Raw genomic sequence first — 144,179 nt, forward strand, 5'->3', positions numbered from 1 at the left:
AATAGAAAGGTGTCAGAACACACAGAACTTCGCAGTTTGTTGTGTATGAGGCTGCGTAGCCACAGACCGGTCAGGGTGCCCATGCTGACCTGTGTTCACAGCCAAAAGCGCCTACAATGGGCATGTGAGCAACAGAACTGGACCACAGAGCAATGGAGGAAGGTGGCCTTGTCTGATGAATTCAAGAATGGGTGTTTACCTCCAGATTCTCCAGATCTGCCAATCTAGCATCTGTGGGATGTGCTGGAAAAACATGACCAATCCATGGAGGCCTCACCTCACAACTTACAGACTTAAAGGATCCACTATTGATGGTTTCTTGGTGCCAGATACTACAGAATTCCTACAGAGGTCTAGTGGAGTCCTTACCTCGATGGTTTATGGTGGATGGTCATAATTCTGTTGCTGATTAGTGTATATGTGTGGGTTTGTGTGTGTTTTATATGTATATATATATATATATATATATATATACAGTCATGGCCGAAATTGTTGGCACCCTTGATATTTCTCCAGGAAATCATGTATTTCTCACGAAACGTATTGCATTAACACATGTTTTGCTATACACATGTTTATTCCCTTTGTGTGTATTGGGACAAAACAAAAAAAGGGAGGAAAGAAAGCAAATTCGACATAATGTCACACAAACCTCCAAAAATGGGCTGGACAAAAGTATTGGCACCCTTTCACAACTGCGGATAAATAAGAATGTTACAAGCATGTGATGCTCCTGTAAACTCACCTGGGGCAAGTAACAGGTGTGGGCAATATAGAAATCACACCTGAAAGCAGATAAAAAGGAGAGACGTTCACTTAACCTTTGCATTGTGTGTCTGTCTGTGCCACACTAAGCATGGACAACAGAAAGAGGAGACGAGAACTGTCTGAGGACCTGAGAACCAAAATTGTGGCAAAATATCAACAATCTCAAGGTTACAAGTCCATCTCCAGAGAACTAGATTTGCCTTTGTCCACAGTGCGCAACATTATCAAGAAGTTTGCAACCCATGGCACTGTAGCTAATCTCCCTGGTCGTGGACGGATGAGGAAAATTGATGAAAGATTGCAACGCAGAATAGTCCGGATGGTGGATAAGCAGCCCCAAACATGTTCCAAAGACATTCAAGCTGTCCTGCAGGCTCAGGGAGCATCAGTGTCAGCGCGAACTATCCGTCGACATTTAAATGAAATGAAACGCTATGGCAGGAGACCCAGGAGGACCCCACTGCTGACACAGAGACATAAAAAAGCAAGACTACAGTTTGCCAAAATGTACTTGAGTAAGCCAAAAGCCTTCTGGGAAAACGTCTTGTGGACAGATGAGACCAAGATAGAGCTTTTCGGTAAAGCACATCATTCTACTGTTTACCGAAAACGGAATGAGGCCTACAAAGAACAAAACACAGTACCTACGGTAAAATATGGTGGAGGTTCAATGATGTTTTGGGGTTGTTTTGCTGCCTCTGGCACTGGGTGCCTTGACTGTGTGCAAGGCATCATGAAATCTGAGGATTACCAAAGGATTTTGGGTCGCACTGTAGGGCCCAGTGTCAGAAAGCTGGGTTTGCGTCCAAGATCCTGGGTCTTCCAGCAGGACAATGACCCCAAACATACGTCAAAAAGCACTCAGAAATGGATGGCAAAGAAGCGCTGGAGAGTTCTGAAGTGGCCAGCAATGAGCCCAGATCTAAATCCCATTGAACACCTGTGGAGAGATCTTAAAATTGCTGTTGGGAAAAGGTGTCCTTCCAATAAGAGAGACCTGGAGCTGTTTGCAAAGGAAGAGTGGTCCAAAATTCCGGGTGAGAGGTGTCAGAAGCTTATTGATGGTTATAGGAAGCGACTGATTTCAGTTATGTTTTCCAAAGGGTGTGCAACCAAATATTAAGTTAAGGGTGCCAATACTTTTGTCCAGCCCATTTTTGGGGTTTTGTGTGACATTATGTCATATTTGCTTTTCTGCCTCTGTTTTATATTTGTTCCAATACATACAAAGGGAATAAACATGTGTATAGCAAAACATGTGTTAATGCAATACCTTTTTTGTGTGAAATACTTGATTTTCAGGAAAAATATCAAGGGTGCCAACAATTTCGGCCATGACTGTATATATATATATATAATTATCCTACTGCAAAATAGGAACACTTTTGCTAGTTAGAGTTTATGGAAGAGTTAGAACCCCTGTCAGGTTTTTATTGCTGTGGTCCTGCTGGGGAAATTCAACCTCACTACTGACCCTCGTGACAATTGTCTCTGGTATAGAAAGTTATGGGAAATCTACTGAATTTACTACACAAATAAACTTGGGAGTTTTAAAGGCATATTCCAACTTTTGCATAAATCAATAAAAGCTCCTATATTGATTTAAAAGAGAAGTATGGGTTAACAAAAAAAAAAATGATTATATTCACCTAGATGGATGCAGCATTGATTTGATTCTGCATCTGTTCCCTGCTGCCTCTGCACTGAGAAGTGAGTGATCAAAGACCACTGATTGCTCAGTTCTCAGTCTTCTGTAAGTAGAGAGCTTGTGACTGTCAGTCTCCAGCTCCGTGCTCTGCCCCTCCATTACTCACTGGAGCGCTGGGCTGTGGAGGGAGAGGGAGCGGCTGGCTCAGGGTCTCAATGGATCGCTGAGAGGCTGAGCCAGCAGTCAGTCCAAGCTTTTGGTCAGAACCCCGACCATATGGTTGGGATATTTTCAGAGCCTGGACTGGCTCTGTGACATCAGCCGATGGCAAGCTTTAGCCCGCTGTCGGCTGAAAACAGGTCACAGGAGTGCAGAACAAACTACACTCCTGTGATCCCCAGAAGTATAGCCAAATGATCTTTGGCTATACCTCTCCTTTAAAAAAATGTGTGTTTAGTAATTTTATCATTGGATCCTGTGAAGTATTGTAACTGTGATTAGTGGGATCGTGGGTGAATCACACAGCCTCCTGCAGACTATTTCTTTAGCCAGGTCCAGACAGAGGTATGAACTTTCAGGTATGAAGCTGAAAGAAATATCTATGGACTACAAGTGCAGCGAGTTCACCACTCTGCTCCACTGGGATCAACCATGGTAGCAGGTGGGATTTGTAGTGTCTCCATTCACAGATCTCTGGATTATGAATGGAAAATGGCAGGAGCCAGTGGAGAGATAGACCCCCATATACAGATAACTGGAGAGGGGAATTGGGGGCAAGGGGCTGCGGACCATGACCAAATATACAGATGTGTAATCTTAAACATGGTCAGAAAGGTGGCCTTTAATTATTCCCTACTCTATTCAAAACACAATATTCAGGTTTACTTACACTTGAATTGACTGTACCAACTCTATTTTAGAATGACATTATTACATGAAAGAACGCAGATACAATTGTCATACTGTTTCCGTCAATATCCTCCTGCAGGGTAGATATGTGATAACATGGCAGCATGTTTAAAACAACAGGAATATCTGCAATAAGTCAGAGATGGCAACCATGGAGATTCCGTAGCTTCATCCTTCTCATTGGACAGTCATGTCATTAAAGTGGAAATGTTAGTTTCTATGACGTAACTCCATCTGCAACAGAGATATAATGCTCTCCTACTGCCAGGTATTTGCGGAATATGATTTCACATTCTACCAGTGAGTGTTCTGCAGGACCGTTTATAACATTGGCGGTCCTTTTCTGGCTTTGAACAATTCTTTAGGCATTTCTCTTTATGGTTGATGCATGCTGGGATATGTCCACCAGGTGGCAAGCTTGTTATGTGTAATGGTTTTGGTGGCTCTTGGCACAGTCAGCTAGAGCAGAAAGTTATTGGGCAAGTTGACCACCGAAAACGTAATAATAGATACACTGTCACAGTGTCACAGCCTCCTAGTCTTAAATAACACCTAACGTTTGCTTTATCCTGAGGAAGGAATGCCCGGATATCAGATATAAAAGATAAATATTTCAGCCACTGTCTTGCCTTTCCCATGCGTAAGATTCATTTTTCTGTAAGAAGGCCTGCAGTGGATGGAATGAGGTGGAGAGCAGAATGAGGGGCACATTTACATCTCCAACTGTTCATCAGTGGACAGGGCTGAGACGAACACAGAAGGGAGTTACAAGGATATGATCAACAGAATCAGATGCCAGTCTAGCTAACATCAGCTGTTGCGAAACTACAAGTCCCATCATGCCTCTGCCTTTGGGAGTCATGCTTGTAACTGTCAATCTTGCAATGCCTCATGGGACTTGTAGTTTGGCAACAGCTGGAGGGCCACCAGTTTGACACCCGTGCTATAGAGGTATAAGGGCTGAAGGATGGAACCACAGTGCGTGGAAGGATGCCTGGCGACTGACACATCCCGAAGTGTCAAATGTGAAGGCCATTGGCCATAGCTGACAACTGTGTGTAGATCTGAGGAATGGGCGGCAGAACAAGAGAGCATCGAAGGTCTCCTTCTGCAGGGTTGTTTTTCTTAACACAAATCTCTGGTCAAAATGTAAAACTGTTATATTGATTTCCACATTGTATTTCAATTATTTCTAGCCTACTCCTATTAATCTGAAAGATCTTGAAGTTTGTAAACTTAGCTTGCGATGATCCCCACACAACAGCTGGAGGGCCACCAGTTTGACACCCGTGAGCTAAAGTATAGCCGTGTCCTATTTAGCAATGGATATGTATTTTTTCCCCCGTGTCTGTAGTCCTGGAGAGTGAACTTGTCCCATATTACGCAAATCCGAAAACATAACCAACCCCCCTTCACCTCACAGTCTAGAAAAAATCCTTTACCTTTAACCTAACCCTATGCCTAATCCGGAACCCAACACCTAATTTTTAGCTAAACCAAAGACAAAACATATCAAATATTGCAGACTACTAGTCCTTGGAGGAGGTCGCTTCATTAGTTTTATTTATTTGGTGATTCTGCCAGTAACACCTATGGTGACTATATCAGGACAACAGAAACATGACTACAAAAACCTCCTGCTAACATAGAGGGGTGTGAATTTGATTTCCTCAGGAAACTTATAAAGAGTGCAGCACAAGCAAAGAACACAGGACGTTATCAGCTGACCAGGGGCGGACTGACAACTCATGGGGCCCCCGGGCAATAGAGGATCATGGGGCCCCTGTGTCCTCACCCACACTCAAACCACACCCAAAAAAGCCTATGAAAGGTACTAGGGGCATCTCATGGGGCCCCCTACTGACCCTGGGCCCTCGGGCAGTGCCTGAGTGCCCAAATGGTCAGTCCGCCCCTGCAGCTGACAAGATTTCTGACAGGATCAACAGGTAGATTTCTGCACAAATCAAACAGATTTAGCAATCTCTGAAGCACTCCCTTTCTAAAGCAAGAGTCCACAGCTGCACCACAGGGAATGGTGAGAGGGCTCACTGCCCATTTTTCACACGGCTAGTAGGGACTGAGTTACTGAAGGCAGGACATTAAGTATACCGCAACTTTACTGTGTCTTCACTGCACCTATACTGCACTTGTACCACACCCTTACTGCAAATATAGTGCATTATGGTTTACTAAAACCTTTGGTAAGTGCACCATCGTTTCTTAAAGGGCCCCAACGATAGTCTGCAGAAGAACAACAAAAGGACTGCCCCTCCCTTAAACCCATTCTGCAAGCCCCCTTTGTCCCATTTCCTTCATTTTACTGGACAGTGCACATCTAGTCAAGCTTTATTACTGCCCACTGCTGCACTTTAGGTGACCTTGCAACTATTTATGCTGATCTGGACACCAAGGGGTTGATTTACTAAAACTGGAGAGTGAAAAATTTGGTGCAGCTCTGCATGGTAGCCAATCGGCTTCTAACTTCAGCTTGTTGAATTAAGCTTTGACAATAAAACCTGGAAGCTGATTGGTTTCTATGCAGAGCTGCACCATATTTTGCACTCTCCAGTTTTAGTAAATCAACCCCAAGTGTCATCTTATGCCTAGTCCTTATTACTAATCACCCTATATGGTAAATTGTGTTATTACCATTGTTAATCCATTTCTATGCTTACTGCGTTACCAAGAATATCAGGTGGCAATGTATTAAGATTGCCTTTATGAACTGTTTTCTTTGACATAGTACTACAACTAGGAACAAAGTATTACTTTCAAAGGTTGTCTGTGATATTGCATGCTTTCCACACTCAAACTAGTGTGTCAGGAGCGGTGAAGTTCTTAAAGGGGTCGAGGCAAAGAACAGAGGACCCATTCTAACCAGTGTCTCCTATGGGAGTAGCGCTACATACTGTACACTTGAAACTTTAAGTAGTATAAAAGAAAATATTGTATTGCAGCGTACAAGTTTTTACATGTGATGGCTGCATTCACTTTCTTTTTTTAAGCTTTCTTTCTTTTATATTCACCTGGTAATCCTGGACAGAGCAAACTGTCCTGCAGATGTAGCAGTTAGAGGGTTGAGACTAACCATTTAATACTGACAGGGGTGCTTACAATGGTCAGCTTTTATTTATGTCAAATCTTTATCTCAAAAAGGAACAAAACTGCGCTGTAACTACTTAAAAAGAGTGGAGTTTGGCTTTAATTTGCTAATGTATCTAAATCTGCTAGTACATCTAACACTCCCTTCCCCCGAAAACTGAGAATATTGCTCTCCAAGGGTGCCCCTGTGCTCCTTCATTCAGTCGTGTCTCACTAATACAGGAAGCGTGTTACTGGCCAGATCACCAGGTGAAAACAGAGGGAAAAAAGCCTAAAGAAAAGAAAACTAATGCAACCAGCACATCTAATGACTGGTAAGCTGCAACCATCATGGTTATTTTTTTGTCCTACCTTTTGTCCGCTATCTAGGTCCCCCACTGGTGCCATTTCCTGCTGCTGGGACTGCCAATTCAGATGCACAAATTATCAGTCACTTTTCCCTACCATCCCCTCACGATGATGTCACTCCAAAGCTTTTTTGGTCATACTTGTCTTGTGAGTCACAGGAGTACACTTACTTTTGCTCTCATGTGATCCAGAGTCAGCTAATAGTGGGCTATTGTCTATTATCAGCTGATGTGGCAGAGCTGCTTTAGGCTCTGGAAGGATCCCAACAGTAATGTCGGGATCCACCACACTGCCTGATTGAGGAACCAGCTGCTTCTTCCCCCCTCCCCTGCCCAAGGCTTCAGTGAGTGCAGGAAAAGCAGAGCAGAGAGTGGTGACTGAGAGTCACTGCTCTCCGCTCCAAGAAAAGCAAGAGCTGAGCAAACAGGGGTCATGTGATTGCTCAGTTCTTAGTCTTATCCTGGGTTCACATATATCCGGTGCGGTATATCGCATGTGATTTGCACAGGAAACTGCACTCCTGTGCAAATCACATGCAATTTGTATGCGGTGCGATTGGAGCCGTACATTTTGTATGGCTCTATTCGCAGCAAACCTGCACCAAAACCGTGCAGGACCCTTTTTTGGGTCTGCACTAGAATAGGATCACATGGGTATTCACACCTATGCGATCTGATTCTGCACATCTCATCGCATTTTGCGGACTGCTTTTGGGGTGTTGTTAACATACACACCCACAGCGGTTCGCATGAATGGGGTGCAATTCTGATGCGGTGCGGAATTCGCACTGAAAACGCTGCAAATTCCCACCACATCAGTGTGAACCCGGGCTTAGAGCCGACGTGAGACAGCTGCAGCATCAGGCCTATAAGGTAATTATGTGTGTTTGTTTTTTTAAAAACCATTCTTCTCCTTTAACAAAAGCTAACAGTTCACTGAAGTTCACTGGTCAAGAACGCAGCTCTGAAAATAACCAGGATCACATGACAGACAGCAGGAGGGACTGTGCTCCTTTAGGTAAACAGTACCACAAATGACAATTACATCTGATGCTAAACTCATTATACTGAATCTGCGCTGTAATAACATGTCTGACTCTGGGGAGGAATGGTGCCTAAGAAACATGCTGTGTCTGCTGTACCTGGTACAGCTTGTGGTTTGATTTGTGTGCATTTCTTTAAAGAGCTCCACTCAAAAGTGAAAGCCCCACTTATTTGCCTCCCCCCCCCCCTCCACTGCCATATTTGGCACCTTTTGGGGGGGAGCGGATACCTGTTTTTGACAGTTACCCGCTCCCACTTCCGGCTCAGTTTGCCGCGGCGAAGTGAGCCGGAAGTTCAGCCCCCCCTCCTCCCTCCCGCAGTCTCCTGGGAACTTTCACAGTTCCAGAAAACTGCCAGACCAATTAGGAGGCGCAGCACAACTTGCACATGCACAGTGGGCACTAGGCTGTGAAGCCGCAAGCTGTCACAGCTTGTTGCCCACAGCTGAGATGCCAGTGCCGTGGAGGAGAGAAGTGGAGAAGGGATGGCGCAGGGGAGAACATCGCTGGATTCTGGGACAGGTTAATGTGTGTTTATTAAAAGTCAGCAGATAAAGTTTTTGTGACTTCTAATAAACAGAAAAACGTCTGGAACGCCACTTAAGGTGGTGGCACTCGGTGCTTAAGTTCCACTACAAGGATCTACTGGACAGTGGAAGATATTCTTTTCTGAATGCATATGGACATTGATTTAAGAGAGACTTCAAGTTGTGCACATTGAACACTATGTATTTGTTTTTGTATGTTTTTGTTATATTCAGTGGCACTGCATCATTTCACAGTGTTGTAAGTACCAGGGGCGGACTGACAACTCATGGGGCCCCCGGGCAATAGGGGATCATGGGGCCCGAGTCCTTGGCCAAACTCAAAAAAGCCTATGAAAAAGGTACCAGGGGCATCTCATGGGGCCCCCTACTGACCCCGGGCCCTCGAGCACTGCCCGAGTTTCCAAATGGTCAGTCCGCCCCTGGTAAGTACTGTACATCCGATGACAGATTCCTATAGCTATAGATTTAGGGCCAGGGAATGCACTCCCATATTTGTCCACTAGATGGCAAGCTCAGTCCCTGTATGATTAGTTACTGCTAGTCAGTTATATAAATGTGTTTTTATTTTTCTTGCTAACAAACAACATGCTATTCAAAGTGGATGTTATGTAACGTCTCGCATCACAGATAACATACAGGGTTATACTAATAGCATGTCTGACGCTAAATCCCTGACAGCGTGTTACTGACTTATCTCTTTTATGGGGTGTATTGATACCTGTGCAAATTGTGAGGGTTCCCACCTGTGTTTATGGAATGCAGCTCCACCAGTTATGTCCTATGCATGTTATGAAAACCATTCACTGAACGCTTTGTACACACACAGGTATTCTGTACCTATACCTTGACCAAAGGAACCGGCAACATTTGTTGTATTGTTGACTGAGAAAGTATATATTATCAGGCTCGAGGGAATATTAAACCCTCCACATTATTTAGTTTAACCCATTGAGTGTAAAAAATAAATAACCCCCAGGAAACTACTTTTTAAATATCTTACCCAGTTTAAAACATCCAATGCTGCTGGCTACTACTCTTTCAGTGCTGCTTCCCTGAACTTCTGGTCTTCAGAGGAAAGCGTTAACAGTGTACAATACAGTCTCCAGCTGGTCTGTTAGCTTGGAGATGGGGGGGGGGGAGGGAAGAATAGGGGAGTGCCTTGCCATTCCTGGCTATGGGGCTGTGTATTTCTATTGATGTACACAGTGTCGGGTGGCAGCTCTAGACCCGCATACAAGGATGGCCGCAGACAAGGAACCACCCTGAAACTGGAAACCGTGGATAGCAATAATGGCAACAGTTTAAACTGGAACACAGGCAAGGATGAAAAGATGAAGAAGCTGCATACTCAGTAAATGATTAAATCAGCTGCTTAAAGTGCTTAGAAAACGGAGGGTTTAATATCGATTTAATGAGGTTGAAAAGGTTAATAACAAATTATGTTGCATGAGCTCACCACCGGCTATGAACACTTATTCTATTTTATCATCTACAGCATTTCTGTAAAGGTTCTCGTTTATCCAGGTCATGGTAAATCTAGTAGTACTTAGTCTCATTCAATTAATGTGACGAACTAAAACTCAATATTTTATCAGCCATATTTTACTAAAATTTTCTGATCCATAATATTTGAGTTGTGGTGTTGGTTGTTGTCGGTGACTGTATCCTTTAGCTAGACTTGTAGGTAGGTGCAGTCTTCTTTCTCCACTGTAGGTGGCGCTTGACCAGAGCAGTACTGCAGCTGGAGAGGAAGTCAAAAGACCCTTGGTTTTTCTATGGTCTTCTCGGTCCTTTGGTGCAGCGTTTCAGTTACTACGCTGCATCCAGGTGACCCATGGTGGCCATCTTTGGTGAAGCATAACCTTTTTAAGTCCCTGCCCCCAGGTTTTGGTGCACATTTGTGAAGTGGCTACTGTAGGGAGAGATACCCAGTCTGTCAGGGACAGCACTAGTGGTAGGGAGAGGTTTCACAGGTGTCAGGAAAGTTTAGGGCCTACGTCTACACTTCCGCTAGCTCCCTCTTGGGTTGGACTGGCCATGCCCCACTCCATCGCTCTCTCCAGGCGCTGTCTTCAGCTAGGGCCTACTACTGCTAACTCTCCGCTGCATTGACTGTGAGTTCCCGGACAGGCGTTCTCCCCGGCCACATTGGGCCGTACATATAAACATGCCTTAGGCCTCATTCACATGGGCATTCCTAGGCAGGCCATAGATTATTCAACCCGTGGTTGCAGGATAGAAAATCATTGGTTCCCACATAAACACTGACTGTGTTGCGATTTACTTTCCTCCCATGAAGCTACTGTGTTATGCTGGAGGGGGACCTTCTAAGGCGGCGAACACAATGATTACTGCTAGCGGCTATAGCTGCCAGCACTAATCACAACCCATAAAAATCTGACAGGCTGGTTGTACTGAAGTCAGTCAATGGAACACCTGGTTGTACTGAAGTCAGTCGATAGAACACCTTCAGTACAACCAGCCTGCTCATGATCTCTGGTGAACCTGCAGAAATTCGATCTGTCTATGTTAGGATCACGTTTTGCATAGGATGCGCTGGTTTTCGTGAATACCTTTCCTGTCAACTGGGACCCAGCAGCTTCTAATTTGACATCCATGTGGGTGTGGGTGTATGCATGTGCGCCCCTCCTAACCCATACTGCTTGTGTTTGGGGATACACAATGGCACCCACACTAATATCAAATTGGGAATAGCGGCTGTGTCGGTGCAGCTGTTGCGTCCCACTTGACATGAATGGGACTGCTTGTACGCAGATGCATGGAACACCTGCGCATATCATGCAGGTAAAACACCACCCTAACACAGGTGTACTCCTAAGGACTGGATAAAATGCGGAACAAACACCGCTCCAGAAAGCCGATCCCTCGAGCAATGGCTTCTGGCAGGTGTCGGCCCGCCTCGTCACCGCAAAAATACAAGAAGAAGAAGTATGCCTGTGTGAACAGGGCCTTAAAAAAGATGAATGTTTTGCTTGTAGCAAATGAATACATTCCGACATTCCATCACCTTCGTACAGCATAGGTTCAAACATGATAGGATAATGGAAATGGCAGATATCCTTCCAGAAATTGCCTAGGGTACAAAGTGAGTGCCACTTACAGAGGGATTCCGTCATACAGACTTTCAATGAGAGAGAGGCAGTCTGAAAATAATCAGCTTCTGCCATGCCCCTAATTTCTGTTCTGGTGACAGCTCAGAATGTTGACTTTCCCCCACAGTACCAGTGACAATGGTCATCAGGACAAGTAGAGAGGGCATATCTTGCTATCCGGGGGCCACAGACAACAATACAACTTGACAGACCCTTCTATACTCTATCCAAAACAAAAACAAAGTTTTGCTTTTACATACACTTTAAATATTTTCTTGTAAAATAAAAATGTTGTTAAATAGTATAAATAAATATAAAACCGTTTAACCGCTTCCCCTCTGCCCTATAGCAGAAATACTGCCACAGGGCGGCACGGGTGCGCTAAATCATGTATATATATATATGTGATTTTGCATTTCCGGGTACGGGGCGTGCGCAAGCCACGTGCCGCCGTTCGCTGCCGCAGCTGTCAATCAACAGGCTAGCAATTACTCGCCGGAGCCCGGTGATTTCCGGCGATCACCAATGGGGAGGAGGACTATTTTGTTTACTAACAGTCCTCCTCTCTATCAGCTTGGGCGCACTGCTCTGGATGGCTGTGCACAGCACAGCCATTCAGAGCAGTGTGATTACAGTAAACCCCACACACACCGCCCACTAGTAAAAAACTCCCAGCACACAGTTAACCCTTTGATCACTCCTCATGTTAACCCCTTCCTGCCTAGTGCCATTAATACAGTATCAGTGCTTTTTATTAGCACTGATCACTGTTTTGGTGTCACTGGGGATGTCAGTGACACCAAGTCAGTTCCCTCAAGTGTCAGAATGTCTGCTATAAGTCGCTGATCGCTGCCATTACTAGTAAAAAAAAATCCCAGTATATATACACCGCCATTTGTAAACGCTATAAATTTCACGTAAACCAATTAATTTACACGTATTGGGATTTTTCTTAGCAAAGACATGTCGCAGAATACACTTTTGCCTAAATTAATGACGAAATTTGATTTTTAAAAAAAAATTAATGGACATGTTTAAAAGCAAAAAGTCAAAAATGATTTTTCCTCAAAATTGTCAGTTTTTTTTAAAAATATAAATGAAAAACACACAGGCGATCAAGTAGCACTGAAAGAAAGCTCAATTTGTAGGAAAAAAGGATGTAAATTTCATTCGGGTGCAGCGCTGCATGACAGTCAAGTAACACAGCGCCGTAACGCAAAAAATGGCCTGCTCAGGAAGGGGGTAAATCCTCAGGAGGGCAAGGGGTTAAGAATGTTTAAACTTACAAAAGTGTAAAAAAAAATTGCCCCAACCAACCATTATAGTAAACCTTTACTGTATATGTATTCTTCATATTTTAGCGTAATCAAAAATAATGTATTCACACCATGTATGCAAGCAACACCATGCAGTGAGTTCTCTCGCTGCCTTTACATTCTCCGCAATGTCTTTTATATGTGTTATGGCAGTGATCTTTAGCATAGGAAGGTTTTCAAACTTTGAAGGAAAAGCCTCTGGCTGCAGTACCCCCCTCCTCTTTGCAATTGTCCTGGGGGCAGTGTTGTGCTGTCTTCAAACACTAAACCATCTTGAACAGGGAGACATAGCGGGAGCTGGTGCAGTACTTCTCACTGATGGTTTTAGCCCTGGGACGAGCTCTGAGCTGTCCTCTGTGTCACATTTTGCATGTCCTCCCTGAGGAAACAGCAATAACAATACCGGCTGCAGGCCGACACTTGAAGTTGATTGTTGGTGACAATAATTTTGTTTACGCCCGGAACAAGCGTGAATCCAGGGGACGGTTTCAAGACACAGTAAGTTCCAAATGACCCCTAAGAAATGGTGAACGTAATGCGTTGGCAAGAGGCTTGTCAGACTATCACAGGCGGCAAATATTCACATTATTATCTGGGTGAAGGGAATTGATGGATACGCAGAGATTATGTACTAATGCACTCAAGAGACACCAAGAAATGAAATGCGTTTCGTGTAAAATCCAAAGCAGGCTTCTTTTCAGTACACAGAATGACATAGTGGCTTGTTGGTAGATAAAATGTTTCAAAATTTGTACGTTAAAGCAGAAGGTTATGTTATTAAGGTCAACTCCATTTAGAAAAAGATAAAATAGACTTTTCAGGCTGTTTTAATAACTAAGTTTTTGTAATCATTTCTTCTTTCTACCACCCAGTTCCTATCAGTGCTCCCAACCTGCCTTACCCTCAAGAGTGCAAGTGTTTTCTAAACATGCAATTATTTATGTACGCGATCATTGCCCCGCCTCTTGATGTATACATTGAACACCTGTGTTTTGTAAATTACCTGCCTCACCTCTGGTTTCTATTGAGAGGCTGCATTCTCAGTGATGTCACCGGTCTCTAGTGAATGGATAGGCTGCATTCTCAGTGATGTCACCGGTCTCTAGTGAATGGACAGGCTGCATTCTCAGTGATGTCACCGGTCTCTAGTGACTGGACAGGCTGCATTCTCAGTGATGTCCCCGGTCTCTAGTGAATGGATAGGCTGCATTCTCTGTGATGTCACCGGTCTCTAGTGAATGGATAGGCTGCATTCTCAGTGATGTCACCGGTCTCTAGTGAATGGACAGGCTGCATTCTCAGTGATGTCACTGGTCTCTAGTGAATGGATAGGCTGCATTCTCAGTGATGTCACCGGTCTCTAGTGAATAGACAGGCTGCATTCTCAGTGATGTCACCAGTCTCTAGTGAATGGATAGGCTGCATTCTCAGTGATGTCACAGATCTCTAGTGAATGGAAAGGCTGCACTCTCAGTGATGTCACAGATCTCTAGTGAATGCATAGGCACATTCTCAGTGATGTCACAGATCTCTAGTGAATGGATAGGCTGCATTCTCAGTGATGTCACAGATCTCTAGTGAATGGATAGGCTGCATTCTCAGTGATGTCACTGATCTCTAGTGAATGGATAGGCACATTCTCAGTGATGTCACTGGTCTCTAGTGAATGGATAGGCACATTCTCAGTGATGTCACAGATCTCTAGTGAATGGAAAGGCTGCACTCTCAGTGATGTCACTGATCTCTAGTGAATGGAAAGGCTGCACTCTCAGTGATGTCACTGATCTCTAGTGAATGGATAGGCACATTTTCAGTGATGTCACTGGTCTCTAGTGACTGGATAGGCACATTTTCAGTGATGTCACCGGTCTCTAGTGAATGGATAGGCTGCATTCTCAATGATGTCGCCAGTCTCTAGTGAATGGATAGGCACATTTTCAGTGATGTCACCGGTCTCTAGTGAATGGATAGGCTGCATTCTCAATGATGTCGCCAGTCTCTAGTGAATGGATAGGCACATTCTCAGTGATGTCACCGATCTCTAGTGACTGGATAGGCACATTTTCAGTGATGTCACCGGTCTCTAGTGACTGGATAGGCACATTTTCAGTGATGTCACCGGTCTCTAGTGACTGGATAGGCACATTTTCAGTGATGTCACTGGTCTCGAGTGAAGGCTCTCTTCACCAGTTTTCTGTCGTAAGATAAAGTTCTTAATTCTTAAGATTCTTTTATGGAGTTTGTCAAACAAATCTCTGCACTTCTAGTAGTGAGTGGAAGCTATTAAATTGAGATTAGGAACAACTGTGTCACATCTCTCCATCTCTCCTTCCTCGGCTGAGCACAGTAAATAGAAGTCATTGTGTTACCCTCGGGGGCTATTTATTTACATGCAACATTAGCATCGTCTTCGACAGGCGCAATTTGCCAGCACAACAGAGCGTTCTTCCACCTAATTTACCATTGAAGTGGCACAATCAGTGGAATTCAACTTTTAATTGTCAACAAGCAGTAGAGAGAGAACATGCCTTATCTTAATAATTAGCCTGCACAGCCAGTCTCGGAAATGAACAATGTAGGCTTCATTACTGCCAATAATTCAGAAGAAAAATATTTTAAAAGCGCTCATCATAAATATTTATAGAAAACTTTTTGGTAGGGATGATTTTGTTGTGTTAAAACTAAACCACAGGAAAGAGATCTATACACTGTTAAAATAAACATGCGAGTTGTTTTACCAGCCATGGGATTTGTAATTCTCCAGACACATTTGTGATTCATCCACCTTTTCAGGCACAGCGAGGAGAATGATATCACTTTAGATTTTGGAATACAGAGGTATCGTCTCCAAGCTCCTAGTCTGCGGAATAAACAATGTAGGGACAAGAACGTACTGAATTGGAGCTGGATAAATCTGCCCAGGTTCAATTCACAGAGGGTTCGGGGAAACTGGTTTAAATAAATGAAAGTGAATCCGGGCTTAGCAGTGAACCCCATTAAAGTCCATAGAGGGCAAGTTTTATTATTATATTCTGGTCATTTTTAGGGCCAACAGGAAAACTACTGTTAAAATAAAAAAAAAGTATAGGAAGCTGGAGGACATGTGGGGAATCACCTTTTCAGATAGTTATCAGCAATACATGCTGTTTTATTAAACTCTAATAGGCAGATAGAAATCAGCACTGTGGAAACTTTCCTGCTGCTGACTAACTTCTATCCATTGCTCATTAAAAGTTAGGAGACTGCAGATGATACAGCAGTGTAAAAGTGGCAGGACGTTATTAATGAGGGAGAGCTGGCTGAAATGTAGGAGAGGAAAAAAAGACCACGCTGGGAATTTACTGCAAGAATTAAAGCAGAACTTTACCCATAACCACTTGCTAAAAAATTATGTTTATAATATCAAATAAGTGTGTGCTATAAATTGCCTCCAGCATTGTTCCTATTTCTTCTTGCTGGAGAATGCCATTTTGCTCACGCCCAGAGCCCCTGAGCAGCAGTAAATCTTTAGGCTGTCAGCAGATGGGCTTCTTCATTTCTGGCACAGTGCCTAAAAATAGAGAGCAACTGAGCATGTGCAGAGCAGGGTGAGTCAATGTACTGAAAGATTTTAAACAGTATAGGGACTTATTTTTAATATTTTACATACCTGCAAAAGGGGCCATCCTGAAGTAATCTAGCAGAACTTAATTTTCTGAATAATGTTCCACTTTAGGATATTGCAGAACATACAGCAGTGTAAAATTGGCCTTCAGCAGGACTACTTAACCACTTCAAGTCTGGACACTTTTACCCCCTTCCAATTTTCAGCTTTCAGTGCTATCACACTTTGCGCGGTCATGCAACACTGTACCCATGTGAATTTTTTAGCATTTTTTTGAGACAGATAAAACTTTATTTTGGTAGTATTTATTCACCACCAGGATTTTTATTAAATTGTTTTGCTATATAAAATAAAAAGTACAAACATTTTAAAAAAAAGTGTTTTTCTTATAAATAGTTGCAAATAAATAATCTTTCTTCATAAATCTTGACCAAAATGTATTCAGTTATCATTTTAGTAAAAAAAAATAACCCAAATTAGTTTATAAGCAAAAATTATAATTTTTCAAAAATTTTTTTTACATTTTTATTTTATTTTTTAGATTGTTATTTATGGGTTTTTTTTTAACATACTGTCACCCTACTGTCATCCTTGTGGAGGGTGATGAAGATTTTTTTTTTTTTACACTGATTACTTTCACACCCATAAAAGCTGTAAAAGCAATCATTTCTCCTTCTCTCTGACTGCATTCTTGCAGCCATTGAGAATTACTGTGAGAGCTGTGATTGGTCACACCTTGCAACATGGTACAAGGCTGTTGCGAATAGCCTTGTACCATGTGACATCTGTGATCATTCACAGATTTCACAAGTAGTAAGCAATGATGTCAGAAGTGACATCTTGCTTACTACTCTTCATGTGATCACTGATTGGCCAATCAGTGATCACATGATCGGGACCTCACACAGAGCGCGCACAGGCTCTAAACCAATATATGCCTAGATTTTATTTGCTCTATAGGAATATGGGCATGCAGTGACTATGAATGATATAATGTGAGATGGTTTAGGTGCACACACTGTTCTTACAATGAGTATGTGTAAAACATTTTCTATACATATGTGTTAGCATTCGCACACAAGTTACAAATTATACCCATGGTGTTTGTAATATTTGTGAAATGACAGTTCCTGTCTGTTGCCTTTCACAGGGTGAATGTAACATTCATTTAGATTGTAAGCTCCAAGAACAGGGCCCTCCTATTCCTTCTGTACTGAAATGTATTGTAACTGTATTGTCTCCCTTATATTGTAAAGCGCTGTGCAAACTGTTGGCGCTATATAAATCCTGTATAATAATAACTCCCTAACATTTGATTCTAATAAAAAGAAATAGCCTTAAGAATGTTCGATCAGAAGAATTAAAGACCATTCGACCAACAGAGAAAATAGTCTAACACTATAGGCTAAAAATATTCAATCAGAAGAGGAAATAACAGAGATCTCTATACTGTGTACAAAGTGTAGTCTGTGTGTTCTAATGTGCTGTTTAAGGATGATATTTTTGGACGATTTTGTTGTATATTATAATTGTCTCTTTTACTCTGTACCCAGGTTCTCACATTATGTTTTTTTCATACCAGGTATGACGCACATCCCCTACATGCATGTCTATCAGAGTAGTATTTCTTTTTATTTTCAACATAAGACAGCAGTGGTGTAGTCAGAGGCATCCCTAGAGTTGGTGTCATCCAGTGCGGTAGCACGTGGTGTCACCCCTCCAGAGAGGAAGGAGCGGTGCTGGTGTAGCGGTTAAAATGAGTATCTCTTGAAGATATGTATCCCCTGAAGCAATTGCGCATGTGCCGGTTTCAGACCAAAGAAGCTGATCTCCGGCTTTAGCACAGAGCCAGCGATCGGCTTCTTCGGCCTGAAACAGGCACATGCGCAGTTGCTTCAGGGGATACTCATTTTACCGCTACACCGGGGCAGGGGCAGCTGTCACTGTGCCAGCATCCTGCTCCTGCCCCCCCGTGATGGTGTCACCTGGTGCGGCCCGCACCCCCATAGGGATGCCACTCTGTGTAGTGTTTTTTTTCCACATTTTTTTTTATCTTTTGAGGGGTGCTTTTACATCTTTGACTCACTTGCCACATAAGAATCCTATTCCAGGATTCAAACATTTTCCTCATGGTGTTCATGCCCTCTCTTCAAACCAGAGGGTCAGAAGAGAGGGATTTACTATCCAGCTCCTCGATACTAGCCACATAGGAAGCCTCCAAAGATGACATATCTCCTCATCGGTTCCTACCGCATCCTCTGTGCTGCAAAGAGGGTGAAAGATATACAGGAAAAATAAGCTGCACTCTACCCACAGTGACTGCCGGGTCCCAGCACCCTGCTCTCAACCTCTCCCTTATACCAGCTCAACAATTCACAACTTACAATAATTGCAGAATTGCTGTAATGTGCAGAAGTCACTTACAAATCACATAACAAATATCTCAGGCAAAACATTTTTTGCTTTTGGGAAGAGTGAGCGGGGGGTTAAGGTTCGTTTTTATCACTGCCTGTGCTCTCTTTGTGGATTTTTTTTTTCTTATGACCATTGTCACCGAGGAATAGAGGGGAATAATAGGTGAGGGAATTCTTCCAATGAGGACAACAGCTCCAGATATAACTGTTTAAGAACAGAACTAGAAGATTTCCTCTAACTTCCTGTTGCATCACTGGGACAGGAAGTGAAGGGGAATTTCCCCAATGGTACACAGACAGCAAGTGGTTTAACCCTTCCCTACTATATTCAGAAATAAAAAAGGTGCTGTAGATACACTTTATTACTGTCAAAATACATTACAGAGGTGTTCTATTCTATTGATAGGGGATATGACCTACCTGTATGTTGCCTCCAATTTCCATCCCAGCATAATCTGACCTTGACAAATCCCAAGGGACCATGGTAACATAGACTCCTCTGCAACAAAAAGAAAGCAATTTTTTTCTGGGCAATAGTTCTGCATTGTCCACATTCATACCGGCATTTTACTGATGATTACTATTAAGTGAAATCACAAAAAAATGTGTATTCATCCTGTCACAGAAACTTTCATCTTTCCATATGAATGAGGAATTTCACTTGTCTCTTCACTCCTGTCCTAATACTGACATTGCTTTTCTTAATTTTCTGGTTCAGGTAGAAGGGTGTTTTTCTAAGGCAGGCCATACCAGGGGTGTCAGAATGGTGACCCTCCAACTGTTGTAAAACTACAAGTCCCATCATGCCTCTACCTTTGGGTGTCATGCTTGTGATTGTCAATCTTGCAATGCCTCATGGGACTTGTAGTTTGGCAACAGCTGGAGGGCTGCCAGTTTGACACCCGTGCTAGATGATGTAACTTTCAATTCCCCCATCAACACAGTCAGTGTTGATGGGGGAATCCCTCCCGTGGAGCCATTGTGTTCTCCCAACATGGTGGGGGGTGTGGGGAAACATCCCTGCCAGGAGAACACAGTGATTACTACTAGCGGCTATAGCCACTGGCAATAATCGCATGCACAAAATCCGACATGCTGGTTGTACCCAAGTTGCACAAGAATCGAACTGGGTACAATCAGCCTACCCATATATGTTTGAATCTTGGCCGGTCTTTGCTGAACTGTCCGAGATTCAAACCATCTATGGCCATCTTAAAGCGGAGTTCCACTCACCCTGTCAAAAACTGTAGCTGCTGACTTTTAAAAAAACAGCCACTTACCTGTCCCTCGGTCACGCGGTTTGTCCTCCGCAGCCCGTTTCACCGGCCATCACCACCTGTTGTTTGTCAATGGCCCCATAGTCTTCTGGGACCTGTCACGTGTCCCAAAAGACTACAGGGAGGACACCTTCCGCTTACGGTCACCTTGGTGATTGGACCAGAAGTGGGAGCGGGTACTTGTCAAATTCGGGTAACCCCCCCCCCCTCCCCCCTGGAGGTGCCAATCCTTAATGGAGAGTGGGGGAGCAGTCCTTAAAGCAGAACTTCCCCTTTTGGGTGGCGCTTCACTTTAACAGTACTTTTTTGTTTACTGGCCACTTAAGAATATGCATATTTTTCAATTCAATTGAATTTCTCAAAAAAAAAAAAAACTGAAGCATAAATGATGTGAAATGAGGTATTCAATTACTGTTCAATCAACTTCAGTTTCCATCAGAAATGACAGAAGAATTGTCATTAACGCGTCAAAGAAGAAGAATACGTTCTCAGATTGGCATGATCAAGACGAGTGAATAAAACAAAAGTTCAATACACTGACTCGCTTTACAGAGAACTAATTGAAAGATTTTGAATATTTATTCTTAAAGTGTATCTGAACCCAAGAACAGAAATATTATAAGTTGCAGCTTGCCAGTTCTTAGATGTGGCATCTGCATTCGTTTTCCCTTATCTTCCTTTGGTGATCCTTCCAGTAAGGCTACTTTCACACCGCTTTGCAAAAATGCGGTAAAACTTACCAAAAACGCAAACACGGGTGCATTTTTGATGTGTTTTCTATTCATTTCAATGAGAAGGTGCATTTTTGCTGCGTTTTTTTTACCACACCAAGTGTGCACTTGCATCAGACCCGCAACTTCACTGTGTGAAGAGTTCCATAGGATTTAATGGCCATGCATTTTTCTGCAAAAAACGGAAGAAAACCTGATCAGTGTAAAAGCAGCATAAAGCCGGTCATACTTGTGTAGATTTCTCCCCTGGGCTAAAGAAGAAAAAATTATTCTACCATCGACCCTAAACAGCGTGGATAGAAGAATCATCACTGCCTTCTCCTGTGGCTGCTGAATACCTGGAGAGTGTCGCAGGAGTGGACTGACAACTCATGGGGCCCCCGGGCAATAGGGAATCATGGGGCCCCTGTGTCCTTGCCCAAACTCAAAAATCCTATGAAAAAGGTACCAGGGGCATCTCATGGGGCCCCCTACTGACCCTGGGCCCTCAGGCAGCGCCTGAGTTTCCAAATGGTCAGTCCGCCCCTGGAGTGTCTGTATCTGACTGGATGCACAGGTACTGTTCAGCATTTTACAACCAGCTCCTTCAAAAAAATTGATTGAAAGTTCATTACTTGTTGAGCAAATGGGTGTCACTATTTTCTGAATCTGCCCAAACATGAACCCAGCTTTGTACACTCCTTGTCTAGGTTCACACCTACAGGGAAGGAAATAAGTATTTGATCCCCTGATTTTGAATGTTTGTACACTCACAAAGAAATTATCGGTCTAAAGATCAAATGGTAGGTGTATTACAGGTATACAGGTAATAAAATTAGATTAGCAGCACTCCCTTTAAGAGACTGCTTCTAATCTCAGTTTGTTACCTGTATGAAAGACACCTGGTAGCCAGAAATCCTGCTGAATGATAGGGGATCAAATACTTATTTCCCTCATGAACATGCAAATCAGTCATCATTTGTTAGACATGCATTTCTGCTGAATTTTTTGTTGCTATTCTGTCGCTCAGTGTTACAATACACCGAACATTCGATTTCTAGACGTTTCTGCATTGCGTTTTGCATTGCGTTTTTAAATTTTTTATGCATTTTTGCAGTGTTTTTGTTTTTCATCTTTTAATACTTTTCTTGTTGCTAGGCAGATTTAAAACGTCAAATGCCTTAAAAAAAGTGGCAAAAACACAGCAAAAACAAAATACATGTTTTTCTGCAGCATTTCCGTTGAAGTCTATAGAACCAATAATGCAACTTTTTGCATTAAAAAAAGTCCCTGACCCTTTCCAAAAAACGCACCGGGTGAAAACGCTCAGATGTGAACGTGTCCCATAGGAAATCATGTTAAATGGACATGAGCGTTTTCACCCAGTGCGTTTTTTGGAAAGGGTCAGGGACTTTTTTTAATGCAAAAAAGTTGCAGAAAATGCTTAGGGTCAGGGGCGGACTGACCATTTGGAAACTCGGGCGCTGCCCGAGAGCCCAGGGTCAGTAGGTGGCCCCATGAGATGCCCCTGGTACCTTTTTCATAGGCTTTTTTGAGTTTGGGCAAGGACACAGGGGCCCCATGATCCCCTATTGCCCGGGGGCCCCATGAGTTGTCAGTCCGCCCCTGCTTAGGTGTGAACCTGGAGTTAGGCGACACTAACTCACTGTACTATATCTATGGCGGTACAGCACTGTCACCTTTTCCATTCCTCATCATAACATGGGGAAGGTGTTCTGTAGTTCTTAATATACTGACTACTGATTATATTATTTCTATGGAAGAGCTCCCACCCTTGGACAGCAGCATGGTCAACCTGGCTGTGCAGAGGGTATTGTTAGATCCGCTAGCAAATCTAGATGGACTTGACTCTTTTTGATCTGCAGTTGCCGTAGTGCTGCGCATGTGATCATGGTGATGACACCAGTTATTCAATGGCTTGACAGTTCGGCTTACACAAGCAAATGTGACAGTTATTTATGGCATGCCTTGAATGTAATTGTTTTGGGAAACAGTAAAGCGGAACTAAAGCCTCTCATCCTTTACAGCCAAGCTGCCATCTTAGCCTCTTTTTGATCTGCAGTTGTCATAGTGCTGCACATTTGATCTGCTATAACACCAGCCATTTAATGACTTCACATTTTGGATGACAGCACGACAGTTATCATTTACAGCGTGTCTTGAGTTTAACTGTTTTTAAAATTACTTTCAATGGATTGTCTCAACCTTCTAACTGCCACTTTTGCTGAACTGCTTGCTAAACGAAGTTGCAAAACAACAGATATACTGGCAGGATCGCTAAAGGGAAAAAAACCCCTAAAAAATAAAATTAGTGCAGCCACCTGTTGAAAAAGTCCGGATGTGACGAAACGCGTCCGGGGCACGTGACGTAGTGACGCACTGACGTTTTCCAGAAGTGCTTCAGTGGCCATTTTGGGTTCTGGTACACGCGGCTGTTCCTATCCTCGGGACTTCCATCTACCACCATTGGAGGTGGTTTAAGACTCTCTCTCAGATGTGAACGTCCATTGTTTTGGAGCTATCTCCGAGTGCTGATGCTGTGTACATTCCTCTCAGTATGGATGCTGATTTCATCTTTTCTTTATGTAAGTTGCTACAATAAAATTGTGTCTTATTTGATTCACATACTGTCCCTTGGTCTGTTTATGAGGTCTGTGGGAAGTATTCAGAGATGGTTATTTGGATAAAGTTCCATTCCTACTATGGATTCTACGCTGGTTTTATTTACCTTAGGGTAATTATGCACTCTTAATTTATTGTGTGCAGTGGATTTATATTTATTTTTATTTAGTTTTATTTTTTCACGATTGTTGTGGCACTCAAGTCTTTGCATGCAACACGTGTGTCAGGGAACGAGAAGATCGCCACGACGCATGAATCTGCACATGCGTAGGATTCCGACAAGACATAGAGGCTGGCAGGCACTAGGACCCAGGCGCGCCTGTCAGTGCCGGGCGGGCTATTTAAACCAGCTCTTGCAATACTCACATTGCCCTATGGTCTTATTCCTGTGTTCCTGTTCCTAGTACCTGATATTGCCTTTGTTGCTGAACCTGCCTGACCCGGATTATCGTGACTCTCTCCTGCCCTGATCCCTGGCTTGTCTGACCATTCTTCTGCTTTCTCCTGTTTACCTGACCTCCTGTTGCTGAACCTGGCCTGTGACCCATTTATCCTTTTGCCTGCTGATCTGTACCGTCTGCCTCTGCTGTTACCAACCTGGCCTGTCTGACTACGTTACACGCTACCTCTTCACATCTGGCTCTCACTTGTTACCTACCACTGGCAAATCCACCTCTACCACAGCTGGTTGAACTCGGGGGTCGCGACCTGGTCTCAGGATGCTTCAAGTCCATCCCCACCATCAGGGGCTCTGGTGAAACAGCAGACTGGGGCTTAGATTCCGCACCCTGAGGGATTCCGGCCTGTGTGTCGCTAGAGGCTACCGCCAGTCGGTCCTTAACAACGTGTGGCACATTTATGAGATCTTAAGATAACACACTATGTTCAGGCTTTATTCTGTTTGAGGTATATGAAGAATATCTGGAATCCATCGTCGACTCGTTTGAGGATCCGAGCCTTTTGGATTTGTTTCAAGTATTTTGGACTTTATTTTTGGACTTTGATTTGACTATATTTATTTATTTATTCAAGTCTGCTATATTAATTAAGTGCAGCCACCTGCTGCACTATATTACAAGTTTGCTTTTGGATTTAGTTACACTGTAAGTCATAATACAAGCTGACCATTGTTAGAACCCCCAACCCTTGTAACTGTCATTTTTTGTTAACCACTTACACTCCAGACAATTTACCCCCCCCTTCCTGACCGGGCCATTTTTTTCAATAAGGCGCTGCGTTAATTTAACTGCCAATTGCGCGGTCATGCAAAGCTGCACCCAAATTAAATTTATGTCCTTTTTTTCCCCACAAATGCAGCTTTCTTTCGGTGGTATTTGATTGCCTCTGCGGTTTTTAATTTTTGCGCTATAAAAAAAATGACCGACAATTTTGAAAAAAAAATATATTTTTTTGACTTTTTGCTATAAAACATATCCAGTAAAAATTTTTAAAAAAATAAAATTTCATCATAAATTTAGGCCAAAATGTATTCTACATCTTTGCTAAAAAATATCCTAATACATGTAAATTAATTGGTTTACGTGAAAGTTATAGCGTTTACAAATGGCGGTTTATATACTGTAATTTTTAAAAAAAAATTTATACTAGTAATGGCGGCGATCAGTGACTTATAGCAGGACTGTGGAACTGTGGTGGGCATTCTAACACTGAGGGGCACTGACATCCCCAGTGACACCAATACAGTGCTCAGTGGTAATAAAAAGCACTGACACTGTACTAATGGCACTAGGCAGGAAGGGGTTAACATCTGGGGCGATCAAAGGGTTAACTGTGTGCTGTTTTACTAACTGTGCTGTGTGTGTTGTACTGTGTAAGCACGCTGCTTTGTATTGCTTTGCTATGCAGAGCAATACAAAGCAGCATGCTGGTGCTGACAGGGGAGAGAACTGTATTGTTTACATGTAGACCTCTCCCCTGTCAGTGTTCCACGGCGATCACCGGGTGCCTGTGGGGAATCTCTGCTCGGGACCCGGTGACTGACAGCTGTAACCGCCAATGGCGGCACGGGTAGGGCGGCACACGCGCGCGCCCCCTACCCGGAAATACAAAATCTCGCATATATATAAGTGATTTTGAGCAGCCCTGCCGCCCTATAGCAGTAGTTCTGCTATAGGGTGGTCGGGAAGTGGTTAAACAGCTTGGTGTGTTACAGGAAGTAGAAAAACAATAGATCCACTAGCAGGATCAACAGGTAATAAATCCACTGTATACAGACTGCATGCGTGTCATTTTTGGTTTTGCCCATAGTTACACTTTAACCACTTGCCCTCAGGAAGATTTTACCAGGGCATTTTTTGCTATGTGGCACTAAGCTACTTTAACTTACAACTGTGCAGTCATGCTACGCTGTATGCAAATTAAATTTTAAAAATTAAAGAAAGCAAATAGAGCTTTTTTTGGTGATATACGATCACAACTGGGATTTTTTTAATAAAGAAACAGAAAAAGACCACTTTTTAAAAAAAAAAAAAAAAAAAATCTATTTATTTTACTTTCGGCTATAAAACATATCCTATTAAAAATTTAAAATGTCAAATTTCATCATAAATTTAGGCCAAAATGTGTTCTGTCTTTGGTAAAAAAAATATCCCAATATGTTTATATTATTTGATTATTTCAGGTACTTATATAGTGCTGTCAATTTATGCAGCGCTTTACATATATATTGTACATTCACATCAGTTCTTAACCCTCAAGGGGTGCACAATCTAAGGTCCCTAACTCACATTCATATACAAGGGCCAATTAAGATAGGATCCAACTAACCTACCAGCATGTCTTTGGAGTGTGGGAGGAAACTCACACAGGAACAGGGAGAACATACATACTCAAGGCAGGAGGTGCATTGGCTGGGATTTGAACCAACGCCGCTAGTACTGGCCAGGTGGAAGTGCTAACCATTTAGCCATTGTGCTGCCCCAGTAAAAGTTATAGTATCTACAAACTATGATATACATACTGGAATTTTTTTTTTTTAATAATAGTAATGCCGGCAATCAGCAACCTATAGTGATAGTGTGGCGGGAAATCTGACACTAACTGACACTGGCCGGGGAGAACACTAAATGAATGACACTGAGATCAATAGTGACATTAATACAGTGATCAGTGCTAATAGTGTACACTGTCACTGCGCTAATAACATTGGTTGGGAGGGGGTTAACATCTAGGGGTGATTGGGGGGGGGGGGGCCGGGGTCTGTGTGCTTTGCAGGAAAAGAAAAAAAACAGCAAGATCGCTTTTCAGTGTATAGTCCCAGTACTGTTTATCAGCACTAGGCACTTTTCTGTGCATTGTTGAGCTGATCAGCAGGTCCCAGCCATCAATCATACTGATCAGCTTGTGCTGTGCCAAATCACAGCACACCCGGGGCAGCGAGAGCGCAAATTATTTATAAAATATCCATACCTGGAATTCCTCTTTAGTCCAGGGGAGCATTAACTCGGGCTTCTGCCCTACTTATAAACCAAGTATCGCCTTTCTCTTTTGCCTGCCCTTGCCATGAAAATAAAAAGCATTTTTCATACACCGAGAGAAGGAACGGTAACCATCTCTCAGCAACGTGACAACACTGAAAGAGACAGATGCAGAATCTGCTAATTATTTCCCTCCCACACTTTGTGCCACAAAGGTGCGGAGATGATTGAAAAGTCAGACTTTGTGCCAGTTTGACAGGAAGTTTTGCGCATGCAATCCTGACAGGTTCGGATGAATTCCAGAACGTTAAAGGGTAGCGGATGGCCAGCAGCAGAAAATGAGACGATTGTCAGCAAGCCTGTCAAGATTTGGAAATGACAGCTGCTTAGCCAAGCAACCGTGAACATTTTTAATGGTTGCTACAAACATATCATGCTAATTTGCACTTGTGCTTTTATTTCAGGCACCCGAGCACCTGTATAAGGACCTGATAGATCAATTTTTAAAATGGTGGTATGCCTACCTGAAGAGAAACTATAGCTCCTTTGCAAATAAATGTACATAATTACTACACAAGCCGCTGCAATTAAATGTTATGAAAGCTACATTTCAATTTGCATCTATCTCTGACTTTCTCCAACCAGCAATCAAATCTAATTTCTTTTACTGGCAGTCATGTCAAAAGGATATAGTTGCAGATGGTATTTCCCAGCATCCTCCTCCCCCCTGCTCCTGTAATTGGCTCACTGCCTCTCAGAGAGGTCAGCATACAACTGACCCCTGGTTCACATATCCGTGTTCCTGCGGGCCGCATTTTGTGCGGGCACGAGAGCCCATTAATTTGAATGGACTGCCGTGCCCCGTGACACGCAGGGAAGAAGTCCCTGCACTTCTGAAAACGCAGCCCGCATGGGAACCTTGGTTCCCAGTACGGTTGCGATTTCCAGTATGGGTGGCGTGCCATTAGAACCAATGGCACCCGCACGCGGGTTCGCTTTCCTCTGTGTGGGTGGTGCTGCTGCACGGATTTTTTTGCGGATCCGCAGCGGCACCACCCGCACAGATGTGAACCTAGCCTAAGTGCTTTCATCAGCCTATTTATTCACTTACCCCAGCTGTGTGGGCCGTGTTTTGCGCGGCTTGAGAGCCCATTCATTTGAATGGACTCCCGTGCCCTGTGACACGCAGGGAAAGAAGTCCCTGCACTTCGTCTGAAAACGCAGCCTGCACGGGAATCTCGGTTCCCAGTACGGTTGCGCTTTCCAGTACGGGTGGCGTGCCATTAGAACCAATGGCACCCGCGCGGGTTCGCATACCTCTGTGAGGGTGGTGCTGCTGCACGGATTTTTTTGCGGATCCGCAGCAGCACCACCCGCACAGATGTGAACCTAGCCTAAGTGCTTTCATCAGCCTATTTATTCACTTACCCCGGCCGTGCGGGCCGTGTTTTGCGCGGCACGAGAGCCTATTCATTTGAATGGACTCCCGTGCCCTGTGACACACAGGGAAAGAAGTCCCTGCACTTCTTCTAAAAACTTAGCCCGCACGGGAACCTCAGTTCCCAGTACGGTTGCGATTTCCAGTGTGGGCGGGGTGTCGTTAGAACTAATGGCACCCGCTCGTGGGTCCGCATTCCTCTGTGCGGGTGGTGCAGCTGCACGGATTTTCATGCGGATCCGCAGCCGCACCACCCGCACAGATGTGAACCTAGCCTAAGTGCTTTCATCAGCCTATTTAATCACTTACCCCAGGTTCACATATATGCGGCCGTGCGGGCCGTGTTTTGCGCAGCACGAGAGCTCATTCATTTGAATGGACTCCCGTGCCCTGTGACACGCAGGGAAATAAGTCCCTGCACTTCTTCTGAAAATGCAGCCCGCATATGAACCTCGGTTCCCAGTACGGTTGCGATTTCCAGTGCGGGCGGCGTGTCGTTAGAACTAATGGCACCCGCCCGCGGGTCCGCATTCCTCTGTGCGGGTGGTGCAGCTGCACGGATTTTCGTGCGGATCCGCAGCCGCACCACCTGCACAGATGTGAACCTAGCCTCACTGAGTACGCAGCTTCTTTATCTTGTTCACACAGGGCGTAATACCGCTTTGACACACGTCAACATGCATAGCATTATGGCAGCACATTTATCATGAATAAGCTGACAACACACCACAACAGATAATTTAAAAAAATGCAGTGCCCCACGTGGTATATGTGTTGTGGTTCGCAGCAGTGCATTGTGTTCTACTGTACAATGTGTTGGGCGCCATTCTGAATTAATGGCGCTGCAATGCACTGCGCATGCAGCAGGTGTGTTGTCAAAATGCACGTCAGTGCATGCATTTTTAGCACCTGTTACCACAACATACTGGCCCTTAATGATGTATATGGCTAGGTACACATCTGTGCGGGTGGTGCTGCTGCGGATCTGCACGAAAATCCGTGCAGCTGCACCACCCGCACAGAGAAATGCGGACCCGCGGGCGGGTGTCATTAGTTCTAATGGCACGCCGCCCGCACTGGAAAACGCAACCGTACTGGGAACCGAGGTTCCCGTGTGGGCTGCATTTTCAGAAGAAGTGCAGGGACTTCTTCTCTGTGTGTCACAGGGCATGGGAGTCCATTCAAATGAATGGGCTCTCGTACCCGCGCAAAACGCGGCCCGTACAGCCGCATATATGTGAACCAGGGCTTAACAAATACAGAGCTGCATAAACTGCTGTCTTTTCTGTGTACCTTGAGTAAATCTGAGAGTAACCAGCTATGACTAAGGCCAGGATTAGCCAAAACTTAAACATGAGTGCTGTTTGCTCCCACTAATGTGATCGATAAAAGTCATGCTCAGCGGTTGCATGGAGAGTGCTGACGTTTTCTATATTCAACAGGTTCACTTTAACGCCATAGAGACACATTAGCCACAGAAACTGCCACAGCAGATGTTCAGAATCTGAAAAGACTTTAAATTAGCTCGACTGAGCCTGGCTATAAATGGATACTGTGATACAGGGAATGAATAGGGGGAAGCAGCGGGACTGTCCTTTACACCAGCCATCCGCCACCTCTAAAAGGCTGAGGATCATTATAGTAAATGAGGAGAAGCACATGGTCCCTTCCCGGCTAATGCCTTTTATCTCCGTGGCCTCGTTAAGTGGGGTGATGCCATTACCTAATTTGTCACATTTCATCCAAGCAGGCTGGAGTCTTCCATGAGCATTTATCATGAGGTGGGCCATGTCTGCTAAGTCACACTATGAGAGCCCTGACCTAACTCAATACGAGGATATTGTACACATTCTGGCTTATTATTGTAAAGCTTGCCTGAAGTAATTTTAGTTGTCACTTCATCGTTATGTGCAGGGGTGGACTGACAACTCATGGGGCCCCCAGGCAATAGGGGATCATGGGGCCCCTGTGTCCTTGCCCAAACTCAAAAAAGCCTATGAAAAAGGTACCAGGGGCATCTCATGGGGCCCCCTACTGCACCCTGGGCCCTTGGGCAGTGCCCGAGTTTCCAAATGGTCAGTCCGCCCCTGCTTATGTGCTTGCCATCCTGGGGTCTGATAATTGCATTTTATATTATTATACATTTGTGTAGGATATCCTGTTACAGTAAACACTCTTGCTTTTTCTTTTTTCTCTTCCTGCTTTTAGGGACATTAACAGCCCTACTTAAAGCAGATGCCTACAGTATATGTGTGTGTATATATATATATATATACAGTATGTTTTTTTTTTCTTTTCCTCTCCCCTTTTTCAAAACTGTTTCAAAACAGTACTCACCCTCTCCATGCCTCAGCACTGCACTTTGCATCCTCCTCCAGTCCTCTTTGTCTCTCCTTTTCCAGGCTGAATCATACCCAGCATCACTTCCTGTGAGCCCAGGGTGTCAAGGACACACCTCCTGTAGCTAACAGAAAAATTATTTAAAGAAGAGTAGCCTCATCACTATGTGAGGGCCATTCTATCTACAGTATTTGCTGTTGGTGAGTAGTAAAAACATGCATCTGAACCGTATTTTTACTGTTCCCGACTGCTTATCGTTAAGCTGCAAAGGCAGTGGCTGGGGGTGTACACATGCCGCAGGCAAGATGCCTTTCTTCATGGCCAGTGCAAGAATTAAGTCCGGTCATTTTTGGAGCATACTGCCGCCTGCTGAAGACTACCCATTCACATGTTAGGGACACGTTGCAACCGCCCTGCAATTGCATGAACTAGATTTAAATTCTCTAAATTCAACTTTAGAGAAAAAATAATAAATGCACATTTTTTTGCAGGTTAAAAAAAAAATATGCATTTATATTTTTTTCTAAGGAGCCTTCAGAGCATTGCACATGCGACCAGGCAGGCAGTCACTTGAGAGCAAAAAGAATCAATGAATTGCAAGAATGCTAACCTGCGCCTTCATAGTTCATTGACAACTACAAACCTCCACAATGGCTAACAGTACTTGTAGGCTATTCATTCAAGGAAACTGCGAATGAAAGACACAGCCGTGTGGGTGGAGCCCCTCACAGTCCTGCTCTTTTCACAAAGTGACAGAGGGTTCAGGGAGATGATCTCCCATCTGCTGTCACAGCGAGGGGGCATTGGGGATATAGTGCACAAATTCTGGAACATATAACATGTTCCAAAAGTGAACTTATCTATTAAAATAGGCATTTAGGGGGTTAAAACAAGCAGTGAAGAGGCAACATACACTATATTGCCAAAATGATTGAGCCAGCCCTCCAAATCATGTGATTTAGGTGTTCCAATCACCTCCATGGCCACAGGTGTATACAATCAAGCCCCTAGGCATGCAGACTGCTTCTACAAACATTGGTGAAAGAATGGGTCGCTCTCAGGAGCTCAGTGACTCCAAGCGTGGTCCCGTGATAGGTTGTCACCTGTGCAATAAGTCCATCCGTGACATTTCCTGGCTACTAAATATTCCACGGTCAACTGTTAGTGGGATTATAACAAAGTGGAAGCAACTGGGAACAACAGCAACTCAGCCACCAAGTGGTAGGCCACGTCACATGACAGGGCGGGGTCAGCGCATGCTGAAGCGCACAGTGTGCAGAAGTCACCAACTGCCTCCAGAGCCAATAGCTAAAGACCTCCATACTTGGTGTGGCCTTCAGATTAGCACAACAACAGTGCATAGAGAGCTTCATGGAATGGGTTTCCATGGCCGAGCAGCTGCATCCAAGCTTTACATCACCAAGTGCAATGCCAAGCGTCGGATGCAGTGGTGTAAAGCACGCCACCACTGGACTCTATAGCAGTGTTCAGTGGAGTGACAAATCATGCTTCTCTGTCTGGCAATCCGATGGACGTGTCTGGGTTTGGCAGTTGCCAGGGGAATGGTACTTGCCTGACTGCATTGTGCCAAATGTAAAGTTTGGTGGAGGGGGGATTATGGTGTGGGGTTGTTTTTCAGGGGTTGGGCTTGGCCCCCTAGTTCCACTGAAGAGAACTCTTAAGGCGTCAGCATACCAAGACATTTTGGACAATTTCATGCTCCCAACTTTGTGGGAAGAGTTTGGGGACAGCCCCTTCCTGTTCCAACAAGACTGCCCACCAGTGCACAAAGCAAGGTCCATAAAGACATGGATGAGCGAGTTTGGGGTGGAGGAACTTGACTGGCCTGCACAGAGTCCTGACCTCAACCCCATAGAACACCTTTGGGATGAATTAGAGCGGAGACTGCGAGCCAGGCCTCCTCCCCCGACATCAGTGCCTGACCTGACAAATGTGCTTCTGGAAGAATGGTCCAACCTTCCCATAGACACCCTCCTAAACCTTGTGGACGGCCTTCCCAGAAGAGCTGAAGCTGTTATAGCTGCAAAGGGCGGGGCCAACCCAATATTGAACCCTACGGACTAAGACTGGGATGCCATTAAAGTTCATGTGCGTGTAAAGGCAGGCGGTCCAATACTTTTGGGAATATAGTAGTGGCAATATAGTGTATCTCCTCCTCATCCCCTGTCACACACCTCTGAAAAACAGTCCAAGAGTTTTTCAGAGGAGTGGTAGTCCTTGCCACATGTCTAAACCAACCCTAAGAGAATTTGACCTGCCCAAAGACAGCTCCAAATAAGTACATATACAAAAAAAAGTAAAAAAAAAAAAAAGAAATGTAAGGGTTGCTCAAAAGTGAAATGGGCCCTTCAGTGTGTGTGTGGAGGGGTCTGCCCAAACTGGAGTTGGGCTTTAATAACTGCTGAGATAACCTCAGGTAGCCTTGTAGAAAGCCTGTGGTTAGCAGCTTTAGAATGTGATGACCAGCCACTGTGCGGAACTAAAAACAGGAAGCAGTCTGAATACACTATTAGCCAATATGGCCACAGTGGCTTAGTGGTTAGCACATCTGCCTTGTAGTAAATGGGTCATGGGTTCGAATCCTGCCCATGGCATCTCCTGCTTGGAGTTTGCATGTTCTCCCTGTGCTTGTGTGGGTTTCCTCTGGGTGCTCTGGTTTCACACTCGAAAGACATGCTGGTATGTTAATTGGCTGCTGTCTAAATTGTCCCTAGTATGTATAAATGTGAGTTAGGGACCTTAGATTGTACACCCCTTGAGAGTTAGGGACCTTAGATTGTATGCCCCTTGAGGGTTAGGGACCTTAGATTGTATGCCCCTTGGGGGTTAGGGATCTTAGATTGTACGCCCCTTGAGGGTTAGGGACCTTAGATTGTACCCCCCTTGAGGGTTAGGGACCTTAGATTGTATGCCCCTTGAGGGTTAGGGATCTTAGATTGTATGCCCCGTGAGGGTTAGGGACCTTAGATTGTATGCCCCTTGAGGGTTAGGGACCTTAGATTGTACGCCCCTTGAGGGTTAGGGACTGATGTGAATGTTCAATATATATGTGTAAAGCACTGCGTAAATTGATGGTGCTATATAAGTACCTTAAATAAAGAAATATGACTACCTCCCAGGGGTGGACTAACCACTTGGGCACTGCCTGAGGGCCCAGGGTCAGTAGGGCGCCCATGAAATGCCCCTGGTACCTTTTTTATAGTCTTTTTTGAGTGTGGGCAAGGACACAGGGGCCCCATGATCCTCTATTGCCCGGGGGCCCCATGAGTTGTCAGTCCGCCCCTGCTACCTCCAAAAGATTGAGAGCTGGGCTCCAGGACGAGATGTCTACTTGATACTAAATATGTTTGTATAGTCCTTCATAACACTGACATTATTAAATCCCTAAGGGAAAATAAATCAGGGTGTTGGAATCCCTTTAAGGATGTACACCCACAGCTGTGTGAAAAAAAAAGGCTTTTCAGAGGCAGCGCAGATGTACAACATTAAAATTAAAATGCTCTTCCTTTCTCCATCTATCAAAACATTGCAGCGTTTCTATGGTTTTTGTCAGCTTCGATCACAGAATGTACCATCTGAAGGCAAATTATATATATATTTTTCTGAAAAGTTATTTGAAAGAAGAATATATTCCGTCACGTGGTAAAAATAGTGGAAATTATTGCCAGAAAAATACCTTTTAGCTAACTGACGTGTACTGAAATGTCTAGTGACAATTGTCATTTCAAAGGACGGCACAATAATAATTTTATTTTTAAGAAGGAAATAAAAATTGATTGCAGCTGAGCTTCTGAGAGCCTTGTGACTTCCTCTGCAGGCCATCCACTGCTTTCATCTTCTCAAAAGCAAAGAGTAAAAACAAAAATAACTAGAAAAGCTAAAATTTCTGGGGAAATTGTGTGAAGTGTTCTTGCCTCCACCATTAATCTACAACTGGAGTGGGCGGAGTAACTGGGCGGAGTAGCTTTTGTCAGTCTGCTGCCTGCACACACACCTGGGTTCCTATGGCAACTCACTCTACAGCAAGGGCAGAGAGGAGAGGTTAAAAACAAACTGCTCCAACTTGCTCACTTCACTGGCCATTTTCAAACAGTTGTAGTTTACAAATTTTAAATCCTACAGCAAAGAGCTTTATATTGTGAGAATCACAAAACCCCGACCTACATTTTGATGCATAGTATGTCTTTGAAATATTAAAAATGAATGCACAATCGCAGTTTAGAAATTGCCCTTCAAATTTGAGGTGGCTAGAGTGGAGTTTCAATGAATGTCAATGGGCGGCATGAGTTGCAAACAAATGGTCATATTGTGGAAACTATCAGGACTATGGCTTAGCCGTGAACATTTTTAGTGGCAGCAGGGATAGCTAAACGTTTTGATATAAGATTTGTGTAGGTGGGCTTGAAAATGAGGGAGTGGTGGCAGTTTAGAAATCATGTCCTGATTTTTCAGCTCACACTAGCTTTTGTCAGCTCCCTCTCTAGTTTTGAACATTCCACCACTCATTCCTATGGGACCAATTTCATCACAAAAACGCTGATATTTCGTGAACCATTCAGTGAAACGTTCCACAAAGTAATAGCACACCAATCGGGAACAATCCGCACGTTTCGGTATATTACTGTCTATGTAGTGTAAAAACTGTGGGAGGAGTTAGGGGGGTAAATTTGGCTATAATAAGAATATATATGTGAGATAACAGTAAGTGGTCGCCATGCAAGAACACTTAATTATTGTGTTTAAGGTAGAGGGTATTAAAGAGTATGTCAACCCAACATTTCATATTCATGATATGTGCCTGCTGTACCATGTACTTGTGTGAAAGAAAAAGTATTCTCTTTGTATTGTTTCCTTTATGTGAAATCCCTGGTGTTCCTGCCAGTCCCTCTGCTTTCCTATCAAAAACTGACCACAGTAGGCATGAAAGCACAGCACGGTCAGTTCTCTAGCTGTGCTGGGAAATCAGCCTGCTCTCCTTTAATGATCAGATTTGTCCTGACATGCCCCTCCCCCTCTTGCACAGCCACTAACTGGGAAGATCAGTGTGCTGCAATTTCTCCTCCCCAGCTCTTAAGCAGCTGAGAACAGAGGGAATGCAATCACTTATGAAAAAGTTTTTTATATGTATACACAAATGTTTTGCCTTGCATTTTTATTTTAAACTGAATGGGTTGTTTTACAGGGTGAGGGTTTCCTGGCTACTAAATATTCCACGGTCAACTGTTAGTGGTATTATGACAAAGGGGAAGCAACTGGGAACAACATAATCTCAGCCACCAAGTGGTAGGCCACGTAAAATGACAGAGCGAGGTCAGAAGTCGCCAACTGTCTGCAGAGTCAATAGCTAAAGACCTCCAACCTTTGTTTGGCCTTCAGATTAGCACAACAACATTGTGTAGAGAGCTTCATGGAATGGGTTTCCATGGCCAGGAAGCTTCATCCAAACATTACATCACCAAGTGCAATGCAAAGCGTCAGATGCAGTGGTGTAAAGCACGCCACCACTGGACTCTAGATCAGTGAAGAATGTTCTCTGGAGTGACAAATCACACTTCTCTGTCTGGCAATCTGAAGGATGTGTCTGGGTTTGACATTTTGGACAATTTCATGCTCCCAACTTTGTGGGAAGAGTTTGGGGATGGCCCCTTCCTGTTCCAACATGACTGCGCACCAGTGCACAAAACAAGGTTTGAGCGAGGAGCGAGTTTGGAGTGGAGGAACCTGACTAGCCACAGTCCTGACCTCAACCCAACAGAACACCTTTGGGATGAATTAGAGCGAAGACTGCGAGCCAGGCCTCCTCCCCCGACATCAGTGCCTGACCTCACAAATGTGCTTCTGGAAGAATGGTCCAACCTTCCCATAGACACCCTCCTAAACCTTGTGGACAACTTTCCCAGAAGAGTTGAAGCTGTTATAGCTACAAAGGGCGGGGCCAACTCAATGTTGAACCCTACGGACTAAGACTGGGGGGCCATTAAAGTTCATGTACATGTAAGGGCAGGCATCCCAATACTTTTGGCAATATAGTGTATATGACATGAGGCTGTTGGAATTACTAAAACAGAGCAATAGAAAAACACAGATTAGTAAAAGCAGGGGTTCCAAGGACCTCACAAAAAGTGCCAAAGGATGTGGCCCCAGGCTGCAGGTTGGGCACCGGCGCTTTAAGGTGTAACAACTTTGTCCTCATTATGTAGATGGCTCCCTGCAATACATTTTTATTACAGACTGTACAGTGAGTCAGTAAGTCTCTACTAGAAAAGAGTTGGCGAATAGATTGGCAGGATAGTTAAGCAGACTTTATCGCCATGAAAGTATGGAACAGCGGAAGACACATCGGAATGATGAGGATATGTCACTAGTACCTCATTAATAAGCCATCGGTGCATTGGTATCCACAGTAACAGCCGGCCAGGCTTTGTTTCAGCATGTAACTTATACCATAAGAATCCCATTGCTCGCACTCAATGGAGCATTCCTCTGAATTTTATCTGGGTAATTGGCACATCATTAAAATTGTATCTGTGGAAGGAAACCCTCTATTGCAAAGCAATATACAGTATACAATACACTGTATATGGACAGCTTAAGTATAAAAACTTTGTCTTTTGTACTGCTGTAAAAAGAGAACATATAAAAGACCGAGCTTGGATCTGGGATGATGTATTCTCTTTTTGCTTTATCAATCAGGCATGACATTCGGCACTGTATTGTTTACAGCCAATTACAAAGAAAACCACCCAAAAAACTGGTTATGTAAGGATAAGAAATAATCTTTCACTGCAAAAGAAAAACAATTGTTCAGTTTTACAATTTTGAAATATTGCCAACCCCAAATCCCTGACCCTTGCGGCCCAGCTCCACGCAGAATAAAAATGTACCTTTGCAGTACCTGTGAGGGTTGCATGCTCATTAATTCTAGGAGTAGAGGAAGAAAGATTTAAACTTGTAAATGAGGCCATTAGTGATTACATGCTGGAGACCCAGTAGGGGTTCCCGACGATTTGGCTGCAGGCTACAGCCCCATTGAAATCAAAGGGAGATTGACAGCTCCTGCAGCTAGTCATGGCCGCTTGCAATTACCTGTGTATGATCGGCGCTGGACGCAGATTGCCTGCATTCAGGGCCGATCACCCTCAGGTATCCATTGCCATAAGCAATTACATGTGAATGTATGTTTTTAGTTTTTGGAGCTGTCAGCCTCCATTTACTTTCAATTGGGCTGTTGTCTGCTTCATATTGCTGGGAACCCTTGCTGGGTCTACCACATATAATTGCTAACGGATGCATTTGCAAATGTGAATGGGGCCAAATACCCTATTCCTCACTTTGGCAGGCTTCCTCCTTTTGTGTGACCGTTCCCCAAAGCCTCCTCTTTAAGGTGCTCCAGCTGGCGGTTGGATATTGACATCATCAAGCACAATGCAGGATCAGTGGCTCTGCATTGTACAGGAGGATAGCGAGAGCCCATCCACAACTTGAAGCATTAGAGAAAAGAGAAGAGCGCCAGAGCCATCGAGAACTACACTTTATTCTTCTACCCCTCGCAGAAAAATCAGCAACAGGAAAACAATCTGCAATAAAAAGCTGACAAGGGTTCTATCAATTCCTACTTAAAGTGGTTCTAAACGCAAAAAACTTTTATGAAATATTATTTGCATTAGGGTTGAAAACTCTCGACAACCTGATCTACCCACATGCCATCCCTAAACACTTACCTGAGTTCTGTCAGCACTCCATCACTGTCCCGGCTGTAGTACTGCTCCTCTCTCTTTCTGATTTAACAGGAGACACTGAGAGCAGCAGCCATAGGCTCTCGCTGCTGCCAATCAAACGTCCGTGAGGAGAAAGTGGGGGTGTGGCTTACTGGCGCTGTGTGTGTTTATGCATGCACACAACCCAGCTCCGGGGCAAGTGCGCATGGGTGCCCCCTTGAAAAAAGACCGCTCTATGCATTATTTTTGCACAGAACAGGTAAGTACAACCTCCTTTTTATTTTAATAAATGTATCACTCTAAAGCATTTTACCTTCCGTTTGTGTTTCTGTTGGAGAGATTTTTTCACTGTCCTGCCTAATGAAAAGTTTGCTCCCAAGACAGAAAATGAAGCTGAAGCTCTCCAATAGAGCCCCAGACAGCCACAAAACCTGACACTGGTTCTAATTCTTCCCTAGTCTATCCAAAACTAATGTAGAGCTACTCCCATAGGAGCTACAGGAATACTGTCCAGGTTTCCCTCAATCATCGCCCTGCAGCCAGGCACACAGGCTCATTCACACTTTTTTTCAATGACCAGTCTAGGGGTGTTGTTTTTATATTTGGAGAACTTGGATAGGGTTGAGGGAGATGAGTGGAATACTCCAAAAACAAGAACTATGTTCACTTAGGTATTCTTCAGGACAAGCTATAATAAAGTCTGTGCTTGCAGCAAACAGTAGACTTTAGGTTGAAGGTAGTAGTAGTAAGAATGGTAGTTAGCTATAAATCTCTGTCTTAGAGCCTTAAGAACAGAGTCCCTTCAAGTAGGAGATTAGGTGGCCAAAGCTCTTTAGGAAACCAGCCAGTGTTCCCTCTGCTAGACCCGCAGTGGACTCCCTAGCACTAGAGGGGTGTTAGCAGCACAAAGTCCCTAAGATTCTTCAGAAGTGTCTGTACTCACAAGGCAGAAGGACAGATGGTTGCCCTCTTCTATGATATCAGACCAGATCTTCAGGAGACAGCCGCTCAGTCTGCTCTTAGCAGTACCCAGGTCCCAGCATTAAGGCCCTCAGGTCGCCCACCTGAGGCCTCACGACTCCAGACAAGGCAGACAAGTGCTCTATTCTGAGCAGATTCCTGTTCATTCACAAACAGAAGCATAGTAAACAGAAAAAAGAAGACCAGGGACAGAAGGGGTGGCAGAGGTGGCATTTACTGGAGCCGAACCCCTGGATTTTCCTCCTGCAGCAGCTGAGTGTAGCCCCCTCCTAGTCAGCTAGATCCTAATGGTTAGACAGGGGCTGAATAGCAGCCCAGGTGTAATAGTCAGAAGACTCTGCAGATTCAGCCCTCTGAGACTTCCCCTTGCCTAGAACTTTGAATAAAGTTCTACAAGCAGTGGGCGGATGTAAGGAGTGGCTGATCTGCATATTCAAGGAACTCTGACTAATCCCCAACAGGAGGCTTGACAAGGGGTCAGAATAGTCCTTAAATATGAGTGAGCCTGTCCAGTGAGAGGGGAGAGTCGGGTGGAAGTAGGAGAGAGGAAGATGTGAGGCTGTGAGGAAGAAGGCTGTGAGGAGGCTCAGTGGAATGGGTCCTACCTGCAGGCCTGGAGCTGGAAGGGAGAAAGCTTGGAACTCACTGGCCCCCTGAGAGAGGACCACCTGTATAGCAGGGAAGGAGCAGCCCAACTGATAGAACTGCTAGTAGCAGCCAACCCACAAGCGGCATAGAAAAGGATCTGAGTGAGTACACCTATACCCCCTGGGCACATAGGTGAAGGAACATTCTGGTGGGAAACCAGATTATCTATCTACCAGTGGCTGTTTCATCTTTTAAAGTGACAGGAACCGGATCCCCTGCTTAGGGATACCTCCAGATTGCTGGGTGAAGAGAAGTTCATCTCTATGATCTGGGGTGGTACACTAAGGAGACGCTGGCTAGCTCTCCAACAAAGACTGTGCTGCAGAAAGTCTTGTAAAAAGTTGTCCTCAGTTTGTCAGTACCCTTGGGCATCCTGTACACCCCTAACCCTATCCCAGTTCAAATCCCCTTAATAAACAACAAAACCAAAGCTCAATAGATGCAAGCTTTTGTGGAGATGTGTAATGTTTGGCTGTGCAGGACTATAGGGGGACCCAAATCTTCTAGCGACTCCTAAGAAGGTAGTGGTACAGGAGGAAAAGATGGTATTCGGCTGCTGCAGGAGGAAAATACAGGGGCTCGGTTAGAGTAAATGCAGCCCCCACCATCCCTCCTGTCCTGGTTCTGGGGGTTGGTAAGGAATGGTCACAATCCACCCGTCACCTGCCCACGATTGACAGGTAGATCATGATCAACTGGTTGCCAACCCCCTGCTTTCAGCTCCAAATCATCTAAACCAGTGTTTTTCCCAAGAAAACCAGCATCAATGTAACAGATACCTATGAGACAGCAGTTAGAGCTCTGCAGTGGAATAACGTCCTTACAGGATGTCTTCAATGCTCTGTTTAGTTGGGCAACTATGTGGCAAATGAGGTTTATTGTTGATAAATGTAAGGTTATGCACTTGGGGGCTAAGAATATGCATGCATCATACATACTAGGGGGGTACAACTGGGGGGTCAATGGTGGAGAAGGATCAAGGAGTTCTGGTAGATTACAAGTTTAATAATGGCAGCATGCAATGCCAAGCTGTGATTTCTATAGCGAGCAAAATCATCTCTTGTATTAAAAGAGGTATAGCCTCCAGAGAGAGAGATATCATATTTCCCCGGTACAAATCATTAGTAAGACCTCATCTGGAATATGCATTTCAGTTTTGGGCACCAATTCACAAAAAGAACATTGGGGAACTGGAGAAAGTACAGAGAAGGGCAACCAAACTGATAAGAGGCATGGAGGAGTTCAGCTATGAGGAAAGATTAGAGGAACTGAATTTATTCTCTCTTGAGAAGAGGAGATTAAGGGGGGATATGATCTCCATGTATAATACATAAGGGGGATATGATCTCCATGTATAATACATAAGGGGGGATATGATCTCCATGTATAATACATAAGGGGGGGATATGATCACCATGTATAATACATAAGGGGGGGATATGATCTCCATGTATAATACATAAGGGGGGATATGATCTCCATGTATAATACATAAGGGGGATATGATCTCCATGTATAATACATAAGGGGGGGATACGATCACCATGTATAATACATAAGGGGGGATATGATCTCCATGTATAATACATAAGGGGGGATATGATCTCCATGTATAATACATAAGGGGGGATATGATCTCCATGTATAATACATAAGGGGGGATATGATCTCCATGTATAATACATAAGGGGGGATATGATCTCCATGTATAATACATAAGGGGGGATACGATCACCATGTATAATACATAAGGGGGATATGATCTCCATGTATAATACATAAGGAGGATATGATCTCCATGTATAATACATAAGGGGGGATACGATCACCATGTATAATACATAAGGGGGGGATATGATCTCCATGTATAATACATAAGGGGGGATATGATCTTCATGTGTAATACATAAGGGAGGATATGATCTCCATGTATAATACATAAGGGGGAGTATGATCTCCATGTATAATACATAAGGGGGGGGATATGATCTCCATGTATAATACATAAAGGGGGATATGATCTTCATGTGTAATACATAAGGGGGGGATATAATCTCCATGTATAATACATAAGGGGGATATGATCTCCATGTATAATGCATAAGGGGGGTGTGATCTCCATGTATAATACATAAGGGGGATGTGATCTCCATGTATAATACATAAGGGGGGATATGATCACCATGTATAATGCATAAGGGGGGGATATGATCTCCATGTATAATGCATAAGGGGGGTGTGATCTCCATGTATAATACATAAGGGGGATATGATCTCCATGTATAATACATAAGGGGGGATATGATCTCTATGTATAATACATAAGGGGGGATATGATCACCATGTATAATACATAAGGGGGGATATGATCACCATGTATAATACATAAGGGGGGGATATGATCTCCATGTATAATACATAAGGGGGGATATGATCTCCATGTATAATACATAAGGGGGGATATGATCTCCATGTATAATACATAAGGGGGGATATGATCACCATGTATAATACATAAGGGGGGATACGATCACTATGTATAATACATCAGGGGGGATACGATCACCATGTATAATACATAAGGGGGGATATGATCACCATGTATAATACATAAGGGGGGATACGATCACCATGTATAATACATCAGGGGGGATACGATCACCATGTATAATACATAAGGGGGATATGATCAACATGTATAATACATAAGGGGGGATATGATCACCATGTATAATATTTAAGGGGGGGATATGATCTCCATGTATAATACATAAGGGGGGGTATGATCACCATGTATAATACATAAGGGGGATATGATCTCCATGTATAATACATAAGGGGGGATATGATCTCCATGTATAATACATAAGGGGGGATATGATCTCCATGTATAATACATAAGGGGGGATATGATCTCCATGTATAATACATAAGGGGGGATATGATCTCCATGTATAATACATAAGGGGGGGATATGATCACCATGTATAATACATCAGTGGTTCATATAGTGAACTCGGTGTAGAGCTATTCACCCTGAGGTCATCACAGAGGACAAGGGGGCACTCTTTACATCTGGAGGAAAAGGAATTTAACCTCCAAACACGGAAAGGTTTCTGCACAGTGAGAGCTGTGAAAATGTGGAATAGACTCCCTCAAGAGTTGGTTCTGGCCAGCTCAGTGGATTGCTTTAAAAAAAGTCCTGGATTCTTTCTTGGATACACAGAATATAACTGGATACTAACATTTATAGGTAAAGTTGATCCAGGGAATATTCGATTGCCTCTCGGGGGATCAGGAAGGAATTTTTTTCCCTGCAGGAGCAAATTGGATCATGCTTTGCTGGGTTTTTTTTGCCTTCCTCTGGAACAACTGTGGGTATAGGATTATAACTTTTTTTTTTGTTAATGGTTGGACTGGATGGACTTTTGTCTTTTTTCAGCCAGACTAGCTATGTAACCCTAGGCAGGGGCCCACATGTTCTTTTCACAAATACAAAAGGACTCTCTTGCCAGCAGCTAAGCCTAGTTTGACGTACAGATTATTCCAGTGTTCAAAACAAGTCTTTATCTCCTTTTATTGTGTCTATATATATATATATTTAAGCGTACTCTATTGCCATGACCTTGGTGGCTGGCAGTACGTAACTACATAGCTGTGAGTCACCACGGTGCAGTTTCCCTAGGAACATGGAGGAGGCACTGTGAGATCATATAGCTATCCTTTCTTCTGTAACATGTTGTGCTCATGTAATACTTGCATAAGTATTAATATACAATATATATTAATATAATATACAGGTTGTCTGCATGAGAAAAATGCTACACAGACTCTCACTCTCTAGGTGTCTGTTGGTTTCTGATAGTTAATTTGATTGCACTGATAGAGAGGGAGCAGTGAAGTACAGTCACCGATCAACTCTACTAAACAAGAAGCAATAGGGACATATGTTGCACGTTCAGTGAACTGTCAGGGTAATAGTGAATAAGAAGGGTTAAAAGTGGCACATTTAAAGCACTTTAGTTACTTTGGGACAGGGGCAATATGTTGAAGCTTTTAGGGGTGTGGTTTGATAGAGACGGGAATGTTTGCAACATGCAAGCAACAAATTGTAGATTTGTTCAATTTGTGAGCAATGACAATGACAGTGACAAAAGCAGTTACAATAAATGCAGCAAAGTCTGTGTCCAGGAACAGAAGCAAGCTGTTGTAGTCATGTCTCTCTGGCCATACATACCCTCAATAGCCAGAGTTAGGAGCTGGAGGAGAGAGAGAGAGCACAGCCTGCGCCTCTTCCTGATTCTCTCATGCTCTGCGGTGCCAGCACACCACTGTGGCCAAGGCTGACTGGAGTTGTGAGCTTTTGACCAAAATCCATAGAGTTCCAATATACAGTGCGGCATGCCTATATTAAAGTGGTTGCAAACCCTCAAATATACCCAGTGACGTGACTGGCCTGATGATACACAGTGAGAAAGCAAATTATCCTGCATAAGTTGTACCTGTTTATCTGTCGCTATCTCTTCAAAGCATAGAATTTACACAGCATTTTTCAGTTCCAGAAGGCAGGGGATGGGGATCTGACATCTCACACTACACAGCATATAGCAGGGAGCTGAGTGCAATCTGAGACCTGAGTGGAGGGAAAGGATGCACCCCTCTATACAAAAGAAAACATGCACAGCTCAGGCTGTGAGACACCCTCCTAAACCTTGTGGACGGCCTTCCCAGAACAGTTGAAGCTGTTATAGCTGCAAAGGGCGGGGCCAACTCAATATTGAACCCTACGGACTAAGACTGGCATGCCATTAAAGCTCATGTTCATGTAAAGGCAGGCCGACCAATACTTTTGGCAATAAAGTAAATATATACACAGTTGTTATAGCACTGCAATTATTTGATTGTATGATATTATTTTGGAAGCACAAAAGATTTTAAAAAAATGTATTACATTCACAAATATTGTGGGTTTAGTAACACTTTAAGTGATTCGGTAACCGGTCGGGGGGCCACAATGAAATGAAATAGTTCAGAATTTTGAATTTTTATTTTGAATAGCATAATAAACATTTTCCTCCTGCAGCCACTGAATGCTGTCGGGAGGGAGAGCAGGAGAAGCCAGCTTTCAGTGGTTGCAGGAGGAAAATGGAGAGGATCAATTCCTGCATACGCCGCCCCTGCTGCCCATTCTGTCCAAGTGTAAAACAGAATGTGACAGAAAGGCCACATGGGCTCCCTGGAGCATAGGTCAAGATTGCCATTGCGACCCTTGATGTTACACCACTGGGTGGGGTGGGGGATGGGAACCGGTTGGTAAAAACACATCTCAACTATGGGATTTTACCTCCCCCAAACCGCAAATGTACTGTCCTGAGTCCCCTATAAGGCTGCTTCCACACTGCATTCCAGCACCCAAACACCTACATTCACTTTGAGGTGGAGGGCCATGTCAGAGGACTCCAAGGGCCACATGTGGCCCGTGAGCCACAGGTTGAGCACCACTGCATTAGGCTCTGGAGAAAATCTTTGTAAAGTGCATATTCTCTTGTAAAGGGAACTGTCTAGTTACCTTTAGTAAATCAACCCATTTATCTTTATTCTGCATAACCCAGTGACTTCTAATAGTGCCTATTGGGTCTGTAGTCACTAAGTCAAGATCCATGCCGATTGTTGAATAGAAAAGGAGAAAAAGGCACATCTAGGGTCACTTACCCGGTAAGCCCACCCTGTTTTGTGGTTTGTTTAAAGTGACCCTGTGGTTCCTCCCACTCACTAGAAGATACTTTTTCGACATTCAAGCTGATGAGAGGAACCAAGGTAGGCAGCGAGAGAAGGATTTAACACACCAAGAGGTATCAATTACCTTTAGCGGTCAGGAGCAGCAAAGTTGGGTCATGTCAACACACAGCCTGTTGGAAATTTAGGTATATTACCTCCTCCTCTAGACAAGTCACTTTAAGTGGCATGCCATGGTACAGCGCCTTTAATTAACAGGTCACATATTCTTGGAACTGTGTAATGAGCAGCTACTGAAACTGAGATTTGTGGCCTTGCGGGCTTCCACCAGCGATAAACCATTTTTACTTGACTCCTGAAAGTTATGACAGGTTTCACAGCAACAGGCCCAACAATAAATCAACGATTACATCAAAGGCAGCACTTGACACATCAACAACTATTCCCGCTTTAGCCACAAATAACATATTTGCTGCTGGCTGAATTCTCTGTATTTATAAAATAGTTTGCTGTTACTGCGCTCCCAAAATTGTGATAAATTGTAGAGCAGACTTAATCTGAGACGGCCTGACACACGGTGTAAGATGTAGTGCTTGCCTATCTTTAGTGTTTTTAGAGGACTTCAGCGTAAGACCTTTGTTTGTAATAAATTCTCAGGCAGATCTTTAAAGTGAAGAATGCTTCAGGCTGGTTTAAAGAGGAGCTCTGGTCTGACTGGAATGGCAGCTGTTTGAAACAAGGTAAAGTCATAACTGCAAGAAAATAAAAGTGATCTTAAACCAGATGTTTTTCTAAGCGCTTCTAGCAGCTGATTTAATCACTTACTGAGTATGTAGCTTCTTTATCTTTTAATGCTTGCCTATGTATGGTGCCCCAGGTTTTCTGTTTCAGGGTGTCTCCTTTATCTTGCAGCATCCTAGATTGTAAGCACTAATGAGCAGGGCCCTCTGTTTCCTCTTGTGCCAAATTGTATTGTAACTGTAATGTCTGCTTTCAAACTGTTGGTGCCAGGGGCGGACTGACCATTTGGAAACTCGGGCACTGCCCGAGGGCCCAGGGTCAGTAGGAGGCCCCATAAGATGCCCTTGGTACCTTTTTCATAGGCTTTTTTGAGTTTGGGCAAGGACACAGGGGCCCAGGGGTGGACTTACAACTCATGGGGCCCCCGGGCAATAGGGGATCATGAGGCCCCTGTGTCCTTGCCCAAACTCAAAGCACACTTTAGAAAGGTAACAGGGGCATTTCATGGAGCCCCCTACTGACCCCGGGCCCTCGGGCAGTGCCCAAATGTTCCAATGGCAAACTGACCATTTGGGCACTCAGGCACTGCCTGAGAGTCCAGGGTCAGTAGGGGGCCCAATGAGATGCCCCTAGTACCTTTCATAGGCTTTTTTGGGTGTGGTTTGAGTGTGGGTGAGGTCACAGGGGCCCCATGATCCCCTATTGCCCGTGGGCCCCATGAGTTGTCAGTCCGTCCCTGGTTGGCGCTATATAAATCCTGTATAATAATAATAATCCTACGGGGCCAAAATTGCATGCAGGGACTAGCCTTGTGTCTCCCTACACATGTGTAAGTCCACAGAAACACATAGCCCCATAGCCTAGGATAGCAACGCTCTCCATTGCTTCCAACCTCCTCCCTTCTCCAAGCTAACAGACTGACAGGAGACTTCAGTGTCAACTCTTTTTTTATGTGATGGCCGGAAGTTCAGGGAAGCTGCACTGAGGGAACATGGGCCAGCAGCATTGAAAGATATAAACTGCAAGTGTGGGAATTTAACAAATAGTTTACTAGAGAATTGTTATTTTATTGTGCTCAATATGTAAAACTGAAACGTGGAGGGATTATTACTACTTTAACAGTATTATCAACTACCCTTCAATGGGTAAGCAGCACAGCCTATATACTTATCATGGGTGTTGAGATTTTCCAGATTCAGTCTGGTTCATGTTATGGAGTAGATGAAAACACTTAATGTTTCCGTGGTCAACATAGGTACAACAGTCACTAAATTACAGGAGAATTAGAAAATATAGTTGTTTTGTGTGGCTCCTTTGTGTGCAGGGGCGGACTGACCATTTAGAAACTCGGGCACTGCCCTAGGGCCCGGGGTCAGTAGGGGGCCCCATGAGATGCCCCTGGTACCTTTTTCATAGGCTTTTTTGAGTGTGGGCAAGGACACAGGGACCCCATGATCCCCTATTGCCCGGGGGCCCCATGAGTTGTCAGTCCGCCCCTGTTTGTGTGGCTTATTTTTCTTATCAAACAGATATAAAAAGGTTTCCGTGCTGATGGGTTTTTGTTGGCTTTAGGTAGGTTTTGCACTCCCATACACATCTAGGGATATACAAAACCTTGAAGCAGGTCAAAGGCAGTACAGCAAAAAATAAAACACCCAGTGGCGAGTAAATACCACCAAAAGAAAGCTCTATTTATGTGAAAAAAATTATAAAAATTTCATATGGGTACAGTGTTGCATGACCGCACAATAGTCATTCAAAGTGCAACAGCGCTGAAAGCTGAAAATTGGCCTGGGCAGGAAGGGGGTATAAGTGCCCGGTAGGCAAGGGGTTAAAGCCCAACTCAGGGCAAAAAAAAAAGTTTTCAAATGCAATGGGATACAGGTGCACTTTAAGGCTAAGTTTAGATGTTCATGAAAACTGCTGCACCTCTGAAAAGTGATCCACCTTTAACAGAGGCATTTGACGGGTGGTGATGAGGTGATGTGACACCTCCTCACCACTGGTTGTGGGGCTTTGCTGCACTTCACTATTCTCTTGCACATGTTTTTAGCACCTTTCCCCAGCAAGTCTAAACATGCCCTTAGTTTGGTGCGTTTTCTGCAAGGCACGTCGGTCTTGTGTGTCATGTGTGTGGGTAAATGCACCACTTTTGTAAGACTTGAAGAAAACACTGGCTCCAGAGGCAGCCATATCACCAGGATTTAAAGTGGAACTTTGGTCAGAAAATAAGTCCTGCTTAATCACTTCAGGCCCCTTTTTGTATGTATAGCTGTTTAAAACATTAAAAACAGGTATCGATACTGTTTAAAATCCAGTCATTTACTGTCTCACCCTGCTCTGCACATGCTCAGTTGCTCTCTATTTTTCAGCTCTGTGCAGAACATGTAGAGGTCAATCTGCTGATAGCCTAAATATTTACTGCTGCTCAGGGGCAGCCTCCAGCAAGAAGGAACAGGAACAATGATGGAGGCAATTTACAGCGCACACTAATTTTGGTAGCATAATTATTAATGTTCCTTGCTAAAGATCATTATTTTTCATCAAATTGTTATGGTTAAAGTTCTGTTTTAAGAAAGTGAATTTTAGAGATTTATGTTAGCAGACTGCACTATACGTGACAAACGGCTTCACCTTGGCACGTGCTTCCCGATCTGTATAGGAAACATAGAACTGGCATTTAAATTCCATGCACACGTCTCATTCCACTCTGCCAGGCTAGTTAACAGATTATTAGTACAATATCCCTGCCAGACAATCTCCCGGTTTCATTTCAAGTATTACAATTTACAACATTAAACATTAACAGACGCGGCACTGTGTGAGATCCCAACGCACAATTATTTGTCAGATCGCACCCACGTGGAATCATTTCTACCTACCGAGCTGGTATTACATTACCGTGCCAACAATTGGCAGTTGAATGGAGCCCTTTCAAGTAATTAGGAAGCCTATACAATTAAAAATAATGACCTTAGACATTGACAGCATTGTCAGACAATGTAGCGGAGGTCGCCTTGTTAAATGGCAACAATAGGAAACGTCTTTAGCCTTTAAATGACACAAATGATGGTGAATGTTTGAAGTCAAAAGTGAAAAGTTTGCATTAAAAGGAAAGCTGTCATGAAGGAAACATAGAAGTTGCTATTGCTGGACTCTCCTGCCAAAATAGATGCCCAGCCACCATGCTGATCCTGCTGCTTCAGTGCTAAGAGCCACTGGTGAAAAAAAAAGGATGCAGATAAAGACTTTTTTACCTAATTGTTCCAGGACAGTGACTCCAGAGAGTCGGCATAACAGCCAAGTAACTAACATTTTATACTACTATTGCTTAATATGTTGATTGGTTGGCTATGTCGTTGATCTGAAGGCTTCAGTATGTTTTGAGTCACTGATTGCAAACAAGTACATAGATCAGGATCAGTCTGGTGACCTTCTTCGCCCTCCTCTCCTTTCAGAGGTACTGCAGAAAGCAGTGCCATGTAATGTCAAGGTTCCATATGTAAGCGGGTAGCAATTTAGCTAGCTAGGTGCTGCCCCAGAAGGGAGTGTTAGGGTTATCCTTAGTTCTTGGGTTTTTTTCTTTGGAACATTGTTCTGCAACCCGGAGTCTCTTATCTTACTCCTGCCTTACACTTTGCTGCTGTACCTTGCTGATGAAGAAACCTGGGGGTTCTCCCTGAAGACACCAGCTGCTGGACACTGTCGATACCCGTGGACTTTATCATTGATGGACTCTACTGTTTTCAGGTATGCCGGGGCATCACATAAGCCTGAGTTAGGGTTTAGAAATGAATGGAAGAATTGTTCTCATGCATGTAGACTTTGTCATGTTTTGCACTTTTCTCAGTAAACTGCTGAAGCTTTGCCTGTTGCCTGGTCTGAACTTATTAATGAAGTTTAATGCAAGTAACTGACACCACATATAGTCTCCCGCTTGGGTCAATAGTACATTGGGGCATGAAAAGACAGCACTAAGAGTCATCCTGGTATAAAGTCAATCAAGTGATTACAAGGGTAATGGAAGCTAACAGTCAGTCAAGCAGCCTGTCTATAGTCTGTACCTGTTACAGGTGGGATGGTCCCTAGCAGCTAGGGAGATGTTGTTTTCTGTCAGCAGTCTGTTTCTCATAGCAATGGGAGCAGATCAGCACCAACAAGATCCCCACCCTGCAGAGAGGTATAGAAGCTCAAGGTCTAAGATAGGTGCATGTACAGAGCCGAGCTAAGTGTAAGATGGGGTGCTGTTCTGCTACTGGGAGAGGAAAATGTTGGATAGGTGGATGTGGACAAGGCTCAGCATGTCCCTCCTAATTGCAAGACAACAGACTGGGTGTACATAGGCACAGGGACCCAAGAGTTAACTAGAGGACAGTTATTGTGCAAGTGCACATGGTGTACCTTCATCTGTAAGAGGCCCGCCTTCAGGTTGACTATACCCCCATGGCAGCCTCAACATTATCCCAGGGCAGAAATGAAAATGGCACAGAGTAAAGGTACCCCATGTGTAAAGCAGAGTGATCCTGTTACAGTTTCCTAGTGTAGCCTAGAAGAACCCACTTTGAGGGTAGCCTTATGTGAGCTAGACTTGGCGTCCAACTAGTTATTGGGGAAACATGGAAGAAGTTCTGCTATCTTTTACCCCTAGCCTCCATGTGGCCTACATACCCTCTGCCCTGGGCTCACAGGATATGGGTTGAATGACGTTGCGTTTCAGTCAACTCAGGAGAGGAATGGCACCACAATGTGGTATCGGTCAACCTTCAGGGGACACTGCAGGAGATGGAGTTGAAGCTTTGTTTTAAAATTTAAAAGCTGTGGGGACCCAATATTATTTATTTTTGATCAAAGTGGAATAGGTTTCATCCAATGGCAGCTCCAACATTCTTTCTTGACAGGTTTTTTTTTTTAATTCTGTTTATTGATTTTCTCAACATACAAAAAGCCTGCGCAGGGGCTTTCTCGACAGGTGTACTTTGAGTCAGGGACATAAGTCACAAACCTGTTTGACAGACCTAATTTTTATTTCAGATTTTTATCTTGGGCAGCTACATGCCCTGCTGAAATTAGCCCTATAGTTGCTGGTGTTCTCAGCTCCTGAATGGCTCAGAACCAGAGCATGTACAAATTTAGGTCACTGTGTACCATGATTGAGTATCCCAGCCTCTGTATATCTCAGGGAGGAAAGATATACATCAGAGAATCACAAGAGGTGGAGGACCCACCCAGAAGCACTGTGAAAAAACCTGATGACTCTGGCTTCAATGTATTGTACAGCAATCAAAGGAAAATATAACCATTCCATGGTTGACATGGGACTGATCCCAGGTTTGGGGGATAGAAAAGTCTCTATGGCTCATTGCTCACAGTTAGCACACCCCTGGATGATTCTCCAGCCACCCCCTTTAACACATGCCGTGTCGTCAGCCAGTGAATGGACTAGGAGTACTGCCCCCAGCTCCTCACAATCCAGTACAATGACCAGAGAAATTGTCAATCGCCAAATCCCTTCTCTGGAAAATAAATTCGAACTGTTATGGTATGTTGAAAAGTATACTTTACAGCGCTGCCCCAAGCTATGGATGGAAGGAAAAGGATCACCCCACCGACAAGTGAGAAGACGGGAGCATGAGTCCGAGCCATTCCAATGTCAGCCAATACAAGTGAAGGGATGGATGCTGCTTAACCAACCCCAGGTGTCCAATGTTAAGGAATGGCCTCAGCTGCCGTACTGGTCACACCCTCTGACACATTTTTCCCCGCCCACCGGTGGGCAGGGCAAACACATCAGGGGCGTGGCCAGTACAGCAGTTGAGGCCATTCCTTAACATTGGACTCCCAGGGTCCATTGAGCAGCGTTCATCCCTTCACTTGTATTGGCTATGGTGTATTCTTAACATCTTAAGCCTTGCTCCATCCACCTCTGCAATGATATTATTTGGAACAGTTTACAGACTAAATAAAATTGGATTAAGTAAACTCATTTATTATTATGTCATATAAAAACTTGCCACTGGCAAATGCCCAATGTTTTTCCCACTATACAGATTTCAACAGGACGTACTTTTCTGTACTTACAGCATTTTTAAAGAGAGATTAAATTTTTTAGTTTTAATTGAACTTCCTAAGTTACAGCACTGCTTTAGGAGTTCATTGGAGATTGTATAAACAATCTGAGATCTCCCAATTTAGTAAAATGCAGTGTCACTGGAGTCAGAAAATTTGTTACAACCCCGTTGCTTCCAACAACATATGGCCAAAGGTTCATACTTCTTCAATCACAATAATCACATAAATTTACATCTATTACAAAGTTACTCCACTCATGAAAGGGCATACATCTCTAGTCATTGAAACACAAGGTGAATTTGGATGGCATATATATTTTGATTACGAAATGCCTCATTCTTTTGATGCCATTATTTCATACAAACGATCCCCACAGAGAGCCTTCAAACAGCTATGGTTGATGTATGATCGGAAAGTTGCTGGATCAGATGACAATCTCCTAATATCTCCTATTATGCAGCTGGTGACTTCTCTGGGTCTTTGACTGAAGAGAGCAAAGCTATTTTTTCTCAGAACATAAACACTGGTTAGATGGATTGAACTTCTCCGTTCATAAAGAAAGGGATTTAAAACACATAGTGCATGTTTTAATGGGTGTGCATTCGTTAACAACAAATGTCCATGCAGTGCTATCATTTTATATTTTGGATATACGTACAGTCATGGCCGAAATTGTTGGCACCCTTGATATTTCTCCAGGAAATCATGTATTTCTCACGAAACGTATTGCATTAACACATGTTTTGCTATACACATGTTTATTCCCTTTGTGTGTATTGGGACAAAACAAAAAAAGGGAGGAAAGAAAGCAAATTCGACATAATGTCACACAAACCTCCAAAAATGGGCTGGACAAAAGTATTGGCACCCTTTCACAACTGCGGATAAATAAGAATGTTACAAGCATGTGATGCTCCTGTAAACTCACCTGGGGCAAGTAACAGGTGTGGGCAATATAGAAATCACACCTGAAAGCAGATAAAAAGGAGAGACGTTCACTTAACCTTTGCATTGTGTGTCTGTCTGTGCCACACTAAGCATGGACAACAGAAAGAGGAGACGAGAACTGTCTGAGGACCTGAGAACCAAAATTGTGGCAAAATATCAACAATCTCAAGGTTACAAGTCCATCTCCAGAGAACTAGATTTGCCTTTGTCCACAGTGCGCAACATTATCAAGAAGTTTGCAACCCATGGCACTGTAGCTAATCTCCCTGGTCGTGGACGGATGAGGAAAATTGATGAAAGATTGCAACGCAGAATAGTCCGGATGGTGGATAAGCAGCCCCAAACATGTTCCAAAGACATTCAAGCTGTCCTGCAGGCTCAGGGAGCATCAGTGTCAGCGCGAACTATCCGTCGACATTTAAATGAAATGAAACGCTATGGCAGGAGACCCAGGAGGACCCCACTGCTGACACAGAGACATAAAAAAGCAAGACTACAGTTTGCCAAAATGTACTTGAGTAAGCCAAAAGCCTTCTGGGAAAACGTCTTGTGGACAGATGAGACCAAGATAGAGCTTTTCGGTAAAGCACATCATTCTACTGTTTACCGAAAACGGAATGAGGCCTACAAAGAACAAAACACAGTACCTACGGTAAAATATGGTGGAGGTTCAATGATGTTTTGGGGTTGTTTTGCTGCCTCTGGCACTGGGTGCCTTGACTGTGTGCAAGGCATCATGAAATCTGAGGATTACCAAAGGATTTTGGGTCGCACTGTAGGGCCCAGTGTCAGAAAGCTGGGTTTGCGTCCAAGATCCTGGGTCTTCCAGCAGGACAATGACCCCAAACATACGTCAAAAAGCACTCAGAAATGGATGGCAAAGAAGCGCTGGAGAGTTCTGAAGTGGCCAGCAATGAGCCCAGATCTAAATCCCATTGAACACCTGTGGAGAGATCTTAAAATTGCTGTTGGGAAAAGGTGTCCTTCCAATAAGAGAGACCTGGAGCTGTTTGCAAAGGAAGAGTGGTCCAAAATTCCGGGTGAGAGGTGTCAGAAGCTTATTGATGGTTATAGGAAGCGACTGATTTCAGTTATGTTTTCCAAAGGGTGTGCAACCAAATATTAAGTTAAGGGTGCCAATACTTTTGTCCAGCCCATTTTTGGGGTTTTGTGTGACATTATGTCATATTTGCTTTTCTGCCTCTGTTTTATATTTGTTCCAATACATACAAAGGGAATAAACATGTGTATAGCAAAACATGTGTTAATGCAATACCTTTTTTGTGTGAAATACTTGATTTTCAGGAAAAATATCAAGGGTGCCAACAATTTCGGCCATGACTGTATAAACAAATGGATAGAGAGCATTCCTTTCTAACGGGCACAAGGTATTACGCTGAAGGCAAAGAATTTGAATTTCTGTTAAGGGCTTAGTCTAAAAAACAGCCTGCTGTAAATGTCTGCTTTATTGTGCTGCCTCCTAGCGCTGGGTCACCTGGTTTGTGGTTGGGACATTGTTGTGATAGTGCCACAGTCTGTAGAGAGTCAAGAGCTCCCTATTGTGCCCACAGTTACAGTTGCAAGAAAAAGTATGTGAACCCCTTGGGATTACGTGGAGTTTTGCATGAATTGGGCATAAAATGTGCTCTGAACTTCATCTAAGTCACAACAATAGAAGAACACAGTCTGCTGAACATAATACTACACAAACATTAGATGTTGCCATGGTTTAATTGCACATAACATGTAAACATTCACAGTGCAGGGAGGAAAAAGTATGTGAGGCCCTAGCTTAATGACTTCTCCCAGAGCTAATTGGAGCCAGGAGTGAGCCAACCTTGACTCCAATCAGTGTGATGATATTGGATGTGTTGCTGACAGCTGTCCTGCCCTTAAAAAACACACACCTGTTTTGGGTTTACTGGTTTCAAGAAGCACTGTCTGATGTGAACCATGCCTCGCAGAAAAAAGCTCTCAGAAGACCTACGATCAAGAATTGTTGACTTGCATGAAGCTGGAAAGGGTTACAAAAGTATCTCCAAAAGCCTTGATGTTCATGTGTCCACGGTAAGACAGACTGTCTACAAATGGTGAAAGTTTAGCACTGTTGCTACTCTCCCTAGGGATGGTCGTCCTGTAAAAATGACTGCAAGAGCACAGCGCAGAATGCTGCATGAGGTAAAGAAGAATCCCAGAGTGTCAGCTAAAGACCTACAGAAATCTCTGGCACATGCTAACATTTTTGTTGACACATCTACAATAAGGAAAACATTAAACAAGAATGGAGTACATGGGGGGACACCACGGAGGAAGCCATTGCTGTCCAAAAAGAATATTGCAGCACATTTGAAGTTTGCAAAAGAGCACCTGGATGTTCCACAGCACTACTGGCAAAATATACTGTGGACAGATGAAACCAAGATTGAGTTGTTTGGGAAGAACACACAACACTATGTGTGGAGAAAAAAAGGCACAGCACACCAACATCAAAACCTCATCCCCTCTGTAAAACATGGCGGAGGGAGCATCATGGTTTGGGGCTGCTTTACTGCCTCAGGGCCTGGACGGATTGTTGTCATTGATGGGAAAATGAATTCCAGAGTTTATCAAGACATTTTGCAGGAAAACGTACGACCATCTGTCCGCCAAATGAAGCTCCGCAGAGGATGGGTGATGCAACAGGACAATGACCCAAAGCATACAAGTAATTCAACAAAACAATGGCTGCAACAGCACAGAATACGCCTTCTGGAGTGGCCCAGTCAGAGTCCTGACCTCAACCCGATTGAAATGCTGTGGCATGACCTTAAGAGAGAGATTCACACCAAACATCCCAAGAATATTGCTACACTGAAACAGTTTTGTGAAGAGGAGTGGTCCAAAAATACTCCAGATCGTTGTGCAGGTCTAATCTGCAACTACAGGAAACGTTTGGTTGAGGTTATTGCTGCCAAAGGAGGGTCAACCAGTTATTAAGTCCAAAGGTTCACATACTTTTTCCTCCCTGCACTGTGAATGTTTACATGTTATGTACAATTAAACCATGGCAACATCTAATGTTTGTGTAGTATTATGTTCAGCAGACTGTGTTCTTCTATTGTTGTGACTTAGATGAAGTTCAGAGCACATTTTATGCCCAATTCATGCAAAACTCCACGTAATCCCAAGGGGTTCACATACTTTTTCTTGCAACTGTAAATCTGTTCTGGCATTAAAACAGGCCTATACATACATTTTTTTTTTTTTAAATAGCTATTCTAAAATTGGCCTCTAGGCATTTTCAAAAGATCACCATGTAATCCTGTTATATATATAAAAAAAAATATTAACTGTATTTTAAGCTCATATAAGTATCTGAAATCTAACTTGTATCTGTATCCTTTAATCCCCTGCACAGCAGGACTTAGACTCACAACAAAAGGCAGCTCTATGACGTCAGTCAGGCTCTACTGCACAGTCATACTAGGGATGTCTGTATGTTCCCAGCACTGAACATAGCTCAGCACAGCACATAGCATGACTTTGCTCTAAGTTATGGTAAGTGTAGGTTTGCTTTAGGTGGGGATATGTAGCAAACCCTGTGTTTAATATGGTCAATAAACATATTCTTATCATTAGATAATGTTTTATATTTTACCACTGGGGGTGCAGTGATAATAAAATAACTTACAGGAAGTAATATATTTTCCTATACTGTCCCAGATTATAAAAAATTGTTCCAATTTACCTTTTCTCTTCTTCAAGATAGTTTCAACAGTTCAAATGTCTAACCGTACACCACAGTAGTATCATCTATTTAAACAGATCGCCTCTATCGAGCAGAACACCTCTATCACCCTCAACTATCTAATTACAAGGTAGTACCACAAAGTTAACTTTCTATTCACATGCACTCAACTATACCATCATCTCTACTTTCCAGTTACAAAGCATTACCACCAGCTTAACTTTACAATCACAAAGCAGCAACTTCAAACGTTCAATGAAAAACGGTATTATCTAATTAGCTTTCCAATCACAAAAGCAATGCCATCTGCTCAACTATTCCATCCTACCTTCAGCTCAAACCTCCATCTGAGCAGTTCCATCAGCTCAACTCTACGTCAGATTAGATCCATCAGATCAACCCTCATCTGAGCAACTCCATCAGCTCAACACTCTATCTGAGCAGTTCCATCAACTCAACCCTCTTAAGCAGTTCCACTAGCTCAAATCTACATCTGATCAGATCCATCAGCTCAACCCTCCATCTGAGCGACTCCATCAACTTAACCCTCCATCTGAGCAGTTCATTCAGCTCAACTCTACATCTGATCAGATCCATCAGCTCAACCCTCCATCTCAGCAGTTCCATCAACTTAACCCTCCATCTGAACAAATCCATCAACTCAACCCTCCATCTGAGCAGTTCCATCAACTCAGCCTTCCATCTGATCAACTCCATCAGCTCAACCCCCCATCTGAGCAGTTCCATCAACTCAATCCTCCTAAGCAGTTCCACCAGCTCTAATCTACATCTGATCAAATCCAACAGCTCAACCCTTCATTTGAGCAATTCCATCAGCTTAACGCTCCATCCGAGCAGTTCCATCAGCTCAACTCTACATCTGATTAGATCCATCAGCTCAATCCTCCATATAAGCAAATCCATCAACTCAAACCTCCATCTGAGCAGTTCCATGAACTCAGTCTTCCATCTGAGCAACTCCATCAGCTCAACCCTCCATCTAAGCAGTTCCATCAACTCAACCCTCCTTCTAAGCAGTTCCATCTGCTCAACCCCCCAGCTTAGTTGTTTCATTATTTCAACCCAACATCTTAGTAGTGCCATCAGCTCAACCCTCAACCTTAGCAGTCCCATCAGCTCAACCCTCAACCTTAGCAGTCCCATCAGCTCAGACCTCCATCTCCATCTGAACAGTTCCATCAACTCATCTTTCCATCTGATCACTTCCATCAGTATATCTCTCCATCTAAGCAGTACCATCAGTTCATCTGAGCATTTCAGTCAGCTCAGCCCTCTAGCTGAGGAATGCCATCAGCACAACTGTTGTACTGAGTGTTTTCATTTAGGAGAGTTAAATAGATGAAAAACCACAGTCCTCCAGCAACACAGAATAACTAAAGAGAGTGTTAGAGAAAAGAGCAGAATCCTATAATAGAACAGAGCATTTCAGGAGAGTTGGATAGAAGGAGAAGAGTCCTTCAGTGGCAATAATTGTGCCAATGATAGTTATCAACTGAGCTGCCCCAGTTGCCCCTATCATGTACCAAAAGAATTGAAGTTTCAGGTAAGGCTGACTTTGGGGGCAGAAAAAACACACAAGGATATAGCACCTACTATAGGCTACCAAAATAATTGTTTATCAATTATGAACATAACAATAGTGAAACTTCCAGTGAAAAACCCTTCCCCCCTGAGAACCTCCCACCTCCTCCCACCAAGATAACCCCTACCACACTCCCCTATCCCAAAATCCACCCAATCCAACCCAAGCCCAGGATCTTGACACTTTAGTGACTGTGGGGGCACCCAAATGAAAGCGAATGGGTAGGTAGGAGAGATTCCGTACCACATGAACTAGCATGTGGTTAGACAACCTAAATTAAGTGAGACAGATCAAATAGAAGAGTACGTGAATGTAATATGAACATACTAATGCAGGCTAAGAAAAACCTGGCACCCTTTTAAAAGTGAAGCAGTCATAGATGCTGAAGAAGAAGAAGTTAGTCTTTATAGCCAACAGTCTTTATAGCTAATTAGAAAAAGAATTTTGGTTTGTTTATAAGTTTTTTTAATGGAGAACCATTTGAAAATCTGAATTTATTTCATAAGATCATTTTTTAAAGGATAATAATTCACCATTGATTAAAAATCAGAATTTTTTTCCTTGAAGTGTTGCCGGCCAGGTTAGATATTGGTCTCCATAGTAACATTTAGTCCATTATGTGAAAGGTTATGTGCTGCATGCATTTGCAGCACTGTATTTCCTGAGTAAGGAGTGTGTTATACAATTAGGGCCATAGACAGTTGGGGACCCTTTGTGTATGAATTGCATTTCATTGCTTTGCAGAGTGGCTAAATTCCCTGATTACCAGAAGGATTCTGTTCGTATTTTGCGTGGTTAAATGTAAAAGACTTTTATTGTTATGTTGTTAACACTGGAGATCCTGTAATTTTGGATTATGTTCCTTTTCATTGAACAATAACTTGCATTATAATAACAAAAAACCCTTAACCTGATTGGTAGGAGATTAAAATTGTTAAAACGTTCATTTAATTCTTATTAATGAAAAATTGCTAAACCTTTGTACACTGCTTTAGGCAAACAACTAAATACACAATTTCACGCATTTATACAGGTCTAGTATAGATTTATAAGTCTTGATAAATGATCAGAAGCCAACTCATTTGGCTCAAATCTGCTTGTTCATCCGGGCTAGGTGAAAACATAACATAAAAGCATATTGATAGATAGACTTAAAGACTTAATAATAGCAAACGCATAGTCAATTACAAAGGTATAGTGTACTATAAAACATATACGTACGTATAGATAGAAAATAGTAAAAGGCATATTGTATATACAGTATATTGTTTTTTTTAAGAGAAAGTCTGCCTACAGGTGTTAGCAATAGACTTATAACCCAGGGTTTAGTGAGTGGATGAGGTACTAAGTAATTAGGTCTGTGAATCCAAACAGCAGGATACAGGTGCCATGTTAGCGTCAGTGTGAGAAAACTAAAGTCACCTGAACAGAGAACAGTTCCTGGCCAGCTAAGTTCGGGCCCCTACGTTGGCGCACGTTTGATAAAGTTCTCAGGTTCTCTCCTGGTCAAGGCAATTTGTGGCTGACAGAACGGACTGTCTGAGAGCCTTGTTCAATGTGGCAAGTTCAATATATTAGCTGGGCGGCTGGCAAGAAGGTATTATTACTTCGGGTTAGTGCGACAGCAGAGTCAGTGTGCCTGGTTGAATGGCAAAGGTAGTGGAAACAGAGATCAGAGTCTCTTTGAGTGAAAAGGAAAAAAATAAAGAGAAAGATGGGTCAACAACGCTGGTAGTTGGAGGGGCCCCTCTTACTTGGATGTACTGACCCCCGATGGACTTGCTTGAGTCTACTGCTCAGTCAGGATGGCTCGGATACCTGATCAGCGTTCTTGAGTGCTTCTGGTGAAGTAAATCATCAGTTCTGCTATACAGTCTCAGCTGCTGAGCTCCGCTGCCAACTGGGGATCTAACTGTGAGTAGAATGAAAGGTATCTCCGCCTCACTCCCTTTTACATCACACACGCCATTCCCGTTCATTGCGGTTCCATACTGTTCATATAAGCTTGCTACATTTAATTGGCCATTTGGCCTCATGTTATTACTTTTTTTTTGTCTTTATTTCTGTGAACGTAATTTGATTGTCTCACATATGTCACTGTACTTGAAAAACCAATAAAAATGTTTGAACAAGAAAGGTATCTCCACTGGTCTCTGGAACAGCAACGGCCTGGTGGTGCAGGCTTCAGATGCTGTGAACCTCGTACTCTGTTGAACTTTCTAATCCTGTCTCTGGTATGGCACCAAGTGCCCCAAAACTTTCCAGGCTGTTTGTTAAGAGTCTCATTTCTCTACTCCCTTGACACCATGGGGTTTATTTACTAAAGCTGGAGAGTCCAAAATCAGACTCCCTTCTGCATAGAAACCCGTCAGCTTCTAACCTCAGCTTGTTCAATGAAGCTTTGGCAATGAAACCTGGAAGCTGATTGGTTTCTATGCAGAAGGGAGTCTGATTTTGGACTCTCCAGCTTTAGTAAATAAACCCCCAAGACTCCAAGGAGCTGTAGTTTCATTTCCATAGAGTGTGGTTGCATTTGGCTATATATCCCATTATTCCCCTCTTCATCGCTTCTCCCTCTTTGGCACTTAGTCAGTACCATTTAGAAAAAACAGTGAGAGTCAATGGGGAGGTTAGTGTATGGGATTTGCGGTCCCTCAGGAACCAATGGAAAAGTTTGTTTCTGTTTAAGAGGGGTAATGCCAGCACCTGGCTACACAAATAAACGAAAAACATAGTATCAATAGTATACCAATCAGAACTGATCGTCGATTTGACCACAATAAAGTGAAGTGTGAGATCTACAGGTTTTTGCTAAAGGGATACTGTCACTGCGCTATGCATTACCTTATTGAAGTCCAGAGGTTACAATGGTTATCCGTCTCTGCAACCAGCACACAAGCCCTCAGTTAAACTGCTTGACTGGGGGCCTAAATCTCATTTCATGTCGCAGGCTAATGCCAGAAATCTGATTGATGAAAATTAAGCTGCGCGGCGGCCTGCACTGAAGGCACAGGAGAATGGTAGAACAGGTAGGCAATCCTGTACAATCCAATTGTAGACTTCATTGTTTATTGCAGCCAGTTCCTGGAGGAACAATTAACTATTCTGTATAAAAACGTCTGCATTTTCTGAGCTAACACACTGAATTCTAACACCTCTAGCAATAGCAGTGCCTGTATTTATTAAAGGTACATTCAGTCAAATTTAAAAGGAAGCCTTGAACACAGGGGTGGACTGACCATTTGGAAACTCGGGCACTGCCCGAGGGCCCAGGGTCATTAGGGGGCCCCATGAGATGCCCCTGGTACCTTTCATAGGCTTTTTGGGTGTGGTTTGAGTGTGGGCGAGGACACAGGGGCCCCATGATCCCCTATTGACCGGGGGCCCCATGAGTTGTCAGTCCACCCCTGCTTGAACATACACCCAGCAAAGCCTACCTGCTCAGGGTTTTTCAAGGAGCCTGCAGTGGGCGTACTTAAGCATTCTTCTCCTTCATTACAAACAGCTAAACAAACAAGCAAAAGGGGTTCCCAGATCATAGGATTTCCAACAAATGAGACTAGGGTGGACTGTTGTAGTACAGCAATGCCTGGATAAAAGACTGAAGCACAGGAGTACCAAGAAGGTAAGCTGTGCCCCCTCTATTCATCCTAATGCTTCATTTGCAATTAAAATTGAAGTTGAGATATAACAGTCAATTTTTTCTACTTTTTTCTGTTTGAGAATGCAAAATAAAATCTAGCCATGAACAGACCAATTTTGCAAGCTTACCATTGGAGCATTGGCCATGGACTGCTGATCAGCTGTAGCCAATCACAGAAGACAGTCCTAACGTACAGAGATCCTTCCTCTCCTAATAACCCTTTAGGTTCCCACGGCCCATAGGAAACCATTATAGTTGCATAGTTAGTCTGGCTGAAAAAAGACAAAAGTCCATCCAGTTCAATCATCGAAAAAAAATTATAATTCTATACCCACAGTTGATCGAGAGGAAGGCAAAAAACCCCCCAGCAAAGCATGATCCAATTTGCTCCTGCAGGGAAACAAATTCCTTCCTGATCCCCCAAGAGGCAATCAGATATTCCCTGGATCAGCTTTACCTATAAATGTTAGTATCGAAATGTTTACAAACACACAGGGCTCTGTACACAGAGCAGCCATCTGGCTGTTTCTTCTCCCTGCAAAGCAGGGTGAAAAAAACAGCCACAACTGTAAGTAAAAAGCAGCACATAGTACACACATTACACTTAGGCACACAGTTAGCTGCTTGATTGCCCCTAGATGTTAACCCCTTCCCAGCCAGTGTCATTATTGCAGTGTACAGTATTATATCTGATCACTGTATTAATGTCACTAGCGATGTCTTGGTGTCAGTTAGTTAATGTACCTCCCAGCGAGGGTCTGTTAGCGCCAGATTTCCTTCCACACTATCACAGACCCACTATACATCGTTGATCACCGCCTTTACAGTATAGCATCATAGCTGCATAAATTCCAGTATATATACCATAGTTTGTAGACCCTATAACGTAACACGAAAACCAATTAATATACACTTATTCGGATTTTTTCTACCAAAGACATGTAGCAGAATACATTTAAGCCTAAATTTATTAAGAAATTTAATTTTATTGGATACGCTTTATAACAGAAGATAGAATTTCTAAATGTTCTGTCTTTTTTCTTTTATATAATAAAAATAAGCTATATTGGTGTAAAATTTTTAGAAATATATATATATAAAAATTTTACACCAATATAGCTTATTTTTATTATATAAAAGAAAAAAGACAGAACATTTAGAAATTCTATCTTCTGTTATAAAGGGTACAGGGTTGCATGACTGTGCAATTGCCAGCTTAAGTAGCACAGTGCTGAATTGCTAAAAATGCGCTGGTAATGAAGGGGGGAAAACCTTTGGGAGGTCAAGTGATTAAGGCAGCAAAAGAGTTCAGGCATGCATTAAACCTGGAGCAAACACACAAAAATAATTGCAGACTTAAAAAATGATGTCATGCCCTTCGGTGTAAAGCATCCTTATAGCAAATAGAACACGCTAGAAAAAGATGTATATGTAAGCTGTGACCGATACAATTGCCTGAAGTTACTTTTTTTGTTGGCAGGAACAACTATTGGAGTTTACACAAAGATTTCCTTCACAGTACAAGGCGTGTAGACTGCACCATGGATCACATATCATCCTGTATAATTCACACAGACTGTGAGCAGGAGGCTTATCTCATCACGCTGGGAAGTCGGGCATGTGAGTTGGAGATAACAATAATAAAAAATAAAAAATGGCTGCATTGCCCTCCTTGTGATCTGAATAAATCATTCTCTTTCAGTTTAATATCTAAACAATGATCACAGCAAAAAGAAAACTAACGATGAAATGTGATGTTTTAAAAAAAAACTTTTCGCAGAGAGTTAAAAGGAAAGCTTCAGCCAAATGCACAAGTAATGCTGTTTGCTATAAATATTAAAAAAGAACACCGCGAGACACTATTTATATTTAACCAGTGACATAGCTTAACCTCAGTGCAATTTCAAAGCAAAACTAAAGCCATTATGGGGTTCCAGGTTTTTAACCATTCTAAAGGTGTCATTATTGCACAAACAGTACCAGCATGGTGTGACAACTTCATAATACCTTTATGTAGTGCTTACCTCCAAAGGGGCCGCTTGATGTTTTGGGTCCTCTGTTCTTGTGCCGTGACTCTGACACACCTGGTTGGGCAAAAGACAGCTGCAGACACTTATGCCTGCACAAATATAAATATCCTGCACGCAACTATGGAAAATGCCGGGAATGGACACCAAAACTGGCTGACTGCAAACAGAGTAAGAAGCTCTGCAAAAAGAAAGGTCATCACTCTAAAGGTTTTTTTTCCCCCCTACTTATACTTACCTAGGCGGATGCTGCATCTGTCCCCTGCCAGCTCTACGTGTGAGAACTCAGCGATTGCATGACCGCTGATTGCTGTGTCCTCACAGCTGCTCTGAGCAGACAGCGGGACTATCAGTCACCGCACTCTGCTCTGCCCCCCCAGTACTCACTGGAGCGCTGGGCTGTGGAGGGGTAGGGAGTGGCTGGCTCAGGCTCTCAGCACTGAAAAGCTGAGCCAGGTGCCGCTCCAGACTCTGGGGCAGATCCCTACTTTGAAGTCGGGATCTTTACCCTGCCTGGACCGACTGAGTGACGTCGGTAGACAGCAGACTTCAGCTGAAAACAGGTCATGGGTGTGCAGAACAAACACTCCTGTGATTAACTGGAGAAGTACAGAAAAAAAAGCTTTGGCTGTTCTTCTCCTATAGTTATAATGGCTCCCACTTGGCAATTATACCACAAAAGTACATAAAATGAAGAAAAATGTCAGCAATAAAAGATGTTAGTAATAAAAAGAATGATAAGACAATAGCAAGACAGTTAATCTGTCTAGTGGCAAATAATGAATGTCCCAAAAATGCACTCTGTATTTAACCGCTCCTGTAGGAGTACAGCGGCAGTACGACTCTCCTGTGCCGCATCACGTATCTAGTACGGATAGTGATCAGGCACTTCCGGGGATTAGTCACAGCACAAGCCAATCAGCGGGTGCTGGCCAATGATTGACCACCGACACCTGATGATTGACGAGGAGGAAGACAGGGCAGAGCTCTGTCACTGTAAATTGCAAAGCAGGGAATGAAAACCGGCACATCCCTTAGTGAAAACACCTCACAATGTACACTTGTTACACATGTTACTGGTTAGGCACACATTTAACCCTTTGATCACCCTAGATGTTTAACACCTTCCCAGCCAGTGTCATTAGAACAGTGACAGTGTATATTTTTAGCACTGATCACTGTATTAGTGTCACTGATTCCTACAAAGTGTCAGATTGCCCACCATACTATTTCAGTCCCTCTATAAGTCGCTGATCGGTGCCATCACTAGTATTAAATAAAGAAATAAATAAAAAGTCCAGTATATATACCATAGTTTGTAGACGCTATAACTTTTGTGAAAGCCAATCAATATACGCTAATTGGGATTTTTTTACCAAAATATGTAGAAGAATACAAATTTACCTAAATTTATGAAGAAATTTTATTTTTTATTTTTTTTATTGGATATGTTTTACAGCAGAAAGTAAAAAAATATTGTTTTTTTTTTTAAATTTTTGGTCTTTCTTCATTTATAGCACCAAAAATAAAAAAAACCCAGTGGTGCTCAAATACCACCAAAAGAAGGCTCTATTTGTGTGAAAAAAATTATATAAATTTCATTTGTGTACAGTGTTGCATGACTGTGCAATTGGCAGTAAAATTAATGCAGTGCCAAAAACCAAAGAATGGTCATGAGGGGGGGGAGGGTAAATCTTCCGGAGGTGAAGTGGTTAAACCCTAAAGGGTGTCTCTGGCTATAAGAAAACTCTGTAGGTGATCATGGTGATGGCATTTAGTAGTTAAACTCCTTGCCTTCAACCTTCTGCTAGCTATGCAGTGGGGTCCAGTCTTTATGGTGGTGCACTTAAAGTAGTTCTAAAGGCTGAAGGTGTTTTACCATCATGCATTCTATGCTTCAAGGTAAAAAACCTTCTGTGTGAAGCAGCCCCCCCAATCCTTACCTGATCTCCCTCCGATCCAGTGACAGCCTCTGAAGTCTGGGGACTCTTCCTCCTCATTGGCTGAGACAGCAACGAGAGCCCATTGGCTCTCTGCTGTCGATCCCAGCCAGTTAGCCAATGAGGAGAGAGAGGGGGGTGGGGCTGAGCCACGGCTCTATGTGTCTTGTGGACGCCAGTGGCTTTCCCTGGGGACACTGCTTGAGGAAGCAGAGCCAAGAGCGCTGAAAAGAAGAGGATCAGATTATAAAGTGTAAGTGCATTATTGAAATATTTTACCTATGTATTTGCTTGTACTATGTTGTTTTTTTTTTCGGGAAAGAGGTAGCCAAAACATACTTTTTTGTTTCTTATGTTTCTCAGGCTGCCAAGCTGCTTACAGACTCTAGATGTCAGCCAGCCATACATGCACAATCTGGCCTTTCCTATGAATGGTTGCTGTACAAACATACATTTTTGCAAAAGATGGAGTTGACCTTTGTAGGTACCCCCATGGCCGTGGTATTCATAGCATTGGATGGTTGTGTTTTCTATATCCCAGTTTCCAGAGCTTTAATGGTGTACATTTAGGCCTAGAATTTATGTGCTGCCCTTCCAAGGCTGCTTTTCTTCATTCCTTGCGTGTTATCTTGACAGAAAGTCCTCGGCAGTCATTTTGCTGGAGCTTGGAGCCACGCAATATGGTGCCTGCCTGGCAGTACTGAGAGTTCTGTAGCAAATTATCTAGAAAGGAACTGACAAGATGGGACAGGATATAAAGATGCCAAGGCCTCTTTGTGCCACATGCTGCAGGCTGATGAAAGAATGAAGACGCTGCATGAGAGATACATATGGAGTGGGAACACAATGTACCATGAAGAAGTCAATAGAGTTTTGTTTTCAATATAAATGTAATCTTGTCAATAAATGTGAATGTTTTAGATAACTTGTTTCTGTGTATAGCTTGCAATTATATGTGCACATGGTGGCCATATTTGCTTTTTACATAAGCACGTGGTGCACAGTGATGCTGCTTTAATGATCACAGCCATGGGTTTTGTTGGGTGCTTGAATACAATAGCCTGACAGAGGAGATTCCTCCATCCATGTTGTTTAGCGTGGATGAGGGATTTGATTGAATTTGCTCATTCAGCCAGTGGGGCTGAACAAGAAAAATCTAAGCATGTATGGCCTTAGTTTTCTCAGACTGCAAAGGGCTCTTTGTGGGGTTAGTTGATAACAATGATTAAATTTTACTGTAAGTGATTCAAACCACCAATCTTAATCATTGGCTGGAATATCGCTTTTGGATGGAAAAAGCCCTTTAATCTAAGTCACATAAGCAACTTGCACACCAGGAAAGCTACAATCACTAAAGATAGCCATAGACGGTTCAGCAGGGACTGGCCGGGATTCAAAACATGTATGGGCAGGCTGAATGTACGCAAGTTGATCGATCAATGAACTTGGGTACAACCGGCCTGTTGGATTTTACATGAGATTATTGTTAGTGACTATTATAGCCACTAGCAATAATCACTGTATTCTCCCATTGGGGACGACTCCCCCTGCTCCTCACTGGGAGAACACAATGGCTCTGCTGGAGGGATTCCCTAATCAACACTGACTGTTGATGGGGGAATCAAGCAACTTTCTTTCCTGCAACCCATGGTTGCAGGAAAGAAAATCACTCCATCTATGGCTGGCTTCAAGCCTCGTTTACACTTGCTGTGGGAGGGCAGAAAAAAATGCATGGTTGAGACCCAAAAGCTTCTTCTTAAGCTGCAAAGCCAGCACAGCCATAAAGCTTTGCATCGCATCAGAGCAAAAATTATCCCCGCTGTTGTGTTCATGACCAAATGTGATCCATCCAAATGAGAGGTGATACTCAACCGCCCCAAAACTGTGCACAATGCAGTCAGTTGCAGTGTGCTGGTGCAGGATTTATGGGGTAAAAACAGCTTTCCAATGTGCAATGCAAATGTACACAAAGCCTGAAGTCTCATATAATCATTAACATGTGGATCTAACTTTAAGCTGTCTTAAAGTGTTACTAAACCCACAACAGTACAATCAGTCTGTATATGCAGTAAAGCATGCTTGTTATACTCACTGTGGAACCTAAGGGGTTAATCCACTGCAGTGTGTAAAAAGGCTGTTTGACCCTGTCTTCTTTGATCCTCCTCCTCTCTTATCCCCTGATAGGAGATATCATGTGGAGTCACTCTGCACATGCTCAGTTTAGTGTTTATTGCTAGAGAGGTTTTTTTTTTTCCTCTATGGGAGGATGCATGTGATCAGCACAGAGCCAATCAGCACTGTCCAGACAGAGGTCAGGGGTTCTGCATCCACCTAGAGCAAAATGAAAACTCCTCCTACAAGCTTTAACATGTGCTCTGCTGGACACTAATAGAAGTCACAAGACTGCTATATACTGCTGATGAGAAAAGGTATTTAGCAATTTATATTTACTAAAATAATTGCACTTCCATGTTCTGTGTAGTGTGGGAGACCAGATATAGTGAATGCAGGGTCCGGGGAGACCAGATATAGTGAATGCAGGGTCCGGGGAGACCAGATATAGTGAATGCAGGGTCTGGGAAGACCAGATATAGTGAATGCAGGGTCCGGGAAGAACAGATATAGTGAATGCAGGGTCCGGGAAGACCAGATATAGTGAATGCAGGGTCCGGGAAGACCAGATATAGTGAATGCAGGGTCCGGGAAGACCAGATATAGTGAATGCAGGGTCCGGGAAGACCAGATATAGTGAATGCAGGGTCCAGGGTTTTGAAACACTTTAAATTGATTTAAACCCTATAGCTTTTATTAAGATAATTCCATGAGATCCTGCCACGAGGTTCCTTTTTCAGGCATTTCCTGTAATGGGGTGAGAAAGTTCTGTCCCTGTTTCCACATTGCTCTGTTGCATTGTCATCCTGTCTTGTGCACTTCTGGTGGAGACTGCAAGTAGCCATGCCCATGCTCATTGTGCTGACATATGCCACCATTGTCACTTTCATAAAGCCAGTCCCAAGCAATGATGTGCAGCTGATGCTGGAGTGAGCGCATGTGGACAGGAAGTAGACTATCAGCACCCCTAAGATGCAGCAAAGGATGACAAAAGGTGAAAACTGTGCTTTATTAAACTTAATGTCACCTTGCTAGGGGTTGATTTCTAATTTCAAGCATAGCATAGCATAGTAAAGTTCTTGCCTAGTTGTGTTTCACACCGCCTCCACACTAGAAAACCTTTATTGTAATGTCAAGGGAAATTTCAGCATCAGCAGCATTTCTGGAGTCTCTACCTCGGCATTTAAATTCTCCTGCTTTGCATGTAGTTAGCAGCGCATTCTCTTACAGCCTTCATGACAAACACAAAGGTACAGCATTTGCATTTTTACACGCCTATATCTGGCATTTTAATGCTGAGATATATACAATGGAGCTTGTTAATAAAAGCTGAAGGAGGGCAAAATATTTGGGTTGTTTATAGCAACCAGATCTAAGCTGTCAGTCTGTCAGTGTGATGTGCCTGCCTTCTTGTTTTATTTAGAGCTGCAATGGTAAATTAAATGCTGATGGTTTTACAGAAATGTCATGTTCTTTTAAGGGTCAGCACTTAAAAATAAAAGGGTCCCTGAACAGGTGTGAAACTAATAAGGAGCAATGACTGACTACAACTCCTTCCTGTCTCCAATGTGCTGTAACTACAGCTTAAAGCCTGACTTAAAGTGATACTAAACCCCAGACCCTGCATTCACTATATCCGCTCTCCCTGGATCCTGCATTCACTATATCTGGTCTCCCTGGACCCTGCATTCACTATATCTGGTCTCCCTGGACCCTGCATTCACTATATCCACTCTCCCCGGACCCTGCATTCGCTATATCTGGTCTCCCCGGACCCCGCATTCACTATATCTGGTCTCCCTGGACCCTGCATTCACTATATCTGGTCTCCCCGGACCCTGCATTCACTATATCTGGTCTCCCTGGACCCTGCATTCACTATATCTGGTCTCCCTGGACCCTGCATTCACTATATCTGGTCTCCCCGGGCCCTGCATTCACTATATCTCGTCTCCCCGGACCCTGCATTCACTATATCCGCTCTCCCCAGACCCTGCATTCACTATATCCGGTCTCCCCGGACCCTGCATTCACTATATCTGGTCTCCCCGGACCCTGCATTCACTATATCCGCTCTCCCCAGACCCTGCATTCACTATATCCGGTCTTCCCGGACCCTGCATTCACTATATCTGGTCTCCCCGGGCCCTGCATTCACTATATCCGCTCTCCCTGGACCCTGCATTCACTATATCCGTTCTCTCCAGACCCTGCATTCACTATATCCGATCTCCCCGGACCCTGCATTCACTATATCCGGTCTCCCAGGACCCAGCATTCACTATATCCGGTCTCCCTGGACCCAGCATTAACTATATCTGGTCTCCCCGGACCCTGCATTCACTATATCCGGTCTCCCCAGACCCTGCATTCACTATATCCGCTCTCCCCGGTCCCTGCATTCACTATATCAGCTCTCCCCGGACCCTGTATTCACTATATCCGCTCTCCCCGGACCCTGCATTCACTATATCCGCTCTCCCTGGACCCTGCATTCACTATATCCAATCTCCCCGGACCCTGCATTCACTATATCCGGTCTCCCCGGACCCTGCATTCACTATATCCGGTCTTCCCGGACCCTGCATTCACTATATCCGGTCTCCCCAGACCCTGCATTCACTATATCCAATCTCCCCAGACCCTGCATTCAGTATATCTGGTCTCCCCGGACTCTGCATTCACTATATCCGCTCTCCCCGGTCCCTGCATTCACTATATCCACTCTCCTTGGACCCTGCATTCACTATATCCGGTCCCCCCGGACCCTGCATTCACTATATCCGGTCCCCCCGGACCCTGCATTCACTATATCTGGTCCCCCACAGTACACAGAACATGGTCTTCAGCAGAGCACTGGTTAAAGCTTGTAGGAGGAGTTTTCTTTCTGCTCTAGGAGGATGTGAAGCCTCTGACCCTCTGACTGGACAGTGCTGATTGACCCTGTGCTGATCACATGCACTCTCCCAAGAAAAAAAAAAACCTCTCTAGAAATACACACCTAACTGAGCATGTGAATGTGACTATGTATTCAGTCTGTATCACGTGGTCATTTCAACAAGAGGAGGGGCAGAAAAGACAGGATCAAACAGCCTTTTTACACAATGCAGAGAATTAACCCCTTAGGTTCCACAGTGAGTATAACAAGCATGCTTTACTACATATAAAGACTGATGTTACTGTTGTGGGTTTAGTAACACTTTAAGGGGAGCGTGTGTCCAGTCTCATCTGAACTGACCCATGTCCAGGGGCGGACTGACAATTTAGAAACTCGGGCACTGCCCGAGGGCCCGGGGTCAGTAGGGGGCCCCATGAGATGCCCCTGGTACCTTTTTCATAGGCTTTTTTGAGTTTGGGCAAGGACACAGGGGCCCTATGATCCCCTATTGCCCAGGTGCACCATGAGTTGTCAGTCCGCCCCTGTCTGAGATAAACAAGCATATGTATATGAACAGACAACAGGTCCAGTTTGGTGACTGACGCAGAAGTTGAGACCGAGGCTGCATTTATATCAAGTCCACTGCGTTTAGTTTGCTTTGATGCACATTAAATGCACTTGAATTGATATGCATTGACAACTGATTTTTTTAATGAATTGCACTGATTGCATTTTGTTATGTGTTGCAGGATGTGCAGGAGGACAAAAGTCAAAACGTTATTTTTCTTTCAATAATGTGTTTTCTGCATGGAATGAATGGCACTGCAACACACCACAAGGACAGCCTTGGCATGGGTTATGGTAATGTGTGGTAAAATGCGTAGCCGACAAGCCAGCCTTGAAGAACTTCAACATGGATTGGATAAAACACAGACACAGTAGCAGCTCCATAGACTATCTTTCTTCCCTGCTTCCCATCAGTTTCACTGTCCTTCATCCTTTCTTCAAGTCTGCACTCACATATTTTGTTTTGCACAGCTTAACATATTCTATGAACGCAAAATCTACAGACACGTCTTAAATGTAAACAATGAAGTTCTCTTATTTGGTCCTTTTGGTCTGTTAAATATACCTTTGTGTTTTGTCATATCTGCTGTGAACTCAACCTCGCTTTTCATGTCTTGGACTAGAGAACAACTGGCCCACATTTTGTGGCAATGAGAGAGGAGGGATTGTGTGGTTTAGGAAAAGACAACTAGGTGGGGCTGACACCATTTTTTTTTATTTCACTCTACAACCTGTGCTGTCAGCCAACAACAGGATGTTAGGAGCCGAGTCCATTTTTGGTAGAGCAAGAGATATAATATTATTATACAGGATTTATATAGCGCCAACCAGGGGCGGACTGACAACTCATGGGGCCCCCGGGCAATAGGGGATCATGGGGCCCCTGTGTCCTTGCCCAAACTCAAAAAAGCCTATGAAAAAGGTACCAGGGGCATCTCATGGGGCCCCCTACTGACCCCGGGCCCTCGGGCAGTGCCTGAGTTTCCAAATGGTCAGTCCGCCCCTGGCGCCAACAGTTTGAGCAGCACTTTACAATATAAGGGAGTACAATTACAGTACATTTCAGTGCAGAAGGAATATGGGGGCCCTGCTCGTGGAGCTTACAATCTAAATAGATTCTGTACTTGCAGGGTCTTTAAAAGTTTTTTTTTTTCCTTGAAATACACTGTGGGGGTTAAGGGGCAGCACAGTGGCTAAATGGCTAGCACTTCTGTCTGGCGGTACTAGGGTCATTGGTTCAAATCCCAGCCACAGCACCTCCTGACTGGAGTCTGCATGTTCTCTCTGTGCATTATGGGCTTCCTCTGGGCACTCTGGTTTCCTCCCACACTCCAAAGACATGCTGGTAGGTTAATTGGATCCTGTCTAAATTGGCCCTAGTATGTGTATGTATGAATGTAAGTTAGGGACCTTAGATTGTACACCCCTTGAGGGTTAGGGACCTTAGATTGTACCCCCCTTGAGGGTTAGGGACCTTAGATTGTACACCCCTTGAGGGTTAGGGACCTTAGATTGTACGCCCCTTGTGGGTTAGGGACCTTAGATTGTATACCCCTTGAGGGTTAGGGACCTTAGATTGTACGCTCCTTGAGGGTTAGGGACCTTAGATTGTACGCTCCTTGAGGGTTAGGGACCTTAGATTGTAAACCCCTTGAGGGTTAGGGACTGATGTGAATGTACAATATACATGTAAAGCACTGCATAAATTGACAATGCTATATAAGTACCTGAAATAAATAAATTTACTAAAACTGAAGAGCACACAATCTGGTGAAGCTCAGCATAGAAACCAATCAGCTTCCAGGTTTTAATGCCAAAGCTTAATTGAAGATGCCGAAGTTAAAAGCTGTTTGGCTCCCATGCACAGCTACACCAGATTTTGAGTGCTCCAATTTTAGAAAATCTCCCCCTGTATGTCACTGCCTTTAACACAAGAAAACTGCCTCTAACACAATGTCACTGCCTCTATAACACAAGAAAACAAAACTGAGCCACATACAATTGTTACACAGGATCAGAACGTGAGCACAAAGCATTAACATAGTGCAAGCCTAAGGTGATATTAAAACAACAATTTAAAGTAAAATGTATCAGCATTTGAACACATTTAAGTTTCATTTTCTGGGGTGTAGCAGAATTTCACTTTAAAGGTTTGTGAACACAGATATTTGATTGCATTATACAAAATACAGGAATGAAGTCTGAGAACAAAATGCTGCCTATTGTATTGCCGTTCAGAGCCTTCCCTAATCAGATTTTTTACTGCCTCATTCAGCTTTCATTGTATTTTTTATTCCCTGGTCTTTGCACAAACTTTGAAAAAAAAAAGAACTTGAAAATGGATAAAAACAGGAAAATAATAGTAATCATATGTAATAAATTGGCTTTGTTTTAATCTGCTTTCCACCCACCAAGGTGTAAAAAAACCCCACCTAAATCATAACTGCTACATGTCAAAGACACCATGGATATGTATGAGAGGACAGACATGGTCTGTAAGGTAGGATACATGGTCTGGGATGGGGTCCACATCAATGTGATGGCTAAGTCTTATCATGTTTACATTCTAGTGCTGGGTCATAGGCATGGGCGGACTGATCATTCGGGTACTCGGGCACTGCCCAAGGGCCAGGGGTCAGTAGGGGGCCCCATGAGATGTCCCTGGTACCTTTCATAGGCTTTTTTGGGTGTGGTTTGAGTGTGTGCGAGGACACAGGGGCCCCATGATCCCCTATTGCCCGGGGACCCCATGAGTTGTCAGTTCGCCCCTGGTCATAGGTTGTAATAGGTAGGTATAGCAGATAGTAAAGTGCTTTAGGAGCACAGACTGTGTATGGTACAATGTGTGATAATGGTTGGCTCCTTGTTGAGCAGGGATAACTGCTGTTAAAGTGCTGTTTACCATTTGCAACCGCCTATTGGTTGCTTGGAGGATTTATGTTTTTACACCACACTTGAATAGAATTTTAATAAAAGCTGAACTCCAGGCAAATAGTTTAATACACAGGTATACTACATATATGGGAACTGTTTTATTTACCAAAGGACTTGTGTTTCTGTCCATCCATTTTCTGTCCATCACAGCCCTGTGACACAACGCAGCCCCATATGGTAGGTGAACTAATTTTCCTCTGCTTCAGTTTTACTTTCACAGGTCTCAACCCCACCTTTTGACTGGACAGTGAATGGAAAAGCAGCAGACTGGTGAGCTCACCTCACTGTCACACTCCTCCAGTTAGTATACTGCTTGCACTGCACCACACTCCACCATGACTGGACAGTGAATGGAAAAGCAGCAGACTGGTGAGCTCACCTCACTGTCACACTCCTCCAGTTAGTATGCTGCTTGCACTGCACCACACTCCACCCCACCCTATGACTGGACAGTGAATGGAAAAGCAGCAGACTAGTGAGCTCACCTCACTGTCACACTCCTCCAGTTAGTATGCTGCTTGCACTGCACCACACTCCACCCCAACCTATAACTGGACAGTGAATGGAAAAGCAGCAGACTGGTGAGCTCACCTCACTGTCACGCTCCTCCAGTTAGTATGCTGCTTGCACTGCAGCACACTCCACCCCACCCTATGACTGCACAGTGAATGGAAAGGCAGCAGACTGGTGATCTCACCTCACTGTCCCACTCCTCCAGTTAGTATGCTACTTGCACTGCAGTACACCCGTGTGGCTCCTGGTGCTGCTTCCCTCTTAGCACAAGGACTCACACGGCTGTAAAATGGCACAGCAGAGGGCGCCAGACTAAGTGCAGTAGTATACGCACAGTTTTCATTAAAAGACAATTGCCAACTCACTTTTAGCTGTAAACACAAACATGTCTCCATGATTTAAATTTCTGTTTTCCATGGGTCTGCAAGGTGGATTGTAAGGATGCTGCTGTTGCCACCAGCAGGATCAGATGCCACTGTAAGATGGGCCAAGTAATGCCGAGAACCAGGCTAGAACACACAGGGGCACTGGACCAGAAATTACATCATCATGGGCAGAATAGGAAGCAGAGGGGCATGGTTATGTGTTTCAAAGCCCTGCGGCTTCTTCCTCAAACCATTAAACTCACACAGGTGTACTTCAATCTGAGATCTGCTGTACAGGGACTACAAGAGGCTGATACCAAGTCAATTTCAGGAAATTGCATGTATTAAAAAAAATACATGTTCAGCTTTATTCTGAATAGAGCGGCTGCTCCCAAATGAGGGGTAGGTAGAGGACATCCACAAAGACTGGGATCAGCACCTGAGAGTAAGGCAAAGAATGATTGATAAGCGGCTATCAACTGCCTGACCTGCAGCCAAATGCCTAGTGAAGAGCACCAACAGGCAATCAACCTGTAAGCTGAAGCAGACCAACGGGCAACAGGCAAGTTATTTACATGTGATCTGTAATTCTCAGTGTAATATTTTGCACTGAACAAAGGAAGGCAATAAATAGTAAATTGATCAAAAACATAAATACCAAGCAAAAGGTCCAGTATTTTTATTGTTGTAGAGAGTAAGCTGTCAAAAGTGCCTTTGATAATCTGCTTTTCATCTCACCAGGCTTTGAAGAGCCTCAGCTGATGCATGTTGACATGCAAATGGACTGTATGTATCATGCCGCTCACACATGTTTGCCCTCGAAAAAAAAAAAAGGCGCAGCTTTCTCAATCTGCCAGAAAAAGGCTTCTCTTAAAGTGTCTCTTCAGATCTCAAGTTGAAATGCTTCACAAGCTACAGATGTTTTGGGGTCTGTTTGATGCCAAGCCAACCAATGACGTCAAACACTTCTGATACAGAAAGAGCCAAAACCTATAGCTCACAATCTTTAAATAAAGAATGTAAAGGATTCTTGAGTATTCTACTCTATGTAAAGCACCTTTAGGGTACTTCAAGGCAATGTAAGTTCCTGTCTGCATGATCTGCAGAGGAAATTAGAGGACATAAAAAAACAAGACTCACAAAAGAAGAGCCTTCATACCTACCTGTCCCACCATTCATACCTCTGCTCTTTGCTCTCTTGCAGAACATTAAGTTTTTTACAACTTAAACACTTCTGGTAGTGTCGGAAACCGGTATCCCCCTGCAGAGCCATGTGGTTGCTCTGAGCTTGCATGCAGTGTTTCCAGTGTAACTATCATGTCCTATAATGATGTCAGTGGAAGGTATCACTGGATGTGATGGAGGATCCAGGTATCCAACACTTCTGAATATGAAGTATCTTCAGAAGGCCGTAGCTCTTGAGCTAAATGAAGATCGGAGGAATGGATGGTGCATAAGCACAATAAAAAAGATCTAAAAGGAAAGAAATGCGTTTCTGCATTAAAATTAACAGAATATAGAGGAAGCAGTAAATGTCAACTTTTGAAGTCATTCTGAGAGATTGTTTCGTTAGCAGTAATGCCGCACAAGCAACCACCCGTATTACCTTCAGAGTGATGCAAATCATACTCCATGGTGAAGTTGGGAATTTCTAATCCTTCAGATTGTTTTTTTCTAAGGCAAGGCTATCCCTCTAGTGATATCATGTGATGTCATGTCTCCAGCTGCCCTGGGTTTTGTCATTTTATCTGCCATTGACTTGACAGCTTTTTCAGAACCATGGGATTCTACAGAAATGCAACCTAAAATGTTTAGAGCTATTTATTCCAACTTGCATACAGCCAATTTAAGTTTTTTGACCATCTTCAGTGCAAAGGATGAAAAAATGTTTTCTTGTTTTGAATAAAGTAGGGAAGGGTGTCTAATATGTGGAGATTTTCCCTTAACTACTTTCTGCCTGGAGCAAAGAGTGAGATAAATCTCTCAAACAGGACATATATAGCAATACAAACAATTGTTTTTTGGAGGGGTAGGGTTAAATGGTTGTAAGGTATGCTACTCGACAGAATGTGAGATTAAATTTCCCCTGTGCAGACAATAAAAACCTGACAAAGGTTCTAAGCTTTTAACACTACCCAAAACCAAAAAATATTTGGCTAAGAACTGAAGTTGGTCTTTGAAGGAAACCTGTACTGAGCGAAATACAGAGAGCCATAGATAAAACTATATTGCCAAATATTCATGGACTGTGACACTTGACCATCATATCTGCATGGGCTTGTTGGACATTCCAAAACCATTGAGATGAATATGGAGTTGTCCAACCTTTGCAGCTTAAACAGCCTCTACTCTTCTGGTAAGTCTTTTGGAATATTATAGAATGTGTCTGTAGGAATTTGTGCCCATTCAGCCTAAAGAACATTTGTGAGGTCGAGTACTGATGGTTTGCAGAGTTCTTGACTTCAAATCAGCATTCCAATTCACCCTAAAGATGTTCAGTAAGATTGAGATCAGTGCTGAGTGCAGGCCACTCAAGTCACCCCACAACAAACTTGTTGAAGATTGGGGTTGATTTGCTAAAGGCAAATAGGTTGCTCAATTTGTAAGTGAATTTTCCCCATAGCTTAGTGTATGTGGTGAAATTCCATTTTGAATATCCATTCATGTACACGGAAGAAAAAAAAAAGCATTTTTGCTTTTACATGATTGGATGGTGGAAGTCATCAGAGGTTCAACTCGTTCACTAACCTCTGAGGAAAATTTCCTTGCCAATGCAAAGTGAATTATCTTTTTGCCTTTAGTAAATCACCCCCCGTGTTTCCTCCTCCATGTTTGACAGTTGATGTCACACACCAAGGCATACAAAAACCCTGCGTAATGAGCTGAAGTCCTCAAATTTTGATTCATTGGTCTGTAAGGCCTTCTTCCAGTCTTTAGCAGTCCACTGGCAGTGCTTAATGACTCCGAAACTTGTCTTATGATTCTGTTGTGGCTTTGAGTCTGCTAGACCTCCTCCTGTCGTAGTTTCCTCCAGTTTCCAAGTGCCTTTGGATAGAAAACAGCCTCCTCAAACTGTCCCCACAAGGTTAGAATTGCTGTCTAAAGTGCCTTTGTATACTGCCTGATTAACAGTACACTTCCTTGGAAACACCTGAACTTATCTGGAGGGTGGTGCACATTCTTTTGGCTATATAGTTGGCGTGATGCTCAGGTGTCCACAAGCATTGGCCATAAAGTGAATCCCTATGAAAGGCTAGTTACCAGGCCATCTCCAGCTTCAATACAAGCGGTGGTTAAGTCAAACCAGGACTTTTGCGTTTATATAATAAAAGAACAAATTTCAAGGAGTGGAAACTGCATTTATATTTTCACATACTCCCCTGCTACATTCATACACCTATCTCAGCATTTAACTAATGCCTGTAAAGCTTCGACATAGAAAGATTTGTCAACACGCCTGAAGCATCCTGCTTCACTTCATCATCATTGTGTTCACCGTTCCCACAGAAAGATTTGCCTCTTGCAGACAGGTTATGCATCAGTTATCCAGGGTCACGCATTCCATGCACTGAATGTTCACAGGAATGACTGCCGTGGGCTGGGAACCACCAAAGCCGGGATCATCACTGATGGCCGTATGGCTATCTTTGAAATGTTTACATCATTCAGATGTCTTACTGCGGCTGAGCATCTCATCACCGTCTTGTGCTTGAAGTCTTCTGTAGACATCTGCAGGTTTTATGCCTTTGTTCACAAGAAACTTCATCACTGCATGCTGTTCCATGCACAAACTAACACTGTTGTCTGCCATCTTGATTAACGTTTTTTGGACTGGCCCGTCACACATTCGCTGCCTATTAGTAATAGGACACACTTACAACTTACTACTGTGTGTAATACCGCCAAGCTAACATTCCTTTTTATACCTGTAGAATTATAAGTCCTGGTTTGACTTGAAAGCCCCTCGTACTTTCTGAACAACTGGGACAAGCATGCAAATAAGGTCAGAACTCCAGATTTGGCATACCAGACAGGCAACTTGCATTTTCAAAATCAGAGCTCATGGCAGACTATGTATTCGCTTAGTGCAGGTTTACTTTACATAATCATGTTTTGTACAGTATGCCAGGATGGCATAAAGCTGAACGACAGCTACAGTAATATATTCACACATCAGATCACATCACATCGGGGCAAGGGAAAGTTCAAAGGATGGTTGCCTTTCGCAGAAAAATTAAAGGTTATTATTTTCCATTTGCATAGGTAAATTAGAAAATCAATGCTAGGCACTGGCATAAACCCCTCCATCAGGGAGTGACCTTTTCCTAAATAATCAGGCTTTCAGCCCTGTATTTGATTGCTGTAACATCATTTCAATGGTCTGACAGATGAAACGTTTCATTCGCTCTCATTGTCTGCTTCCGCTGGGATAATTAATGAGGCATATGTAGACAGGTGCTGCCTGCCGCTACCAGTTGGGATGGGCTGTGATCCAGCTACTGCCAGGAAATAGAAGAATAAACGGCTTTTTTATCAGATGTGTATTTTATCAGAAATTGAATTCTTGAGCAGAAACATCAAACTGATAGATACAGAACAACTCTGGCATCCAATACTTACATCTAAGCCATCCATGCAACATAAACCCATTGCCATGTGTGAATACTAATTTTTCTTTCACAGCTTGCACTAGCGGTTTTGGGAACTCTCATGGCTTGAACAGTCAGGCACATGTAAAATGCTCCAAAAAGCAGTATATGAGTATATCACAGCTGTCATTTCTGGGGGGCAGTCTCACACTCAGAATGGCATTTCTTGTTCTTAAGCTTGAGGCACGGATAGCAAATTGTTCTCAGAATTGGATTTAGGGGATCAACTAATTTGCATATTAGAACTCCTCTACATCCAGGTTTGTGGTTATGGGACAGGCTAGGCCCTGACAACTCATGGGGCCCCCGGGCAATAGGGGATCATGGGGCCCCTGTGTCCTTGCCCAAACTCAAAAAAGCCTGTGAAAAAGGTACCAGGGGTATCTCATGGGGCCCCCTACTGACCGCGGGCCCACGGGGAGTGCCCGAGATTCCAAATGGTCAGTCCGCCCCTGCTAGGCCCCAAGTCTTTTCTGTTCCTCACTGCACAGCGGAAGGGCCCTTCTGTGCCATGCTGCTGTTTGGTGAGGTGGGTACCTCCCATTGGTATTGATGTCATGATATGAGGTGGCAATTGGACTGGTCAGCAGTGGGCCCACACTGCAACAATGGATCACTGTCCTCTCTAGCGGAAGGAGGTACAAAGTAGCATCACATGATGGTGAATTTGGGCAAGGTTAAAGGAGCTGGGTTTGTTTTTAATTTTTGACTGGAGATGTGCTTAAAAGTCAACCCAGAAACCTAGACAAAAGGTGGCAGTGGGTTACATTTAGAAAAGTTCTGCTACTGGAATATACTGTAAAAGTACAAATTTAAACAGTTATGCATTGCAGAAGAACATATCTTGAGATGACTTTTTCAAACTGATTTCTAAATCAGTGGGCCAACTTTTGTCACAGCCACCTGACAATCTTAGTGTTCTAATGGGGAAAGATGCAGTGTTGGAAAAGCTTTAGAAAGTATTTGACCAAAAATGAAATTCCCTTTGCAGGGAATGCCTAAAATATAAAAAAAAACAGGTTGTCCTATTGCTTTGAACTTTTTTACATGTTAGAAAATTACAGCAGCTACAGATTGAAATGGAAGGGAGATTTAAATTAACATTGTGCAGCAATTTTATATGATATATGAAATTATCGCTCTGTGTTCCAGCAGTGAGATGGGAAAGATCTCCTACTGACCTGCTCATTGTGGGTTTATTGTTCTGTTGTCAGCTTCCTGCTGAGAATGCACCATTCTCATTGTTCCTATTCTTCAGTTGATGGAGGCCAGATTGATGTTCAGAGCCAGATTGTACAAGTGTAGCACAGAAACCAGGCAGATTCACTTTAGAACTGTGTCCCTCAACCTGCCAGCCTCATCCACACTGTAGGACTGTGCCAAGAAACAGATAGTCTCGTATAGCTCCATATGATACAGTGCAGCACCACAGAATCTAAAGCTAAAGACATACTTGGCAAGTAAAAGGAATTATCTTTCTATCATTTCTAGGCTCTTATGCTGAACTCCAGGTAAAAAAGACACAAATGAATACAGTTCTGTTTTCAATAATGCACTGCTCAAAAAAATTAAAGGAACACTTTGAAAACACATCAGATCTCAATGGGGAAAAATATCATGCTGGAAATCTATACTGACATGGACGGGGTAATGTATTAGGAACATAAGGATGACCCATCATTTAATGGAAATGAAAATGATCGACCTACAGAGGACTGAATTCAAAGACACCCCACGAAAATCAAAGTGAAAAAGTCATGCAGCAGGGTAGCCCACTTTGCTGAAATTTCATTGCAGCAACTCAAAATGGTACTCAGTAGTTTGTATGGCCCCCACGTGCTGCTTGTATGCATGCCTGACAACATCGGGGCATTCTCCTAATGAGACCACGGATGGTGTCCTGGGGAATTTCCTCCCAGATCTGGACCAGGGCATCACTGAGCTCCTGGACAGTCTGAGGTGCAACCTGGAGGTGTCAGATGGACTGAAACATGACATCCTAGAGGTATTCTATTGTATTTAGGTCAGGCGAGCGTGGGAGCCATTCAATGGTATCAATTCCGTCATCCTCCAGGAACTGCCTGCATATTCTCACTACATGAGGCCGGGCATTGTCGTGCACCAGGAGGTACCCACTGCACCAGCATAGGGTCTGACAATGGGTCCAAGGATTTCATCCTAATACCTAATGGCAGTCAGGGTGTCATTGTCTAGCCTGTAGAGGTCTGTGCATCCCTCCATGGATATGCCTCCCCAGACCATTACTAACCCACCACCAAAACGGTCATGCTGAATGATGTTACAGGCAGCAAAACGTTCTCCACGGCTTCTCCAGACCCTTTCACGTCTGTCACATGTGCTCAGGGTGAACCTGCTCTCATCTGTGAAAAGCACAGGGCACCAGTGGCGGAGCTGCCAATTCTGGTATTCAATGGCAAATGCCAATCGAGCTCTATGGTGCTGGGCAGTGAGCACAGGGCCCACTAGAGGATGACGGGCCCTCAGGCCACCGTCATGAAATCTGTTTCTGATTGTTTGGTCAGAGACATTCACACCAGTGGCATGCTGGAGGTCTCTTGCAGTGCTCATCCTGTTCCTCCTTGCACAAAGGAGCAGATACCAGTCCTGCTGATTGGTTAAGGACCTTCTATAGCCCTGTCCAGCTCTCCTAGAGGAACTGCCTGTCTCCTGCAATTTCCTCCATGCTCTTGAGACTGTGCTGGGAGACACAGCACACCTTCTGGCAATGGCACGTATTGATGTACCATCCTGTAGGAGTTGAACTTCCTGTGCAACCTCTCTAGGGTCCAAGTATCGCCTCATACTACCAGTAGTGACCAGGGGTGGACGGAAAACTCATGGGGCCCCCGGGCAGTAGGGGATCATGGGGCCCCTGTGTCCTTGCCCAAACTCAAAAAAGCCTATGAAAAAGGTACCAGGGGCATCTCATGGGGCCCCCTACTGACCCCAGGCCCTCGGGCAGTGCCCAAGTTTCCAAATGGTCAGTCCGCCCCTGATAGTGACACTGACCCTAGCCAAATGCAAAACTAGTGAAAAACAGTCAGAAAAGATGAGTATGGAAAAAAATATCTGTGACTTCCACCTGTAAACCATTCCTGTTTTGGGGGTCGTCTCATTGTTGCCCATCTAATGCACCTGTTGTTAATTTCATTAACACCCCCCTCTGCTACTTACCTGACCAGATCAATATCCCAGGAATTTAATTGACTTGATGCTATACTCTGAATAAAAAGTGTTCCTTTAATTTTTTTGAGCAGTGTATATAGTTAATGTGTGTCTATGGTAAAAATATAAAATCATATATTCATTCCCACAATGCATTTTACGTATTTCTAGCCTAATTCTATAACTCTGAACAATGTTGCAGCAGCGCATTCAGACTGCTTCTCTCCAAATGAATTCCCATATAGCTGAACAGCCTTGCACAGTGATGGGGAGATGAGCCATTTGTCTGACTCAGCTATGTGTATTTTCCAAGCTTGTGTTACTAAGGTCTGTAAGCATCAGCCTTTTTTCACCATAGCAGTTAAGATTAACTTGGTAAATGTGTGAAAATGGGCCAACAGCTCCTCCTACTGGCTGGGAAAAAAATCTGAAATATTTTTAATTTAGTTTTTACCCAAGTATTAAAAAAATAAAATTTTTAGTCTTTAACGTGGATAAAATAAATAGTTATACAAACAATTGAAATCCCTTTTAGATACAGATATAAAAATGAACGTAACTCTTTGCAGGAAATCTTTGTTGATGTTGTATCATCGAAGCAAGTATCTGGCAATGACTGCTGATTGCAGACCTCAGGAAAAATAGCAGGGAGGAACGTCAGCGAGGCGCAGATGGAAAAGAAACGTTAATTTGATTGGGGGACGGCTGACTGATTTGATGTTATAGATTCGTTGTTCAATTGTCTTCTGAGATTTGTCTCCCGGCTTTTCATCCTTCCTTAGACAACAGAAAAACACACAGAATGTGCAGAAAGCCTGACATCCCCAGCTCCCTTCTGTCTGCCCAGAAACAGGTTGCAGCCATTTGGTGGCTGAAGAAATACAAATCCCAGCATGGGATCATGTTGAAGTTATCTCTCAGTAGCAAGAAAGCCACTAACTTGCCAATATTTCATGAATATCTTTGTAGGTTTCAAGGTAATCCATCAGATTTTAAAGTACTACTCCACCCAAACTAACCTTTGAGACACCAGCTATAGTAGAACAGCTTTATCAAGCACACCCCCAGCCTGTTGACTGGACAGTGGAAGTTTGCTGCATTTCATCCCCCTGTTTTCTCTTTCCACATGTGCACTGTGCAAAGCAGTAGAGCCTTGATTGGTCCAGAGTGCTGCCCCTCCCTCCCTCCCCCAGCTTCAGTTTTGAATGCCTGGCCATTCAAATGGCCAGAGAGTGCCAACCAGGAAGGAAGGCCGGGTGAAGATGGAAGCGACAAAATCATGTACAAATTTGTCACGGAACAAAGAAAAAAAAAGAACAAGCTGTGGTTCTCGAATTTATTTGGATTGGGACTCTGGGAATGTGTTAAGCGGTAGTAAATTCTGTTTAAAAAATAAACAGCCCTCTGCAGGTAATGCTATAATGTGCTAGTATGCACCACATACAGGGGCGAACTGACCATTTGGAAACTCGGGCACTGCCCGAGGGCCCGGGGTCAGTAGGGGGCCCCATGAGATACCCCTGGTAACTTTTTCATAGGCTTTTTTGAGTTTGGGCAAGGACACAGGGGCCCCATGATCCCCTATTGCCCGGGGGCCCCATGAGTTGTCAGTCCGCCCCTGACCACATACTAACACATTGTGACAGACTTAACTTTTAAACAAAGCCATCTAGTAGTGCACTGTCACCTCTGCAGGCGCTTCCATTTTCACCCATTCTTACTTCCAGGTTTGTGCTCTCCAGTCATTTGAATAGCCAGGCCATGATGATGTCACTTCTGCACATGCGCACAGGAGTGACAGTTGCGACATGGTGCTCTCTGCATTGACGGCTCACTCAGTGTGACATAATCGGCTGGAGCTGGTGTGAATATCTCCTAAACGGCACACATTTAGGTGATATTCACTGTACCTACAGCCTTATTATAAGCTTACCTAACTGAAAATCTGAGTTTATTATTATTATTTATTATTATTATTATTATTATACAATATTTATATAGCGCCAACAGTTTGCTTAGTGCTGCACATTATAATGGGAGACAGTACACGAGACGGTACAGTAACAATACAATACAATACACGAGGGTTCGAGGGCCCTGCTCCTTGGAGCTTACAATCTAGGAGGGAGGGGATGGTGTCACAGGAGGAAATAGCTGTGGGGGATGGAGTGGTAGGAAGAGTGGAGGAGATCGGCAATTAGGTGAGAGCGGGGTAGGCTTCCCTGAAGAGATGGGTTTTCAGGGTGCACCTAAAGGTGAGGAAGGTAGGTGACAGTCTGATGGATTGGGGTAGTGAGTTCTAGAGGATGGGGGAAGCCCTGGAGAAGTCATGGAGATGGGCATGGGAGGAGGAGACCAGGGAACTAGAGAGTAGGAGGTCTTGTGAGGAGCAGAGAGTACGTTTTGGGTGGTAAATGGATATCAGGTCGGCGATGTAGTTTGGGGCAGTGTTATGAACAGCTTTGTACGTCAATGTTAATATTTTGAATTTTATGCGTTGGGCAATTGGAAGCCAGTGGAGGGATTGGCAGAGGGGGGTGGCGGATACGGAGCGGTTAGTAAGGTGGATGAGTCTGGCCGCAGAATTCAGGATAGACTGAAGCGGGGAAAGCCTGCGATGAGGTAAGCCGGTGAGAAGGGAGTTACAGTAGTCAAGTCGTGAGATAATAAGGGAGTGAATGAGTTGCTTAGTAGTTTCCGGGGTTAGGAACGAACGTATTTTGGAGATGTTGCGGAGGTGGAGTCTGCATAAATTTGTCAGCGATTGGACCTGGGGCTGGAAAGATAGATTGGAGTCTAGAATGACACCTAGTACTCTGGCTTGCGGGGTGGGGCTGATGGTGGCGTTGTTGGTTGTGATGGAGAAGTCGGGGGGGGGCGCGGGCTGGGGGGAAAAATAGGAGCTCGGTTTTGGAAAGGCTTAATTTGAGGAAGTGGAGTGACATCCAATCTGATATGTCGTTCAGAAGGCTAGTGATTCGGGCGGAGACTGAAGAGGTGAGGCGAGGGGTAGAGAGATAGATTTGCATGTTACCGGCATAGAGATGGTAGTTGAAGCCGTGGAAGTGTATCAGTTGGCCAAGGGAGGAGGTGTAGATGGAGAAGAGAAGGGGCCCGAGGACAGAACCTTGAGGAACCCCAACAGAGAGGGGGAGTGAGGGGGAGGAGGCAGCGTTATAGGTAACACTGAAGGAGCTCTGCAATAGATAGGAGAACCAGGAGAGGGCGGAGTCTCTGAGGCCAAGAGAGTATAGTTTCTAATACAACTTTAAACAAATACACATTAATTAACCACTTCCCGTCCGGCCGCTGTTTATAAACGGCAGGACGGGACACCTACAGGAGCGGGTTGCCGTCTCTAAACGGCACCTTGTATGTGAGGCTCGTGCGCGGCTCCTAGAGCGCGCACCCGCGAGCCCGATGATCGCCGAGTCCGACGGACACGGTGGATTACGTGACATGGTATGGGACCAATGAAATCGGTCCCATACCATGTGATCAGCTGTGTCCAATAAGGACACAGCTTAAGTGTAAACAAAAGCCGCATGGTGCGGCTTCCGCCTCCTTCTCCTCTCACGGAGTTGTCTGTGAGAGGAGAAACAGCGAAGAAGAGGGTTGTAGCTAACTGCCCTCCACCTCAGTGACACCTGATCGCCCCTAAAGTGGCCCTGATCGCCCCTAAAGTGGCCCTGATTGCCCCACGTGTCCCTGATCACCCCAATAAGTGGCCCTGATTGCCCCCACAAGTGTCCCTGATTGCCCCCACAAGTGTCCCTGATTGCCCCAAGTGGCCCTGATTGCCCCAAGTGGCCCTGATCGCCCCAAGTGGCCCTGATCGCCCACAAGTGGTCCTGATCGCCAACAAGTGGCCCTGATCGCCCCCACATAGTGTCCCTGATTGCCCCCACAAGTGGCCCTGATTGCCCCAAGTGGCCCTGATCGCCCACAAGTGGTCCTGATCGCCCACAAGTGGCCCTGATTACCCACAAGTGGCCCTGATCGCCCAACAAGTGGCCCAGCAGTGTCCCTGATTGTCAGTGTCCCTGATCACCACATAGTGGCCCAGCAGTGTTCCTGATCGCCACAGTGTCCCTGATCGTCACAGTATCCCTGATCGCCGCAGTGGCCAAGCAGTGTCCCTGATCGTCACACAAGTGGCCCAGCAGTATCGCCGCAGTGGCCAAGCAGTGTCCCTGATTGCCACACAAGTGGCCCAGAAGTGTCCCTGATTGCCGCAGTGGCCCAGCAGTGTCCCTGATCACCGCAGTGTCCCTGATTGCCGCACAAGTGGTCCAGCAGTGTCCCTGATTGCCGCAGTGGCCCAGCAGTGTCCCTGATCACCGCAGTGTCCCTGATTGCCGCACAAGTGGTCCAGCAGTGTTCCTGATCGCCACAGGGTCCCTGATTGCCGCACAAGTGGTCCAGCAGTGTCCCTGATTGCCACAGTGTCCCTGATTGCCGCAGTGGCCCAGCAGTGTCCCTGATCGCCACACAAGTGGCCCAGCAGTGTCCCTGATCGCCGCACAAGTAACCCAGCATTGTCCCCGATTGCCGCACAAGTGGTCCAGCAGTGTCCCTGATCACCACAGTGGCCAGCAGTGTCCCTGATCACCGCAGTGTCCCTGATTGCCGCACAAGTGGTCCAGCAGTGTCCCTGATCGCCGCAGTGGCCCTGATTGCCGCAGTGGCCCAGCAGTGTCCCTGACCACCACACAAGTGGCCCAGCAGTGTCCCTGATCACCGCATTGGCCCAGCAGTGTTCCTGATCACCACACAAGTGGCCCAGCAGTGTCCCTGATCACCGCATTGGCCCAACAGTGTTCCTGATCACCACACAATTGGCCCAGCAGTGTCCCTGATCCCCACATTGGCCCAGCAGTGTTCCTGATCACCACACAAGTGGCCCAGCAGTGTCCCTGATCGCCGGATAAGTGGTCCAGCAGTGCCCCTGATCACCGAAGTGTCCCTGATCACCGCAGTAGTCCAGCAGTGTTTCTGATTGCCACACAAGTGGCCCAGCAGTGTCCTGATCATCGCAGTGGCCCAGCAGTGTCCCTGATCGCCGCAGAAGTGGTCCAGCAGTGTCCCTGATCGCCGCAGTGTCCCAGCAGTGTCCCTGATCACCGCAGTGTCCCCGATTGCTGCACAAGTGGTCCAGCAGTGTCCCTGATCACCACAGTGTCCCTGATTGCCGCAGTGGCCCAGATCACCACACAAGTGGCCCAGCAGTGTCCCTGATCACCACACAAGTGGCCAGCAGTGTCCCTGATCGCCGGACAAGTGGTCCAGCAGTGCCCCTGATCACCGCAGTGTCCCTGATCACCGCAGTTGCCCAGCAGTGTTTCTGATCGCCACACAAGTGGCCCAGCAGTGTCCTGATCATCGCAGTGGCCCAGCAGTGTCCATGGTCACCGCACAAGTGGTCCAGCAGTGTCCCTGATCGCCACAGTGTCCCTGATTGCCACAGTGTCCCTGATCGCCACACAAGTGGCCCAGCAGTGTCCCTGATCACCGCAGTGGCCCAGCAGTGGCCCTGATCACCATACAGTGGCCCAATCAGTGTCCCTGATCACCTTACAGTGTGCCTGTTCATAAAGTGTCCCTGATCTCTGCCACACCAGTGGATCCTGTTCACTGCCATCGTCTGTGAGGAGAGAGATCCAGTACAGCTAACTGTGAGTAATTTTCAGCCTTTGCACAGAGTTTACACACACTCACAAAACATTGCCAGCCACCTCACTGTATCTCTGATTTTTGCCCAACAGTGACTAGTGTGAACCAACTGCAGCCAGATATCTGTCCCTCACTGCAACACCAGCCTGATCACTGCCAAACCAGTGGGTCCTGATCAGTGTCAAAAATATGGCCAAAAGATCATATACAAGCGAGGAGGCATTTCAAATTCTGAGTATGACAGATGAGAGTGACGGAGAACTTAAAACATACCTTGGGGTGTTTGCTTTCCAAAATGGGGTCTTTTATGGATAATTCCATTGTCCTGATGCTCCAGGACCTCCAAAACAGCAATAGGTAGTTAAGAAATTAGATGTGCGATCTTTGCCCTTAGAACGCTAACAGGTGCTTATTGGATGTGGAACCCCTCTATGTGGCCAGACTGTGAAAAAGTCTCACACATTTGGTATCACCATATTCAGGAAGAGTTAGAGAATGTGTTTTGGGGTGTAATTTTAAGTATGCCTATGCAGTGTATTAGAAATATCTCATAGATTGACAACTTTGTGTAGAAAAAAATACATTTTCATTTTCTTTTCGCATTTTCCAAAAACTTGTGGCAAAAAATGAAGTCTTCAGAAGACTCTGCATGCCTCTTAAAACATACCTAGGGGTGTTTGCTTTCCAAAATGGGGTCATTTTGTGGATAATTCCATTGCCCTGATGCTCCAGGACCTCCAAAACGGCAATAGGTAGTCAAGAAATTAGATGTGTAATTTTTGCCCTTAGAACGCTAACAGGTGCTTATTGGATGTGGAACCCCTCTATGTGGCCAGACTGTGAAAAAGTCTCACACATTTGGTATCGCCATATTCAGCAGGAGTTAAAGAATGCGTTTTGAGGTATCATTTTAAGTATGCCTATGCTGTGTAATAGGAATATCTCATAGATTGACAACTTTGCGTAAAAAAAAATACATTTTCATTTTCTTTTCACATTTTCCAAAAACATGTGGCAAAAAATGAAGTCTTCAGAGGACTCCCCATGCCTCTTAAAACATACCTTGAGGTGTTTTCTTTCGAAAATTGGGTCATTTTGTGGGTAATTCAATTGTCCTGGTGCTCCAGGACCTCCAAAACTGTGAGACAGTCAAGAAATTAGATGTGTAATTTTTGCCCCTAGAACGCCTAAGGGTGCTTATTGGATGTGGGGCCCTTCTATGTGGTTAGGCTGTGAAAAAGTTTTACACATGTGGTATCGCCATACTCAGGATGAGTAGCAGAATGTGTTTTGGGGTGTAATTGCAAGTATGCCTATGCCGTGTGAGAGAAAGAACTTGTTAAATGACAACTTTGTGGGAAAAAGAAAAATAATTTTTTTTACTTTCATCATTTCCTTAAAAAATTGGCAAAAAATGACAACTTCAAAAAACTCCCCATGCCTCTCATTAAATACCTCAGACTGTCTACTTTCCAAAAAGGGGTCGTTTGGGGGGTATTTGTACTGTCCTGGCATTTTAGGGCCCCAAGAAATTATATAGGTAGTCCGTGCATCAGGATTGATACATTTTCAAATATATCAAATATATATACCGTGGTCTGTGGACTCTATAACTTTCACAAAGACTAAATAATACACACTGATTTGGGTTATGTCTACCAACAAAATGTAGCACAATGGATTTTGGCCTAAATTTATGAAGAAAGTATATTTATTTGCAAAATTTAGTATCAAATACTAAGAAAAACATGTTTTTTTTCAAAATTTTCAGTCTTTTTTAATTTTTCTAGCAAAAAATAAAAACCCCAGTGATGATTAAATACCACCAAATTAAAGCTCTACTTGTTTGAAAAAAATGATAATAATTTCATTTAGATACAGTGTTGTATGCCTGAGTGATTGTCATTCACAATGTGAGAGCGCTGAAAGCTGAAAATTGGCCTGGACAGGAAGGGGGTAAAAGTGTCCGGACAGGAAGTGGTTAATAGGGCATACCTGACTCCCCCCCCCCCCCACCACCACCACCAATATGCTAATGACATACAAAAATTCTGTTTTCATTACATACCAATTTTTAGACCCAGTGATGTCATTACTGGGTCTTTGCGCTTCACTTAGCAGTGCAGGCAGATCATGGCTGGTTGGAGGAGTCAACTAGGTTGGTTTGCATAGTTTTCTAAAGGCATGACAGCACCCTGCCTCAGTACACTTTCCAAAAATCCTCAGACCTGACGCAAGCGGTGGGCTGGCACTTAGTAGGAGTTTTTCAAGTATTACAATGGCTTGATGGATAGTTGTAGGTTTGAAGGAGTTTTAATTTCATTTTCATGCAGACCACCCTATGTAACACCCACATGTTCAGTAACATCCACTGAGCCTACCTGACAGAACAAAAAACTAAAACCCAGTGAATAAAAGGGGTGGGCCAGGGATAACCATCCTGAGGAGGAGAGGCTAGACCAGTGGTTGTCAACTTATGAGCAATAGGAGGCCTCAACTGTAGCCCCTGATATCACCAAAAAGCCGCACATAATGTTCAATATATGTAATGCTTGAGGGGACTGTCAAAGACTGCAGCCCTAATAAAGGAAAATGAGGGTTAGGAGCAGGGGCGGACTGACAACTCATGGGGCCCCTGGGCAATAGGGGATCATGGGGCCCCTGTGTCCTTGCCCAAACTCAAAAAAGCCTATGAAAAAGGTACCAGGTGCATCTCATGGGGCCCCCTACTGACCCCGGGCCCTCGGGCAGTGCCCGAGTTTCCAAATGGTCAGTCCGCCCCTGGTTAGGAGTGTGGACAGGATACATTTTTGGCTGCGTATATGATGAAGACAATATGAAACTGGGAACATGTTAGATGAGGCTAATAGAGATCACTGCTATTACCCTATTCAATGCTCCCACTACAGACTGCTGAGATCTGAGGGTCACACATCATATAACAAAGGGCTCATGCGGCCCTCGGGCCAGAGGTTGGGCACCAGGAGGCTAGATAATGTTGCATGTCCTCTGACTTGCTGCAGCTTCTAATGCACACTGTGAGAAGCTCACAGTGTGCATTGCAATCCGAGTAAACCACTTCAGTACAGTAGCGGAGCCTGTATAACTCTGCAACATTGAAGGGAGGGCTGGAGGTCAGCTTTAAACCAATAATCTGCTAGCTTGAAATGCTGGAGCATGACAATATACTAATTATTTTATAAAATTAAAGTAATCATTTTAATAAATATGTAATTGAATTAAATATAGAACTTAAATGAATTAACTTAACCTAAATAAGTAACTGAATTCTAGTTTTAATAAACCATCTGAGCGAAGACATTATGGTGAAAAAACTGTAAAAAAATACGCTAAACGATGATTTGACCCCCTTATGAATGGAAGACTAATGAAGAACAATCTCAGTCAGAGCAGACACAAATAATAATAAAACCTCCATGTCAGGCTAATACAATAGACAATCTGAATGCATTATTATAATGTCATTTTAATAGAATATCACAATTACACTATAATTTCATCATGTACTCCCCATATACTGCATCATCATGTCCTCCACACACTATTATAATGAAATAATTGTATATTCCTAATATGATATAATCCTGTTACTACATCACAGTAAGTTTTGTAGTCATCATGTCATGTTCATTTTTTTTTTTAATTTGCAGCCTTTGGGTCTATAAGCCCTTTCATTAAAATATGCATTTGTTATTTTACGGTAAATAGCATACATTATATCAGTTATATTGTCTAACAAAAGCCATTCATTTCTTTTTTTCCATTCAAAGGCCGTACAAATCTGCCAACAGAAACCAGGTTTCATGTACCCTATAAAGATCATGAATATTCACAACAGACGGGAAAGGAAACAGTAAAGGAGGTGCAGAGGAGTCCAAAACACTATGTGCCAAATGGTACAGACTGATCTTCCCACAGAGCTCCAAATGTAAAGGGTCTCTTTACAGGTGCACATGTCTTGGAGGTCTGGGAAGACATTCCATCCATCCCAGCATGGGATTGGTATATGTGAAGCCTGGGGTCCAATGTGGGGTAAGAAGAAAGAAAGCCGGTTATGCTTTGCCAAGGCAGTAAGAGTACATGTACAATCAAACCTTAATCATGAAGTGGCTTTCAGATTCCAATAGGCCCCCAGCCTACAGACCCCCACAACCACCGGGCCAGGGTTGTGGGGAAGGGATCTTTGCCTTCATCTACATGGGGAAAAGGTGCTTAGCCAGGTGGGTCCCTGGCACCCGAACTTTACTGTGAACCTGCCTGGAGTCAAAACCAGCTATGTTGGGCTCATCCCTACTCCTGTTCAGTAACTTTTAAAGGCATGCTATGGCAATCAGCAAGATTTGTAAGTCAGTAGAGAGGGTATAGCTTGGTCAGATGTGATCACTCTGTGGCTGGAACATATGTTTTTACAATTCTTCCTAACATATTTCTGTCCCTATCCACCTTCTATCATCTGTTTCTTTTGCACTGGGATAGGACTCAGCTTTGCTGTTCTATTTGGTTATCAAAAAGGACAAATTAGGCATGCATTGAAATAGGGGTTAGTTAGTGCTAGTCAGGGGCGGTCTGACAACTCATGGGGCCCCCGGGCAATAGGGGATCATGGGGCCCCTGTGTCCTTGCCCAAACTCAAAAAAACCTATGAAAAAGGTACCAGGGTCATCTCATGGGGCCCCCTACTGACTCCGGGCCCTCGGGCAGTGCCCGAATTTCCAAATGGTCAGTCCGTCCCTGGTGTTAGGGTTAGGGAAAGTGTGTGCAAACAAAACAATGGTGAATTGTTAGACAGGGTCAATGTGGCTGTTTTGCAGGATAGCTGGGAAATCTTTGTTTGATGTGCATTGCCCTTCCATGCGCATCTTACTTCGAAGGCTAGTTATTGGTTGGAGTGGTTGCCACTTTTTAAGCTTTCTTTGGAGTAACTGGGAGCCCTGCACCCAAAAAAGAGAGCATATGTACCTCTTAAGATTCTGTGTATATATTATGATAAAAAAACATCTTGAAGAAAATGCTTTTACAGCCGTTACAAATAGCTGTGGGAAAAATATGTCCAGCTGGGTTAGTTGGCTACCATAAGTCATTATGATGCTGCTCTAAGCCATGGCATAATTGCTTTAGAGAACTACAGTATTTAAGCCAAGGCACTCCTGAGCCGGTAACAGTACCGAGCCAGCCCAGCAACAAAAGACACATGCCTGTTCTGCCTTAGCATACATCCTGCGATCATCCTGCTTGCCACTCCAAAAACCTGTCTTCTAAGCTGGCTCCTGCTTCCTGCCCTTAGTTGGCTACCGCTCCCCGCTCTCACATTCATAAGAAGCTTGTTGATGGGTGACTGGCAGAAGACAGGGAAACAGACGGCCTCATTGATTAAGCTTCCCCCGTAGTCGTCTTCTTTCCTGTTTCGCCTCCTCCGTGCAGAGCACCTGCTGTTCGCTGAGGAAATTAAACTTTCATTCGGTCTTTATTGGGGTCACGCAATGACTTCTGTAATAAAACCCTGCTATTCATTCCTATTTCCAGAAACAAAATGGAGCGTGCGTCCTGCCAGAGCGATGGATGTTAATTCATTGTCACACAGGATTACACATTATTTTCGAAAGGGAGGGGGGGGGTTACAGTATATTCAAGATGGAGGTGATGGGCTAATCTTCTGTATATGAAGCAAGAACCCATTGAGTGGGCTTCTGTAGTAACATGCTGATCCTCACAGAGGTATTGGGTTTGTACTATGTCTTTTAATAAAGCACATCCTCATTGTCAAGTGCCTTCTGTATATTACATTCATATAAACAGTATAATGTGTTTATACAGGCTCCAACTGTAACTGTTTAATGAAAAAGAACCAGTGACAACAGGGCTCATGGAAGTATTTGAAAATTAATTCTTGAACTGATTTATGAGTGCACCTTCTTATATGGAACAAAAACCCCTCCACTCAGCAATCGTTTAATGACAGGGATTCTCCAAACATGTTGCAGACAAGTTGGAGGTTGTGTTTTATTATAAAAGGGATGTATAGCGTTTTCATATAGATTTATGAATTGCTATGTTCAGGACTAAAAAATACTATTTACAATATAATGAAGGGAGCAAAGTAAGCAGAGGGATGTGTTCTGCATTCTGCTGCTGCTCATTTATTGTCCAATCACAGACTGGGGTCATGAAGGTGACCAGTAGAGATGAGCGAATCGAACTTGGCGAAGTGGAATTCGTTTCGAATATTAGGAAAAATTCGATTCGCACCGAATCCGAATATTAGCAAACTTCGGATGCACGAAACGAATTTTTCCCGATCGGCCGATTTTCATCCCTTCTACAGCCGGCAAAAAGTGTCCCTGCAGAGAGCTCCGCTATTTCTGACAGTTCCTTCACATTTACAGCGGTTGAAACTTTGTATCTATTTGTTTCCATTTAGGATACAGATGTTTTTATTCGGAAACAAATAGATACAATGTTTCAACCGCTGTAAATGTGAAGGAACTGTCAGAGAACTGTCAGAAATAGCGGAGCTCTCTGCAGATACACTTTTTGCTGTACTGGAATTCTTCTTCTTTTCATTCTTCTTCTTCTTTTCATTCTTCTTCTTCTTCTTCTTTTCATTCTTCTTCTTCTTTTCATTCTTCTTCTTCTTCTTTTCATTCTTCTTCTTTTCATTCTTCTTCTCCTTTTCATTCTTCTTTTCATTCTTCTTCTCCTTCTTTTCATTCTTCTTCTTCTTTTCATTCTTCTTCTTCTTCTTTTCATTCTTCTTTTCATTCTTCTTCTTCTTCTTCTTTTCATTCTTCTTCTTCTTCTTTTCATTCTTCTTTTCATTCTTCTCATTCTTCTTTTCATTCTTCTTTTCATTCTTCTTCTCATTCTTCTTTTCATTCTTCTTCTTCTTCTTTTCATTCTTCTTCTTCTTCTTCTTTTCATTCTTCTTCTTCTTTTCATTCTTCTTCTTCTTCTTTTCATTCTTCTTTTCATTCTTCTTCTTCTTCTTTTCATTCTTCTTCTTCTTCTTTTCATTCTTCTCATTCTTCTTTTCATTCTTCTTTTCATTCTTCTTCTTCTTTTCATTCTTCTTCTTCTTCTTTTCATTCTTCTTTTCATTCTTCTTCTTCTTCTTTTCATTCTTCTTTTCATTCTTTTCATTCTTCTTCTCCTTCTTTTCATTCTTCTTCTTCTTTTCATTCTTCTTCTTCTTCTTTTCATTCTTCTTTTCATTCTTCTTCTTCTTCTTCTTTTCATTCTTCTTCTTTTCATTCTTCTTTTCATTCTTCTCATTCTTCTTTTCATTCTTCTTTTCATTCTTCTTCTCATTCTTCTTTTCATTCTTCTTCTTCTTCTTTTCATTCTTCTTTTCATTCTTCTCATTCTTCTTTTCATTCTTCTTCTCATTCTTCTTTTCATTCTTCTTCTTCTTCTTTTCATTCTTCTTTTCATTCTTCTTCTTCTTTTCATTCTTCTTCTTCTTCTTTTCATTCTTCTTCTTCTTCTTTTCATTCTTCTTTTCATTCTTCTTCTTCTTCTTTTCATTCTTCTTCTTTTCATTCTTCTTCTTCTTCTTTTCATTCTTCTTTTCATTCTTCTTCTTTTCATTCTTCTTCTTCTTCTTTTCATTCTTCTTTTCATTCTTCTTTTCATTCTTCTTCTTCTTCTTTTCATTCTTCTTCTTCTTCTTTTCATTCTTCTTCTTCTTCTTCTTCGTCGTGCCTTGTGAATGCCCAAATGAGTGAAGTGTGCGGTGATTCTAAGATCGACGGCACTCATCTGCATGTCATACTGACTGACAGTATTATTTCTCTTCCCCAGCAGACTCCAAGGGCATTTAAATTAAAGGTACAGTGTTCTGCACTAATATAAAGGCTCTCTGAAGCCTAGAAACCCTTTTAATAAGTTAAATTCGCAGCGAATAAATTCGCATCGAATCAAATTTCTTCCGCAAATTCGGCGAATCAGCTGAATCGAATTTTTGAATAATTCGCTCATCTCTAGTGACCAGGCTGCCGTAGAGAAGAATCGTGTCACAAATCTCGCTGTATTATGTAGTGCTGTGTCTTAGGATCGGCTGGATAAACTTGCATAACTTCTGGCAGATTAAGCAGCTCCTGCATATGTATTTCACCTGTGTGTTTAGCGGTTTGACTTGGGTTCAGGCCAGGAGCGGACTGACAACTCATGGGGCCCCCGGGCAATAGTGGATCATGGGGCCCCTGTGTCCTTGCCCAAACTCAAAAAAGCTTATGAAAAAGGTACCAGGGACATCTCATGGGGCCCCCTACTGACCCCGGGCCCTCGTTTCCAAATGGTCAGTCTGCCCCTGGTTCAGGCATTACTGCATTGGTAAGAAAAACCTCATATAACACACAGTTTAATGAGTCAGAGCCATGGTTTACCACCCCCCACACTCCAGAGGCAGTCAATGTTTGTCAGTTTATTATAAAGGATAGTAAATGGCTGAGGATGCAGGGGTATACCTTGGAGTAATGTCACCTATGGGGCTCATACATACAACTGACATCACCTAGACCAGCATATTTCTGCAGCAGGAGCGGCCAGGTGTTTATAAATCTGTCACCGGTCTGCATGTAATCTAACATGGAACGATTACCTGTTGTTAGGGACAGATGAGTGGCCCTGGATGCAAGCAGTCAGCATAGAGTTGCTCATGTAATCATTCCTGGAGCATCAGCCTGTCATTGATTTGTACCTACCTATACATCAAGCTTTGTACATTTATACAGTCACTGAACCTCTTAGAACCTTGGAGTTGTCACCTATGGGGCTCATACCAGGGGCGGACTGACAACTAATGGGGCCCCCGGGCAATAGGGGATCATGGGGCCCCTGTGTCCTTGCCCAAACTCAAAAAAAGCCTATGAAAAAGGTACCAGGGGCATCTTATGGGGCCACCTACTTAACCCGGGCCCTCAGGCAGTGCTCGAGTTTTTAAATGGTCAGTCCGCCCCTGGCTCATACATACGACCGTTCATGGCCATTCACTGCCCAGATCAGTATGTTTCTGCTGTGGTTGCAGTCAGGTGTTTATAAATCTGTCAGTGGTCTGTATGTAATCCCACATGGAGCGATTACCTGTGGTTAGGAAAGGGTGAGCAGCCCTAGATGCTAATAGTCTGTGTACAGAGCCACTCATGTAATCGCTCCTTGAGTGTCAGCCTATCATTGATTTGTACCTACCTATACATAGAGCTTTGTACATTTATACAGTCACTGAACCTCTTAGAAGTTTGGATTTGACACCTTTGGGGCACATACAAATATGACTGTTCACAGCCATTCACTGCCCAGATGGGCGTATTTCTGTGTCAGGTGAGGCCAGATGTTTATAAACCTGTCAGTGGTCTGCAAGTAATCCCCTCCAAATACTTGTGGTTAGGGACAGATGGGTGGCCCTGGATGCAAACTGTCCATACAGAGCCACTCATGTAATCGCTCCTTCAGTGTCAACCTGTCATTCATTTATACCTACCTATACATAAATCTTTGTACATTTCTAAGGTCATTGAACCTCTCACTGAAATTAAATATCTTTACATTACGCCATTTGTAATTATTTTTGTAGTGACAATATGTGCCACAATGCTGTATAAAGTGCAAACGTACAGTGCATAATAACTACGACACACACAAACAGGAATGAGAAACCTACTTCAAAGAGCTTACAATCTAGACGGATACAAGAGGTAAAGGAATGCAGCAGTCATTTTTATTTCAGGTATCAGTGTAATACTGACATTCAGGGTAAGGAGAGGACAATCAGGGGGTGGGAGAGGAAAGATGTGAATTAAAGTTACGTGCTTCCATGAAAACATGGATTTTAAAGGTTGCATTTAATAACTCAGAGAATTGAATGAATTCCCGATGGCATTTGGAAGGAAATTCTAGTAAAAGGGAGCAACCTGAGAAGTTAAAGATCTAAGGGGGCACTGGATTGTAAAGTTTTTCATGCCAGAAATAGGATTCTGAAGTATCCTATTGACAACTGGGTCCAGCAAGGGGCAGGTGGAAAGATGCTATTATAATGAAAGTATGTTTATCCATATCAGTAAATTTCATTTCAAGCTGTCTGGACAACGTCTGAACTTTGCTGAATCTACTGGGAAATCTGGTGGAGGATTAACCCAACAAGATGATTACATCCTTGCTCAGTAAAGCCACATCCCATGGGCTCCATAGCATCCTCAACAGCTTAAATAATGTGATAAGTGAACATTTCAAGGAATGTTAGCCTGCTAGAAGCATTAAAGAGCTTTAAGTAGTAAACCAACATTTGAGCAATGTACTGCGGTCCAGGAATGGATTATTCAATTAGGATTTGTCTAGTGGAGGATATATTGAATACAAATAGGAAACATTTGTTATACCATTGTGTTCTTCCATCAAAGATGATAGTGCTGAACCTTATGCGGATGCAATGGGTAGTTTGTAGTTCTAGAAGATGCTCACCAGCAACTGTGGGGTCTTACTGGACTCCCAGAGGAGTTTGTTGAAGTTGTGAAAGGATGGGAGCGCCACACCAGCTTGTACAGACTTTTTAGAAGACTTTTAGTTTGTAACAGCCAACGCGTTTCGGGGGCTCAACACTCCCCATTCATCAGGGCTAAAAACTAGACAATAAAGAAAATACAAAGAATCCTTAAAATGTGCTAAAAGCTATAGATATATAAAAGTTTAAAAATACAAGTACCTTAATGCGTTAATTATTGGAGCCAAAAAAGGACATATATTGCTTGTTTTTATATGTCTTAATTGAGCAATTTATGTTGTTTTGGCTCCAATAATTAATGTGTTAAGGTATTTGTTTTTTAAACTTTTATATATGTATAGCTTTTAACACATTTTAAGGATTCTCTGTATTTTCTTTATAATCTAGTTTTTAGCCCTGATGAAGGGGAAGTGTTGAGCCCCCAAAACGCTTTGGCTTTTACAAAATCATTTTTTTTTAAAAACTCTGAACAAGTTGGTGTGGCGCTCCCATCCTTCCATCAAATATGTAAATGTTAACCCAAACAAAACTTGGTTTTGAAAATCTTTCAGGGCCTATACAGGTAAGATTCTCAGAATTCACAGTTTTACCTAAGTGATGAATGCATTATCAAGCCCAATGATGATGTCACAATCTTCCAATGGATCATAAATACCTGTACAATCCAATAGCTTTTATTAAAAACATCAAGTTTCATTATATAGTGTCGCAATGGTCAAGCTAGCAAAAACTTTGAAGTACACCTGTCTCAAAGTGGTGAAGGGGGAGGGAGAGAGATAAAAGCTGTGTTGAGTTCTTCCTGGCATGAAGGCTTTAATGTGCTTCCAAAATGTCAAGCTTAAGGCGTTCTTTTAGCCCCATGTGATTTTATTCTGATTACAGGTTAGGGCGAGAGTGCTAGGAATGAGAGGTCCACATTTTGTAAAGTGCAATTTCAATGCAGTTATAAGGTGTGACCCTGTTAACATTTATTTTTAAATGGCAGTGTCAGGGCTCCAGGGTATGACCAGAGGTATGTGAACTGACGCAGGGAAACGCAGGCTTCAGATATGTTATAAGCAATAAGACAATTTATTAAAGACTAACAATACAAACATAAACGCAGTGCAATACTAAAACATAACACAGTGCAAACGAACCAAACCAAACCACCCACAGATAACAATACATACAATGCAAGCGTCGTCAGGCAGGCCGGGTCAATAACAGTCGGGCAGGTAGGAACAGGAGGAGCAGGCAGAGAGTAGTCAGGTCACAAGCCGGGTACAGCAACTAACGGGCAGGTAGGTACAGGGGGTCAGGCAGAGAATAGTCGGGGTCACAAGCCAGGGATCAAACAGGAGAAGTCAGCAGAGGTCTGGATCAGGCAGGGTCAGCAACGAATCAGGCAGGGACAGGAACAGGAACAGGGATGCAGGTAACAAGATACAGGGGCCCAGGAAAAACACACACCAAGGCCCAGACTACAGGTCTGGCCATCCCTTAAATACACCTGCATAATCAGCTTCAGGTGTTTGGCTGGCTGCAGGGTTGAGTCTCTGATTGCTGAGAGCACCTGCTGGCCAGCCCTGGTACTGCAGCCCACAAGGCAGGTGAGTCCCACCATTACTGGCAAGTCCATTCCTGACAGGCAGCCTGTACAACAAGAGTATTTATACCTATTAGTTCTGCCAATGGTCCAGTTTTCACTCTCTTCCTGTATTACACTGGTGAAAGCATCTTCAACATCAAACACCTCCAATGTAGCAGCCAACTAGTGGATCCACCACACACATTTGGATGCCCATGTCATCCACTGTGCGTGGTGTTGGATGCCCATGTCATCCACTGTGCGTGGTGTTGGATGCCCATGTCATCCACTGTGCGTGGTGTTGGATGCCCATGTCATTCACTGTGCGTGGTGTTGGATGCCCATGTCATCCACTGTGCGTGGTGTTGGATGCCCATGTCATCCACTGTGCGTGGTATTGGATGCCCATGTCATCCGCTGTGCATGGTGTTGGATGCCCATGTCATCCACTGCGTGTGATGTTGGATGCACATATCATCCACTGTGCGTTGTGTTGGATGCCCATGTCATCCACTGTGCGTGGTGTTGGATGCCCATGTCATCCAATGTGTGTGTGTTGGATGCACATGTCATCCACTGTGTGTGGTGTTGGATGCCCATGTCATCCACTGTGTGTGTGTTGGATGCCCATGTCATCCACTGTGTGTGGTGGATTGACTAGTTGGCTGCTATGTTGCTACACCTTTGCTGGGTCATAGTAGTGATGTAGCAGGTGGTGGGGAACTAATACCAGGATGCATATTCAGTCGAATGATCAGACAGAGTAACCGTAACTTGCAGTTTACTTAACAGGTGAAAAGTAGAATCAATAATTCAAAACAGGCTCAGGATAGCAAAGAGCATAAATACACAATAATATGGACAGAATAGTAAAAAGCATATTATGGAATTTGCACAGCAATGTCTCTGTGGCTCATTTAGGTTAACATGTGATGCATAGCTTAGTCTCTATAAGTCTCTGTAATAACAGAGTCTAGCCAAGACGCACAACCTTGAGTTTTTGGCTCACTCTCCCCCTCCCTTATTTCCTGTGACTATTATGTACCAGCTTGTAGCTAGGATCCTTATCTGCAGCTGCTGTCCAAGGTTATTCTGCAAGGTTTAGAAAGTCTGTTGAAAATATAGAAAGTGAGAGAGGAATGTATGTATTGTGACGTAATCGTTGGTATATACGCTTGTAAGAAGTTTTCTATAACTCACTTAGCAGATGAGAGCATAAGCCATCTGTTGAGTCAAACAGCGCTGTTTTTAATAAATCACTTGTATTCCTCAAGTCCGTGTCCGGAGTTCTCTGGTTTGCCAAAATTGCTACTACAATATACTTGGAATGTATTTAGTTTATTTACACCAAACGTTCAATTGGGATTTAATGCATTACATTTAATAAAGGATTATATTAATAATATCTTAATTTATTTTATATTATTCATCCCTGGGTTAGTTTTTTTTGGAGCTCTGGCAGCCATGCCTTTCTTTAGTACAGTAATACACTCCTAAATAGTGAAGAAAGAAGATAAGCCTTCCTTCACTGCACTGATCCTTTGCATATTCCCCTCTACAAAAGCTGAGTTTTACTTTATAGTCAGCACCCGTGGTGCTCCCTGCCTCGTCCCGTCCATGTTTTGTGCTGGAATAGAATCAAAGGACTGATTATTTATTGATCCCTTCTAGCACTGGGACTCAAACTCCACCAGTGATGTCTGTATTAGCACAGATGAAACAAGTGCGGAGATTACACTCAGCGGATGTTCTATACTATGTGTTATCCATCCGGGGAGTTTTCTTCTGATTGCAGTTTGTCTTTCCACACAAGAGCAGGGAAAGAACAATGTATAATTATCTCCTGTCTAGTCCAATATGTCATTCTGCAATGGAACACAGTGGTGCTGATTTGTGCAAACAGGAGGGAAAGAAATGCCTACTTTGCCTAGGCTGATGAGATCTGTCATTAAAGCCTGGGCTGGATTTAGTCACCATTCACACCTGTGCGATCAGTCGCTCTGCAACAATGTACAACACAAAAAATTCAATTGTTGTGTATGAGGCCCATTCGCACCCATGCTAGACACTTCTGTGCAACATGAAGAAGAGTCCATATGCTTCTTTTGGTGCATCATTGGCCCCATAGACATCAATGAAAGGGCATGGGAAAATGCCTGAAAATGCATTTGAAATCCATGAAAAACGCACAATGTATGCAAATGTGGATATACAAGTGTGAATGTGAACATTGTTCCATGTGCATGCAGTGCAGATGGTAATGCACACACGTATGTATAAATGGACTCATGGGGGGGAATTACCAAAACTCGGGCACACAGCTCAGCGCTTTACAATATAACGGGAGACAATACAGCAACAATACAGTTCAATACAAAAGGGTTAGGAGGGCCCTAATCCTTGGAGCTTACAATCTAAAAGGGAGGGGCTAGTGGTACAAAAGGTAGTAACTGTGGAGATGGACTGGTAGGAGGAGTAGAAGATTCCATTATTATCTGAGGGCAAGATAGGCTTCCCTGAAGAGATAGGTTTTCAGAGATCGCCTAAAAGTGAGCTGAGTAGGCGATAGTCTGATAAATTTGGGTAGAGAGTTCCAGAGGATGGGGGAAGCTCTGGAGAGGTCCTGGAGACGAGCATGGGAGGAGGAGACAAGGGAGCTAGAGAGCAGGAGATTGTGTGAGGAGCAGAGAGGACGGTTTGGGTGATATTTGGAGACAAGATTGGTGATGTAATTTGGGGCAGAGTTATAAATAGTTTTATATGTTATTGTTAATGTTTTCAATTTTATCCGTTGGGCAATGGGAAGCCAGTGGAGGGATTGGCAGAGAGGGGTGGCAGATATGGAAGGTAGATGAGTCTGGCATATAGTAAGGTAGATGAGTCTGGCAGCAGCATTCATGATAGACTGAAGAGGGGATAGCCTGCGATGAGGTAGGCCAATGAGGAGGGAGTTACAATAGTCAAGGTGAGAGATAACAAGGGAGTGAATAAGTTGCTTAGTGGTTTCCGAGGTTAAGAACGGGAGTATCTTGGAGATGTTGCGAAGGTGAAGTCTACAAGATTTGGACAGTGATTGGATTTGGGGCTGAAAGGACAGATGGGAGTCTAGGATTACACCTAGCACCCTGGCAAGAGCTCAGTTTTGGAAAGATTGAGTTTGAGGAAGTGGAGTGACCTCCATGTCGATATGTCGCTTAGTAGATTATTAATGCGAGAGGAGACTGAAGGGGTGAGGTGAGGGGTAGAAAGATAGATTTGTGTGTCATCAGCATAGAGATGGCACTTAAAGCCATGGGAGTTTCCCAACTGACTAAGAGAGGAGGCAGGGGCGGACTGACCATTTGGAAACTCGGGCATTGCCCGAGGGCCCGGGGTCAGTAGGGGGCCCCATGAGATGCCCCTGGTACCTTTTTCATAGGCTTTTTTGAGTTTGGGCAAGGACACAGGGGCCCCATGATCCCCTATTGCCCGGGGGCCCCATGAGTTGTCAGTCTGCCCCTGGGAGGAGGTGTACATGGATATAGGTCTGGCTCTGTTGGATTGCTGCAAAGCATAAGTGTTTCTTTAATCCTTTTTATGCAAGGAGAGTTGGGCAGCTGCAATGAACAATTTGCCCATGAGTGAGTCCAGTAAAAAAAACAGATTGCATTTCATTATATCTTTTTCCTAATCACCTCTGACACGTCTGCTCTGGAAATTCTGGCAGCGATATCACAGTTTTCAAGCAGCAAGCTCATGAGCTTCCATGGCTGACTTGTTGCGTGTTCCTAGGCTGTCATTTTCCTTCTTCCTTTGCTACAAAAAATATTTTCAGTCCAAAGCTTTTTCTTCCTTTGGGTAAAGTAGAGAAGTTTTAGAACCCGTCAAGCTTTTATTGCGGTAATTGTTTGGAGAGATCAACCATCCCTGCTTGTCCTGATAAGTGATTGTACAAATGTTTTGATGTCACTTAAACAAGGCCACCTGTTCTGTTGGCAGCTGTCAACAAAAAAGTTTTCCTCACTTTCTGCAGTTTTTTCACTTTTCATCGTGTTTCTGGGAAAGGGAAATTTCTTCAATGGGGACACAGACAGATAAAAACCTGACAGTGATTCTAACCCTTCCATTCTGCTGCAAAGGAAAAATAGTACAAAGGGGAAATAGTACAGTGTGTCAAACATCCTATTCTTGGGAAAGTTTTGCTTCTGTCTCTACCATCGTTGTCTTCTTTGTCCATCTTTGTGAACCGAGATCAGGATGCAGGTTAAGGTAAATGTGTGTCTCTTCAATGCCCCCATTTCCTACAGCCAGGGGCGGACTGACCATTTGGGAACTCGGGCACTGCCCGAGGGCCCTGGGTCAGTAGGGGGCCCCATGAGATTCCCCTGGTACCTTTTTCATAGGCTTTTTTGGGTGTGGGTGAGGACACAGGGGCCCTATGATTCCCTATTGCCCGGGAGCCCCATGAGTTGTCAGTCCGCCCCTGCCTACAGCTATAGCTTGCCAAACTGCTCATTTAGGTGCACTCTTGCACGCTGCAGCCAGTTGATCCCGCCAAGTGAAGAGGGATAGCTGTACAGGGACAGTTCCATAAGGGCAGCGTCTGACCACACCAGCCTGGCTTGTCGGTATCACTGCTAAACCAGGAATAATCACGTCTCCGCCTGACATCATGAGCTGATCTAATGTCCGTCCTGGGCAGCTAAATATCAGGCAATTCAATTCCCCGACAGATGCTGTATATCAGACGCAGCAGACATGACAACTTTAATGACCGTCACAAACGGAAAAGTCACTTCTCCATCTTGTAGAAAACACATATAAAAACGGCACTTGGTTTACATTAAAGAATGAATAAATCAAACCAAATGAAAAACTTGGACATAAATTTGCATTACTTTACTAACATTAATTTAACCACTTGCCGTCCTTGTCATGCAACGCTGTACAGAAATGACAATTTATGTCCTTTTTTCTCACAAATAGAGCTTTCTTTCGGTGGTATTTGATCACCTCTGCGGTTTTTATTTTTTTGCGCTATAAACAAAAATAAACAAAAAAAGACCGACAATTTTGAAAAAAAAAAACAATATCTTTGACTTCTTGCTATAAAACATATCCAGCAAAAAAATGTACAAAATCAAATTTCTTCATAAATTTAGGCAAAAATGTATTCTGCTCCATGTCTTTGCTAAAACAAAATCCCAATACATGTAAATTAATTAGTTTACATGAAAGTTATATCGTCTACAAATGACATTGTATATACTGGAATTTTTTTTTATACTAGTAATGGCGGCTATCAGCGATTTATAGCAGAACTACGGCGGGCATTCTGACACCTGGGGGGAACTAACTGCCACTGACATCCCAATGGTGACAGGGAAGGGATCTCCAGCCTCAGCTCTGTTCTTGTGTGCTGTGCGAAAGGGAGGGGGGTCGCTCTCCCCCCTGTTTTCTGACAGCTCAGACAAGCTTTATAAAATCTGGATTTTGAACGGATGTAGCTTGAGGTGATTGGTGTACTGCTTGGACCTGAAGAAGGGGACATTCCCCGAAAGCTTGTCCTCAAAATTGTATGTTAGTGCAAATAAAAAAAGTATCACGGACAGTACTCAATTGTTTCTGAACGGATGTAGAGAAGTGAAAACTGCAGATAAACAGGTACAATGGCTTTGTTTCATTTCTGTGTATCATCTGAGACCAGTCACTTCACTGGGTATATAGAAGGGTATACAACCACTTTAACATCACGCTACCAATGGCAGCCTATGCAATAGCTGCTGAAATAAAGAAAGGGAGCAAAGAGAAAGCAAGAGATCAAATACCAATCTGTCGTTGCTTCTACAGCAGTTCTGGCAGTGTCATATTTCAGGAACTGCAGGAAGAGTTGGTTGGAAAGTAGGGCAGGAATTGAAAGCTTCTGAAATGTTGCCACAGTCTCAAAGTCGTAAAGCAGCCCTGTGGCACTGGGCAGGGGCCGACTGACAACTCATGGGGCCCCCAGGCAATAGAGTATCATGGGGCCCCTGTGTCCTTGCCCACACTCAAAAAAGCCTATAAAAAAGGTACCAGGGGCATTTCATGGGGCCCCCTACTGACCCCGGGCCCTCGGGCATGCCCGAGTGCTCGAATGGTCAGTCCGCCCCTGGCACTGGGGACACCACAAAGCAAATACTGGTTTTCGTAGGAGAAATAAATATCTGATATACAAGCAGTTCTTTTTACTATTTTTGTGTTTTATGTTTTTTACTGTTTTTTTTTTTGGTTGCATTGCACAGCATGCATTGACCAGGGGAAGGGGACGAGATAACCACTGTCTTGCTGACTAGAGAACCACTTTAAAGGGTAAGTACAATATCAGACAGAGTATAATTATTTTGGCTAACCTTTCAGGTATAAAATACTCACCCCCCCCCCCACCCCCAGATCCTTATTTGCCTGCTTCAATGCTTGTAGATGCTCAGGAGCGGGATCTATACAAGTCTATAAGGCTAGGTTCACACTGCTGCCATCCGATTCTAATCCGTCTTTCAATGCAATTATTCCATTCCAACAATCTTCACTGTGAAACTTCCCAGCATTGCACAGCCCTTCTTCCACAAATGTCAGAGACAAGTTCTCTGTGGAGCCTCTAGCTATCCAGTGGAGCATAGAGATTGAAAACAACTCTAGAAATTACACTAGAATGTTAAAGCTCATATGAAGTGGCTGTAAACCCTTACATGTACCCAGTAAAGTGACTGGCCTAAGGTGATAAACAGAGATTAAACTTGGCTCATCAGCAGAAGTTGGCTTCCTATCTGTTTTTATCGGCCACTAGAACAATTGCTCAGGCTTGGAAGAGTCCGGTTGTCCCTCTTCAGGGGGAGCGGGATCGTATGACCACTATGATGCTCAACGAACAGATGTCGAGTATCCGCAATGACTCCCAACATAAAATTTTGAAAATATGGGACCCATGGTTGCAATATGCCTTTCCCACACTCTCCCCGGCTAGTCTGGGGATGTAATGGCGTTCGGTATTGGCGCTCTTGGACCCCTGCCACTTGCCCCTCTCTTTTTTTTTTTTCTTTCTCTCTCTTTCTTTTTCTTCCCCTCTTTCTTCTTTTTTCATTCTTTCTCTGTTTTGGTGTGACTGGCCTGCTGCATTTAGTTGTTATAGTCAGTTACAGTAATGTTTTGTAACTTATGTGCCATTGATAGCCTCTGTGTGGGCGTACCTTTTGCCCTGTTGGCATTAGAGCACTCTTTTTCCTTTTTTTTTTTATTTTGCATTTTTTTTATCTGTGCAATTGATAGCCCCTGTGTGGGCGTGTTTTATTGCCTCTCTTTTATACTGTTTAAAAATTAATAAAAGCCATTGAAATAGAAAACAGAGATTAAACACATTCTTGTACTTAAGCTGTACCTGTTTATCTGTAGTTTCTCTTCTCTACATCTGCTCAAAGTGCTGAATTTATAAAACTTATCTGAGCTGTCAGAAAAAAGGGGACGGAGAGCTGAAATTACCCACTGCAGAGGTCAGGGAGGAAAGGTCTGATACCCCCTTCACACAGTGTAGATGAACAGAGCTGAGGCTGTCATTCACAGGCTATGTGCTGGAGCTCCCTCCCCTGTCACCTTTTTACCTCTGAGTATCAGGAAAACGTGTTAGAAATTATTCATGCTGATAGCAGAGGACTCAGTGCTCTTTATGGAGACAAATACACACTACAGAAGGATATGCTTTGTTCATATTTCATGTCAGAGATTTACAACCACTTTCAGCCTGGGTTCACATATATGTGGTGCGGTATATCGCATGTGATTTGCACAGGAACAGCACCGCATTCCTGTGCAAATCACATGTGATTTGTGTGCGGTGCAATTGGAGCCATACATTTTCTATGGCTCTAATCGCACCGCACCTGCTCCAAAAAGGTGCAGGACCCTTTTTTGGGTCTGCACTAGAATTGGATTGCATGGGTGATCCGATTCTACACATCACAGCACGTTTTGCAGACTGCTTTCGGGATGTTGTTAACTTAACATACTCACCTGCAGCGGTTCGCATGAATGGGGTGCGATTCTGATGCAGTGCTGAATTCGCACAGAAAACGCTGCAAATTCCGCACCGCATCAGTGTGAACCAGGGCTAAGTGGTTGAGTTTAATTCTAGTTTAATAAATTACCCAGATCGTCAATGAACACTATAATAATGTTTTTACTTTGACTGGTGTTCTTCTTTAAGATACAAGCCTGGAATAATCTACTTAAAATGCCTTAGTCTGAAAACAGTGTAACATGCAATTCCCCATAGTGGGAATCAATGGCAAAATGCCACTTTGCCTATTCACGTACAGAAAATGATCGCTTGCGAAATGGTAATTGCTGAAGTCACCAAGAAAACGATCACCTTCCTCGCTTTTATCTACACGACAGAAATTACAGGTTTCTTGGCCTCTTATATTCTCATGTGATGGATTATGATTATAACAATGACTACGAGGTTGAACCACACAGTTTTCTTTCAGAAAACACTTTTATATATAATTTCCTCCTTCTTTTTTTTTTTAAACGTGCGTACATGTACAGTTTGACATCATATATGGATTATCTATTCTCAGACAGTCGTTCACTGCAGCAGTCATTGCAGCGCCTTGCTGAACAGTTATATATAATTTCATCGGGACGGTCAAGACCGCACAAATTCTTTTATAAACGTTTTTTCTTTTTGATGTTCAGATGCATCACGTCACCATCATGGACTTCCAGCGGCATCAATACTGGATTCCTGAACCAGCTGGGCAGAGAGGACAACAATGAGGAAAGGTAGGACAAAAATTCAAATGCCATCAGATTCTGGTTTCAGGCATTGAGGCCGGTGAGATAAAATGAAAACAATTTTGGGTTTTTAACCCTTTTTTTAATCTTTTTATCTTTTGCAAACAGGGGCGGACTGACAATTCATGGGGCCCCCAGGCAATAAGGATTTATGGGGCCCTTGTATCCTTGCCCAAACTCAAAAAAGCCTATGAAATAGGTACCAGGGGCATCTCATGGGGCCCCCTACTGACCCTGGGCCCTTGGGCAGTGCCCGAGTTTCCAAATGGTTAGTCCGCCCCTGTTTGCAAATGTAATTGTGCTTTCTTCAGTAGGCTGTAGAAGACAAGCAAGGACTGGATGAGATGGTCAGTCAATAGTAGTGGATGGATACACCATATGGTATCTGGAATGCAATGGTGTCCTGTGGAACATGACCTATCCAGTGATGGAATGTGTCTGTCCAATGATGGCACTACCTAGCGCTTTAAAGAAAAGGTACTCTTTTGTATCATGATATGTTGAGGACTTCAAAGCTGCAGGATGTACTGTAGTTCTGTAAAGGTATCTGGCTGAAGTGAGGATGATGTGGTGGAATCACATGGGCTTGACGAAATATAATAATGGGATTGGCAGTCAGTGAGCTTTCTCAGGATACAAGATGGGGTCAAGATATGTGCGTTGTTGCCCTAACGAAGACTTAGCCTTTGGCTAAACACATGGTCATATAGTCATACCGGAGATGCCAGCATCATTGCTCCATGCAGCCCTGGAGCATCTTGAGAGCATGACCTCTGATGTTAGAGCCCTTCACTATTAGGGCTCATGTACACTGCAGCTGATAAACTGACGTTCAGGAGCTGTTCAGCGTTTTTTTCAGCAGCCCCTGAACTCTCCGTAATGTTTTTCTATGTGTCCATGTACACACCATCATTTATTATTATTATTATACAGGATTTATATCGCGCCAAGAGTTTGCTCAGCACTTTACAATATAACAGGAGACAATACAGCAACAATACAGTACAATACAAGAGGGATAGGAGCAGGGGCGGACTGAGAACTCATGGGGCCCCTGGGCAATAGAGGATCATGGGGCCCGTGTCCTTGCCCAAACTCAAAAAAGCCTATGAAAAAGGTACCAGGGGCATCTCATGGGGCCCCCTACTGACCCCGGGCCCTCAGGCAGTGCCCGAGCTTCCAAATGGTCAGTCCGCCCCTGGATAGGAGGGCCCTGCTCCTTGGAGCTTACAATCTAGGAGACAGTTGTTTACAGGCAGTCGTTTTTTTTAACGCACCAAACAAGCGTTCAGGAGTAGATTTTACCGGCGTTTCAAACACCAAATGCTTGTAAATGCGGTTAACCACGTTTATAAGCATTTAGAAGCATTTTTTAAACTGTTCCATATCCAGATGCTGTCCAGAGCCTTTTTTCATCATCAGAAATGCATGCAAAGCGTTTTCCATGTATTCAAATGGACCCGGTACACCAGCGCAGTCAGTTCCAAGTTTTGCGTGAAGGAAAAAATGGTAGAACGTGCCGCATTATGCTCATGATGGGATCCATAGTGAATACAACCAGAAAAGACAGGTCATCTCAACACATACTGCTCTCTCTGCTTCTGCTCTCTCTATTTCTCTCAAAGTGTCTGAAATAGTTAATTTTTTTTACAATTTATCAGTGCATTCTGGGCATTTGGAAGGGTCTCCTGAGGTTATCTTTAAAAAACGCTTCTAAACGCAAACGAGCATAAACACAGTATGCAAACGCGGCTAAACAGACGGTTTTTTAACCTACGTTTTCCAGCAGTCAGTTTCCATCGTTCAGAAGAGTTTTCCAAACGTCCCGTGTACATGAGCCCTTATACATCACAATACACCGCGACTTTGCTGCACATTTTTGTACTACGCAACAGTTCTGCCTTCTTTGTTCAGTTACAGCACATACTGTAATGATTACTGCCAGCAAAAACAAGATGGGGCAGTCACCAGCATACAAAAAGCACATATTCTTTAAGCCCGAATTGCAAAAAGTTTAAGAATATGCAAAATGATCTTGGTCAAATCTTAGTTTTAATGAATTGGTTCACTCACCTCTATTCAGGATTTTCAGCCGCCCCAGTTTAATAATGGGCATAAATGCGCACAGTTGCGGACTTTTAATATGTAAACTCTGTCCACAGCAGGCTTAATATTTTACAGACCCACATTACCTTGAAGGGTACATTTACTTTGCATGTATTTATGGTGATTTTAACACATTTTGGACTACGCATTTTCAAATAAAATTATGATTTATTGATTTTGATGCAGCGTGCGCTGGCTAGGAATCATACGTGCCTGCACTATTGAATACCTTTTGCCAGCGTTAACATTCATTGTGTTACATTTGCTTAAAGAAAGAAGTGGGACAGGAATAGCAATGAGACAAAAATTAATAGGAATAGAAAAGGACAAGAGAATTAAGATACTGCAGGTCACTGCATACAAGAAAGAAAAAGAAGAAATACAAAGAATGTGAAAAGAGGGAGATGGATATTGTATATCACAAAGACCTAAAAATTTCCAATTCCCCTATTGTCTGGGACATTATCAGTTTCTGGAGACCATTTGTGGCGTCCCCTAACTTTAGAATCAACGTGCATAGATTTCCAAACTTCCAAATGGATGAGCGTGGATCTACCATGGTCAGTATCAGTGAACACATATCCCACATGCAGAGTGAATAAACTAACCTATCAAGGTCAGTATCACTGAAAACAGACTACACATCCAGGGTAAGAAGTTGTAACAGTGTTTTTGTGAAGGTTCTCATTTACCCAGGTAATGATATAGCCAGCAGTAGTAAGTTACATTTAACTAGACTTGTTCTTTAAAGTGTTACTGAATCCATAACAACAGTACAATCAGTCTGTATATGCAGTAAAGCATGCTTGTTATACTCACTGTGGAACCTAAGGGGTTAATCCTCTGCATTGTGTAAAAAGGCTGCTTGAGCCTTTCTTCTCTGCCCCCTTGTTGAAATGTCTGCCTGATACAGACTGAATCCATAGTCACATGCACATGCTCAGTTTGGTGTGTATTGCTAGAGAGGTTTTTCTTTTCCTGGGAGGGTGCATGTGATCAGCACAGGGCCAATCAGCACTGTCCAGACAGAGGGTCAGGGGTTTCTCATCCTCCTAGAGCAGAAAGAAAACTCCTCCTCCTGCAAGGTTTAACCAGTGCTCTGCTGAAGTCACAAGACTGCTCTAACTGCTGATGAGAAAAGGTATTTAGCAGTTTATATTTACTAAAATATTTTTATTTCCATGTTGTGTGTACTGTGGGAGACCAGATATAGTGAATGCAGGGTCCTGGATTTAGTAACACTTTAATGGTGAAGATGTTTGGCAACTTATCCAAGTAGCTTCTTTAGTTCAGTCAGTAAGCTAAGACCCCCCAACTCCAAAATAAGTAAGCTTAGACCAGGGGCGGACTGACCATTTGGAAACTCGGGCACTGCCCAAGGGCCGGGGTCAGTAGGGGGCCCAATGAGATGTCCCTGGTACCCTTTTCATAGGCTTTTTTGAGTTTGGGCAAGGACACAGGGTCCCCATGTTCCCCTATTGCCCGGGGGCCCCATGAGTTGTCAGTCCGCCCCTGGCTTAGACCTACCAAGGCCAGTATGAATGAACACAGTCCACAGTTCGAGAGTGAGTGGGAACAGATTTACTAAGGCCAGAGGCAATGAACACAGACCGCAACTCTACAGTGATGTGTGGGTAGGAAGACACAGAGTCTGGTTGTAGTAAACAGAACTTGTATTGAGAAGAAAGTTCAATGATACAACAGCCCAGTGGGAAGGCACGGAACTGGAAACACTCACACTATGGCTGGCCAAAGTAGAACTGAGTAGAACATGCCAACAGTGTCTGTCCCAGAGGGTGGAACATCCACTAGCAAAAATGCACACCAAACCCAGGTGCTAAGCTCTTAAATAGGATATGCCAGACCTAAGATGGCCACATGGGTAACATGGGCGGCCAGCAACCAACCGAGTCACTTTCCCAGTGACCAAGGAACCATGTTCCTCTTGGCTTCTTCTCCCTCTGTTGTGCCACTGCAGTTGAGAAAAGAGACTGCACCTGCCTACAGATGTAGCACCGACCTGTCAAGGCCATTATCAATTAAAACAGTCCACAGCTCAGAGTGAGTGAGAACATACCTACCAAAGCAAAATGTCATTGAACACAGACCACAACTCCAAAGTGAATGATATCAGATCTACCAAGGCCAATATCAACAAGCATGGACCACAACTCCAGAGTGAATGAGACCAGACTTACCAAGGTAAGTATCAATGAACAGAGACCACAATAGCAGAGTGAGTGAGCATGGACCTACCAAGGCCAGTAGAAATAAACAAAGACCACAATTCCAGAGTGAGTGAGCACAGACTTACAGAAGCCAGTAAAAAAGAATGTTATCCATAACGCGAGAATAAAAATGCGCAGACCTATCAAGACTTTAATTCCTGAGTCAGTATGCACAGATCTACAAAGGCTATAATCAGTGAGTATAGATCATAACTCCAAAGTGAGCACAGACTTCCATCTCCAGAATCAGTATCGTGAGACACACCAATTCCAGAGTTTGTGGCTTAAACATCCCAAACTCTAGATTTAATGGTCCCAATGTCTTTCTAGAGTCAGTCAGTTAGTACCTGGAAATTTTGAGAGCAGTCCTGGTAATTATTTGGCTTTCATTTGCAAGGGAAAGACCCTGCGATAGACGCAAGATTTATATATTACAGCAAATTAAGATAATTAAATAGAAAAAAGAACATACATAAAAGATAAAACATCTATTATCTTCTTTTGTTCTATTGTTTGGTAATTACCTTGCGGCTTCAATTTGAAACAAATCCAGCTTAAGAACTCTTTATTTGAGGGAAAACAAGGTGCCTTTTGCAGTAATGATGACAGAGGAAGCTTCCAGGAATGCTTGGAAACTCAACACAAGCTGAGCACTGTGTTTTCTGGATGTAATCACAGGATTTGTATGTGAGCATTATGGGGTGAATGCTTTGAGATTTTAAATCCACAAAAGCAAATACCTAATTAATCTGCTAATCTTCTCTTTCATTACAACCTCCCAAGTGTAAATATTTGCAAATCTAGTGTAGCAGTTTGGAAGAATCTCCCCTTGACATCTAAAGAACATGTTGTACATATGGCGTAATATCTAAAAATGACATTAAACTGTAATGGACTATTTTTTTATGTCTTAAAGCAAATCTTTGACATTTTCCTCAGGAGGGAAATGAAAAACCAACTGCCCAATTCCTGCTCAGTTAAACATGAAAAGGGTCTGGGACAGGTTTGGGAAGATCAAGGTGTGGCCTAAAAATGTATTCGTTCCTCACAAATGTTAATATTGTAAAGAACTGATTTCAGTGAAGGAAAGAGGGTTGGGACCAGGGGCGGACTGACCATTGGGGAACTCGGGCACTGCCCGAGGGCCCGGGGTCAGTAGCGGGCCCCATGAGATGTCCCTGGTACCTTTCATAGGCTTTTTTGGGTGTGGTTTGAGTGTGGGCAAGGACACAGGGGCCCCATGATCCCCTATTGCCCGGGGGCCCCATGAGTTGTCAGTCCACCCCTGGTTGGGACAAAGGGTGGGCAGGAGGGGCAGGTGCCCCAGGCGCTGGTATCATATGGGGTGGGGGTGGGGCACCGTGAGCAGAGTTCCCTCTGACAGAAGTAGTGACAGCAGCATTACTACTTCTGTCAGTTTAGCACTGGATGAGTCCAGACAAATCTGGAGAGCAGGAGAGAGATCTCTCCTGCACAGACTTGGACTGTGCATGCTTTGCTTACCCACTCCTATCTCCTCCCAGCAAAGAACATGGGTAGGAGGCAGGTAAGAAAACCCTATAAAGTCCTTGTATGACAGTCAACATTTGTGATGGGGATAAGATTATTTGTGCTAGGGGGTGGGAGAGAGGATTAGTGCTTGGTAGGGGGATTAGGGGGTATTTGTGCTGGGAGGGGGAATTTGTGGGGTGACTTGTTTTGTGTTGTTACACAAAAGTAACAACATAAAGTAAAGAAAAACAAAAACCATACAAAATAACAGACACAACCTTGTAATTGAAGCAATACCAGTCATTTGGTAAAGCCAGATTTCAACAAAATATAGATAGTTCTGTGACCAATTAAGTGCAATCCTCAAACGGCGTAACATCTCAAGGATACAACTACAATGCATACCCCGCTCTCCACATCCCTTATGTACATTAAATAGTAAAATGTTCTACAAAAAGCAATATTCACAATAATTCACAGAGGAAAAAACCCATGGAAGAATACATATAGGCGCTTGGGAAATCACAGGAAATAATTGTTAAAGATTACCCCACATTTAACCTCTCAATCTGAGACAGTGGAGCTGGACGATAGCCACCCACCCCACACCTTTTTAAGTTTACTGAAAGCCCGCCCCAGTTGGCATATGTACAAAAAATGGCCACTGCCCCAGTCTATAACTGGCCTTCACAGCAAGGAGCACATGAAAGGGCGACACATGTCAAACAACAAAAGAGAAAAATTCCCGGCTCAACTTGCCAACCAGCCTGCAAACAAACCGAATTAACCTGTCTAACAGTATACGTTAAAAACAGGGGTTTAGTTAGCACACATTTGCAAATACATGTGTAAGCTACAAAGTCTCATCAGGGCACCCTGATATTCTGCAGTTCCTAACTCTACAAATTTTGAGGGCCCTCATGAGGGACAGACTGACCATTTGGAAACTCGGGCACTTCCCAAGGGCCCAGGGTCAGTAGGGGGCCCCATGAGATGCCCCTGGTACCTTTTTCATAGGCTTTTTTGAGTTTGGGCAAGGACTCAGGGGCCCCATGATCCCCTATTGCCCGGGGGGCCCCATGAGTTGTCAGTCCGCCCCTGGCCCCCATAGTAGCGGCACATGTATTTAATAGACCAAGGGCAGGTGGACCTGAGGGAGCTCCTCCCTCCTTAAAGGTACAGGAGTACACTGGACACCCAGCATATAGCACAATGGCAGCTAAGGTGTCCAGTGTGTCCCCTCACCAACAATTCAACTGTACAAAAAATGACCACTGCCCCAGTCAACTGGCCTTCACAGCAAGGAGCACATGAAAGGGCGACTCAAGTCAAACAACAAAAGAGAAATATTCCTGGCTCAACTTGCCAACCAGCCCGCAAACAGACCAAACATACAGAATATCAGGGTGCCGCGACAAGGCTCTGTAGCTTACGCATGCATTTGTAAATGTGTGCTAACTAAACCCGTTTTTAATGTTAGACAGGTTAATTCGGTTTGTTTCCAGGCTGGTTGGCAAGTTGAGCCAGGAATTGTTCTCTTTTGTTGTTTGACATGCGTCGCCCTTTCATGTGCTCCTTGCTGTGAAGGCCAGTTATAGACTGGGGCAGTGGCCATTTTTTGTACTATTGAATTGTTGGTGAGGGGGAGCATTGGACACCTTAGCTGCCATTGTGCTACATGCTGGGTGTCCAGTGCGCTCCTGTACCTTTAAGGAGAGGTGGGCTCCCTCAGGTTCACCTGCCCTTGGTCTATCCATTAAATACATGTGCCTCTACTATGGGGGCTCTCATAATTTGTAGAGTTAGGAACTACAGAATATCAGGGTGCCGTGACGAGGCTTTGTAGCTTACGCATGTATTTGCAAATGTGTGCTAACTATATCCCTGTTTTTAATGCATACTGTTAGACAGGTTAATTCGGTTTGTTTGCAGGCTGGTTGGCAAGCTGAGCCAGGAATTTTTCTCTTTTGTTCTTTGACCAATTGGCATAAGTAGTTTTGTATAAGAGGACCACCACTGTTGGTGCCGATGTTAGCTAATTGCCATGTATACAGAACAGGAATAGGTGAAATTCCATGTAGTCATAGCCAGAATCCCTGAGAGAAGCTAAAAACAGATGCAGAGAATTGCCTAATACTCTGGTTAAAGTGAAAACAAATTTCTTTAGCTTGTGGACAGAGTTGGCAAGGATTAGAATATCTGACTGTGTTCCCATAAAGAAGGTATTCTCTCACATGTCCTGCCCTGGTGGCCAGTCAGGGGCGGACTGACAACTCATGGGGCCCCCGGGCAATAGGGAATCATGGGGCCCCTGTGTCCTTGCCCAAACTCAAAAAAGCCTATGAAAAAGGTACCAGGGGCATCTCATGGGGCCCCCTACTGACCCCGGGCCCTCATGCGGTGCCCGAGTTTCCAAATGGTCAGTCCGCCCCTGTGGCCAGTGTCACCAGGACAGACAGTAAGGGGAATCACCCTAAAGGACACAGAAGGTAATAACAAATTGACAAGGATTATAATCCTTTTTGCTTTAACCAAAAGCTAAAAAATATAGTTTTGTTTGAAGTTCTACTTTAAGATAAATAATTTGGACTTTCTTACACCACAGTTGCAATGACGTTCTAAAAAAAGCAATGGCTGCTACTGGCAACGCAGAATCTGTCTCTCAGATGGTCTCTCATGTCCAGATTCCCTAGGGAGTATGGTGGTTCATATATGATTCTTCTTGCAGATAAGATGCTTACATCAGGAGTTATGACATTAATAGAAGGCACTGGGCGCAGATGAAAAGTAAGAGAACAAATAGCAACCTTGACGAAGACGGAGGAGCATTAACATGAAACGGCAGTAACATGTTACCTTGGGGATGCTATTCTTTTTTCCATTTTGTAAGATATTCACAGCACAACTCCAAGAGATTGATTTGTCACAGGTTGTTGCATTGTGCTCTGCTCTCCCTTCCATCATCCATCACCACAGTCTGAGACACTTTATTTATTTTACCCATTTCGATAGTCCTGACATTTTTTTGTTCAGGGCTTAAAATCTAATGTTCCTACTGCAGTCAATTACACACAGTAAGGCCAAACTGGAGGGGGGCTGATCAACTTATCAAACTTTTGTGATAAAAAAAGCACATAGAGAAAACCAGATCAAAGGGTACTATGTGCAAAGTGAGGTATCCACAGCAACCAATACGGATCCATCGTGTGTTGGTCTGACTTCATCTGATACTTATTGTAAAAGACTTTAGATTGTACACCCCTTGAGGGTTAGGGACTGATGTGAATGTACAATATATATGTAAAGCGCTGCGTAAATTGACGGCGCTATATAAGTACCTGAAATAAATAAATAAAAGACAACTGGAGAAAGTAAAATGGAGATTTAAGCCGCGTACACACGATGAGAATGTCGGACAAACGATCGCCTGTTTTTTTTCGCCTGCTAGTCTCACATCGAAAGAGAAAAGGTTATTAAAGATATGAAAATTCTCTTATGAAAGAAAAGAATTTTCAGGGGGATGTCATGTATTGTATTGTATTTGTATTGTATTTTCGGACAACTACTGTACTGATTAAATGAAAATTGTACGATCTGGTATCGTACGAGAAAAATTTTTGCGCTTGTCCCTTCGGATATTGTTGCACAAATTGTCGTGATCGGCTCTCGAAAGCTGTGTACTAATGATCCGATTATTGGACGATCGGTCCTCGTACAAAAATTTTCGTACAACATTCTTATAGTGTGTACGGGGCATTAGTTTAACAGTAAACAGTAGGATTGTAGGGATGAGTGGCAAGGATACAGTAAGTATCACAACCAGAGCTGATTTTTATTTTTAAATAGTGTGGGGCAGCATATTTTAATCAAAACGTGAGGGGTACACGTTCTTCATAAGCATTATAACGGAACCGGACCCCTGACTGCACTAGAGTATTTCCGTTAGACTTCCGCTTCCCTGTCCGAACACAGATCCATGGACACCACTCGAAGTAAAATCAGGAAATAGACTGCTTGATTTTAACACAGACACAAGATATAAACTTTCAAGGGAACAACCCACCTCCCTGCATATGGACACAGGGTGGGGCAAACCAAGTCTAGCAACCAGAGACACATTGGCAGACACCCCCCACCAAGCCGATACATAAACACATACATCCCATAATAGTTTGCTCCCAAGCAATACACACAATAGAACAATGGGATACAACCACGTGGCAGTAAACAATGAACAACCCCCACACCCCACCTATACATGTCTACACAATATCAGGACATTTCACCCTGCACCCCTAACAGGCACAGGGTGACTTACACATAAGAGGGATATGGGGAGCTGAGATAGGGGTCTCCCTACCCCTCCAAAGTGAGCTGTGTTCCATGGGCCCCCCACCCAAAGTCACTCCCGTCCAGGGGCGGACTGACCATTTGGAAACTCGGGCACTGCCTGAGGGCCCGGGGTCAGTAGGGGGCCCCATGAGATGCCCCTGGTACCTTTTTCATAGGCTTTTTTGAGTTTGGGCAAGGACACAGGGGCCCTATGATCCCCTATTGCCCGGGGGCCTCATGAGTTGTCAGTCTGCCCCTGCTCCCGTCACAAGCATGACTAATAATCCACAATAAATGGTACCTCAAGTAGTCCCAACAGTCCAAAAAAAGGTACATACTACAGGGAGGAATGAATGAGTCGTATTCACAAACTGATTTGAATGGTAATAGTCCTAAAGCCTCTGATGAGGATCAGGTCCAGGTCCAATCAGGATAGTCCCAACAGACCAGGGAAATTGCATGCAGTCCATATGAGGAAAAAGGGTCCTTATGAGTAACTGAAGACAAGGATCTTGATGCTCCTTACTCCAGACCAGGGCAGATCCTGCTTGCACACAAAGCACAAAAAAATAAATAAACAAAAAACAGGGTGCTATACTGTATTTTAATTTATCCCGTGCCCCGTTCTTCTGTTTAAAAAACAAACTGAGGTTCAATTTGATACCTTATGCATTTGTAATGTCCCTGTCTCACTAGACATATTAGCACCTTTTAACCACTCTAACCAGCTAACAGAAGCCGCTGACAGCTCTGAATGCGTCCTGAAGCCTGCAAGGTAACATTTTCTATAAATAATCCTTTTACACTATAGATCCTCTACGCACACCTACATACAAGATGAGGCGGGGGCGGCAATGGTACTTTACTTTATAAGTAAACAAAGGGCTCAGGCTGACCAGATTATCACTCCAAAGAATTTACAACATAAAAATAGACGCATAACAGCCAGCAAATCCAACTTTGTATGACTGCTTTGTTTTCACTGCATGAAGCTTTTCTCATCTGAACGCCAGAAATCCTGGCAGGTAAAAAGCCGCTTAAAAATTGCACTTAAAGCTGCGTATTGCACACGCATTTGAGCGTTAGTGGATTCCATTGGTCAGAATATTGATTGATTATTAATGCTCAAAGGCACCAAAACACATCTAGCTTTTGGACGCTTTTAGATTTGTTCTGCTCTTCATCTCCTTTCTTGAACGCGCTTTTGATGGTTTTTTTTCTGCTTGTAAATGCTCCTCTTCTAATGTGTGCATGGACACATAGGGGTTGATTTACTAAAACTGGCGCATTTGGTGCAGCTGCGCATGGTAGCCAATCAGCTTCCAGGTTTTATTGTCAAAGCTTAATTGAACAAGTTGTAGTTAGAAGCTGATTGGTTACTATGCAAAACTGCACCAGATTCTGAGTGCTCCAGTTTTAGTAAATTTCCCCCATAGCACAGAGGTGCTTTTACAGACTGAAAAAATAGAAACGATAAAAGCCTGAAAAACCTGCATTTTTTTAAGCCAAGTATGCATACGGCTTTATTCAATAAGTCAAAATGCAACATTAATATCTATCTAAAACATTGTAATCCACAACCACAAGACACTTTCTAACTCTCCAAGATAGAAGTCAGCAATGTTTGTTGTACTATTGACAATTCTGGCCGTACTTCCGTGATTTCACATGAAATACATCCACAGTTTAAACCCAAAAAAGCATTTTCATGCCACTATATAGACCTGAAATGGTTGCAGTCAGCAAAAAAAATGACACTACGAGAAGCTAAAGTCAGTTAAGCAAAATCATTCCATTTCTTAAAGACTATGCAAACCGAACATTTCATATCACTGATATGTGCCTGCTGTACCATGTACTTGTATGAAAAACCATTCTATCCTCTTTGTATTGCTTTCTTTGTGTGAAACCCCTGGTGTTCCTGCCCATTCTTTACTTTCCTAATAAAAACTGACCATACTAGGCATGAGAGCAAAGTGTGGCCAGTTCTCTAGCTGTACTGGAAACTCAGCCTGCTCTCCTCCAATGATCAGACGTGTCCTAAAAGCACCCCACCTCCGCACAGCCATTCACTGGGAAGATCAGGTGTTTCTCCACCCCCAGCTCCTGAGAACAGAAGGTATGTGATTACTTATAAAAAAAATTAAAAACAAAAAGTATAATGTGTTTTAGTTTTTTATATCAATACAGAAATGTTTTGGCTATCATTTCTATTTTAAACTATATGGGTTGTTTTACAAGGTGAGGGTTTGCATATACTATAAGCTAAACTCCTGGCAGACCACTAATTACACGCTCAAAATACAAGTTTGTGAACCATTCTACCTTCCAAAAAAGTTTGTAACTGTGTCCAGCCAGCCTTGTAATCCAGAACCCTCTTCCAGACAGCACAGCCAAGTTGGTGACCTTGATTTTCCCACTGCAGTTACAAGATAATCCTAACTCATTAAAACATTGACGTCCAGTGTTTTATCAACCCACTTCCTCTGAGCCCAAGCTGTTAAGGACCTGTCTCCTAGGGGTGCTATATCACAGCAGGCTCAGCTCACTGTACACCCTTAAATGGGGCACAAAAGTCAGTACATGAACACCATTCGATGCAGCAAGAAGAACTGCCCACCACTGTTGCACAGCCAAGTCGGTGACCTTGATTTTCCCACTGCAGTTACAAGACAATTCTACCTAATTAAAACATTTAACTAAACAGTCCATTGAAAGTAAAAAGCAAAACAGCAGCTATTGTTGATTTCAACAGTAGATCATCGTTAGGTCCTCTGCAGTAATTCCTTTCCACCAAAGTTGTCCTGGTTAAATGACGTCCAGTGTTTTATCAACCCACTTCCTCTGAGCCCAAGCTGTTAAGGACCTGTCTCCTAGGGGTGCTTTATCACAGCAGGCTCAGCTCACTGTACACCCTTACATGGGGCACAAAAGTCAGTACATGAACACCATTCGATGCAGCAAGAAGAACTGCCCACCACTGTTGCAAAAGACTGGCCAGAAGACTTTGGAAAAAAAGGTGTGTGTGTTTGTATCTCTTGAAGTCTAGCTTCAGCAAAGTGGGAAAGTGGGTTTGGAGTTAGGGGGGGAGATAAAAAAAAGTTGAGGTTTAAGCAATAAAGCTTGGTAATTGACGTGCTTTATTAGAATGACAACACTCTGCAATGCAATAAAGCTGACTAGATTACAGCAATTTACCTACCATTTTGAGTCCTGCTCGGCACCGGATTACAGAAAGTTGTATAAATACAACGGCCTTCCAGGGGCGGACTGACAACTCATGGGGCCCCCAGGCAATAGGGGATCATGGGGCCCCTGTGTCCTTGCCCAAACTCAAAAAGCCTATGAAAAAGGTACCAGGGGCATCTCATGGGGCCCCCTATTGACCCCGGGCCCTCGGGCAGTGCCCGAGTTTTCAAATGTTCAGTCCGCCCCTGCGGCCGTCACTTACATTAGCTGCATTTAAATTCATTTAATTTATACACAACTGAACTAAATTAACAGAAGTTCATAAACAAAATAGTTGTGCTTAACAGAATGTGAACATTTGACCAGTTGCCATGGCCACTAGAACTGCTTTACACCAGCGTTTGGAAATGAGCAATTCAGACATTTACAGACCATTATACAGGCAATTAAACGGCACATAAATGTATACAGATTTAAACATCAGACCCACAAGAGGAACGACTGTAATAACAAGGAGCAGAGGGGTTTTGAGTACCAAAGAGGAACTGTTGCCTCAGATCACTCAGGTCACATCAATTAGATGGCCACCGCTCACATATTCTGGAGCAGCTAATTCATCTATCTGCAGGCTGATGGCTATGAACTGGTACTGGTATGTGACTGGTTGCCATGGATTAATTAACTGTGGACATCAGAATTCGCTTTTTTGAATTGCTTTACCAAGCAAGTCTATTTAGTAATCAATGAGTTCAGAGGGCAGAAGCCCATCACCAAGCTACAGAATTTATCTTTCATTGCTTCAGCTTCCCTGAACTGTTACATTTAAAATCAAAGAATGAGTTGAAAACAGGTCACAAAGCATCATTGCTTTTACTAAAGTCTAAAAAAGTGATGTATATGAGATATATATCAAAACTAGACTTCTGTCTGCTGGTGCACACTCTACCTTGTGAGTCCCATCAATGGCATCCAGATTAGGGAACAGGGTTCTTGCTCCTTGACTCTTTACAGAACCAAGCTCCCTGTCCCCACATTAATAAGGACTGTCAAACAATATAGGGAAGAGGGGGAGATTCTCAGTTTCCCTCCATGACTGGAATCCATAGATACATAGTTGGTAAGGTTAAATAAAGACAGTCCATCTAGTTCTTTCTTTTTTAATGTAACTTTTATTTGATTTTCCAATATAAAAAGAACAATATATTTACAAAAATCATTCCTATAAACCCATTCCATAACCCCCTACTACCCCCCCCCCCACACACACACACACCCCCTTCTCCCCTTTTCCCCCATCCACATCCTCTTCCTGACCTATATCCTCTCTCATATTTCTCTACTTGTCTCTATTTCACCAACATTTCTCAGTTTCCCTCCATGATTGGAATCCATAGATACATAGTTGGTAAGGTTAAATAAAAACAGTCCATCTAGTTCTTTTTTTTTTATTTAACTTTTATTTGATTTTCCAATATAAAAAGAACAATATATTTACAAAAATCATTCATATAAACCCATTCCATAACCCCATAATACCCCCCACACACACACCCTTCTCCTCTCCCCTTTTCCCCCATCCACATCCTCTTCCTGACCTATATCCTCTCTCATAATTCTCTACTTGTCTCTATTTCTCCAACATTACTCTCCCTCAAGATCACAATTAAGACCTTCTCCTGGCTTCTAATTGTCTCCACCAATACCCACCAGTTCCATAAAGCTTTCAGAGGTTTTGAATTTCAACCAATTACACCCCGTTTTCCTGAATGTTTTCATTTTATTCTCCTTTATATGACATAACTCCTCCATCCTATAAATATTTTAGATTCTATTTATCCATTTGTTCATTTTTGGTGCTTCAGGAACCTTCCAAAACTTGGGAATCAGACTCTTAGCCGCACTAATTAGATGATAAAGTACCCTGTTTTTATATATTTTACTGAGGGTTCAAAATTATAGAATAAACAACTCCAGGGATCTCCCTGTACAATTATCCCACATATCTCTGGAATATAATTAATTATTTCTCTCCATGTGTTATGTCAATACTATTTCCCATATCCTGTATATTGCGTTTGCTAAGATGCCCATCCAAGAGTTTATTTTTCAACTATTGACATTTTCCAGTAATACCACTAATTGTGGGAAGGAGTTCCACATCCTTACCACTCTACTAGTAAAGAACCTCCTACGCAGCTTAAGGTTGAAGCATTTCTCCAATCTCAATGAGTGCCCACGTGTCTTCTTAAGCTCCCTGAAGCTCAATAGTATTCTCCCTATGCTGGAATCACCATTGAGGTATATGTATATCACTATCATATCTCCTTTCAAGTGTTTCTTCTCCAGGGAGAATACATTTAATGTGTGTAGTTCTTCCTCCTAACTGAGGTCCTCAAGTCCCCTTATTAGCTTTATCTTAGATTGTAAGCTCGAAGGAGCAGGGCGCTCCTAACCCTCTTGCATTGAACTGTATTGTCTCCTGTTATATTGTAAAGCGCTGAGCAAACTGTTGGCGCTATATAAATCCTGTATAAAAATAATAATATTAGGCATGCACTGGGGAAGGATCCTTCCTGCTGTAGAAATTCAAATGCAACCCACTTCAGATATATAGATGTGCTGATTCCCTATGGATTCCTTGAGTGCCATTTTGGTCCATATACATCTGGATTGGAGTTACCCTGTAGATCGGGAGAGTAGCAGCCGGATGATCAGCTGATGTGCAGACGTATACCAGATGATCCCTGAGGTTACCCTTAGGATACTGATGACCAGGAGTGGTCTATGTACTTATAATTGCTCTTTCTGGTTAGTGCAATATATACTCATTTTCTTATTCACTGGAAACACGGAAATTCACCTTTTTCATAGACTGGACGTTTTTTCTCATAATTAAATGTCACTATTTCACCTTATGCATCATATTTAGACACTATTATCACCTTTACCTTAGCGCTCCACAGTGTATTCTTATATTTATATTTCATTTGGTTGTTTTATCAGTTACCTTTTTATATGTCATATAATAGCACTGCATTTCTGAGTACGGAAGGATTCCTCCATGTTGAAAAGTTTGATAAAGGCTACCATAGATGCTTACACAGGTTGTTGTATGGCAACAGATGTGACCAGGGGCGGACTGACAACTCATGGGGCCCCCTGGCAAAAGGGAATCATGGGGCCCCTGTGTCCTTGCCCAAACTCAAAAAAGCCTATGAAAAAGGTACCAGGGGCATCTCATGGGGCCCCCTACTGACCCCGGGCCCTCGGGCGGTGCCCGAGTTTCCAAATGGTCAGTCCGCCCCTGGACGTGACCACTAGTAACAACTTAGCTTCCCCTGTTCACTGCAGCAGATTGGAAAAGCAGGTTAAGATATAGTATGTGTACTTGCTGCTCATTTTTGGTTGTTTATTCTCAGGTTCACAGACAACCTCAGAACACAAAAATGTTCAGAGGAGCAACACACACATCATTATCCTAATGAAGAGCTTTACATGGCCGCCAGGAATAGGCTTTGGAATGGAAGAATGGAAACAGCTCACTGGAATCTTTCCAACCAACGCGGCACCCCACCTGCCACATCCCGTGAGTGGTCCTTTATACCGCCTTTTCCCCCACAGATTCTTAAAAGGTCAGGAAAAAACAACAGTGTTCGCCCAAATAATTCTCCCAAGTACCATCAGGCCCTAGGGTGCCTCTAAAGAAGTCTGGAAACACCCTGTTTTTACTAGAATAGGTTATTCCAACACTCTTTTTCTATATAGACTAAGGTAGGCTTAGAACCTCTGTCAGGGTTTTATTCCTGTCTTCTTCGCATTGGGAGAGATTTCAGCTTACATTTTGCCTCAGTGTCATGGGGATAGCTAGTGATGGGGAATCTCTCTAAATGGGACAGAGAAACCCACAGAAACATTGTGTGGAAATGTCAGAGCCTCAGTCAGAATATTGTCACTGTCTGTCTCGTTTTTTTGCTTAGAACGGAGTCCATCCATTTTATAAACTATTTAATATTTTATAACTATGAAGAATGAAGTCATCAATTTCCTGATAAGTAGCAGCTCATAAATTACAGCTTTATCTAAGCTGAGAAAAACAGCTGTTTTCTTTGTAATGTACTGCCTTTGAAAACAGTAATGTGTTCTATGGAAGAGGATGCAGGCACTTGAGTGACAGGACGGAGGCTGAGGGTGGGGATGGGAAGGTCAGTGTTTGTTCACTACCTTGCAAATGCCACTAAATATCTTTTTAGATATGAAAGTGGACCTAAGCTCAAACTGGCTTATTATTAAAGAAGGACAAGACCGAATGACTGCTTTACGGTTATCTTCTCTTGTGACATACTTGTGCAGTTTTAGCCATTTTGTGTAATACTTTCTAAGGATGGAAGTTGTATTTAAAATAAAGAATTTGAAAAAAAAAAGAAGTACAAGACCAGTCAGTTGTGAATGATATATCACTTACCATAGGCATTTCGTAGCTACTAAAAATAATATGTGGGGTCTTGCGAGCGACTATGGTGCTACAAAATGTTTAAATTAACCAATAAAGAGCTGTGAGTTATTAAAGAATTAAATGATAACAGTAGATCGCCTACACATCACACATACTAATGGGTTATAGCAAATACAAAAAAATTAATAACAGTGTCGTGCTCTACTAACACATGAATAAGTGGTTATCCAAAAACTAAATTATTAACCAAAGCAAATTTTGTATCCAGATATAATATCACTTTTACAAAATTAAGTGTCCATTTTCAATCCAATCCTTCACACTTTTTCAGGTGATATAAAGAAAACGATATGTGCTCAATCTATCAATATTGCGTCGTTAGAAGCACCAAAATGTGCACCTTCACCGGTTGTGCTCTCATCTGGTAAATGAGGTCATGTATGGCTTGTGTCCCTTTCAATTGGACTTAGAACTGGATGGGAATGTCACTCTCCAAGGTTTAGGATCCCCTCACTTCCTTAAAACTCTTCTTCCATAGATGTATATGTCATAAAGAGTATAAAAACATAGTGCCTTATCTTCTTTTAAAACATTTATTAAACATATATTAGTGCACTCACATGTAACTGTAGTTAAAATCGTTTTAAAACCATTCCACAGTATGCATTAGCAATCACTGCTGTGTACTTGCTGTGTGTTGCCTGCCTCCTGAAGCGTTGTGACGTCAGAGCCCCTCCCCTATCCTAGACAGAGCCTACACAGAGCCCAGTGACATCACTGAGAATGCAGTCTCTTCCATCACCAGAGACCAGTGACATCACTGAGAATGCAGCCTATCTATTCACTAGCGACCAGTGACATCACTGGGAATGCAGACTATCCATTCACTAGAGAGCAGTGACATCACTGAGCCTATCCATTCACTAGAGACCGGTGACATCACTGGGAATGCAGACTATCCATTCACTAGAGATCGATGACATCACTGAGAATGCAGCCTATCCATTCACTGGAGACCGGCGATATCACTGAGAATGCAGCCTATCCATTCACTAGAGACCAATGGCATCACTGGGAATGCAGCCTATCCATTCACTAGAGACCTGTGACATCACTGAGAATGCAGCCTATCCATTCACTAGAGATCTGTGACATCACTGGGAATGCAGCCTATCCATTCACTACAGACCAGTGACATCACTGAGAATGCAGCCCATCCATTCACTAGAAACCTGTGACATCACTGAAAATGCAGAATATTCATTCACTAGCAACCAATGACATCACTGATAATGCAGTGTCACACAAGGCTTGATATCATAAAAACAGTTTATTGACAGCGAGGCCATTCTGTTAGGAAAAGAGTAACTTCAGCTTGCTGCCTAGACACCAAAGAGCCAGATGCAAAAAGACCAAGTCATCTCAATGATTCCCCTCATGAAAGCAAGTTCACATTTTAGACTGGTAGAAATTCAATACAGCCCCTATTGGCTGACACTACTTTCCTTACCTCCCTACCCATTTCTTATCTGCTCTACAGGCCATCATGTTACTATATTACTATATTGTTACCATATAACTATATTTAGAAACACCTTCCAGGTCATTTATTATTATTATTATTTTTTTTTTAATGAATACATAACTGGATTAAAGAGTTTTTATATTTGCCTGGACTGAAGTATAGCTTTAAATACTCTTTTCCCCTCCTGGAAAAGCAGTTAGAAATATCAACCACAGCAGAAAAAGATGAATAAAATTGTACAATACAACCGAAGGGAGATTTTGAAATGCACAACACTAAGTAATTATTTCCCTCCTTCCCCTGTGGGTTTTCTAATTTCCACACTGAAGTCAAACTTTCTTCCATTTGAAGTTGTTTCACCGTAGACCCATTACTAACCAGCTGCTATTGGCTCAAATTCTAATCTTTTTGGACTTTGGTTTTGCATTGAAATTCTCCTTAATGCATTGCACTTCAGTGACAATGATCCTCTTCTGTATTCCAAAACGCTAGATTTATCAAGGAACCCCATTAAGGCAATGTTTAATTGGTCCTCTAGTGAGCTCATTCACCAAGGCATGACAAGGCACACTGATAATGTCTGAAGTGCAGTCCCGATAACGAAAATCCATTTTCAAATCACTTAAAATGTGGACTCTAAAGCCCCGCACACACAATGAGAATATAGGACAAATGATCGTTCGCTTTTTTTTGCACGCTAATCTCCATATGGAAAATAAAGAGGTTGCTAATGTTACGAAAATTCTCGTATGACAGAATAAAAATTCGGAAGTGATGTATTGTATTGTATTTTTGGACAAAAACTGTACTGATTAAATGAAAATTGTACGATGTGGTATTGTACGAGAAAAGGTTTTGTGCTTGTCCGGTTAAATAATTTCGGATGAAAGCTGTGTACTAAAGATTATCGTACAATCGTTTTGAAAGTGTTATTTTTCATATGATTTTCTGACCGTGTGTACAAGGCTTTAAGCTGGTCATACACTGGTATTTTTGTGTACGAATATGTGTAAACAAAATCTAGTCAGTACATTCAGGATTGCTATCAGAGACTTGTCGAAGGCCGTTCGAAAGTATTTGAAAATTGTATTTGCTTTCAACATTCAATTTAGGAATTAATAGAATTTCCCAAACAAAAACTACATTTGCTGGTAAAGTTTAGTTCATCCAAGAAAAATGTTTCATCCTGCTCAATATATTTTTTTCACTACAGTCAAGAGCGAGCGTTGATTTGACCACATTAACTATTGAAAATTGAACAAATGTTCCAAAATAAATTTTTTTCAAAGGAAATTCTTTCTGTATATGGTCAACTTTAGCCGTTATAAAGCCTAAGTGCAGTCAAAATCTCAAACAAAAAAAGCAACACAAAGGACATAGCTTATAGTCAGCAGGCTGTGTCCCTTGTGTTGATTCCTCTTCTGTTAGTGAAAATCTTCCTCTATCCCGCCTCTCCTCCTCACTGCAGTAATCTTCCAGTGTCGTGGTCGTTAATGCAACTAAGGGGCTGCCATAAAGAGAGAGCCTGACTATGACCACTCTTTCTGCCCAGATTTGCCATTCATAGAAGGAGCTTCTATGGATGGAAAGCGGTCTATGATGGAGGAGCAGTTCATGATTGATAGCTCCGCCCCCTCCAATCCAGCTGTAGTAAAGCTTCTTTGAATGGCGAATCTGTACAGAAAGGGCAGGCAAAGTCAAGCTCTCTTGCAGAAAGCCTGAAAAAACCTCTTACATTGTATTAAACCCATCACATTTGAAGATTAAGGCAGCAGGGGGTAGGAGGCTGGACAGAGGAAGATTTTCATTAACAGAAGAGAAATCAGCCAGCACAGGGGGCATATCCTACTGACTGTAGGTTAGGTCTCTTGCACTGTGAATATTACAGACACCCAGTGGATTGCCCCATATGTCCCTATCCACCTTTGCCAGACTGTTGAAATTATCATTACCCCCATCTTGATCTTACTTTACATATGGATAGCTAGGAACACAACAGATGTAAATGATAAGGATTTTATCATATTTATTGATATGAAAATGAAAAATCACAAGTACATACAGTTGGTAAGGTTGAATAGACACCAGTCCATCCAGTTCAACCTGTGTGAGTGTGTGTGTGTTCATATCAAAAATCATATTCCATACCCCTGTATACTGTACTCGCTAGGATGTCCATCTAAGAGTTTTTTGAAACTATCAATACTTCCCGCTGACACCACTGATTGTGGGAGGGAGTTCCACATCTTTACTACCGTGACAGTGAAAACCCCCTATGCAGTTGAAGGTTAAACCGCTTCTCCTCCATTTTCATTGAGTGTCCCCGTGTCTTCGTGCACTCCCAGAGACTGAATAGTTTATTCCCTATGGTAGAATCGCCATTGAGGTATTTGTATATCGCTACCATGTCTCCTCTCAAGCAGGGGCGGACTGACAAATCATGGGGCCCCCGGGCAATAGGGGATCATGGGGCCCCTGTGTCCTTGCCCAAACTCAATAAAGCCTATGAAAAAGTTACCAAGGGCATCTCATGGGGCCCCCTACTGACCCCGGGCCCTCGGGCAGCGCCCGAGTTTCCAAATGGTCAGTCCACCCCTGCTCTCAAGCATCTTTTCTTCAGAGAGACCATGTTTAGTGTTTGTAATTGTTCATTATAACTGAGGTCCTCCAGTCCCCTTATTAGCTTTGTTGCCCTTCTCTGGACTCTCTCCAGTCTCTGGACTCTCTCCAGTCTCTGAACTCTCTCCAGTCTCTGAACTCTCTCCAGTCTCTGGACTCTCCAGTCTCTGGACTCTCTCCAGTCTCTGGACTCTCTCCAGTCTCTGAACTCTCTCTAGTCTCTGGACTCTCTCCAGTCTCTGGACTCTTTCCAGTCTATGAACTCTCTCCAGTCTCTGGACTCTCTCCAGTATACAGGCTACCTACAATTAGTGAGATTTTGGCTGCTGATGTTTTTGTATATTTGAGGTCCAGTTACTGATAAAGTCACTTGAATGTCATGTGAGACATCAAGTTGATTTCTCAACTTTGATTTCAGGTTCAGTAATGCAGAGCGTTCCATTTAAGTTACTTTTAAATTATTCAGAGATTCGGTCCCATACCCCCATATTTTGGTTACTATATCCTCCCTAAGTGGTATGGATACCCTGACTAATAAATCTTGATTTAAAAGTTCTAATTGGTGTCATGGATTAATGGTCCTTGAACTTGAAATAAAAGCATGAATGCACACTGTTTAAAATGCTCAGATGAAATACATATATGGCACCTAATTTCCTTGACAAAGGATTTATATTTCTCTCCACCTTGTCCCGAGATTTACTCCGCCACACAGCAACACAGGGACCAGATTTTTTTGTGCTGTATGTAAAGCTGAACTCCAGGCATTTTTTTTCTCCATGCAGTGGGGTTGTTTCTGCACTGCATGAGTTAACTGCTTGTTTTTGTCTAGAAACTTGGAGAGCGAGATATACTCACTTAATCCTCTGATCCTCCCAGCACAAGACTGGTCCCCACAGCTCCTGTCCCTCTGCAGTCTAGCGGTCTTGTGCAGTGGACTGCTCCTGACGTCATAGACAGGCTCTGGTTGTGTAGACGTCAGGAACAGTCCACCACTGGCCGTGGGGAATGCCATTTTCCAGGGGATCAAAGGATCAGGTGAGTACAGGCTCTTCACCCCTATAAAAATGAGCAGTTAACCAATGCAGTGTGCCCGGAGGTGGGCTTTAAGTCACAAATAAGTCTTGTCCTTCCCCCAATCCGTAACTGGATATGACCTCATCTCTATCACCCTGCTCTCTCCTCCTATCAGCATGTCCCTTGTTAGCATATGAGTACGACAGCAGAATAACTGACTCCTTTTATTGTTTTTCCCTCTTCCATTCTATTGCTGTATAGGATTGAAAGAGGGTAATGCCAGGTCAAATCTAGGTTTTTACACTGCTTGCATTTCCTAAAAATACATTTAGTGATGTATTTATGTGTTCATGTGTGTCTGGATTCCAGCCTTAAATAATTATTCACTTGCATACAAATTTTAGAGAAAACAAAGGAAATAGGTAACATATTTAGAACTTTCATTTATTTCACCCAAACTCTTTTTTGTATCCATCTAACCAGGGCCATATTTTGGCAGACATACCTTGTCTAAGCGTGCCCACATACAGTAAATTTCAATAGTATCATTAAAAAAAAATGTTTTTCAATATAGCAACCATCTCCCAAAACTTTTATAGCACATATAGGCATATTTCAGTGAGTTTCAGTTTTTCAAGGTTGAATCCTAGCCAACATGATTGGACAGGTTCCAAATGTTTGTTCAGTTTCCATGTTTTTCTAGTATATATGGTACACTGAACATTTTTTTTTCAGTGATAAATTTATGTGACCAGTATAGGTCCTTTCCTTCAAGTGATCTGAGTACAGACCAGGGGCGGACTGACAACTCATGGGGCCCCCGGGCAATAGGGGATCATGGGGCCCCTGTGTCCTTACCCAAAGTCAAAAAAGCCTATGAAAAAGGTACTCGGGCAGTACCCAAATTTCCAAATGGTCAGTCTGCCCCTGGTACAAACCTCAGTAAAAAATGTTTAGTCAAAGCAATTTGTGCAGCTGTTACAGGGCTCAAAGTCATGGCAGTCCAACCATGAAGATAAAGGTGTCCATTGTTCATACATATTCATTATGCCCATACATTCTGGAGACGGTGGATCCTTTAAAAGGCAACCCCCCTAAAATACATCTGTAGAAATGGTTTAAAGTAAACATTAGTCTAGATTTCTTTTGGTACCGGTCCATCTGCCTCTATATCTTTTCTCTAATAGGTTTTAGGCAGATAGTAATCAATGTGAGCTTTTCAAAGGTATACAGAGATGGTGTTCATGTGCTGGATTTAGGTTTGACTCTGGCTTGTTGCTCTGGCTACCTGCCTGGAACTTGGACTCTGTTTAGAATCAGTTTTTATGTGTCAGATCTGACCATCAATCTCCTGACTCGGTCACTGTTTGCCATGCGCTCTGAGCATCTGTCTGTAGAATTAAAAGCAATAGCATCTGTCATCCCAGTCAGTCAGCTGTCAACATTGGTGACACAGCAGATCTATCAAGCTCCATGAGTGGCAAGGAAATTCAACTGGAGAGTAAGGCTACATTCACACTGGTGAATTGTAGCGGCAGGAATTTTCTGATTCCAGCAGTGGTCACCACTGGTAATCACTGGCTGTGCAGAGAGCCACGAATAGCTGCGGCTGTTGGTGACCTGTCATTATAGCACATGTGGCCGGTGGCCGCACCCAGCCTAAGACAGCCACAGCAGAAATCAGAAGATTCCTGCTGCTACAATCAGCACTGGCCTAAATTGTCGGTGTGAATGTAGCCTAAATTGTTTCCAGTAACTGCTTTTGTCCAAAACTGAGTCCATAAGATAAGAGCAGTAAATCTCGATTGCTGAAAAAGTGGCAAACTCAGTGAGGGAATTCTATGAAGCCCTAACAACACTCTTCTGACATGAAACAAGAGGCTCCAGACGGCTGCACTTCCGAATATCCACTTTATTAAAGACAATAAGGCCAAATGACAGGTGGTTAACAGATGGAACAGAGGACAAACAGGTAAACGCGTTTATAGCAGCACTTAATCATTACCCCATTAAGCGACGCTAAGAGCGTTTAACACGTTTACCTGTTCATGTCCTGCTCCATCTGTTAACCACCTGTCGTTTGGCCTTATTGTCTTTAATAAAGTAGATATTCGGAAGTTCAGCCTTCCGCAGCCTCATGTTTCACAATACACAGCATGCAAGCTGGGCCGGCACCCGATCAGTGTGAGTGGGGATGGTTTAGAGACACATCATCTGGAGCAGCTCCTCAGTGTTAAGAACACTCTTCTAATGGTATAGCCCTTTAAAATAGCCTGTGCCATGTTCAAAAATTCCTGATACCTGTTTTGGTAGCTTTACCAACATGCGTGGCAGATCCAGGTAGTTCTTAATAGCGGCACTTTTACAAACATCAACAAATTATATTACTGCGCCAAATTAAAAAACAATTACCCTTAGTTCATAGATAATGAAACTTGAGGTAAAAAAAACAACTCTAACTTGGGATACAAAAATAGACAGAGTGTCTGTCTCTGTATGCTGTGTAGCAAAGTGGCTTGTACCCATTCCCTTCTTTATCTGTCATTGGTTGTTAGGGACTTCAGAGCTGACAGCCTACTAGCAACCAGTGACACTGACAGTAGGTGAAAACTAATGGGGAAGGTGAGACAATAGTTTGCCATCAGTTCCGCTCTGTCTTTGTGATTGACAGCAGGTAGTGGGTAAATTCTATAGCCAATAGCAGACTATGCATTGGCTATGGATCCACTCGCTGTCTGCTGTAAATCACAAGAAGAGCAGATCTGATAGGGATACAGAGACACCAGTTTCCCATCAAACTCTGACCACCCAGCTCATCCATTGTACTGTCCATATGTCAGCTGCAGCAGTGAGAGTGAGCTCAGCTGCACTGAGGATGGAGTGTCTGTATGGACACTCTGGTCTCAGTGCACCTCTGCATGAAGACCATGGCCATAATTTATGTACTTGCTCACAACAGACAGGGGCGGACTGACAACTCATGGGGCCCCCGGGCAATAGGGGATCATGGGGCCCCTGTGTCCTTGCCCATACTCAAAAAAGCCTATGAAAAAGGTACCAGGGGCATCTCATGGGGCCCCCTACTGACCCCGGGCCCTCGGGCAGTGCCCGAGTTTTGAAATGGTCAGTCCGCCCCTGACAACAAGTACACAAATATGTCACCCGCATTGACATTTATCATGCAGGGGGCACAATGTATTTCTAAAGCGTGTCACAGACTTATCCCATAGATGTAACACGTTAATATGATTGCCCATGTGTACGAATATAAATTAAATGCAAGTAAATACAATTTACTTGCATTTAATTTATTCCAATCCAGCTTTTTGAACTATATTTTCAATTTCAAGTCTCATTGTAATTCCCCTTCAAAATCTCATTCGTTTGAAGGGCATTCTGTATACAGTATTATAATCCATTTCCTGCAATTTAAGTAGCCTTTGATCAGGAAGTGCAGTGATCACCTATTGTTTAAGTTGCCTTTCCTCATAGGTGGCTCAGGGAATAATTCTCACCTTAGAAATAGCTGGCTTTAACCAGGGAATGATTGCCGGGGCAAGCTGGTTTACGATTTATGCACAGTTCTGATGAGAAGGAAGCTTGCTGTAGCCGGGAAGGCATATAGCAAGATTCGCTGTTGAATTAAAAGCTGGGTAATAAAGCAGAATAATGAAAAAAAAATTTTTTCTTTACAACAAATGAAGGAGCTAAATCAACACATCTGATATGTCTCTCCAAACAGGTACAAATCTCACTTGCCAGAAGCCCAGCAAACTTTGAGGTGGCCATCAATTTCTCATATATATGACTGGATTACAGAAACAATCAATTTCTTTAGGTGCTGGGATCATTGAAGAAATACCTTTTAGGACCTTTGACCATTTCCCTGGCAGCTCATGGCTTCCTGGTTGGAGACAGCTTTCTCATGTCAACACTGCTGCAATGTTTTCGATATTAAGTCAGCACTTTATTAGTTTTACTTGTTGCCTTGCGTTCTTCTTTGAATATCAATTCATGTGTCCAAAATTTAGACGTGCCGTAGAATAAGAGTTGCCTGGACACTGTCAGCATCTGCCATACTAAGATGAACTTGCAAAATCTATCAGTAAATGTATCTTCTACAAACTTAACGGTGTTAACTTACCTTTGGATAGGACAGAACAGAAATTCTATGACATCACTGAGAAGGTTCTGGTACAAATCCTTCAGCTGCATTAGGAATGAAGAAAACAGAATATAATGGCAGGAGGACCTCTACAGGTCTAGATGACAGACAAGGGTGGATCCAGTGGGACTGGAAGAAAGGCCCTTTCATGTCCATGTTCTACATAGTGAAACTTTATTCCTGGTGAGGTAGAAACACCGGGATGCTGCAATAACTTTTTTTCTGCTGTTCACAGTGTTTCATTCTCAGAACTTTAGAAAAGAACTTGCCAGTCTTTTACAACTTTTCAGACTAAAAGTTCTGCCTAAGTTCAATGACCACAATTGGCATCCCATTATATTCAGGAAGCCTGAACTGAAGGAGCGCCCATTGTTGATCTCCAAAGAATACCATTTGTCTCTCTATTGCTTCAGTTCTGAGTAAAGCCTGGCACACACATTCATTTTTTTTCCGTTCAACTAAGTGGGCTGAATGAAAAATAAAACTGAGAGATCGCTATACTAACTAAGCAATGTTTTTGCTGCAGTCTCTCCCGCTGTGCCTTTGTGTTCTGACAGGGGGACTCCTTCCCTGCCAGAACACACAAATCAGCACTTGCAGCCATTGGTGGTTGGTTTTGACGCTGGTTTTCCAGAATATCACTTCGACAAAAGCCTGTCTTTAGACCGGCTTCCGTTGGAAGGACAGGTCTACACATGGGCCGAATATCGGCAGGTGGCCCGGTTCCTGCTGAACCGGCTGATATTCTGACTGTGCATACTCAGATTAACTGACCTAGCACAAGTCTGCAAATTATAAATTTAAGTGAAAGCTCCTCATCTGCATACTTTTCTTTGTCAATACTTGGAAAGCATGGAAAGAACTGAATCAGCATGACAGCCAAGCAACAAGTTTGCAGAGTCAAAGAAGAGTACACCACTCCAACCCTTCAAGGCAGGGTGTCAAACTCAATTTCATTGCGGGCAGCATCAGCATTATGGTTGCCCTCAAAGGGTCATCTGTATCTGTAAGCCTTGATGACAAGAACACCCCACCACCCTTAGATAACTAGAACACATCATATGGCAGCAGCCCCCTCAGAAGTTAAGAGTCCCCCACTTTCCTAACATTACAGTGCATCTCACTTTCCTTTCTAAAACAGAGCTCATACTATTCCCTCCAGCCCGTGCCCCCTCCCCTGACTTATCCATCAAGATCAATTATACAACCATCAGTCCCTCCCCTCATGCCAGGGTGCTAGGTGTAATCCTGGACTCCCCTCTGCCCTTTCACCCCAAATCCAATCACTGTCCAAATCTTGTAGACTTCATCTCTGCAACATCTCTAAGATACACCCATTTTTAACCACTGAAACCACTAAGCAACTTATTCAGTCTCGTGCTATCTCTCTCCTTGACTATTGTAACTCCCTCCTCATTGGCCTACTTCATCGCAGGCTATCCCCTCTTCGGTCTATCATGAATGTTGCTGCCAGACTCATCCACCTTACTTACCGTTCCATATCTGCCATCCCTCTCTGCCAATCCCTCCACTGGCCTCCACTCAGTGTCCTCCATCCCTCTCTGCCAAGCCCTCTACTGGCTTCCCATTGCCCAACGAATAAAATTCAAAACATTAACAATAACATATAAAGCCATTTATAACTCTGCCCCAAATTACATCACCAATCTTGTCTCCAAATATCACCCAAACCGTCCTCTCCACACCTCACACGACTTCCTGCTCTCTAACTCCCTTGTTTCCTCCTCCCATGCTCATCTCCAGGACTTCTCCAGAGCCTCCCCCATGCTCTGGAACTCTCTAGCCTAATCTATCCGACTATCGCCTACTCTGCACTTTTAGGCGAGCTCTGAAAACCTATCACTTCAAGGAAGCCTACGTAGGGCAGAGCATTGTGTGCTGACATCAACATTCCCATCGTTGAAGGACGAGCATGGTGACGTCAGCACGCTATGCTCCTCCCTACCTGTTTCGCACAGAATTGCTTTTGCACAGTAATACCTACATGGTTGTTTGATTTAAAAGAGCGCGTTCATTTTTCTGTTTTAATATTCAATATCTTATATCAGGGTATTTGATGCATGCTGCTTCCTATTTTTTATTTTACATTATTTTCATTTTGAGTTATTGCACTAAGCATGGAATTTGTATAGTGTTCCTTTATATGATTTTAGTGATTGTGTTTACATTTTGATGACTGAGTTTACATCTACTGTAACAAATCGGAAATCCAGCGACAGTCATATAACGTTGGTGCCTCTGGCGTCGGAACAACCGGTAACGTGTGAAGAGCCTGGTCTGTAAACAGCATTACACAGATTATCTGGGTTCTGTCTTTCTTCGAAGCCTCTGATGAGCTGTTTAGTGACTTTTCTGCTAGCTTGTCTGTGGAAATATTCCTCTGGGTTTACTGATAATGTAATTACACATCGTTCCATGTGGACTGATTTTCTGCAATGATTCAGCCTGTTGTCATGTAGGCAAGATCGTCATCGGGAATGCGATAACCACAGACTACACAAAAAAGATTATCAGATTTCTTGTTGAGGCTTCCCTGCTCAAATTTTTGTAATTCTGTTCAGATACTCCTATGATTCGCACATCCCTGTCACAATGCACAGTCAGAAACTAGGGCTCTGCTGCTTCTGCTGTCACCATGCTGTTCCAATTTGGTGATTTGACTATGAATGAGAATCACCTTACTGTGTCCTTCTCTTCCTGCAAACCAATGGAGCAGCCACTGGTGTCTGAAACATGTTAATAGAATTGTCCTATGCCATAGGGTCTGATATCTAGTGCTGGGACTCTTACTCTCAGCTTGATGCATGCTGTGAGGGGAATTAAAATTAATATACAGAAATATTTTAGGTAAATATATTAGCACTACAAAAATTTAAAACAAAACCCTAAGGGTATAACAAAATAACCAATGTATGCAATGCAGCAACCTCTACAAAAACACAAAGTATTTCAACAAAATGTCCTCCCTGTCCTCTGTATCTTCCCTAAAGCCTTCAGATGATATTAAAGTGGTTCTAAAGGATCAGTTGTTTTTTTTATATAATATACTGCAGATGTTATACTTACCTGCTCTGTCCATTGGTCTTGCATGGAGCAGCCTCAGTCCTCCCCTCCTGGGGCCCCTCTGACGGCACTTCTGGGTTCTCACACCTGTTCAGTGCCCCCATAGCAAACAATGTGCTATAGGGGCACTTGCGTGGGTTCGCTCCCGAGCTAGTTCTCTGTGTCCATAGACACACACAGTGTGGCTTGGCCCCACCCCTTGGTCCGTTCTCACAGGCTATGATTGACAGCAGCAGGATCCAATGGCTGTGTCTCTGAGCCTATGAGGAAGGAGAGAGAGAGCAGTGCTGATTCTCTTGGGCACAGCACTGGATCAACATCTGGTTCAGGTAAGTATTTGTTGGGGGGGGGGGAGTGAGGGGGGTATTTATTTTAATGCAGAGAATTAATTAAGGTAAAAACCCTTTAAACTTTACAACCACTTTAAACTCTCTGTTTTTTAAGTGCTTTCTGTTTCAAATGCCCCCTTATGCATTGATATACCTCCATAGCAGGGGCGGACTGACCATTTGGAAACTTGGGCACTGCCCGAGGGCCCGGGGTCAGTAGGGGGCCCCATGAGATGCCCCTGGTACCTTTTTCATAGGCTTTTTTGAGTTTGGGCAAGGACACAGGGGCCCCATGATCCTCTATTGCCCGGGGGCCCCATGAGTTGTCAGTCCGCCCCTGCTCTATAGATCCAGATTGTCCAGACAGTACAGTCACCTGCTTACTTGGCACCATCCACAGGCAGCTTACTCTTCAGTAAGACACAGAAATGTCTGTTTAAACTGATGTCATGACTGCTGCCCCAGGTTTTCTCCTTCAGTATGACTTCTTTCTCACACAACGTACATTAATTTTCAAAACGTTGCAACAAAAAAAATCCAAAAGTGTGACAGTAAACAGTCTCTTTTTAAATACACTGAAGTTATGACACCAAAGAATGTCCTACAAAACAAAAACTTCAAAAAGTGAAGAAATAAGAGGGAAAGTCTGTCATACAAAGTCATAGGTATGAATGTCCTCCCAAAGCATTCAACGTGTAAGGCGATTTGGCGGGTGAAAATAATAGCAGCGGAAATCTGCTGATCATCGCAGGTAAGCTTCAGCCACGACAACCTGTCATTAAAGTGTTCAAGCTCGGTGGAAGCAGCTAGCCACTTACAGATGGCAAAAACAGCTGCAAGAATGAGGAGACTGACCAAATCTCCCATGTGAAGGCAGCCTAAAAGAGAAACTTCACCCAGACCATGGCGAATCCCTTCACTGCCCAGTGGAAACTCACCGGCTTCATGCCTCTCTTAAACAAGATCAACATACTGCACTTAAAAATACAGTACAGATATATCTGCTGACTTCTTGTTTACTCTATGTCATCAGAAAATGTTAATAAACATTGATTATTAAAAAAAAAAAATACAGTACAGATTTCGGCTGTTTAATCTGATCCTGGATACTTCTCCAAACAATCTCTCTGGGACACACACCATTGTAAAAGGCTTTTTTTGGGATGTCTCTGGTCAATGGGGCTATGGAGGGGCAGGATGAGTAGATCTAAAGTACTAATAGACCACCATGGGTGGACTTTTATTCACGTGGACGTCATTCAAAATGGCAGTTGAGTGACTATAAAACTGCCATTCTCCTTTCTTCTTTTTTGCTATGACAACAGTCACAAGAGGCCAGGACAGGGCAGGTTATAAGATAAAAATGTATATTAACTTTTTTTTCTCTTCTGCATAATTTCTGTAAACGTAATAGTACTTTTTATAAGCATTTTTACCTTGCTCTCATTCCACTTGAACAATGTTGAACGAATAATTCAATAGTAGAAAATTCTCATATGCCTCTGAAATACAACAATACATTTTAGTTCACTCCCTGCATGTTTGTTCCTGGTCTCTCATGTACTAGATAGTAAATCAGGATTGGGGGGGGGGGGGTTGGACTAGCGCCATTAGCAGTTCCCATATTTTTATCTTCACAGGTTCACGTAAAAACTGAGATATGAATCTGACATGTCCAAGATGTTTCACACTACAACGTTCTTCTGTCTATGGACAGCTCTGATGCTGTTGGTTGCAAATCACAGAATATCAACCAGTCTGTCTGTTTGTGAATTGACCTTTAAATCTCTGCCTACAGCAAACTCTCCACAACACTATATATGTCACATCTCTCATTTTTGTCAATGCTCAGGCACAAGTGTAAACTCAGTGAGTCAAGACTATGTCTTTAAAACCAGAAGAGTCAAAACAATCAGCAAAGATGACTGTTGATTAGCAAGCTCTGACTCTGACTCAGTAGGGGGCATATCAGATCTCTGCAGAGAGACCACTGCTTTCATACAGTGAGCAAGGGTGCTCCTCTATAACATGCTGGCAGGGGATAGACTTTTCTACTCAGGCTGTGTCTGTGAAAATGAACTGTAAGACTTTGATCACCTTTTGTTTTTATACACTTGGAATGTACTGTATTTATAGCTGATCAGAAGTTCAGTTATATGTGTATAAGTATCACCAGCTTTACACTTACACTTTACAAATATACCTCACGTATAACACAGGAGAAAAAAAAAAACAATTTCCAGGCACACCAGCCACTTTCTTTTGCCATTGATAGTTTTTTACTTTTTGGTAATTAAAGCGGAGTTCCAATTAGTTTTGTGTTTATTAACCCCTCGCCTACAGGTCACTTATTCCCCCTTCCTGCCCAGGCCAATTTTCAGCTTTCAGCGCTGTTGCACTTTGAATGACAATTGCGCGGTCATGCAACACTGTACCCATATAATATTTTTATCATTTTTTTGTGACAGATAGAGCTTTATTTTGGTCTTATTTAATCACCTCTGGGTTTTTTATTTTTTCTTAAACAAACCAAAAACCACTTAAAATTTTGAAAAAAAAAGTTTTTTTCTTAGTTTTTATTATAAAATTTTGTAAATAAGTGATTTTTCTCCTTCATTGATGTGCGCTAATGAGACTGCAGTGATGGGCACTGATAGGCTGCACTAATGGACACTGATAGGTGGCACTGATGGGCACTGATGAGGAGGCACTGGTAGGTGGCACTGATGGGCACTGATAGGCATTACTGAGGGGCACTGAAAGGCAGCACTCATATATGGCACTGATAGGCGGCACTGATAGGTGGCATTGATAGGCGGCACTGACTGGCACTGATAGGCGGCACTGACTGGCACTCTTAGGTGTCACTGACTGGCACTGTTAGGCTGCACTGATGGGCACTGATAGGTGACACTGATGCACACTGATAGGCGGCACTGATTGGCAGCACTGATAGGTGGCACTAACTGGCACTGATGGGGGACACTGAAAGGCAGCTCAGATGGGAACTGATATGTGGCATTGATGTGGCACTGATGGGCACTGAAATGTGGCACTCTTCTCTCCCCGGCGCTGGCATCACAACTGTGGGCACCAGGCTGTGACAGCTTGCGGCTTCACAGCTGGGTGTCCACTGCGCATGCGCAAGTCGAGCTGTGCATTTTCATTGGTCCGGTAGTCTCCTGGGACCTGTGAAGGTTCCCAGGAGACTGCAAGAGGAAGGAGGGGGCCGAACTTCTGGCTCACTTCGCCACAGTTTCACCAGATTTGGTGTGAAATTTGGAAATGTCAATACTGTGCTGCTCAGGGGCGGACTGACCATTCAAGCACTCGGGCAGTGCCCGAGGGCCCAGGGTCAGTAAGGGGCCCCATGAGATGCCCCAGGTACCTTTCAGAGGCTTTTTTGGGTGTGATATG

At 43.3% G+C, this 144,179-nt stretch overlaps 1 long non-coding RNA gene across 3 annotated transcripts; it reads left to right on the plus strand.

Annotated features, from left to right (window-relative positions):
- The first annotated feature begins 13,071 nt into the window (after positions 1 to 13,071).
- Positions 13,072 to 75,033, plus strand: LOC149436733 (uncharacterized). 3 transcript variants are annotated; one of them, XR_016308278.1, is made up of 3 exons: positions 13,072 to 13,292; positions 63,973 to 64,112; positions 72,199 to 75,033. It is a non-coding gene; the product is annotated as an uncharacterized LOC149436733 (long non-coding RNA). The 3 variants fall into 3 exon arrangements; XR_016308277.1 differs by lacking the exon at positions 72,199 to 75,033 and adding an exon at positions 66,823 to 67,378; XR_016308276.1 differs by lacking the exon at positions 72,199 to 75,033 and adding an exon at positions 67,096 to 67,378.
- The last annotated feature ends 69,146 nt before the right edge of the window (positions 75,034 to 144,179 follow it).

Source organism: Staurois parvus, unplaced genomic scaffold, assembly GCF_062004578.1.
Source record: "Staurois parvus isolate SC_StPar_1 unplaced genomic scaffold, SC_StPar_1.0 ptg001349l, whole genome shotgun sequence".
NCBI lineage: Eukaryota > Metazoa > Chordata > Amphibia > Anura > Ranidae > Staurois > Staurois parvus.